This window comes from Pseudorca crassidens, chromosome 10 (genome assembly GCF_039906515.1).
Source record: "Pseudorca crassidens isolate mPseCra1 chromosome 10, mPseCra1.hap1, whole genome shotgun sequence".
NCBI classification, from domain to species: domain Eukaryota; kingdom Metazoa; phylum Chordata; class Mammalia; order Artiodactyla; family Delphinidae; genus Pseudorca; species Pseudorca crassidens.
Window position 1 is genome coordinate 25,053,986 of NC_090305.1, and position 144,179 is coordinate 25,198,164.

The 144,179-nt window shown below is 41.4% G+C and overlaps 5 protein-coding genes and 2 pseudogenes across 8 annotated transcripts; 2 read left to right on the forward strand and 5 right to left on the reverse strand.

Annotated features, from left to right (window-relative positions):
* Positions 1-16,493: 16,493 nt before the first annotated feature.
* On the reverse strand, positions 16,494-21,082 carry LOC137232882 (mediator of RNA polymerase II transcription subunit 1 pseudogene; annotated as a pseudogene).
* Positions 21,083-39,011: 17,929 nt separating this feature from the next.
* LOC137232883 (butyrophilin-like protein 1) lies at positions 39,012-45,613 on the reverse strand. Its single transcript, XM_067755748.1, has 9 exons — positions 45,532-45,613; positions 44,267-44,617; positions 43,396-43,677; positions 43,054-43,254; positions 42,458-42,478; positions 42,341-42,367; positions 42,130-42,156; positions 40,253-40,279; positions 39,012-39,535 (listed from the first exon to the last, which is right to left on the reverse strand). Exons 1-9 carry the CDS (start codon positions 45,611-45,613, stop codon positions 39,012-39,014), a joined length of 1,542 nt encoding a protein of 513 aa, XP_067611849.1.
* A 5,064-nt stretch (positions 45,614-50,677) lies between these two features.
* LOC137232884 (butyrophilin subfamily 1 member A1-like) lies at positions 50,678-66,113 on the forward strand (annotated as a pseudogene).
* Positions 66,114-68,560: 2,447 nt separating this feature from the next.
* Positions 68,561-82,072, reverse strand: BTNL2 (butyrophilin like 2). Its single transcript, XM_067755749.1, has 10 exons — positions 81,994-82,072; positions 79,248-79,595; positions 77,278-77,559; positions 76,073-76,093; positions 72,583-72,930; positions 71,266-71,547; positions 70,460-70,558; positions 69,811-69,875; positions 69,343-69,400; positions 68,561-68,601 (listed from the first exon to the last, which is right to left on the reverse strand). Exons 1-10 carry the CDS (start codon positions 82,070-82,072, stop codon positions 68,561-68,563), a joined length of 1,623 nt encoding a protein of 540 aa, XP_067611850.1.
* A 19,452-nt stretch (positions 82,073-101,524) lies between these two features.
* LOC137231867 (HLA class II histocompatibility antigen, DR alpha chain) lies at positions 101,525-106,235 on the forward strand. Of its 2 annotated transcripts, none has more exons than XM_067752670.1 (5): positions 101,525-101,667; positions 103,720-103,965; positions 104,407-104,688; positions 104,988-105,153; positions 105,826-106,235. In XM_067752670.1, exons 1-4 carry the CDS (start codon positions 101,589-101,591, stop codon positions 105,140-105,142), a joined length of 762 nt encoding a protein of 253 aa, XP_067608771.1. In that variant the 5' UTR covers positions 101,525-101,588; the 3' UTR covers positions 105,143-105,153; positions 105,826-106,235. The 2 variants fall into 2 exon arrangements, with proteins under 2 accessions (XP_067608771.1, XP_067608772.1); XM_067752671.1 differs by having other exon boundaries at positions 104,500-104,688.
* A 9,259-nt stretch (positions 106,236-115,494) lies between these two features.
* LOC137231868 (DLA class II histocompatibility antigen, DR-1 beta chain-like) lies at positions 115,495-136,429 on the reverse strand. Of its 3 annotated transcripts, none has more exons than XM_067752672.1 (7): positions 136,310-136,421; positions 123,839-123,939; positions 119,991-120,260; positions 117,453-117,734; positions 116,586-116,696; positions 116,114-116,137; positions 115,495-115,833 (listed from the first exon to the last, which is right to left on the reverse strand). In XM_067752672.1, exons 1-7 carry the CDS (start codon positions 136,312-136,314, stop codon positions 115,820-115,822), a joined length of 807 nt encoding a protein of 268 aa, XP_067608773.1. In that variant the 5' UTR covers positions 136,315-136,421; the 3' UTR covers positions 115,495-115,819. The 3 variants fall into 3 exon arrangements, with proteins under 3 accessions (XP_067608773.1, XP_067608774.1, XP_067608775.1); XM_067752673.1 differs by lacking the exon at positions 136,310-136,421 and adding an exon at positions 124,031-124,960; XM_067752674.1 differs by lacking the exon at positions 116,586-116,696 and having other exon boundaries at positions 136,310-136,429.
* LOC137231869 (DLA class II histocompatibility antigen, DR-1 beta chain-like) lies at positions 134,644-138,603 on the reverse strand. The gene is made up of 3 exons (XM_067752675.1): positions 138,313-138,603; positions 136,310-136,591; positions 134,644-135,550 (listed from the first exon to the last, which is right to left on the reverse strand). The coding sequence occupies exons 1-3, from the start codon at positions 138,515-138,517 to the stop codon at positions 135,417-135,419; spliced, it is 621 nt and encodes a 206-aa protein (XP_067608776.1). The 5' UTR covers positions 138,518-138,603; the 3' UTR covers positions 134,644-135,416.
* Between the last annotated feature and the right edge of the window lie 5,576 nt (positions 138,604-144,179).

Sequence of the window (144,179 nt, forward strand, 5' to 3'; positions counted from 1 at the left end):
ATCTGGTGCTGTTTGTACGTTAATTTAGGGGCCTAATTGATGAAAGCACAGACTACTGGTCAGAGCATCTAGGCTGGCAGAAACCGTCAGCCTAAGGTGGCCGAACAAATGTGGGGTGGGGTAAAACCGGCCCCCACAGCGTCTCTGCGCATCTCTTTCCTGCACCCTTCAAGGTCATTAGAATCTATAACACTTCCAATGCTGGCGCTCAGGCGGACGAGCAGTGAGGCAGGAGGCCTGGGGACAATCAACCTCACCCGGAGGCTGCTGGGGAGAAGTTCTGCCCCTCCCCACGAGTATGAGGACTCCCAACTCAGCACGAAGCAGTTACAGAAGAGGGGTCTGCACCCACAGCGCACCAAGAATTAGGAATGGGACAAAAGGCAGAGGAGGGGTTTGTCACCGCCAAAGCCCATGAAAAATTCCTGGGAGATAAAAATAGAATCTGGGCAATAAACTAAAGTCTAACCTTTTTTTCCTTTGTGCTTTGTCTAGTTTCACGTGCTCCTAGCGTTCCGCACGCAGAGGTCCCACACCCGGCACTTCAGACCCGATTTCCTAGTGCAGAATGACTGGGTCGACACTTCAGCTCCCGGGGCTCCATGCACACTCCGCGACATAGAGCCTCAGCTGCAGCCAACCCAGCCCTCGAGAGCTCCTCCCCCTCCCTCCCGCTGACGCTGCTGCGATCCCTAAACAGCAGCTCAGCCCACAGCACGCGTGGGAGCGCACGCTCTCATCTCTCCATTCTCTGATCAAAATATAAAGTTTCCCTTGCTTCTGAACCAAACTCAGTCTCGATCTGTTGGCTCCAATGACACTGGGCAAGGGGAGCCTTGTTGGGGCCCACTCTAGAGGATCAGTAAGAGAAATTGAGAACATTGTAACTTCAATGAACAGATGTGTGAGCCACACTGTAATTAATATATAGCAGTGTATAAGGCTCGGGTGAAATAAGATGTTTCTAACACTTCCATTGGATATTTCCATCACTTTATATGGAGCACAGGGGCACTGCAATTCACCTGTTCCCTAACCCTAACCCTAACCCTAACTCTAACCCTAACCCTAACCCTTACCTGAAGCCTTACCCTAACCCATACCCTAATCCTAACCCGTACACTAACACTAACACATACCCTAACACATACGCTAACCCGAAACCGTTGTCGTACCCTAACATGTACCGTACCCATTCCCTAACCCTAACTGTAACCCTAACCCTAACACTAACACTAAACCGTACCCATTCCCTAACCCTAAACCAAACCTAAGCCCAACTCTAACACTTACTCTAAGCCTTACCCTAACCTGGACCCTAATTCTAACCCATACACTACTACTAACCCATACCCTAACACGTACCCTAACCCCAACTTTTTGTCATACCATAACCTGTACCCGAAGCCATAACTGTTCCCTAACCCTAACCCTAACCATAAACCTAACCATAACCATTACCCTTACCCGTACCCTAATCCTAACCCATACACTAACACTAACCCATACCCCAACACGTACCCTAACCCTAACACATTGTCGTACCCTAATCTCTACCCTAAAGCATACCCATTCCCTAACCCTAACCCTATCCCGAAACATAAGCCTTACCCTAAGCCAACATCACTAATTATTAGAGAATTGCAAATCAAAACTACAATGAGGTATCACCTCACACCTGTTAGAATGGACATCATCAGGAAATCTACAATAACAAATGCTGGAGAGGGTGTGGAGAAAAGGAACCCTCTTCCACTATTGGTGGGAATGTCAATTAATACAGTCACTATGGAGAAGTTTATGGAGGTTCCTTAAAAAACTAAAAATAGAATTACCTTATGATCCAACAATCCCACTACTGGACATATACCCAGAGAAATCCATAAATCAAAAAGGCACATTCACCACAATATTCTTCGCAGCACTATTTACAACAGCCAGGTAATGGAAGGAAACTAAATGCCCAGAGACAGACGAATGGATACAGATGTAGTACATATATAAAATCGAATATTACTCAGCCATAAAAAGCAATGAAATTGGGTCATTTGTAGAGACGTCGATGGATCTATTGACTGTCCTACATAGTGAAGTAAGTCAGAAAGAGAAAAACAAATATTGTATATTAATGCATATATGTGGAACCTAAAAACTGGTACAGATGAACCGCTTTGCAGGGCAGAAATAGAGACACAGATATAGAGAACAAACGTATGGACACCGAGAGGGTAAAGCCGTGGGGTGTTGGGTGGGAGGAGTTGGGAGATTGGGATTGACATGTATACATTTATATCTATAAAATAGATAACCAATAAGAACCTGCTGTATAAAAAAGTAAATAAAAATAAAAATTAAAAAAATAAATAAAGTTTAAAGAAACAGAAAAAAGTTATTCCCTTCACATACATGTATTTATAGGAATGAATTATTTCCATGCTTATATCTATAAATACAAAAAGGAGGAATAAAATCTAGCTGGAGCCAAAAAAGAAAAAAGAAACAAAAAGAACCTACCAGTTATACAGAGGAAAACCCCATCAGGGCACTTGCTCCAGTGGTAAACAATTCTGAAGTTGGTCAGAGATGGGGAATCGTCTCCCATGCAGCCAGCAGCACCCCCGCAAGGAGCATCCTCATTGCAAAGCTAGGGGACCGTGCCGAGGCGTCTGTGAGTAAACGTGAGCTGAGCCCCAGGCCAGCTGCTGCTGAACTGTTCCCACCCTTCCCAGGTAAAACACCTGAATATGTACAAGGACTTAAAAGCCTAGAGGAAGGGCCGTGGAGCCACACCAGCGACAGCACGCCAGCTGACTTGGTGCCTGCAGGCCAGCCAGGATTGTCCTGGCCCCGGGTGCTCTTCTGGAAGCTTTCCATTTCCCTGCCTGAGATACCCCTCCTGTCCAGGCCCCCACTGCTTTTTTCCTTCCTCACCTCTGCCCAGGGAGAAATTCCAGTGGCAGTTACGGGTGACACATCCTCTTCTTTAACAGGTAGCAACTTGGCAACTCCTGGAGAAAGTCCAGCAGAGCCCCACTCACACCAGGCCACCAACAAAGCCGTAGCCCCTCACTCCCACCCACCAGCCCGGCCCCGACACTGCTGACGGGGCAGAGAATATGGCGTCAGGCACAGCTGCAGGGGCTCTTGCTGCCTGCAACAGTGATTATATTGACCTCAACCCAGGCACACCTGGGGAGGGCTGGCCCGCATGGTCAGGCTGCCCAGTTCAGCCAATCCTCACCCCTCAGGGGCTCACAGTTGCAGGAAATGGACCTTGCTGAACTGGCTAAGTCCAAGGAACAGGTGTGGCTCCTGAGAGTCAGGATAGACAAGAGGCTGCAGCTCTGGTTTGTCTTGTAATCATTTTATCTGGCCCATGAGTGGGAGACAACTTCAAGAAGACCCTCTCCTAATGAGAGGAACCCAGGAGTCAGGGAGAGGAGGGGTGGTGGGTGGAGACAGAGGCCTGGTGCCCCAGCTGCATTGGAAGTCTCTGGAAGGCCAGGCGGAGGGAGGCCACACAGAGGGATGCCCAGGGTTACAGACCTGTCAGAGCTGCTGTTTGTTAGTTCAAGTCCTGCTCTGAGGTGTTCTGTGTCAGCCCTGAGTGACAGGTGAGCTGGGGTTGCTCTGCAATCAGGGCTATGTTCACGGTTCCTGTGTGCCCAGCCCTGCTGGGGTACCTTCCCAGGGGAGCTCTGTATCCTGGGAGGGGCATGACCACGAGAGCCTCATGGGCTGCTGGGTAGCTGCACAGGTGAGCTCCATATCCTGAGAGAGGCCTGACCACGAGAGCCCCGTGGGCTGCTGGCAACCTGCCACGGTGAGCTCCCTATCCTTGGAGGGGCGTGACCACGAGATCCCTGTTGGCTGCTGGGGACCTGCCAAGATGAGCTCCATATCCTGGGATTGGCCTGACCACGAGAGCCCCGTGGGCTGCTGGGGACCTGGTAAAGGATGTCAGAACAGTCAGTGAAGCCACCAAGTATACACATCCAGTAGTTCCTAATTCCTACACCCTGCTGGTCATTCTACCATCCACCAGGACATGGTATTCTGTATTAGACTTCAATGATGCCTTCTGTATTCCATTAGTCCCAGAGTCACAAGAAATTTTGGCTTGTGAGTGGCAGGACTCAACATACAACAAAAACAATACTGCTGGGCCGTCCTGCCCCAAGGGTTCAAAAACTCCCACAGCATCTTTGGGGAAACTTTAGCTAAACACCTAAAAGTTCTACCTCTGGAAAAGGGAACCCTCCTTCAATATGCAGATGACATTCTTATTGCCAGCCCTACTAAGGAGGCCTCTGAACTACCTAGCCAATAAAGGATAGAAGGTGTCCAAGAAAAAGTCTCAAATATCACAGACTAAGGTGACCTGCCTGGGCTTCATTCTCACAGAAGGTCAGAGAAGCCCATCCCAGGAAAGGGAAGAAGCCATTTGCAGCCTTACCCCTTCTAAAACTAGAAGACAACTTAGGGGTTACTGGGGAGGCCAGGGTTTGCTGCATCTGGATCCCTAACTACAGTCTAATAGCTGGGCCTCTATATGAAACACTGAAAGGAAAAGATGATGATCCTTTTGAATAGAAGCCAGAAGCGGCCTTTCAAGAATGGAAAGAGCAGTCAATTCAGTCCCTTGCCCTGGAACTCCCTAATTTAGCTAAACCCTTTGACCTTTACATCCGCATAGAAGGTGAATCACCCTTGGAGTATTAGTGCAAAAACTGGGACCACTTGAAATGGAACAATGCAAGAATGCCCTCCAGGTAGGATAAACTATGGTCACCAAGGGCTTGGCCCACTGCCCCATCCGGCCAGGGTACTGGGGGTATCTAAAAACCTGGAAATCAGCAGCCCACAAGGCCAGCTCCCTCCTAAGGGAAAAGGACCCAACGTGGTGATCCTAACCACCCACCATGCCCTGAAGTTGCAGGGGTCGCTCCCTGGGCACACTGACCTCGAGTGAGGAGGCCCTCCAGCTCCAACCTCCAGAGAGACAACCGGGGGCAACGGGCCCCCATGACGACTCGTGTGACCATCACATGACCTGGAGCTTCTCTCAGAAAACAACAAGAGTGTGCCCCAAAAGAGCAGACTACTGCTTGCAGGACTTACTGCACCCAGAGGGGAGCTAATAAGCTTGGCGGAGGAACCGTATACCACACTGTCACCATAGAAAAGCCTACAGACACCGCAGTGACGGCAGTCAATGAGACCAGCTGGACACCTGGTTACTTCAAAAGGCCGTTGATTCAGTGGCCGTCATGGTCGTGGATCACCACCGGGCCTGGACTGTCTGGGAGTTGAGTGGGCAGGGCTCTGACATCTGGTGCTGTTTGTACGTTAATTTAGGGGCCTAATTGATGAAAGCACAGACTACTGGTCAGAGCATCTAGGCTGGCAGAAACCGTCAGCCTAAGGTGGCCGAACAAATGTGGGGTGGGGTAAAACCGGCCCCCACAGCGTCTCTGCGCATCTCTTTCCTGCACCCTTCAAGGTCATTAGAATCTATAACACTTCCAATGCTGGCGCTCAGGCGGACGAGCAGTGAGGCAGGAGGCCTGGGGACAATCAACCTCACCCGGAGGCTGCTGGGGAGAAGTTCTGCCCCTCCCCACGAGTATGAGGACTCCCAACTCAGCACGAAGCAGTTACAGAAGAGGGGTCTGCACCCACAGCGCACCAAGAATTAGGAATGGGACAAAAGGCAGAGGAGGGGTTTGTCACCGCCAAAGCCCATGAAAAATTCCTGGGAGATAAAAATAGAATCTGGGCAATAAACTAAAGTCTAACCTTTTTTTCCTTTGTGCTTTGTCTAGTTTCACGTGCTCCTAGGGTTCCGCACGCAGAGGTCCCACACCCGGCACTTCAGACCCGATTTCCTAGTGCAGAATGACTGGGTCGACACTTCAGCTCCCGGGGCTCCATGCACACTCCGCGACATAGAGCCTCAGCTGCAGCCAACCCAGCCCTCGAGAGCTCCTCCCCCTCCCTCCCGCTGACGCTGCTGCGATCCCTAAACAGCAGCTCAGCCCACAGCACGCGTGGGAGCGCACGCTCTCATCTCTCCATTCTCTGATCAAAATATAAAGTTTCCCTTGCTTCTGAACCAAACTCAGTCTCGATCTGTTGGCTCCAATGACACTGGGCAAGGGGAGCCTTGTTGGGGCCCACTCTAGAGGATCAGTAAGAGAAATTGAGAACATTGTAACTTCAATGAACAGATGTGTGAGCCACACTGTAATTAATATATAGCAGTGTATAAGGCTCGGGTGAAATAAGATGTTTCTAACACTTCCATTGGATATTTCCATCACTTTATATGGAGCACAGGGGCACTGCAATTCACCTGTTCCCTAACCCTAACCCTAACCCTAACTCTAACCCTAACCCTAACCCTTACCTGAAGCCTTACCCTAACCCATACCCTAATCCTAACCCGTACACTAACACTAACACATACCCTAACACATACGCTAACCCGAAACCGTTGTCGTACCCTAACATGTACCGTACCCATTCCCTAACCCTAACTGTAACCCTAACCCTAACACTAACACTAAACCGTACCCATTCCCTAACCCTAAACCAAACCTAAGCCCAACTCTAACACTTACTCTAAGCCTTACCCTAACCTGGACCCTAATTCTAACCCATACACTACTACTAACCCATACCCTAACACGTACCCTAACCCCAACTTTTTGTCATACCATAACCTGTACCCGAAGCCATAACTGTTCCCTAACCCTAACCCTAACCATAAACCTAACCATAACCATTACCCTTACCCGTACCCTAATCCTAACCCATACACTAACACTAACCCATACCCCAACACGTACCCTAACCCTAACACATTGTCGTACCCTAATCTCTACCCTAAAGCATACCCATTCCCTAACCCTAACCCTAACCCTATCCCGAAACATAAGCCTTACCCTAAGCCAACATCACTAATTATTAGAGAATTGCAAATCAAAACTACAATGAGGTATCACCTCACACCTGTTAGAATGGACATCATCAGGAAATCTACAATAACAAATGCTGGAGAGGGTGTGGAGAAAAGGAACCCTCTTCCACTATTGGTGGGAATGTCAATTAATACAGTCACTATGGAGAAGTTTATGGAGGTTCCTTAAAAAACTAAAAATAGAATTACCTTATGATCCAACAATCCCACTACTGGACATATACCCAGAGAAATCCATAAATCAAAAAGGCACATTCACCACAATATTCTTCGCAGCACTATTTACAACAGCCAGGTAATGGAAGGAAACTAAATGCCCAGAGACAGACGAATGGATACAGATGTAGTACATATATAAAATCGAATATTACTCAGCCATAAAAAGCAATGAAATTGGGTCATTTGTAGAGACGTCGATGGATCTATTGACTGTCCTACATAGTGAAGTAAGTCAGAAAGAGAAAAACAAATATTGTATATTAATGCATATATGTGGAACCTAAAAACTGGTACAGATGAACCGCTTTGCAGGGCAGAAATAGAGACACAGATATAGAGAACAAACGTATGGACACCGAGAGGGTAAAGCCGTGGGGTGTTGGGTGGGAGGAGTTGGGAGATTGGGATTGACATGTATACATTTATATCTATAAAATAGATAACCAATAAGAACCTGCTGTATAAAAAAGTAAATAAAAATAAAAATTAAAAAAATAAATAAAGTTTAAAGAAACAGAAAAAAGTTATTCCCTTCACATACATGTATTTATAGGAATGAATTATTTCCATGCTTATATCTATAAATACAAAAAGGAGGAATAAAATCTAGCTGGAGCCAAAAAAGAAAAAAGAAACAAAAAGAACCTACCAGTTATACAGAGGAAAACCCCATCAGGGCACTTGCTCCAGTGGTAAACAATTCTGAAGTTGGTCAGAGATGGGGAATCGTCTCCCATGCAGCCAGCAGCACCCCCGCAAGGAGCATCCTCATTGCAAAGCTAGGGGACCGTGCCGAGGCGTCTGTGAGTAAACGTGAGCTGAGCCCCAGGCCAGCTGCTGCTGAACTGTTCCCACCCTTCCCAGGTAAAACACCTGAATATGTACAAGGACTTAAAAGCCTAGAGGAAGGGCCGTGGAGCCACACCAGCGACAGCACGCCAGCTGACTTGGTGCCTGCAGGCCAGCCAGGATTGTCCTGGCCCCGGGTGCTCTTCTGGAAGCTTTCCATTTCCCTGCCTGAGATACCCCTCCTGTCCAGGCCCCCACTGCTTTTTTCCTTCCTCACCTCTGCCCAGGGAGAAATTCCAGTGGCAGTTACGGGTGACACATCCTCTTCTTTAACAGGTAGCAACTTGGCAACTCCTGGAGAAAGTCCAGCAGAGCCCCACTCACACCAGGCCACCAACAAAGCCGTAGCCCCTCACTCCCACCCACCAGCCCGGCCCCGACACTGCTGACGGGGCAGAGAATATGGCGTCAGGCACAGCTGCAGGGGCTCTTGCTGCCTGCAACAGTGATTATATTGACCTCAACCCAGGCACACCTGGGGAGGGCTGGCCCGCATGGTCAGGCTGCCCAGTTCAGCCAATCCTCACCCCTCAGGGGCTCACAGTTGCAGGAAATGGACCTTGCTGAACTGGCTAAGTCCAAGGAACAGGTGTGGCTCCTGAGAGTCAGGATAGACAAGAGGCTGCAGCTCTGGTTTGTCTTGTAATCATTTTATCTGGCCCATGAGTGGGAGACAACTTCAAGAAGACCCTCTCCTAATGAGAGGAACCCAGGAGTCAGGGAGAGGAGGGGTGGTGGGTGGAGACAGAGGCCTGGTGCCCCAGCTGCATTGGAAGTCTCTGGAAGGCCAGGCGGAGGGAGGCCACACAGAGGGATGCCCAGGGTTACAGACCTGTCAGAGCTGCTGTTTGTTAGTTCAAGTCCTGCTCTGAGGTGTTCTGTGTCAGCCCTGAGTGACAGGTGAGCTGGGGTTGCTCTGCAATCAGGGCTATGTTCACGGTTCCTGTGTGCCCAGCCCTGCTGGGGTACCTTCCCAGGGGAGCTCTGTATCCTGGGAGGGGCATGACCACGAGAGCCTCATGGGCTGCTGGGTAGCTGCACAGGTGAGCTCCATATCCTGAGAGAGGCCTGACCACGAGAGCCCCGTGGGCTGCTGGCAACCTGCCACGGTGAGCTCCCTATCCTTGGAGGGGCGTGACCACGAGATCCCTGTTGGCTGCTGGGGACCTGCCAAGATGAGCTCCATATCCTGGGATTGGCCTGACCACGAGAGCCCCGTGGGCTGCTGGGGACCTGGTAAAGGATGTCAGAACAGTCAGTGAAGCCACCAAGTATACACATCCAGTAGTTCCTAATTCCTACACCCTGCTGGTCATTCTACCATCCACCAGGACATGGTATTCTGTATTAGACTTCAATGATGCCTTCTGTATTCCATTAGTCCCAGAGTCACAAGAAATTTTGGCTTGTGAGTGGCAGGACTCAACATACAACAAAAACAATACTGCTGGGCCGTCCTGCCCCAAGGGTTCAAAAACTCCCACAGCATCTTTGGGGAAACTTTAGCTAAACACCTAAAAGTTCTACCTCTGGAAAAGGGAACCCTCCTTCAATATGCAGATGACATTCTTATTGCCAGCCCTACTAAGGAGGCCTCTGAACTACCTAGCCAATAAAGGATAGAAGGTGTCCAAGAAAAAGTCTCAAATATCACAGACTAAGGTGACCTGCCTGGGCTTCATTCTCACAGAAGGTCAGAGAAGCCCATCCCAGGAAAGGGAAGAAGCCATTTGCAGCCTTACCCCTTCTAAAACTAGAAGACAACTTAGGGGTTACTGGGGAGGCCAGGGTTTGCTGCATCTGGATCCCTAACTACAGTCTAATAGCTGGGCCTCTATATGAAACACTGAAAGGAAAAGATGATGATCCTTTTGAATAGAAGCCAGAAGCGGCCTTTCAAGAATGGAAAGAGCAGTCAATTCAGTCCCTTGCCCTGGAACTCCCTAATTTAGCTAAACCCTTTGACCTTTACATCCGCATAGAAGGTGAATCACCCTTGGAGTATTAGTGCAAAAACTGGGACCACTTGAAATGGAACAATGCAAGAATGCCCTCCAGGTAGGATAAACTATGGTCACCAAGGGCTTGGCCCACTGCCCCATCCGGCCAGGGTACTGGGGGTATCTAAAAACCTGGAAATCAGCAGCCCACAAGGCCAGCTCCCTCCTAAGGGAAAAGGACCCAACGTGGTGATCCTAACCACCCACCATGCCCTGAAGTTGCAGGGGTCGCTCCCTGGGCACACTGACCTCGAGTGAGGAGGCCCTCCAGCTCCAACCTCCAGAGAGACAACCGGGGGCAACGGGCCCCCATGACGACTCGTGTGACCATCACATGACCTGGAGCTTCTCTCAGAAAACAACAAGAGTGTGCCCCAAAAGAGCAGACTACTGCTTGCAGGACTTACTGCACCCAGAGGGGAGCTAATAAGCTTGGCGGAGGAACCGTATACCACACTGTCACCATAGAAAAGCCTACAGACACCGCAGTGACGGCAGTCAATGAGACCAGCTGGACACCTGGTTACTTCAAAAGGCCGTTGATTCAGTGGCCGTCATGGTCGTGGATCACCACCGGGCCTGGACTGTCTGGGAGTTGAGTGGGCAGGGCTCTGACATCTGGTGCTGTTTGTACGTTAATTTAGGGGCCTAATTGATGAAAGCACAGACTACTGGTCAGAGCATCTAGGCTGGCAGAAACCGTCAGCCTAAGGTGGCCGAACAAATGTGGGGTGGGGTAAAACCGGCCCCCACAGCGTCTCTGCGCATCTCTTTCCTGCACCCTTCAAGGTCATTAGAATCTATAACACTTCCAATGCTGGCGCTCAGGCGGACGAGCAGTGAGGCAGGAGGCCTGGGGACAATCAACCTCACCCGGAGGCTGCTGGGGAGAAGTTCTGCCCCTCCCCACGAGTATGAGGACTCCCAACTCAGCACGAAGCAGTTACAGAAGAGGGGTCTGCACCCACAGCGCACCAAGAATTAGGAATGGGACAAAAGGCAGAGGAGGGGTTTGTCACCGCCAAAGCCCATGAAAAATTCCTGGGAGATAAAAATAGAATCTGGGCAATAAACTAAAGTCTAACCTTTTTTTCCTTTGTGCTTTGTCTAGTTTCACGTGCTCCTAGGGTTCCGCACGCAGAGGTCCCACACCCGGCACTTCAGACCCGATTTCCTAGTGCAGAATGACTGGGTCGACACTTCAGCTCCCGGGGCTCCATGCACACTCCGCGACATAGAGCCTCAGCTGCAGCCAACCCAGCCCTCGAGAGCTCCTCCCCCTCCCTCCCGCTGACGCTGCTGCGATCCCTAAACAGCAGCTCAGCCCACAGCACGCGTGGGAGCGCACGCTCTCATCTCTCCATTCTCTGATCAAAATATAAAGTTTCCCTTGCTTCTGAACCAAACTCAGTCTCGATCTGTTGGCTCCAATGACACTGGGCAAGGGGAGCCTTGTTGGGGCCCACTCTAGAGGATCAGTAAGAGAAATTGAGAACATTGTAACTTCAATGAACAGATGTGTGAGCCACACTGTAATTAATATATAGCAGTGTATAAGGCTCGGGTGAAATAAGATGTTTCTAACACTTCCATTGGATATTTCCATCACTTTATATGGAGCACAGGGGCACTGCAATTCACCTGTTCCCTAACCCTAACCCTAACCCTAACTCTAACCCTAACCCTAACCCTTACCTGAAGCCTTACCCTAACCCATACCCTAATCCTAACCCGTACACTAACACTAACACATACCCTAACACATACGCTAACCCGAAACCGTTGTCGTACCCTAACATGTACCGTACCCATTCCCTAACCCTAACTGTAACCCTAACCCTAACACTAACACTAAACCGTACCCATTCCCTAACCCTAAACCAAACCTAAGCCCAACTCTAACACTTACTCTAAGCCTTACCCTAACCTGGACCCTAATTCTAACCCATACACTACTACTAACCCATACCCTAACACGTACCCTAACCCCAACTTTTTGTCATACCATAACCTGTACCCGAAGCCATAACTGTTCCCTAACCCTAACCCTAACCATAAACCTAACCATAACCATTACCCTTACCCGTACCCTAATCCTAACCCATACACTAACACTAACCCATACCCCAACACGTACCCTAACCCTAACACATTGTCGTACCCTAATCTCTACCCTAAAGCATACCCATTCCCTAACCCTAACCCTATCCCGAAACATAAGCCTTACCCTAAGCCAACATCACTAATTATTAGAGAATTGCAAATCAAAACTACAATGAGGTATCACCTCACACCTGTTAGAATGGACATCATCAGGAAATCTACAATAACAAATGCTGGAGAGGGTGTGGAGAAAAGGAACCCTCTTCCACTATTGGTGGGAATGTCAATTAATACAGTCACTATGGAGAAGTTTATGGAGGTTCCTTAAAAAACTAAAAATAGAATTACCTTATGATCCAACAATCCCACTACTGGACATATACCCAGAGAAATCCATAAATCAAAAAGGCACATTCACCACAATATTCTTCGCAGCACTATTTACAACAGCCAGGTAATGGAAGGAAACTAAATGCCCAGAGACAGACGAATGGATACAGATGTAGTACATATATAAAATCGAATATTACTCAGCCATAAAAAGCAATGAAATTGGGTCATTTGTAGAGACGTCGATGGATCTATTGACTGTCCTACATAGTGAAGTAAGTCAGAAAGAGAAAAACAAATATTGTATATTAATGCATATATGTGGAACCTAAAAACTGGTACAGATGAACCGCTTTGCAGGGCAGAAATAGAGACACAGATATAGAGAACAAACGTATGGACACCGAGAGGGTAAAGCCGTGGGGTGTTGGGTGGGAGGAGTTGGGAGATTGGGATTGACATGTATACATTTATATCTATAAAATAGATAACCAATAAGAACCTGCTGTATAAAAAAGTAAATAAAAATAAAAATTAAAAAAATAAATAAAGTTTAAAGAAACAGAAAAAAGTTATTCCCTTCACATACATGTATTTATAGGAATGAATTATTTCCATGCTTATATCTATAAATACAAAAAGGAGGAATAAAATCTAGCTGGAGCCAAAAAAGAAAAAAGAAACAAAAAGAACCTACCAGTTATACAGAGGAAAACCCCATCAGGGCACTTGCTCCAGTGGTAAACAATTCTGAAGTTGGTCAGAGATGGGGAATCGTCTCCCATGCAGCCAGCAGCACCCCCGCAAGGAGCATCCTCATTGCAAAGCTAGGGGACCGTGCCGAGGCGTCTGTGAGTAAACGTGAGCTGAGCCCCAGGCCAGCTGCTGCTGAACTGTTCCCACCCTTCCCAGGTAAAACACCTGAATATGTACAAGGACTTAAAAGCCTAGAGGAAGGGCCGTGGAGCCACACCAGCGACAGCACGCCAGCTGACTTGGTGCCTGCAGGCCAGCCAGGATTGTCCTGGCCCCGGGTGCTCTTCTGGAAGCTTTCCATTTCCCTGCCTGAGATACCCCTCCTGTCCAGGCCCCCACTGCTTTTTTCCTTCCTCACCTCTGCCCAGGGAGAAATTCCAGTGGCAGTTACGGGTGACACATCCTCTTCTTTAACAGGTAGCAACTTGGCAACTCCTGGAGAAAGTCCAGCAGAGCCCCACTCACACCAGGCCACCAACAAAGCCGTAGCCCCTCACTCCCACCCACCAGCCCGGCCCCGACACTGCTGACGGGGCAGAGAATATGGCGTCAGGCACAGCTGCAGGGGCTCTTGCTGCCTGCAACAGTGATTATATTGACCTCAACCCAGGCACACCTGGGGAGGGCTGGCCCGCATGGTCAGGCTGCCCAGTTCAGCCAATCCTCACCCCTCAGGGGCTCACAGTTGCAGGAAATGGACCTTGCTGAACTGGCTAAGTCCAAGGAACAGGTGTGGCTCCTGAGAGTCAGGATAGACAAGAGGCTGCAGCTCTGGTTTGTCTTGTAATCATTTTATCTGGCCCATGAGTGGGAGACAACTTCAAGAAGACCCTCTCCTAATGAGAGGAACCCAGGAGTCAGGGAGAGGAGGGGTGGTGGGTGGAGACAGAGGCCTGGTGCCCCAGCTGCATTGGAAGTCTCTGGAAGGCCAGGCGGAGGGAGGCCACACAGAGGGATGCCCAGGGTTACAGACCTGTCAGAGCTGCTGTTTGTTAGTTCAAGTCCTGCTCTGAGGTGTTCTGTGTCAGCCCTGAGTGACAGGTGAGCTGGGGTTGCTCTGCAATCAGGGCTATGTTCACGGTTCCTGTGTGCCCAGCCCTGCTGGGGTACCTTCCCAGGGGAGCTCTGTATCCTGGGAGGGGCATGACCACGAGAGCCTCATGGGCTGCTGGGTAGCTGCACAGGTGAGCTCCATATCCTGAGAGAGGCCTGACCACGAGAGCCCCGTGGGCTGCTGGCAACCTGCCACGGTGAGCTCCCTATCCTTGGAGGGGCGTGACCACGAGATCCCTGTTGGCTGCTGGGGACCTGCCAAGATGAGCTCCATATCCTGGGATTGGCCTGACCACGAGAGCCCCGTGGGCTGCTGGGGACCTGGTAAAGGATGTCAGAACAGTCAGTGAAGCCACCAAGTATACACATCCAGTAGTTCCTAATTCCTACACCCTGCTGGTCATTCTACCATCCACCAGGACATGGTATTCTGTATTAGACTTCAATGATGCCTTCTGTATTCCATTAGTCCCAGAGTCACAAGAAATTTTGGCTTGTGAGTGGCAGGACTCAACATACAACAAAAACAATACTGCTGGGCCGTCCTGCCCCAAGGGTTCAAAAACTCCCACAGCATCTTTGGGGAAACTTTAGCTAAACACCTAAAAGTTCTACCTCTGGAAAAGGGAACCCTCCTTCAATATGCAGATGACATTCTTATTGCCAGCCCTACTAAGGAGGCCTCTGAACTACCTAGCCAATAAAGGATAGAAGGTGTCCAAGAAAAAGTCTCAAATATCACAGACTAAGGTGACCTGCCTGGGCTTCATTCTCACAGAAGGTCAGAGAAGCCCATCCCAGGAAAGGGAAGAAGCCATTTGCAGCCTTACCCCTTCTAAAACTAGAAGACAACTTAGGGGTTACTGGGGAGGCCAGGGTTTGCTGCATCTGGATCCCTAACTACAGTCTAATAGCTGGGCCTCTATATGAAACACTGAAAGGAAAAGATGATGATCCTTTTGAATAGAAGCCAGAAGCGGCCTTTCAAGAATGGAAAGAGCAGTCAATTCAGTCCCTTGCCCTGGAACTCCCTAATTTAGCTAAACCCTTTGACCTTTACATCCGCATAGAAGGTGAATCACCCTTGGAGTATTAGTGCAAAAACTGGGACCACTTGAAATGGAACAATGCAAGAATGCCCTCCAGGTAGGATAAACTATGGTCACCAAGGGCTTGGCCCACTGCCCCATCCGGCCAGGGTACTGGGGGTATCTAAAAACCTGGAAATCAGCAGCCCACAAGGCCAGCTCCCTCCTAAGGGAAAAGGACCCAACGTGGTGATCCTAACCACCCACCATGCCCTGAAGTTGCAGGGGTCGCTCCCTGGGCACACTGACCTCGAGTGAGGAGGCCCTCCAGCTCCAACCTCCAGAGAGACAACCGGGGGCAACGGGCCCCCATGACGACTCGTGTGACCATCACATGACCTGGAGCTTCTCTCAGAAAACAACAAGAGTGTGCCCCAAAAGAGCAGACTACTGCTTGCAGGACTTACTGCACCCAGAGGGGAGCTAATAAGCTTGGCGGAGGAACCGTATACCACACTGTCACCATAGAAAAGCCTACAGACACCGCAGTGACGGCAGTCAATGAGACCAGCTGGACACCTGGTTACTTCAAAAGGCCGTTGATTCAGTGGCCGTCATGGTCGTGGATCACCACCGGGCCTGGACTGTCTGGGAGTTGAGTGGGCAGGGCTCTGACATCTGGTGCTGTTTGTACGTTAATTTAGGGGCCTAATTGATGAAAGCACAGACTACTGGTCAGAGCATCTAGGCTGGCAGAAACCGTCAGCCTAAGGTGGCCGAACAAATGTGGGGTGGGGTAAAACCGGCCCCCACAGCGTCTCTGCGCATCTCTTTCCTGCACCCTTCAAGGTCATTAGAATCTATAACACTTCCAATGCTGGCGCTCAGGCGGACGAGCAGTGAGGCAGGAGGCCTGGGGACAATCAACCTCACCCGGAGGCTGCTGGGGAGAAGTTCTGCCCCTCCCCACGAGTATGAGGACTCCCAACTCAGCACGAAGCAGTTACAGAAGAGGGGTCTGCACCCACAGCGCACCAAGAATTAGGAATGGGACAAAAGGCAGAGGAGGGGTTTGTCACCGCCAAAGCCCATGAAAAATTCCTGGGAGATAAAAATAGAATCTGGGCAATAAACTAAAGTCTAACCTTTTTTTCCTTTGTGCTTTGTCTAGTTTCACGTGCTCCTAGGGTTCCGCACGCAGAGGTCCCACACCCGGCACTTCAGACCCGATTTCCTAGTGCAGAATGACTGGGTCGACACTTCAGCTCCCGGGGCTCCATGCACACTCCGCGACATAGAGCCTCAGCTGCAGCCAACCCAGCCCTCGAGAGCTCCTCCCCCTCCCTCCCGCTGACGCTGCTGCGATCCCTAAACAGCAGCTCAGCCCACAGCACGCGTGGGAGCGCACGCTCTCATCTCTCCATTCTCTGATCAAAATATAAAGTTTCCCTTGCTTCTGAACCAAACTCAGCCTCGATCTGTTGGCTCCAATGACACTGGGCAAGGGGAGCCTTGTTGGGGCCCACTCTAGAGGATCAGTAAGAGAAATTGAGAACATTGTAACTTCAATGAACAGATGTGTGAGCCACACTGTAATTAATATATAGCAGTGTATAAGGCTCGGGTAAAATAAGATGTTTCTAACACTTCCATTGGATATTTCCATCACTTTATATGGAGCACAGGGGCACTGCAATTCACCTGTTCCCTAACCCTAACCCTAACTCTAACCCTAACCCTAACCCTAAGCCTAAATCTAACCCTTACCTGAAGCCTTACCCTAACCCATACCCTAATCCTAACCCGTACACTAACACTAACACATACCCTAACACATACGCTAACCCGAAACCATTGTCGTACCCTAACATGTACCGTACCCATTCCCTAACCCTAACTGTAACCCTAACCCTAACACTAACACTAAACCGTACCCATTCCCTAACCCTAACCCTAACCTTAACCCTAACCCTAACACTAACCCTAAACTTTAACCTAACCTGTACCGTAATCCTAACCTGTACACTAACTCGTACCCTAACCCTAAACACTTGTTGTACCCTAACTTTTACCCTAAACCATACCCGTTCCCGAACCCTAACCGTAACCTTAACATTAACCCTAACACTAACCCTAAACCTTACCCTAACCCGTATCCTAATCCTATCCCGTAGACTATCACTAACCCGTTCTCTAACACGTATGCTAAACCTAAACCCTTCTCGTACCCTAAACTGTAACCTAAACCATACCAGACCCTAAACCTAAGCGTAACTCTAACTCTTACACTAACCCGTACCCTAATCTTAACCCGTACACTAACACTGAACCATATCCTAACACTTACCCAAATCCTAACCCATTGTCGTACCCTACCCTGTACCCTAAATTGTACCTGTTCCCCAACACTAACCCTAACAATAACTCTAACCCTAAATCTTACCCTAACCCATACCCTAATCCTAACCCATACACTAACACTAAACCGTACCCTAACACATACCCTAACCCTAAACATTTGTCATACCCTAACTTCTACCCTAAACCATACCAGTTCCCTAACCCTAACCTTAACCCTAACCCTAACCCTTATCCTTAACCTATCCTGTACCTTAATCCTAACCTGTATACTAACACTAACCCGTACCCTAACACATACCCTAACCCTAATCTGTTTTCGTACCCTAAACTGTACCGTAAACCGTACCCATCCCCTAATCCTAACCCTAACCCTAACCCTAACCTTAACCTTACCCTAAACCATTCCCTAATCCTAACCCATACACTAACACTAACCCATACCCTAACAAGTACTCTTACCCTAACCTGTTGCTGTACCCCACCTCTATCCTAAACCGTACCCATTCCCTAACCCTAACCCTAACCCTAATGCTTACCCTAACGCACGCCCTAATCCTAACCCTTTCATTAACACTAAACTGTCCCCTAACATGTACCGCAACCCTAACCCTTTGGCATACCCTAAACCATACCCGTTCCTTAACCCTAACCCTAACCTTAACGCTAACCCTAACACTAACCCTAAACCTTACCCTAACCTGTACCCTAATCCTAACCTGTACACAAACACTAACCCATACCCTACCACGTACCCTTACCCTATCCCCTTGTCGTACCCTAACCTGTACCCTAAAGAGTACCCATTCCCAAGCCTAAGCCTAACCCTAACCTTAACCCTAAACCTTAACCTAACGCATACCCTAATCCTAACCTTTGTACTAACCCTAAACCATACCCGTTCCCTGACCCTAACCCTAACCCTAACCCTAACCCTTACACAACCCGTACCCTAATCCTAAGCCTAACACTAACCCGTAGCCTAACATGTACCCTAAACCCAACCCATTGTCATACCCTAACCTGTACCATAAACCATACCCTTTCCTTAATCCTAACCCTACCTTAACCCTAAACCTAACACTAACCCTAAACCTTACCCTAACCCATACCCTAATCCTAACGTGTACACTAACTCTAACCCATACCCTAACATGTACCCTAACTCTAACTCGTGTCATACCCTAACCTGTACCCAAAACCATATCCATTCCCTAACCCTATACTTAACCCTAACCTTAACCCTTACCCTAACGTTTACCCTAATCCTAACCCATACACTAACACTAACCCATACCCTAACAAGTAACCTAACCCTAACCTGTTTTCATACCCTAACCTGTACCCTAAATCATACACCATTCCCTAACCCTAACCCTAACCCTAACCTTAACCCTAACCCTTTCCTTTGAATACTGGGTTGGGGATGAATTACTTGTTGTCGGTAATTTGTTGGGGGATTGCTACACTGACTTGGAGCTGGAATGATGTGTGGCATATCCAGTGTGTCAGCTGTCATGTTGACATCAAAGATAGGGTCTGTGAGTCAACATCCATTGAAAATAGCTCCCTCTGAAAGTCATCTTCAGTCTGGTGCTTGGGTTTGTCAGGTGATAATCTTTATGTCTTCTTCTTCTTTCTCTGGTTGCTTCCCAAGCACATTTCCATCCGGGGTGCACCAGAAGAGGAATTCTGCCTTTCTAAAGTGCTGCTTCCATAAAGGGTTGAGAAATCCTGGGCAGGAATATCTTTAAGAAGATTCATGAGCTTCGGGTGGTTCTTGGTGTTTCCAGCCTTCGAAGAGACAGGTGGCGGCATGTGATGAGGAGGGTCAGACTTGAGCCAATGGTAGACACCCCGTTCCCTGTTATTTGCAACAAACTGGTAAGAACTTGGTTCTGAGACACCTTGCTGAAGTCCTCCCCATGGCTCACAGACTCATGCCTATCTTTGATATTCATGCTCATATTAAACAAGGTAATATGGACCCCCAGAAATGTGTTGGTTGGTGTAGTGGTACCACTCATTGGGTTGTTGCCTGTGGTCATGCCATACCCTGGGCTGCTAGCCAGGGGCAGGTTCTTTTTCACCATGTCTTCAACTGTCTCTGCAATGAGGGACAGTGCTGGGGTGTTGGTCTGAATGGTTTCAGCTTTCTTCCAAATAGCCCTCATTGTTACAGGGATGGACATACATATTTGAACAACTTTGGCAATGAAGTCATCTGTGAAGATGAGTGCATCTGACAGTCCCTTGTAGAGTTTACAGCTCACATGTTTTGAGTCCTGTATATCCATTACCACAGACACCAGGGAGTCATTTACAGGGTGCTGAAAAGATATGCTGAAACGGGACTCTGAGAGCGGACACACTTCAAATTGGAGGAGCCCAGGAGAATCTTCTTTCAGAATAGTTCTTTTGACACAGCTTCCAATTAGGGTGTATTAAGCCCCTTGGTGTCTGATCAGATTCAGGATAAGGGGAACCCAGCCAGTGTGCTGAAAGGTGATTTTGCTAACAAGGTTCCTGGTAGATTTCTACCATCTGGAAGTGGAGCATCCTTGTTGAGGAAATAGCAGTGTGGCTGACCTGGAACAGCAGCATAAAATCACATGTTGTGATTCAAAGGTACAAGGTCAGGGTCCTTTGACATCTCAAAGTGAGTGATCGGTTCATAGATGGGTACATAAGTTGCCTGGGTTTCAAACAATGGAATTCCTGTGCAGTTCTGAAGTTTCTGAACAAATGCTCTAGATACTGGGATTGGCTGGGGAAATTTCAAGAAGAAACAGGCAGGAAGATCCACACTCTTCGTACTGGTGATTGAGGAGAAGGAGGGAGTCCATTTGTTGTCAACTGGATGTGACCCCATAATTAATGGTGCAGTTGGGAGTTTATACATAATAGATGTTCCTTCAATTGTCACTGATGCATTCATGCCCAAAGATCAAGGAACATTATTCTTGTGCAAAACGATAGGGGATGTAGTCTTATCATCCAGCATGTCAGAAGGAGAGGCATAATACTTCAAGTTAATTAAATGACCCCCACTTCTTGGAGTGAGATAGCCAACAGTTCCATGAAGAATCTTATCCAAGGGACCAGCATTCGTTACTTTCCAATACATAACTGCCGTTTTAGATAGATCTTGTTCTAGGGATTGGAGAGCCAAGAACATTTGGTCTTCAGTTTGTTATCCCCTGGAAGGTTATAAAGATTAACAAGACCCTTAAGTTGCTTAGAAAATTCATCAAAATTTTTCCCCCTTAGCTGCTGTACAAACTCTGGACAGATCACAGGATTCTCTCCATGGTGAGCCACTTTTACATCACAAACCTGTCCTGTAGGATCTAACTGCACTTCCACATAGAACATATCTGATGTGATGTAACATTCAGTGTCACTGGCACTGAGATGACAGCCCAGTCCATTCTGGCTTGCTATAGACTCCAGTCAGTCATTGCTGGTAAAGATGTTACATGAATTGATGCACAAGCTTAATGGTTTCACTCCAAGTTCTACTTTGGTTAAATTTTGCATGGAGCCATTCCAAGAGAGAACTCATCTTACTCACACTTTCGGACTCCTCGGTTTCCCCCTGAGCCCTCATCCTGACAGCAGGGAGAGCCTGAGTCCTACACAAGAGGATATGCCCTTCCCCACCACTAATTGAGGAACCAAGTTGGTTAGGGCTCCTGGGATGCAGGGCGCCTGCAGTCACCGCTCTTCCCGGGAAGGCTCAGTCAGAAGTCCCTGGCCGCAAGAAGAGAAGGGTGCTCTTGGCCGCTGCCGTCTTCCCCAACAGAACCTGTACCACATCTTCTTTATCCATTTGTCTGTTGATGGACATTTAGGTTGCTTCCGTGACCTGACTATTGTAAATAGTGCTGCAAAGAACATTGGAGTGCATGTGTCTTTTTGAATTATGGTTTCTCTGAGTATACACCCAGTAGTGAGATTGCTGGGTCATATGGTAATTCTATTTTTAGTTTTTTAAGGAAACTCCATACTGTTCTCCATAGTGGCTGTATCAATTTACATTCCCACCAACAGTGCAAGAGGGTTCTCTTTTCTTCACACCCTCACCAACATTTTTTTTTGTAGATTTTCTGATGATGCTCATTTTAACAGGTGTGAGGTGATACCACATTGTAGTTTTGATTTGCATTTCTCTGATACTTATTGATGTTGTGCAGTTTACATGTGCCTCTTGGCCATCTGTATGTCTTTGGAGAAATGTCTATTTAGGTCTAATGCCCATTTTTGGATTGGGTTTCTTTTTTTTTTAATATTGAACTGCATGAGCTGTTTATATATTTTGGAGGTTAATCCTTTGTCCATTGATTCCTTTGCAAATACCTTCTCCCATTCTGAGGGTTATCTTTTTGTCTTGTTTATAGTTTCTTTTGCTGTGCAAAAGCTTTTAAGTTTCATTAGGTCCCATTTTTTAATTTTTGTTTTTATTTCTATTTCTCTAGGAGGTGAGTCAAAAAAGATCTTCTGTGATTTATGTCAAAGAATGTTCTTCCTATGTTTTCCTCTAAGAGTTTTATAGTGTCTGGTCTTACATTTAGTTCTTTAATACATTTTGAGTTTATTTTTGTTTATGGTGTTAGGGAGTGTTCTAATTTCATTCTTTTACATGTAGCTGTCCAGTTTTCCCAACACCACTTATTGAAGAGGCTGTCTTTTCTCCATGGTATATTTTTGCCTCCTTTATCGAAGATAAGGTGACCATATGTGCATGGGCTTATCTCTGGGATTTCTATCCTGTTCCATTGATCTATATTTCTGTTTTGTGCCAGTACCATATTGTCTTGATTACTGTAGTTTCGTAGTATAGTCTGAAGTCATGGAGTCTGATTCCTCCAGATACTTTTTTTCCCCTCAAGATTGCTTTGGCTATTCGGGGTCTTCTGTGTCTCCATACAAATTTCAGGATTCTTTTGGTCTTGTTCTGTAAAAAATGCCATTGGTAATTTGATAGGGATGGCATTAAATCTGTAGATTGCTTTGCATAGAAGAGTCATTTTCAAAATATTGATTCTTCCAATCCACGAACATGGTATATCTCTCCATCTGTTTGTATAATCTTTGATTTCTTTCATCAGTGACTTAGAGTTTTCTGAGTACAGGTCTTTTACCTCCTTAGGTAGGTTTATTGCTAGTTATTTTATTCTTTTTGTTGCAATGGTGAATGGGATTGTTTCCTTAATTTCTCTTTCTGACCTTTCATTGTTAGCGTATAGGAATGCAAGAGATTTCTGTGCATTAATTTTATATCCTGAAACGTTACCAAATTCATTGATTAGCTCTAGAAGTTTGCTGATGGCATCTTTAGGATTATCTATGTATAGTATCACGTTATCTGCAAACAGTGACAGTTTTACTTCTTCTTTTCCAATTTGTATTCCATTAATTTCTTTTTCTTCTCTGATTGTCCTGGCTAAAACTTCCGAAACTATGTTGAATAATAGTGGCGACAGTGGACATCATTGTCTTGCTCCTGATCTTAGAGGAAATGCTTTCTATTTTTCACCACTGAGAATGATGTTGGCTGTGAGTTTGTCGTATATGATCTTTATTATGTTGGGGCAGGTTCCCTCTATGCCCACTTTCAAGAGAGTTTTTTTTTTTTTATCATAAATGGGTGTTGAATTTTGTCAAAAGCTTTTCCTGCATCTATTGAGATGATCATATGATTTTTATTCTTCAGTTTGTTAATACGGTGTATCACATTGATTGATTTCCATATGTTAAAGAATCCTTGCATCCCTGGGATAAATCTCACTTGATCATGGTGTATAATATTTTTAATGTGCTATTGGATTCTGTTTGCTAGCATTTTGTTGAGGATTTTTGCTTCTATGTTCATCCGTGATATTGGTCTGTAATTTTCTTTTTTTGTGGTATCTTTGGTTTTGGTATCAGCATGATGGTGGTCTCCTAGAATGAGTTTGGACGTGTTCCTTCCTCTGCAATTTTTTGGAAGAGTTTGAGAAGAATGGGTGTTAGCTCTTCTCTAAATGTTTGATAGAATTCACCTGTGAGGCCACCTGGTTCTGGACTTTTGTTTGTTGTAAGATTTTTAATCACAGTTTCCATTTCATTACTTGTAATTGGTCTGTTCATATTTTCTATTTCTTCCTGGTTCAGTCTTGGAAGGTTATACCTTTCTAAGGATTTTTCCGTTTCTTCCAGGTTTCCATTTTATTGGCATGGAGTTGCTTGTACTGTTCTCTTAGGATGCTTTGTATTTCTGTGCTGTCCATTGTAACATCTCCTTTTTCATTTCTAATTTTATTGATTTGAGACCTCTCCCTCTTTTTCTTGATGAGGCTGGCTAAAGATTTATCAATTTTGTTTATCTTCTCAAAGAACCAACTTTTAGTTTTATTGATCTTTGTTATTGTTTTCTTTGTCTCTATTTCATTTATTTCTGCTCTAATCTTTATGATTTCCTTCTTTCTACTAATTTTGGTTTTTGTTTATTCTTCTTTCTCTAGTTCCTTTAGGTGTAAGTTTAGATTGTTTATTTGAGGTTTTTCTTGTTTCTTGAGGTAGGCTTGTATAGCTATAAACTTACCTCTTACAACTGCTTTTGCTGCATCCCATAGGTTTTGGATCATTGTGTTCTCGTTGTCATTTCTCTCTAGGTAATTTTTATTTCCTCTTTGATTTCTTCAGTGATCTCTTGGTTGTTTAATAGTGTATTGTTTTGCCTCCATGTGTTTGTGTTTTGTACAGTTTTTTTTTCCTGTAATTGATATCTAGTCTCATAGCGTTGTGGTCAGAAAAGATGCTTGATATGATTTTGATTTTCTTAAATTTACTGAGGCTTGATTTGTGGCCCAAGATGTGATTTATCCTGGAGAATGTTCTGTGTGCACATGAGAAGAAAGTGTATTCTGTTGTTTTTGGATGGAATGTCCTATAAATATCAATTAAGTCCACCTGGTGTAATATGTCATTTAAAGTTTGTGTTTCCTTATTTATTTTCTGTTTGGATGATCTGTCCATTCGTGTTTAGTGGAGTGTTAAAGTCACCGACTCTTATTGTGTTACTGCTGATTTCCCCTTTTATGGCAGTTGGCATTTGCCTTATGTATCGAGTAGCTCCTATATTGGGTGCATAGATGTTTACAATTGTTATATCTTCTTGGATTGATCCCTTGATCATTATGTAGTGTCCTTCTGTGTCTCTTGTAACAGTCTTTATTTTAAGGTCTATTTTGTCTGATATGAGTATTGCTACTCCAGCTTTTTTTGGCTTCCATTTGCATGGAATACCTTTTTCCATCCTTTCACTTTCAGTCTGTATGTGTCCCTAATTCTGAAGTGGGTCTCTTGTAGACAGCATATATGTGTGTCTTGTTTTTGCATCCATTCAGCCAGTCTGTGTCTTTTGATTGAGGCATTTAACCCATTTACATTTAAGGTAATTATTGATATGTATGTTCCTATTACCATTTTCTTAATTGTTTTGGGTTCGTTTTTGTAGGTCTTTTCCTTCTCTTGTGTTTCCTGCCTAGAGAAGTTCCTTTAGCATTTGTTGTAAAGCTGGTTTGTTGGTGCTGAATTCTCTTAACGTTTCCCTGTCTGTAAAAGTTTAATTTCTCAGTCAAATCTGAATGAGATCATTGCTGGGTAGAGTAATCCTGGTTGTAGATTTTTCTCTTTCATCATTTTATATATATCTTGCCACTGCCTTCTGGCCTGTACAGTTTCTGCTGGAAGATCAGCTGTTAACCTTATGGGGATTCCCTTGTATGTTATTTGTTCCTTTTCCCTGCTGCTTTTAATATTTTTTCTTTGTGTTTAATTTTTGTTAGTTTGATTAATATGTGTCTTTGTTTCACCTTGGGTTTATCCTGTATGGGACTCTCTGTGTTTCCTGGACTTCATTGACTATTTCCTTTCCCATGTTGGGAAAGTATTCAACTATAATCTCTTCAAATACTTTCTCAGACCCTTTCTTTTTTTCTTCTTCTTCTGGGATGCCTATATTTCGAATATTGGTGTGCCTAGAGTTGTCCCAGAAATCTCTAAGACTGTCCTCATTTCTTTTCATTCTTTTTTGTTTATTCTGCTGTGTGGCAGTTATTTCCACCATTCTCTCTTCCAGCTCACTTATCCATTCTTCTGCCTCTGTTATTCTGCTATTGATTCCTTCTAGAGTATTTTTAGTTTCAATTATTGTGTTGTTCATTACTGTTTGTTTGCTCTTTAGTTCTTCTAGGTCCTGGTTAAATGTTTCTTATATTTTCTCTATTCTATATCCAAGATTTGGTATCATCTTTACTATCATTACTCTGAATTCTTATTTTTTAAATTAATTTATTTTATTTTATTTTTGACTGTGTTGGGTCTTCATTGCTGCATGTGGGCTTTTCTCTGGTTGTGGCGAGCAGGGCCTACTCTTTGTTGCAGTGCACAGGCTTCTCATTGCAGTGGCTTCTCTTGTTCTGGAGCATGGGCTCTAGGCACACAGGCTTCACTATTTGTGGCACATGGGCTCAGTATTTGTGGCTCAACGGCTCTAGAGTGCAGTTTCAGTAGTTGTGGCACATGGGCTTAGTTGCTCTGTGGCATGTGGGATCTTCCCAGACCAGGGCTCAAACCTGTGTTGCCTGCATTGGCAGGCAGATTCTTAACCACTGTGCCACCAGGGAAGTCCCTGAATTCTTTTTCAGATAGCTTGCCTACTTCCTCTTCATTTAGTTAGTCTTGTGAGGTTTTACCTTGCTCCTTTTTCTGTAAGATATTTGTGTGTTCTCATTTTGTCTAATTTGCAGTATTTGAGGTCTCCTTTCCCTAGGCTACAGGGTTGTAGTTCCTTGTGCTTCTGTTCTCTGCCCCTGGTGATGGGGTTCTTCTAGTGTCTTGTGTAGGCTTCCTGAGGGGAGGGACTGGTGCCTGCGTTCTGGTGGGTGGAGGTGAGTCTTTTCCCTCTAATGAGCAGGGTCATGTCAGGTGGTGTGTTTTGGGGTATCTGTGAGCTTAGTATGACTTTAGATAGTTTCTGTGTTGATGGGTGAGTTTGTGTTCCTGTCTTGTTTGTTGTTTGGTGTGAGGTGTCCAGCACTGGGAGCTGCTGGCAGTTGGGTGGAACTGGGTCTTGGATTCAGATAGAGGCCTCCATGAGAGCTCTTGGTGGTTAGTCTTCCCTGGGACCGGGTATTCTCTAATCATCCAGCATCCTGGACTTGGTGCTTCCACTCCAGAGCCTCAGGCCCGACTTCTGGTCAAGGTACCAAGACAACACAAGTGGCTTGTCCTGGCAATAAAGGGGATTAAAAAAAAAAGACTAACAAAATCCCAGGCAAGTGGTAAAAAGTAAAATCAAACAAACAGAAACAGAAACAAGGAAACACACACACACACACACACACACACACAAGAAACAAAAACAAAACCAAAAAGTCAAATAGCAAGGGAACAACCAGATAAACAAAAGAACCTAAGAATGAAATCAAACAATTAAGAAGAAAGCTGACAAAAACTCAAAATCAGAAACAAGACCAAAGCAGAGTGCCAACTGAAGAATGAAGCAAAGAAACAAAACTGACAAAAATGATATAAAAGAAAAAGAAATAAAAAGAGAAAGGGGAAAGAACACAGAACAACAGAAAAGCAATACAGAAACAGAAATATAAAGATATATAAAATATATTGAAGAAAAAAAAAGATAAACCCCCAGAGAAATGGTGAAAACAAACAAACAAAAACAGAAACAAGGAAACACCACACATGTAAAAGAAACAAAAACAGAGCCAAATACAACAAAAAGCAAGAGAACAACCAGACAAATAGAAGTCAAAAATGAAATCAATAAGGATTAAAACTAACAAAGACACATAACCTAAAAACAAAACCAAAGCAGTGTGCTTACTGAAGAATAAAGCAAGGAAACAGAACAAACCAATAAAAAAGATTAAAAAGATAATAATAATAAAATTAAATTAAATTTTAAAAAGGCAGTACAACAGAAAAGCAAAGTAGAAATGGAAATTTAAAAAAGAAGAGAGAAATATATTAAAGAAAAAGAGGAAGAAAAAAATAAGGGAAAAGAACACAGAATGACCAAAAAGCAAATTAAAAATAGAAATGTATAAAAATATGTTATAAAACATGGAGATCCCAAAAGACTAAATTAAAAAAACTAAAACAATGACAAAAGAAAGAAAAAGAAACCCAAAAAAAGCTAGAACCAACAGCAGAATGAATCAAAACATAATAAAATTAATAGTCATAATTATCTTTCCCTGGGGTCTCCTCTCTAAGTGTCCTTGCACATGCTGTGAGCCACAGCCCACCTCCGCCTCCCCAAGAGGTTCTCCTCTGCCTCTGGGCTGGTCTCTAGATCTGCTGTGGGCCTGTGGGGACCACTCAGACTCTGATCTGGCCCAGTTCCTGTGTGTACTTGCCCCCAAAGTCCACAGCTGCCAGAGCTAGACCATTTTCATTTGTGGGAACAGTCATTGTCTACTCAGATATTCCATAGACACAGGGTCTACTTAGCTGATCATGCGGATTTAATCTGCAGCTTGTACAGTTGATGGAAAGATTTTCCATCCTATTCCTTAGTTGCCCCATCTCTGGGGTTCAGCTTTGGTTTTATCCCTACCTCTGCGTGTGGTCCACCCACAGGAGTCTGGTCCTGAGGCTGCCTTGGAGCTCTTGGGTCCGCCCCTGTGAGGACCGGGCACAGAGGTGGTATGACCGCTTGGATCGCAGGAGCCCCAGTGGCACCAAATGCAGAGGCAAACCGGTGGCCACAGACACAAGAGATATGGCCTGAGTGAGGGCCTTTTCTGGTGCCCAGCATTAAGGCACGTGAAAGCCAGCCCTGTCCGTGGATTTTTCTGGCACCTGGCAGAAGGCATGTGGGGGCCAGCCCTGAGGGAGCTTTTTTTTATTATTATTGCCCTGCAGGCAGTGTGTGAGGGCCAGCTCTGAGGGGACTTTTTTATTGCTGTCAGCCGGCTCACAAGAGCCAGCCCTGAGCGGGCTTCCTTTATTTTCATCAGTAGGTACCGGCATGTGGGGAGAGAGAGGCTACAATAGTGGCTCCACCCCCTGCATGTGACTCAGCAGTAGCGCCCTTCTTCCATGGCAGTCCAGTCTTCCTCCATAGGCATGCCCTGCTGCAGATGTCCTCCCTCCCGTCCCCTCAGTCCATCTCCCCACAGCCAACGGCAGTTCTCACTCTGGGCCTGTTCTCCAATTCCCACTCACCAGCTCCCAGCCCCTTTGCACACCTGTGAACACAAGTCCCAGTCCAGTAGGGTCGTGGTATGGACCATCTGTGAATTTCTTGTGTTTCTCACTCTGTCCCGTCTGCTACAGATCGGCTGCTTCACCCTATTCTGACCGCCTCAAATGCTTCCCTTCTGTACCAATCAATTTCCCCATCAGACAGGGGGTTTCCCTGAATTCGGGAATCTCTCCTCTGTTTCAGCTCCCCCGCCCTGGGGTTCAGGTCCCGTTCCACTTCCTCTCCTCCTCCTTCTCCCTTCTTTTTTTCCATTCTACCCAGTTATGCAGGGATATTTACAGTCCTTTCCTGTGTCCAACGTCTTCTTCTAGTTTTCAGCCAGTGTTCGGTGAGAATTGTTCCATCTATAGATGTATTCCTGATGCATCCGTGGAGAGAGATGAACTCCACATCCACCTACTCCTCTGCCATCTTGAATCTCTCTCTGTAATATCCTTTAATACAAACCTTTCCAGCTAAAACTTGCCAGAAATAGATTCTTTAATTCCAATTTATAATTTTGATGGAATCACAGTTTCCCCAGTCTTGAACACTTTTCTTTAAATCTCCTGCCCATTTTTTTACTTTGGAATTCTTTTCACTATTCAACTGGACTGAATCCACTTTCTTAGTTTAGGCTCTCATTTCTGTGGAGTATTATCTTCAATATTTTCCTAAGAGAGTGTGCGGTAGGAATAAATTTCTGAGACCATGCATATCTTAAGTATTATTTTTCTAAAATATTATTTATATTTTAGCTAAATATTAAATTCTTTATCGCCTCAGAAATTAGAAGGCATTTTTATTCCACTGGTTACTATTACATAATGCTGCTGATGGGAAACGAGATGCTAGTTTGATGCTAGTCCTTATACAGGTGATCTTTTCTTAGAGATTTATTTGAAGATTTCTTCAGGTTCTCCATTATTTTGACCAACTATCAACCCTTTTTAATCTGAAGAATCCTTTATTTTTCCTCATATCTGGAAGATTCTCTTCTATTAGTTGTTGAATAACTCTTCATATTTCCTCATATATTTGTATCTTTTCATTGTTCCCATTTTCAATCAATTCTTTCTTGATTTATAAATAAGTTAATTAATTTAAGAATTGCAGACTCCACTATGTATGTGTTTATTTATGTATACATAAAAAAGTGAAAAGTGAAAAGTTCAATGGAATTCTTGCGATAAAAATAGAGTGTATTCATTTGTTATGGCTGCTGTAACAAAGGCAACAAACTAAATGGTTTAAAAAACAAATGTTTAGCCTCTTCAATAAGTGGTTCTGGGAAAACTGGACAGCTACACATAAAAGAATGAAATTAGAACACTCGCTAACACCATACACAAAAATAAACTCAACATGGATTAAAGACCTAAATATAAGGCCAGACACTATCAAACTCCTAGAGGAAAACATAGGCAGAACACTCTATGACATAAATCACAATAAATGCTGGAGAGGGTGTGAAGAAAAGGGAACACTCTTGCACTGTTGGTGGGAATGTAAATTGATACAGCCACTATGGAGAACGGTATGGAGCTTCCTTAAACAACTAAAAATAGAACTACCATACAACCCAGCAATCCCACTACTGGGTATATACCCTGAGAAAACCATAATTCAAAAAGAGTCATGTACCAAAATGTTCATTGCAGCTCTATTTACAATAGCCAGGACATGGAAGCAACCTAAGTGTCCATCATCAGGTGAATAAATAAAGAAGGTGTGGCACATATATACAATGGAATATTACTCAGCCATAAAAAGAAACGAAATTGAGTTATTTGTAGTGAGGTGGATAGACCTAGAGTCTGTCATACAGAGTGAAGTAAGTCAGAAAGAGAAAAACAAATACCATATGCTAACACATATATATGGAATCTAAGAAAAAAGAAAAGGTCATGAAGAACCTAGGGGTAAGACGGGAATAAAGACACAGACCTACTAGAGAATGGACTTGAGGATATGGGGAGGGGGAAGGGTAAGCTGTGACAAAGTGAGAGAGTGGCAGGGACATATATACACTACCAAACATAAAATAGATAGCTAGTGGGAAACAGCTGCATAGCACAGGGAGATCAGCTCGGTGCTTTGTGACCACCTAGAGGGGTGGGATAGGGAGGATGGGAGGGAGGGAGATGCAAGAGGGAAGAGATATGAGAACATATGTATATGTATAACTGATTCACTTTGTTATAAAGCAAAAACTAACACACCACTGTAAAGCAACTATACTCCAATAAAGATGTTAAAATTTTTTTAACTGGAAAATTCACAATTATGTAGAAATTAAGCAACACACTCTTAAACACCAATGAGTTAAAGAAGAAGTAACAAAAGAAAATTTTGCAAATATCTTGAGTCCAATGAAAACAAAAATGCAACACATCCAACATCTGAGATACAGTGAAAGCAGGGAAATTTATGGCTGTAAGCTATTAAAAGAAGAATTAACATACCAAATCACAATTAAACTTCACAATTTAAGGGGCTTTTAAAAAAAGAACAGATTTATCCCACAGCTAGCAGAAGAAAGAAAATAATAAATATTAGAGTGAAGACAAACAGTAGAAAAACAATAGTGAAAAGCAATGAAACAAAAAGTTGGTTCTTTAAAAAAAAAGCTATTCACCATTTGATCTAAGATGGCTATTTTAACATTTTCAGTACTTATTCTGATTGCTGAATGTTAAGGACTTCCAATATATGAAAACAGCTTTTACCTTCTCCACAATTTTCTCCATTCAAAGCTAAATGTCATTAGTCCCTTTAAATTTTCAACTTATTCCAAGTGTTCAGACCCTTCACAATTCTGTATATTATACCTTTGACATACTCCTTATTAAATTTTTTTCAAATTCAATTTCCCAGCACTAAGCAAAGAACTCTAGCTAAAAATATGACCATAGAAAAGTACATTGACATCTCTTGCTTGGAGATTACTTCCGCACTGAGAAGCTCAGAATATGCTCACCTCTGTTCTCAACTCAAGGGTAAATTATTTTAAGGGGGGGTATTTCCTTTAGATCACAAGATGATTCTGACTTACCATTTTCATGTGGCTTCTAATACATGAAATAACATGTGATTGCTATCAGGATTTATATACATATGGCCAGACTGATATTGCATAAATTATTCCAAGATGGATATCTAAAAAATCCACTTCAGATGTGTTTATGGTGGACTCACTGATCAAACAATGTAACTTCTTAGTTCCTTCCTTTCAAGGACACTCTAGATACACAGCAGAGCTTGGGCCTCCCCCAGAGTTCAGGCAACCCCCATCTCTCTCCAGAAAGGAGACATTGAATTGATACTGGGGAGAGCTTGGGTAAATTGATTTATGAATTTGTGTGGCTATGAAGGATACTCTTGCCTTGGTGGACAATGAGTGTGTTACATCATGTGGACCAGAGTAAGTGAAGATAACATGTCTACTCTCAGAGGAAGCGTCAAGCAGTTCACAGTGATAATCATATCCATAGAAGCAAAAAAAGTGTATAAATCTTATGTGAAGGTAACTTGAATGCCACCCCATTAATGGCAAGAAATAGCTTTTCTTATTTGGGTAAACCTTTCCTCATTCACCAGTTGTGCATGAACAGACATTGGTAACCTGTAAACTTTGTCAAATCGTTGTTTATCTTTCAAGACAGAAAAGGTTAATCATTTGTTCAAAGTCTCATTTTATATACTTTTTCACTACTTAATATGAACTGGAGCTATAATCACTAGAGACTGGATTTCCACTCCACCCTTAGAACCTCCAAATAGTGCACATTAAAATGTTTTGATCATGCATATTAATATCCACTTAAAATTCCATATCAATATATTATTTTAAAGGTTTGATTTCATTATTTTGCAAGGTGCCCAGTATGAGAGTATTGGTTTTCAATTTTACAAGGTGATTTTTTCCTACTTTTGGAATATAAAAATGAATGGATTAAAGTGAGATTACTCAAGGAGTTTGAATTGTGAGTCTGGAGTAGAGAGAAGATTCAGAATATGCAGGAAGCATATTACCAGAAGCATCACAGATATGAAGAGGAGAAATATGGGAAGAGTGATAGTATCCACAAATTAAAGTGTACTGAAAGAAGTGAGGTAGAATAAAGAAGTGGAAGAAAAATCAGTATATAATGAGAGATAGATTGGTGAGGTAAGAACTATTTAAAGATGGCTAATTAGGGAATGAGAAGACAGGCTGACCAGACCTCAGAGTAACAGCTCCAACCCCTAGGCCTTGTACCCTGCGGTCTGCTCTATCTTTGTGGCCCAAATACTTTTACAGAGACTCTAGATACATAGATTCATATATACATATAAAAACAAACAATAACAGTAACAAAAAATCAAACTTAACTCTCAGAGTTTGTAAACAGTTTTCTAAACCAACTCATTGAGTCAGAAGGGCATTTGTTTCATGTATGTCACTCTTCGTCCACAGGAAATTCCCAGCTTTATTCTGATCTGGATTGCCAGAGTTTGCAATGTCTTTGTGCTTCCTATACCAGTACAGAAGAGAGGGACTATATCACCCAGGGCAGTATCCTTGGGGCAGAGAGCTTCAGACACGTGAAGCACGTTTCTTGCTCCTGAGCTCTGTAGCCAGGTAGAGTATGGAGTATCTCAGAAGCAGGGAAGGAGATTCTGGACTTTTGCCCTTGTAGGGTGATAAAACAATATTTTAGTTGAAGGTATCCATTTGCTCACTTGAATGCACAGACAAATTATCACATATACACACAAAGTTCAGTTGATAAGTGGCTTTTTTTTCCCTTCATGCAGATAAAGCCCAATGAGACTATCTAGTGCTGGAAAAGGAAGAAATTTTATGTTCACTTGACAATCTATGAAAACCAATAAAACTTAAGCCAGGATTGTTACAGAGTAGGCAGTGATTCTGGGTTCCTTTCCTTTTTCCCCAAACTTTATCTGTTGATTCCAGTCCTTGCTCCAGGATTATACTTCTGCAGTCCAAATTTAGGACTAACCTCTATCTTTCTCAAATTCTGCCTGTAAATGTAAACCTAGACTCTGCTTTGTATATTTCTAATCCTTACATGGGTCCACATTAATTTTATGGTGGAAAAATGTGCCATTGTGTGGCTGTACCACATTTTGTGTATGCATTGATAGACATTTGGGTTCTTTCCACTTTTTTGGCCGTTGAGAAAAATGCTGCTATGAACATTTTTGTACACATTTTTTGTGAATATATACTTTAATCTCTCTTGGGTATATAACTTGGAGTGAAATTACAGAGTGATGGTAGTTCTATGTATAACTTTTTGAGAAACTTCCAGACTGTTTTCCACAGTGATTGTGCCATTTTTCATGCAACAAGCAATGTATAATTTTTTTTTAAATTTTATTGGGGTATAGTTGATTTATAATGTTGTGTTAGTTTCAGGTGTACAGCGAAGTGAATCTGTTATATGTATACATATATCCACTCTTTTTTAGATTCTTTTCCCATATAAGCCATTACAGAGTACTGAGTAGAGTTCCCTGTGCTATACAGTAGGTCGTTACTAGTTATCTATTTTATATATAAAAGTGTGTACATGTCAATGCCAATCTCCCAATTTATCCCTCCCCTCCTTACCCCCTGGTAACCATAAGTTTATTTTCTACATCTATAACTCTATTTCTTTTTTGTAGATAAGTTCATTTTTGCTCTTTTTTTAGATTCCACATATAAGCGATATCATATGATATTTGTCTTTGTCTCACTTAACTTCACTCAGTATGACAATGTCTAGGTCCATCCATGTTGCTGCAAATGGTATTATTTCGTTCTTTTTTATGGCTGAGTGATATTCCATTGTATATACGTACCATATCTTCTTTATCCATTCCTCTGTTGATGGACATTTAGGTTGCTTCCATGTCCTGGCTATTGTAAATAGTGCTGCAATTAACATTGGGGTGCATTTATCTTTTCAAATTATGGCTTTCTCCAGATACATGCCCAGGAGGATCATACGGTAGCTCTATTTTAGTTTTTTAAGGAATCTCCATGTTGTTCTCCATAGTGGCTGTACCAGTTTACATTCCCACCAACGCTGTAGAAGGGTTCCCTTTTCCTCACACCCTCTCCAGAATTTGTTTGTAGAATTTTTGATGATGGCCATTCTGACCAATGTGAGGTGATACATCATTGTAGTTTTGACTTGCATAGCTCTACGAGATTTCTAATTTCTCCACATCCTTTCCAATACTTGTTATTTTCTTTTTTTTTTACGGGGGTGTAGGGAGGGCATAGGACAGACATTCTAGAGGGTATGTGTGATATTACATTGTGGTTTACATTTCCCAAATGACTAATTGTGTTGTACATTTTTTCATGTGCTTATTGACCATTTGCACATCTTCTTCAGACGAATGTCTATTCAAATCATTTGTTAATTTAAAAAATTGAATTGCTTTGCTTTTTATTGTTTAACATTAAGAATCTTTATATATTCTTCATACTAAACTCTGATAAATAATTTGTAAATATTTTTTCCCTTTCTATGAGTTGCCTCTTCACTTTTTTGATAGTCTCTTTTTCAAAAATCTATTTATTTTATTTATTTTTGGCTGCATTGGGTCTTTGTTGCTGTGCACAGTCTTTCTCTAGCTGCAGCCAGTTTGGGCTACTCTTTGTTGCGGTGCGCAGGCTTCTCATTGTGGTGGCTTATCTTGTTTCAGAGCACGGGATCTAGGCACGCAGGCTTCAGTAGTTGTAGCACGCGGGCTCAGTAGTTGTGGTGCACAGGCTTAATTGCTCCTCAGCATGTGGGATCCTCTTGGACCAGGGCTTGAACTCGTATCCCTGGTGTTGGCAGGTGGATTCCTAACCATTGTTCCACCAGGGGAAACCCCTGATAGTATCTTTTCAGACACAAAACTTTAAATAAAGTCAAATTTATTTATTTTTCCTCTGTTTGGTTGTGCTCTTGGTGTAATATCTAAGAAGCCAGTGCCTAAGTCAAGATTTACACGTATGCTTACATTTAGATCTTTAATCCATTTTCAGTTGATGTTCTATATATGATGTGAGATAGAGGGCAACTTTATTCTTTTGCCTGTGGATGTTTATTGTTTCTTCACTATTTATTGAAAAGGCTATTCTTTTCCTATCAAATGGATGAAGTGATTTTTTGATGCTTGTCAAAAATCAGTTGACCATAAAATTATGAGCTTATCCTGGACTCTCAGTAAATTCCATTGACTTATTTGTTTATCCTTATGCCAGAACCACACTGTATTGATCACTGCAGCTTTGTAGTAAGTTTTGAAATGGAGAGATGAGAGTTTTCCAACTTTGTTCTTCATCAAACCATCTTGAGATGGTTTTGGCTTTTCTGGGTCCCTTGAACTTTCATCTGAACTTTATAATCAGATTGTCTATTTCTTCAAAAAATTTGTTTGGCATTTTGACAAAGATTGCATTGAATCTGTAGGTCACTTTGGATAGCATTATCATCTTAAAAATATTAAGTTTTCCAATCCATGCACACAGAATATCTTTCCATTTATCTATGTCTTTGTTAATTTCTTCCAACATATTTTGTAATTTTCAATTTGTAATCTTACACTTCCTTGATTATATTTATTCCTAAGTATTTTATTATTTTGATGCTGCTATAACTAAAACTTTTTCTTAATTTTATCTTTGGATTGTTCATTGCTAGTGCGTAGAAATACAACTGAATTTTGTGTGTTGATCTTAAACTTTGCTGAATTTCTTTATTATCTCTAATAGTATGTGTGAGTGGGGATGTGTGTGTGCATACTGTATGTATTGTCTGTATAAGAGGCTTTGAGTCTATAAATGATGTAGACTTCAGGAAGCTTTTTCATGTGCCAGGAGCTGCTCTGTAGTCCTTCCAGGTGCATAAGGCACAGGTAATATCTGTCACTGTAAAAGGATACTTCTGAATATATTCAGCTTAACAAGATGCATGTTCAATTTCAACTTAAGGAATTTAAAGAATTCTTATATTTAATAAATACATTATCTAGACTCCGCAGTTTTTATGAGGCCTCAATTGATGACCATAGATATTTTCCATATATTTTAAAATGTAACAATGTTTCAACATGTGGTTGTGAGATTGTAAAACTTTAATTCTTGTTCACCTTAATGGGATGCCTTCCTAGCCTCTAGAACTGTGAGAAATAAATTTACACTGTTTACAAACCACTGAGTCTATGGTGGTTTTTGTTATAGCAGTCTAACAGACTAAGAGTGATTTTTTTTCTTTCTTTCTTTTTTTTTTTTTTTTTTTTTTTTTGCTGTGTGGCTTGTGGGATCTTATTCTCACAACCAGAAGTCGAACCTGGGCACCATGCAGTGAGAGCACGGAGTCCTAACCACCGGACCACCAGGGAATTGCCCTAAGAGTGATATTTGGATCTTGAGTTTATAATGATCAAATTTAGAATATACTTTAGACTCTCATTTTCTCAAATCTTTTTTCTGTCCACACACCTCTCTCTTCAAGGTCTCTAATTACTTTTGTTTTAGGCCCTTTAAAGTTTTTCATCAAATCAGTGATACTCTTCATTTTTAAAATTTTTTTTGTGTACATTTCATTTTAGATAGTTTGAATTAATGTCTTCAAGTTCACTAACCATTTATTTATGCAATGACTAATCTACCATTAATCATATCCAGTGAAATTTTCATCTCACACATTGTACTTTTCATTTCTAGAAGTTCAATTTGGGTCTTTCTTTTAAATGTATATCTCTAGTGAATTGTTTGAACATATTTTAAACTATTTGGAATACAGTTATAACTTCTGTTTTAACATGTCTATAAATTTGAATACCTGTACCAGTTCCATGTCAATTTTAACGTATTGATTTTCTGTTCATTATATGTTGTATTTTCTTGCTTCTTTCCTTGCCTGGTAATTTTTGATTGAATGTCAGACAGTGTGATTTTTTTATCCTGTTGAGCTTTTCTCTGGAATGAATTTAAGATACTTGTAAACAATTTGGTCCATTAGAATCTTGCTTTTAAATTTGTTCATCAATATTGGATCAATATTTAGTCTAGTGCTAATTATTCCCCATTACTAGGGAAAGATTTTTGTGGGTACTCTACACAGTGTCCACTGCATTTACAAGGTTTTCTAGTCTGGGTGGTAGGATGACATTCCCTTCTCACCCTTGTTTAAGTATTAGTTACTGTTTCCTCTAATCATTTCATTTTAACCCAATAGATAGTTTTGATTGGGGGGAGAGGAAGGGCCTTTCCTTACCTTTGCTGGTGGACATACTTAGAATTCCCCAGAATACAAAGCAGTCATTCTCCTTATTAACATCTTAAGCAAAGCAATCACCTTTCTCTCTCATCATTCAATAGGATAAATACCTCAATTTGCTCTCAGTTGATTCTGGTTTTCCCAGACCTCCATCATGTTCACATCACCACATTAGTTAGAATTGGATTGTGATTGATATTTATTTTTTTCTTTCTCAAATTATCCTTGCATTTAAGATATAGTTTAGCTTGTTATCAAATTACAGTTTAACTTTTCTACTTCAACATTTGAAAATAGAACTCTTTTGTCATTTTTATTCAGTGTTGAGAAATGTGAGGAAGTGTATCTAATTTTTATTCCTTGAGCAGTGCTACTAAAGTGTGATCCTCAGACCAGTGCATATTTATAAAACCTTTCTTACTAGTTCTTTATGAAACAAATACAGAAATATAGTATTACAAAACTTTAGAGCAAATTAACAGAAAACATTAGTTATATTTTATCTAATAATAAAATTACCACTTGTATGTCTGTTTTTAACTCACTTCATTATTTCCAGTAATTTATTCAGAAAAGTATGTCTGTGATATATAATGCAAGAAACATTTACAACAATAACCAAAAGAAAAAAAAAGATTCTTCTCTGTAGATTGTTTGAGAAACACTGCCTGATGTGGTTAGAAACTATGGTCATGCAGTTTCATGGAGCCTTAAGCCAAGAGGCCTCATAATCAGTGGTCCTAGGGCTTACAGAGAATGGGCTACTATCTTCATGGTTTATAGGTTCTTCTTCTAGGTCACTTAATATTGTACAGATGGGGAGAGCTCCATGGATTTAAGTTTGAAGTAAGGATAGAGTGACTCAGAGAAGTTGGCCTGGGTGAAAGAGAAGATGTGGGTTCTGTCAGTCATGTTATAGAAAGAAATGTCACTATCCTCATAATCCAAGAAAATCACAATCTTTCGTGGACACTTTTCTATCAGGAGAGGCTCTTCCAGGAAAATTTCTGGGGGAGAACAGGTGAGAGCCCTGTATTCACGTCCCTTCTTCTCTAAGACGCTGAACTTCTTCTTTTGTAGATGGCTGAGTAACCCACTCCTCTCTGTGGGCTTCTCATAAATGCCTAGAGTCCACTCATCAGTGTCCTCAATGTCCACCTCCCAGTAATGTCTCCCTGAAGTGAATTCTTTCTGACCAAGTTTGATAAGGTTGCCGTCTCCTTGCTTATTACATAATAATACCCGTGTTTCCTCTCTGATGTTCTCTTCTCTCTCTGGGTCAGAATTGTCCTGATGAAAGTTTTCATGATTTAGAGTCACAAGAGCTGGAAGAAAAAAAAAGGAAAGGAAAAGGCCAACATTGTATATTTCAGAAAACTGTTTCCCCTGTTTCTTTAATTGTTTTGTTACAAGGGAAACCTTAACAAAACAGAGCAAATGTGTAAGGAGTAGGGATAGAATGCATCCCCTCTGAACATGTGTGTTGGGGGAGGTGGTGCTGGGAGGCGGCTGATGTGCTCTCATCTTGAGTTCTAGGCTACTTATCTTATCCTATCTATGCAGTTATATAGGTCAGTGTCTTGGCAGAATGCCAGAGTGAGCAGGTGACTTGAAGTGTTTATTGGAGAATGGTATTCTTTCCCTGTCCTCTGCAAATTAGACCTATGTTCCTCAATTAGTAACAGGATCCAAGTGAGCTGACCTCTCTACAAAGAACAACTGAATTGTTATTTTGAGCACTTCTTACTTAGTTTGGGGTCTCCTCAGCTGAGGGGCTATCTTAATTTCTGTTTTAGAACCAAGTGGACCCCATAGATGAGGAAGCTGTGCCAATATATTGAAAATGGAATCACGACCAGAGTAGATAAGCCTAGCAGCAATTTTCAGTTCAGGCTAATATTTAATGATTTTGATGTTTCTTCCCTCTCTTTACCAGAACAATAGTGCCCCTGTCTTTTCAGTGAGGAGATGATGTTAGGAAAGAAAAGTGGGGTCTCAGAGGGCAGGTTGGAAGGGAGCCAAAAAGATAAAGAACAACTTACCAGGTTGGAACTGTTCCTTCCTCCAGTCTGAAAAAGAGCAATACAAGTTGAAACTGGGACGGAAGCATACCCAGGGAATGAAAAGGAGGTAAGGTGCTTCCTTCCCTGACTCATCACCTTCTCTTGTCAACATTCTCACCTCCTCTAAACCCCTCAAGCTCTGGTAGTATCCAGAAACTACAGGACAAATAGTATGCTTTCTGCGCTCTGTCTCACACTAGAAACTATCACATATTTCAGCCCGAAGCTGGGGTGTATTCTCCAGTCTGAGCCAGGTTTGGAGACCCCTGGAGCACGGTCTAATGCTCTACATGTCCCTCTACTATGCTCTCAAGACCTTTATGGACCTCCTCACTATGAGAGCTATAAACTGTATTTTTAAATTTAATTTAATTTTATTCTATTCCATTTTATTTATAGTTTTTCTAGCCTGTGATCTCCTCAGAGTAGAGTTTAAGCTTATGACTAAGGCATTTAAATGGGCCATTATTACTTTGACCCAGATTGTAATCAGATTGCTTATATTTTTCTCCAGGGACAGATTCCTCATGAGAAATAGAATTGCTTCTGCCTGTGGCCACTTCTCTTATGACAGGACTTGTGATTTTATTTAAAGATTGGGTATTCTCATAAAGTCTTGGGACAATAGGCAGATAAGGACATATCCATAATTCTTGATTGGAGCAGCACTGTGGTCTCTCACTAAACTGCGCTCCTGTCAGAAGTGTAGCACTCAGATGCATAGAATCTATGAATATATGAGTCAAGGAGGACATCTGAGATCATGTATTCCAGTCTTTTTGTCTTAGAGATAAGGACACTGAGCTCAAAAAAGAGAAAAGAACCTGATTTCTCAGCTGTAATTGGTAGAGTTGGAACTAAAAGTCAAAAGTCATTCTTAGTACTTTGTTCACTCCTTTGGAAACACGGGATTATTTTTCAGTATCTCATGAAAGAAAACTCAACAGAAACTGCTTAATCAACTTTAATCCGTGGGAGGACCTCCTCTTATCAAAGCACTTATCAGGCTGTGTGTAGTTGCCTGGTTCCTGGCTTACTTCCCCCAATGGACTTTGTTTCACAGGGTTAGAGTATAATAGTTTGTACCACCAACATCTAGCACAATGTCTGGCATATAAAACTTGCACAGATACATATTCAAGAAATGACCTGGTGTGCTTTTGAGGTCCAACTCTATATTACACACACACACACACACACACACACACACACACACACAAGTTATAAACCCACAGAATACATGGACAAATTTTAGAAGGTATAAATATAGCCAATTTCCCCACCACCAGATAAACATATTTTTGCAAATCATATTCAAATATTTTTAAAAGTTGTTTTTCAACTTTTTTACACATAAACCTTCTCCCTATATATTGAATTTTACTTTTTTATTTCAAATAGGTAAAATAAGTGAAATCATAGTTAATATATTTTTCCAAATATAAAATATAATACATTTCCTGCTCTTTTAAACTTTATTTGTAGAATAGAAGTGCTGATATAATATAGTCTTTATTGTTCCCAAATCTCTCTTTATTCATCAAAATCACTCTGAGTTCTGTCCCTTCCTTCTTCATAGTGGATGAGCTAACAATTCTTGCTGAGTCCTACCCTAGCCATGTGGTGGGACTGACCAGGCAGCCATTACTGCTCCTTCATCATTAGCTCTGGAAGACAACTGATTATTTGAGCCTCCAAATACAAAATACTACAGAGTGATACCAAATAAATTTTCACAACTTTCAAGTGTGTGTGTGTGTGTGTGTGTGTGTGTGTGTGTGTGTGTTTATGACTCTGCTTATTATGCTCAGAATACCAGAGGCACTTGGCAAGACTAGGTCCATAGAGTTACGTACCAGGATATAGCAAGGCCTTCTTCCAATCTAAAACAGAAAAAATAGAGGTAAGACAAGATGAGACATTAATCTGGGGCCTTGAATTTTTCTTCCTTCCCCTTATTTCTCTTCCACTAATCATCATTCAATCCTTTAGTCTTTTCCTCTAAGGATAGGGAGCTGAGAACCTGTTGGTCATCAGGACATCAATTGACATGACAGAGTCTCTTACCTTTATTGTATAATGCCTTTCGACTTTCTGAAAGAAACAACATTCAATGAGAGACCCAGAACAGGTGTGAAAAGGGGAACAACTTCTACACAGGGCATGAGAAGAAACAAGACTCACCAAGCTCTGCCTTGAGGTTCACTGGAAGAGGAGGAGATATAAAATCCATGAAACTGGGTTTTAGCTGCTCCTAAGTTTGGTGAGTAGCTAAATGAATTCAATTTGACCTTCTCTTAAGGGTCCCATAGTTAAGTAGGTGAGAAAGATTAGCAAACATATTTGTCAAATGTAAAAGGACGGGCACTAAGAAACGTTAACATGGGAAGTATCATGGGGTCACACAGGAAGGAGAGCCCATGCTTCATAGGAGTTTAAGATTTCTTAGGTGTTTCTAAAGCCTATTCTTGAAGGACAAAAAGGAAGAGAAGTTAAGGGAAGACATTTCCACAAAGAGAAACAGGTTGAGGCACAGTGGTGTGAAAAGGCATGGTGTGGGTTGAGCCGCAATTTGGAGGCTTCGTGACCACTGCCCACAGACCTCCTAACTTCCCACATGATTTTCTCCTTTCCATAGGACTCCCAGCTCTGTAGAATTCTTGGTACCCTGCGTTTTCCTTGGGATCCTTCAGTAATCTTTTATTTCCCCATCCACCCTACACAACCTGTATCTGCAGCTTTTCCATGAACCTCTGATTTGACCTGCTGCCCTGATTTACTTTTGACTCTAAGTGCCACTTCTTTTTCTCTCTTCATCTCCTCTGTGTTATGAGATTCTTCCTGCCTTTTCTTTACTTCTCTCTCTTTGGCTTTATGTTCTCTCCAGCCAGTGTAGCTGATCCCGATGAGGAGAAGCACCAGCAAAGGGAGCGTCCCAGCCAGGGCTGTCTTCCACGGAGACGTCCTGGGGAAGAAGGGCTCTGACACAGGCATGTGGAGACACAGTGAGAGACTGACCTGGAGGAAGCCCTGCCCTCTCTTCAAGGCTCCCTTCAGCCTTCTTTCACTCCTACTTGCCCTTAATGCACCCAACTCTGCCTTGGAGTTTGTGCCGTACTGACCTGGGAGGAAGATGGCTGACACTTTCTCCTGGCCAGAGAAGGGGTTCTGGATGGAGCAGGTCACATTGTCCAGAGAGCTGTCCGTGACCACAAGCGATGCCTCCACATAGAACAGCCCATCTCCATCTTGGGTCTGAGACTCAGAGAGGGATGGTAGCTTCACTCCCACCATGTTGCTCCACTGCACCCTGGGTTTTGGGAACCAGCCACCTGAGGAGCACAGAACTCGGATCCCGCGATCCTCAGGCCCCATCATGTAAACGTGAGGGGCAGAGCCCAAGCCTGAGGAGAGAAGACATGTGCCTGAGGGCTGTGGTCCTCGGGATTCAGGAGTCCCTGAGGCTGAAGGTGTAACTGCCTTTCACTAGGCTGATGAGCAAACTGAAGCTCAGAATTCAAAACTGCTCATGGCCAAAGTTAGACTTACCTGTGATTCAGTTTTTAAATCAACTTAATGCTTTTGCACTTTACTTGGACTGAGAGAGCTTTGAGATCATTCCAAGAAGAAAAAAGAACAGGGACAATGAAAGTTAGAAGAAAGGAGTTTAATTCTACAAGTTGTCTCTCTCTCCTGATTGGGTCAAAAATATTTGAAGGCCTCAGTACCTATCTGAATTAATACTAGTTAATTAATTTTTGTGATCTTTTGGATACTAATATATCTTCAGAAGGATTGCCTCCTTTATTGTTTAAAAGCAGAGTACATAGTCTTATCCTCACTGTACAGTTTAGGAAATTGACATTCTACAAGGCAAAATATTATATAAACATATGGAAGATCATAAGAAATGCCAAGTTAGGAATCCATATGTTCTCACCCTTCCCTTTGCTTTACACCATGACACATACATTCTGTGCTCAGTTAACTTACCTATCACACGCAACTCCACAATGGCTTCTTGGGAGATGTGACCATCCTTAAAATGACACCGATATTGGCCATCATCAGAGGCACGGATGTGTTGGATCAGCAGGGCCACCGCGCCTTTGCCAATGGAGTCCCCCACCAACTCTGTCCTGCCACGGTACTCCAGCATTTGCTCCCCTCCTTGTTCCTGTCCATTCTGGTACACAAGCACTGTGGAGGAGAGCTGGGCTCGGTACCACCGGATCTGCATGTGGGCTGCACTCTGCTCAGGAGACAGCTGGCAGGGCAGACTGGCATCTGCCCCTAGCAGGACCATGATGGGCTGAGCTGGTCCCTTCACGGAAAACCCAGACACTGCATGAAAATTAAAGACAAATTGGGGGAATGAATGGGGGTGGGGGGCAGGATGAGATGGTAGACCCCCCTGCATTCTTTATGTAGGGACCCAAATGTATTTCTCTCTTATTTGTGTTATTTTTTGACCTCAATTAAAGAGACAATAACAGAAAATGCCATTATCGTGACTTCATAGCTGGTTCTCTTCAAACCTGGAGTCTGAAAACTTCATCTTGAGGGGACCTTTTATTTTATGAAGAAAGGACTTATGTCCCAGAAAGAATAGATGGGTTGTCCAAGATCATAAGCAGATAGAGCTTAGGGATCCTGAGTCCAAATTCTTTGTACTCAGACTTGGGTTTTCTTGACAGTGAAAACATTACAAAGTATGGGAGTTTTATGGTTTTTTGTTTTGTTTTTTGTGGTACGCAGGCCTCTCACTGTTGTGGCCTCTCCCATTGCGGAGCACAGGCTCCGGACACACAGGTTCAGTGGCCATGGCTCACGGGCCCAGCCGCTCCGTGGCATGTGGGATCTTCCCGGACCGGGGCACGAACCCATATCCCCTGCATCGGCAGGCCGACTCTCAACTACTGCGCCACCAGGGAAGCCCTACGAAGTATGTTTTAACAAACAGTTACATCAAATTTAAACAGGCTAAAATCAGTAGTACGCAATAAAGACTTAGATAAATATTATAGCTATGAGTTTTGCGAGGTCTGCTCAAAGGATTAAGATGTGTTGATGTGAAGGAGATCACTCCCACCCTTCACCCGACCCTTCAAGCCTTCTGTTAGCAGCAGACACAGCCACAGTTTCCCCCAGAAATAACTCGTTTGAGAAGATGCAGAGTTGGGACTGATGGACCCATTATATGAGAAGAACCACTGAAAACACACCTACAAATAAAAAGTATGAGGGAGAACACTGACCTGGGGAGCACCACGTGGACACCTGGAGAAGGAGAAGAGTGGGGAGAAAGCCAGCAGGAAGGAAGCTGGGAAAACCCGCCATCTTCTTCAGAGCAGAAAGTGGAGCAGGTGGAAGCACAAAATGTTCACTCTGACAATGAGGTACTCTGTTGGAGAAGGTGCTGAGAAGCTAGCCAAGTGAAAGTTCTTGGAAAACAAAAATCCCGTGTTCAAAGACATACTTTTATACACAGGTTTTTGGCTATTTTCCCTCACAGACCTTGAGAAAAACACCACCAATGCCCACCCGTTCCCAATGGGTTTTGTTTTCTTCCCTCCTTCTTCTTCTTCTTTTTTTTTTTCCTGAAAACTGGTTCCCCAGCAGGTGTAGTAAACTGTAAACTGTTCTCTTGTGTCCTGTGGGCTCACTTGCTTATCTACAGATTCATCTGCTCACCGGGGCTCTCTTGAAACCGAAAACCCTGAGTTCAATGTTGAGAGATGAAGTCAGACACAAAATTTGTCCACTCCACTCAGCCAGACTATTTCCCCCCTTCATTCATTCATTCATTCATACATTTATTTATTTATTTTGACTGCAAATACTCTTGTGGCTTAACTTCTGAAAGGGAAGGGAATTTTGTCACCACATGACTCAGAGCTCAAGCCCTTCTTTTTCCAGTACCCACATGTCCCACAGACACACCTGCACATCACCATATGTTTCTCTCTCACCATCCAGATTGAGCCAAGGGGGGCTGCTGGAAGCTCCTGGAACCTACAAGACCTGGCACCTACAAGACCCAGCTCCAGAGACAATTTGCACCTGGTTGTTCTTGAGGTCAGCCTCCAACGGTGTGGCTTCAGGGACTGGAAACAGCCGGTTTCTAACCCATCCCTGGATTAGGAAAATATTCTTAGGAAGGAGGAAAAACAGGGTTGCCAATAGGCACTGGCATTTGAATGCCTCTCCTGGAATAGGTTTAACGAGAGAGTCACAGCCTGCCTGCAGCTCTTTTACTTACTTTGAAAGTGGAAGTAATAAAGGTCACCCCAGGAGACTTTGGACTGGGCTGAGCTATAGAATGATAGGAACTCTAAAGTTGCTTTGGTCAAAAATGCTCAGTGTAGCTCCCCCCCCACCACCTGCAAAGGACTGAAATGACATTATTTGGGGAGAGGGAGTCATCTTCCTGTATACTACTCAGTTCGGCCGGTAATCCAAATGTCCATCTAACAAAGCTAGCTGATTTAGAGGATAAGCCCAGGAGAAGCATGCTTACTCTCACCACACCATGATTGATATTGGAAGCCACGTGCAGAGCTGCACAGGGGGAAATAAGAAGTTGAAAATGGAGGGCTCTCTGCTCCAAGAATAGGTCTGTATTTCCAAAAACCTTAGGGCTCCCCAAAGTAGAATAGATATAACTACACAGTTTTACCGTGCTAGATACAGAATGCTCACATGGCATTTTCTTTCCATTTCACACTCTTTCCAAGTTTGATTCATATTTCTTCATGTCACACAAGGTTTACAGATAATCAGAGACACAAATAGCAATTGCACAAATATTAGTATGTAAGTCCCTAACTGTCTGGCTAAATGAATACCAAGATCCTAAACAAATATTTTCTAGAGACAATGAGGTACATTTGCCTTTTTAAGAAATCAAATGTCTTGAGATATAATTTGCATGCAATGGAATGCATGGTTTTAAAACATGCATTTGAATGAGATTTCACAAACGCTTATACTCATGTAACCACCACCTCCATCAAACTGTGGAACTTTTTTGTCTCTTGAAAATTTTCCTCATGTCCATTGTCCATCAATCCATTCCAGGGGGTGGAAAAACAGTATTCTGATATAAATCATGATAGCTTAATCTTGCCTATTCTAAAACTTCAACAAAAATGGAGTCATACAGTATGTATGCTTTTGTGCTTGGCTTCTTTGGCTAAACAAAATGTATTTTGGGATTCAACCACGTTGTGTGTATCAGTACATTAACATTTTTTATATTGTTGCATAATATTACATTGTTTGAATATAGGACCATATATTCTTCCGCAGTTCTCTTCGGGGCTGTCTCCCCACCTCATGCATGACCTCTCTTTCCACTCAAATTCTTTCCCACCAAGCTGGGCAACCCTCCTCCGTAAGGCCATCCTGTCTCATTTGGGGTCTGACACATACCGTATGGTTAGGGTCTGAAATATTGAGGAATGGGAAGGGAAAACTGAAGGAGAGAAGGAATGGGCTGAAGACATGACTTGCTTTTTTTGTTTACTTTGAAATGTATATATTTGTGTGTGTATTCTATCTCAAACTGTAAATATTCTATTCACAAAATAAATTTGAAAAATTTATATACATACTTATATATTTTTCCCAATAATAGATAATTGTTTGTGTAAAATCAGTTAACCTGTGGAGAATATTTTGAGGAATTTCGTTGAGTACATACCAGTGTTTGTGTGAGAGAGAAAAGTGAAGAGGGAGCAAGAGAGAACTACAAGATATTATTGATTTCAAAGAGCAGTTTTTAAAACAGTGTAAACAGTATGATCCTGTTTGCGAAAAATAGGATAGACATCAAAATCACAGAAAAATAATGATATGGTATTCCTTTTTTTTTGGAAAGTACTTTTTTTAAAAAAATTTAATTATTTTTATTTATTTGTGGCTGTGTTGGGTCTTCGTTGCTGCACATGGGCGCTACTCTTCATTGCGGTGCACGGGCTTCTCATTGTGGTGGTTTCTTTTGTTGTGAAGCATGGGCTCTAGGCATGAAGGCTACTACTGAGTTGTGGCACGCAGGCTTAGTAGTTGTGGCCTGTGGGCTCTAGAACGTAGGCTTGGTAGTTGTGGCACACGGGCTTAGTTGCTCCGTGGCATGTGGGATCTTCCCGGACCAGGGATCGAACCCGTGTCCCCTGCATTGGCAGGCGGATTCTTAACCACTGTGCCACCAGGGAAGTCCAGGGTATTTATTTCTGAGTGGTGCAAATATGGGTGTTTCTATCTATTATTTTTGCTTATCTCTAATTTTCAGATTTCTCTAACATAAAAAGGTAAAGAATAGTGTGTGTATATGAAGATTTTTAATACAAATATGAAGTATATTAGGAAGGATTCCTTCATAGGAGATACAGGATTGAAGAAATAATCAGCATTCTTGGGAATGAAAAATTGGCTTAAAGTAGAAAACAAATGGAAATGTCAAATATCAGAGTAGACACTCCTGAAGGTCAAAATATTGGGTTAGGAAAATGGAGTTACTACATGGTACTTTAAATCAAAGAGATTTAAAAAATTAGGAAATATAAGTTAAGCAAATAGATCCAGAACTTCAACATTCACCTAGAACACTTTCCAAAATGGAAAGGAGAATAGGGGCAAGAATCAGAAGGAAGGGTACTTCACAAAAAGTTGGAGTATTGCAAAAAAAAAAAGAGTCATATATACATGAATTCTTATAAAGTTTTAGAGCTCCAAACAAACAACTAAACAAAAACCAAAAACCTCAAAGCTTCCAGAGTCCAGAAAAATGTGTTATGTACAAAAGAAAAAAATCAGATTCCATCATACATCTGTCATTCAATATTAATTACTAGAAAACAATTGAAATTAGTCTTTATTTTTGTCGACAAAAATTCAACTAACAATCAAGTTAAGCAAAAAAGGTGGAATTTTATTTGAGCCAAACTAAGGATTATAACTTAGAAGACAGATTCAGAAGCTCTGAGAACTGTTCCACCTGTTAGAAGTTGAAGGCACAGTCACACATATTTTTGAGACAAAGGATCACACATATTTTTGAGACATACTGACATTTTACATAAAAGTTCACCAAAGATACATAGTCCAGGTAAACATGTACAAAGCAAGCAGAGAGTCTCCATGATCGCCTACAGAGTAGGGAAAGAATGCTATTCTTTTAGGAAGTTACATTGCTGTCATCACAAGAAAGAAAAAAATTGATCTTTACAATCAAGCGGACATTCCCACCTTTGAGGAGGTCGGGTTAATGTATAATGCAGATACACATTGCATATTACAGGGGGAAGAAGGAGGCCCAAACAGACAGAGAGAGAGAATTTTTGTTTAAATTTTCTTGTCCTGCTTTAAAATATAAATTTTATTTCATCACTTTCCTGAGTAGAAACTAGAATTATCTAAACAACAAAACATTAAGTGTAAGAGCAAAAGAAAGAAAATTCTGGACAAGCAAAGAATCAGAAGTTTTCTCCTCACTAAACTTCTCTTATATGAAGAACGAAGGTTACAGGTTTTGAACACAGGGGATTGGAGCAGGGAAAAGGTACAAACTTTTGAGATACATCCCACATTCTGTTTATACCCGCCCTCTGTGGGGTACTGTTATTTGATTTGGAGTAAAGTGGATGATAGGAGATTTCAGATATTGCGTCCTGGCATTAGTCACCTAGGAATGGAGGAATCAAGGACTGACTTATTCTCCTTTTCTGATAGCTCCTTCCAATAGAGTAGTTGCCTACAAGGAGACTGCATGGCTTTCCTGCGGTGGTGATTTACTTCATAAATTTAAATCATTTTCCCAAAGTATGATAGTATTATTCATACTCATGTCAAATCCCTGCCTGTTTAGGAAACACAAATCCAAATCTCTAATGAGATTAGATACTTAAGCAAGTTTCAAAAGGAATACTTAGAATAAGCAGATATTTTGGTATTAATTTTATAGGCAGACCTGGGAGAGGATTGGCATTCTAAGCACAGTGGAGGAAAGGGTTAGGTAAGTATCACACCGACTCACTCTACTAATCCATCTTAATTGCCTGAAGTGGATTTCTGTTAATCAAAAACTAAGAGAAACTGTTAGATCTCACCAAGTCATAAAGTAAAAGATTTTATATAGCATAGTTGTTATATTATTTAAAATCTCTGGTTATACAGCAGAAACTAACACACCATTGTAAAGCAATTATACCCCAATAAAGATGTTAAAAATAAAAACTGAGAGAGACACTACAGTCATTTGAGCGCTTCAGGAGGCCATTTCTTAGAAGCACTGTGAACCACCTTAGCTATAATCTTTTTTACCTTGTGGATCCCATTTTTGTCTTCACTCCAGCTATTTTCAGGACCTCCCTCTGGGCCATACTGTTCTCTGCTCTGGGAAAGATGGTGTGTTCCCTGGACTTCTCTCTGCCAAGAGACCTCTTCTTTATCTTGCTTCTCCAAGTGTCCATATGGGGCTCAGGCGAGAATATTTTATATTTTCTATACCTGGATTCTCTTGCTCTCTGAACAGAAGCATTAAACTACTCCATCATGTCTCCAATATACCTAGGTTAATTCCAAATCTTTTATTTTGATACAATAATGTATTTGTCCATATACAAGGACAAATAAATCATTATATGATTATTTTAGAGGGCAGGACCAGGTAGAATTACTTTACTGATGTCCTGTAATTCATTTAGATCTCAGATTCTGGAGGAATGCATTTTCTGATGCCCAAGACTTGATTAAAAACTCTATAGCTTCTTGATTTTCCAGCACTCTCCCCTCCTCCTTCATTGAATTTACCACCATGGCAATTTAAAAATCTTCTGTTTAATATGAGATCACTCTGTTGATTGTAAGCTCCACAGGGTGGAAATCCTCCTTGTCTTGTTCACTGCCTTCTTCAGTCTGAATGTGTGCTACAAATTATTGCTGTATGAATGAGAGAGAGAATGTCTATGGGGCTTTACTGGACCAATAATGATGCTGTACTCTAAAAGGTCCAGGCAGGGTATTCTGATATTCTTTTCACTTGTGGCTCTATTCCACAGATTCCTTTTTGGTGATTGGTCCCTCGGAGCCCATTGTGGCCATGCTGGGTGCAGACACGGTGCTGCCCTGCCGCGTGTCCCCAGCCATGAGCGTGGAGAATATGGAGATCCGGTGGTTCCACTCCCAGTTCTCAGATGCTGTGTATGTGTATCAGAATGGAATGGAGCAGGCGGGAGAACAACTAGTAGATTTCAAAGGGAGAGCAGAGTTGGTAAAAGACTACATCACTGAGGGAAGAGTAGCTGTGAGAATCTACAACCTCCGGGTCTCAGACAATGGAATGCACAAGTGTATTTTTTAAAAAGGAAGTGATTTTGAAGAAGCCGTTTTGGAGCTAAAGGTGATAAGTGAGTAATATCTGAGAATACATATCACTCTAAGGGAAATCTAAGTGTTCTGTACTTGATTTGGGGGAGGAGGATGGTGAACAGGACAGAAGCAAAAAAGGAGTTATCCTTAGAGCTAGTCAATATCTTAGACAGTGGATTTAACCCCAAATCCTCTTCATCTATTTATACATTTATTGTGCTGTACTTTAAAATTAAACTATTTCCATAAATATCTACCATAAAAATTGATCATTTATTTCCCTCTACATTTCTCCTCACATATTTTGAAGGAAGGCACCATGATTAGCAAAAAGTACCATTACTCTAAGAGACCAGAATTCCAGCTGGGTACCATGATGGACAGAAGCTTAACAGGGAGTGTTAGTGGTCCAGAACCAAATCCACTGTTTGGAGGAAGTGACTGTGAGGGTTTGACAGAGTAGATTGAGGTGCTGGTTAGTTTTTATTGTTTTTTAATTTCACATTCATAGGCTCTTTTATGTCTGGCTTTTTTTGTTGTTGTTGTTCAGCATTATGTTTGAGATTTTTCTATGTAGTTAATTGAATGTAGCTGTAGTTCATTTCTATCTCTTTTTTATTGTTTTACTTTTTACATTTAGATCTTTCATCTATAGAAATGTATTTTTGGTATGAAGTTTAATGAAAAGCTCAAAATACTGTTTCATAATGTATATATTCACTTATCTCCATACCAGTAGTGAATAGTGTAGAAAATCTCCACCAGTTTTCAATGCATTGTTTCCCATAAACTTCTCATAGGTACCAGGGTAAATCTAAATTTTCTGTGCGGTTATAATGATTTATCTGTCTATTTCTTTGGTGTTTCCATTTCTAAAGCTATATACTCTCTGCCAAGACAAACACGTTGTTTCTTTTTAGTTGTAATGTTTTTCTCATACTGTGACTATGTTGGGCCTACCTTAAATTAATACTTCTCATTTAACACCATCTGACAAGATATCGATATACTCATTTTATCCATCTTCTTTATGTATAACTTGAATGGAAAAAATCTAATCCATTAGATCTTGAAGGAAAGAGTGACAAACTCTCCTGAGCCATGTTACTGTGATCTCACTTCAGTATCCTCCCAGTAAGAGGTCAAAGATTTCATTGTCATGGAAATAACCTCATGCAGGTGACAGCATTTTTCAGTACCTTTCCCATAACAGTTCTTTCACTTATTGGTGTAAAGACAAGTCCAACCTTTAGAAGCAGTTGTTTGATTATATATCCATGCTTATCTTTCACTCATTTAAACTTTGTCTATTTTACAGCCACTTCTAATGCTCAGAAATGGGTATTCCTTCTCTTTCCTCTTTCTCAACATAGATATAGGTTTCATCTGCTTATGTCAACTTGGAACTTCAATGATTATATTCTTCCAGGAAATGCAAGGTCTATTTGGTTTATTAGTTCTTGCTTCCTAGGCTTTGATCTGTTCCATTTTTCTCAGGAGCAGTTTATTTCCTTTTTTCAAGAGAATTGGCAGTTCCTTCAGGCAATTCTGAGAAGATGGATTGTCTTTCAGACTGCTTTCTGTTTTCCAGAAGTATATTCCCCCAGGAAGATCAGGGATTGATAGTAAAAATTATTAGCTCTATTATAATTTTTAGCCAAAAAAAGATGATGTAGCTGAGGTTCCTAATATATTTCCCACAACTGAGAAACTAGAATAGAACTGAGCTTATGGTGGTTCCATACTTCGTGATATCAAGTTTTAAAAAGACAAAATAATATATAGTCTCAGAAGTTAGAATAGCCATCATTCTTGAATAGACAGTGAATTCATCTAGTATTCTGGTGCTGTTATATTTTGATATGGGTGTTGGTTACGTGAATCTACTAGCTGACCTAGCCTGTGCGGAGTTCAAGAAGAGGAGGGGTAGTGGAAGGAAAAGAAAGGAGTGAGAATGGAAAAGTAAAAAGATCTTGACTCTTTCATGGACTCACTTCACCTTGTTACCTTCATGTTTTAGATAATCTTTACTCAGTGGAAGAAAGAAAATTTGGAAAAATGACAAAAGGAGATTGTTTAAGGAAGTGACTACATGTAGTCTCAATTTAAGCACAGAAGAAGTCTTCCTTGAGACTCCAATAAATGGAATAGACATATGATATAGATACAGAACAGATATAGATATAGTGGCAACATGTCTACATTGGCAAATTTTACTCTGTTCCTTCCCTATTATCCTTCTATGGCCAATTGCAGATATGCTTGTGTAGAGGAAATATGACAGGCATTGGTATAAGTTCCAGTATCAGCTTCAATGTTCTTGTAATTTTTGAACTTCAGATACCCATTTAGCTCACGGGAAAAGAAAAGAACCCCCTTCCATCCACAGAGAGCTATGGTGCTTTGTCCATCTTCTCCCACTGGTGTAGCTGTGAAACCCGAGGACAAAAAATGTCCAAGTCTGACTGGACCTTGAAGATGGCGGAAGAGTAAGACGCGGAGATCACCTTCCTCCCCACAGATACACCAGAAATACATCTACACGTGGAACAACTCCTACAGAACACCTACTGAACGCTGGCAGAAGACCTCAGACCTCCCAAAAGGCAAGAAACTCCCCACGTACCTGGGTAGGGCAAAAGAAAAAAAAGAAAAAACAGAGACAAAAGAATAGGGACGGCACCTGCACCAGTGGGAGGGAGCTGTGAAGGAGGAAAAGTTTCCACACACTAGGAAGCCCCTTCGCGGGCGGAGACTGCGGGGGCGGAGGGGGGAGCTTCGGAACCGCGGAGGAGTGCACAGCAACAGGGGTGCGGAGGGCAAAGCGGAGAGATTCCCGCACAGAGGATCGGTGCCGACCGGCACTCACCAGCCCGAGAGGCTTGTCTGCTCACCCGCCGGGGCGGGCGGGGCTGCGAGCTGAGGCTCTGAGGACCGGGTTTCGGTTTCGGACCGAACGCAGGGAGAGGACTAGGGTTGGTGGCTTGAACATAGCCTGAAGGGGTTAGTGCACCACGGCTAGCTGGGAGGGAGTCCGGGGAAAAGTCTGCACCTGCCGAAGAGGCAAGAGACTTTTTCTTCTCCCTTTGTTTCCTGGTGCGTGAGGAGAGGGGTTTAAGAGCGCTGCTTAAAGGAGCTCCAGAGACGGCGCGAGCCGCGGCTAAAAGCGCGCACCCCAGAGACGGGCGCGACCCGCGGCTGAAAGCGCGGACCCCAGAGACGGGCGCGAGCCGCGGCTGAAAGCGCGGACCCCAGAGACGGGCGGGAGACGATAAGGCTGCTGCTGCCGCCACCGAGGGGCCTGTGTGCGAGCACAGGTCACTCTCCACACCCCTCTTCCGCGGAGCCTGTGCAGCCCGCCACTGCCAGGTTCCTGGGATCCAGGGACAACTTCCCCGGGAGAACGCACAGCGGGCCTCAGGCTGGTGCAAAGTCACGCCGTCCTTTGCCGCCGCAGGCCCGCCCCGCACTCCGTGCCCCTCCCTCCCCGCCGGCCTGAGTGCGCCAGAGCCCCCGAATCAGCGGCTCTTTTAACCCCGCCCTGTCTGAGCAAAAAACAGACGCCCTCCAGCGACCTACACGTAGTGGCAGGGCCAAATCCAAAGCTGAGCCCCTGGGAGCTGTGAGAATAAAGAAGAGAAAGGGAAATCTCTCCCAGCAGCCTCAGAAGCAGCGGATTAAAGCTCCACAATCAACTTGATATACCCTGCATCTGTGGAATACCTGAATAGACAACCAATCATCCCAAATTAAGGAAGTGGACTTTAGGAGCAAGATCTATGATTTTTTTCCCTTTTCCTCTTTTTGTGAATGTATATGTGTATGCTTCTGTGTGAGATCTTGTCTGTATAGTCTTGCTTCCACCATTTGTCCTAGGGTTCTATCCGTCCATGGTTTTTTTAAAAATTTTTTTTTCTTAATAATCAATTTTAATTTTAATAACGTTATTATACTTTACCTTCTTTCTTTCTTTCTTTCTTTCTTTCTTTCTTTCTTTCTTTCTTTCTTTCTTTCTTTCTTTCTTTCCTTCCTTCCTTCCTTCCCTCCTTTAGACAACGAGTCATCCCAAATTGAGGAGGTGGTCTCTGACAGCAAGATTTATGATTTTTCCCCCTTTACCTCTTTTAGTGAGGGTGTATGTGTATGCTTCTGTGTAAGATTTTGTCTGTATAGCTTTGCTTCCAACATTTGTCCTAAGGTTCTATCCGTCCCTTTCTTTTTTTCCTAAATAAGAATTTTTTAATTCAATAATTTTATTATACTTTATTTTATTTTTACTGTATCTTCTTTCTTTCTGTCTTTTTTCCTTCTTTCCCTCCTTCCTTCCTTCCTCCCTCCCTCCCTCCTTTCTTTCCTTCTTGCCTTCTTTCCTTCTTTGCTTCTTTCTTTCTTTCTTCCTCCCTTCCTTCCCTCCTTTCCTTCTTTCTTTCCTCATACTACTACTAATTCCCTCTACTTTTTCTCCCTTTTATTCTGAGCCGTGTGGATGAAAAGCTCTTGGTGCTCCAGCCAGGAGTCAGGGCTCTGCCTCTGAGGTAGGAGAGCCAACTTCAGGACACTGGCCCACAAGAGACCTCCCAGCTCCACATAATATCAAACGGCGAAAATCTCCCAGAGACCTCCATCTTAACACCAGCACCCAGCTTCACTCAACGACCAGCAAGCCACAGTGCTGGACAACCTATGCCAAACAACTAGCAAGACAGGAACACAACCCCACCCATTAGCAGAGAGGCTGCCTAAAATAATAATAAGGCCACAGACACCCCAAACACACCACCAGACGTGAACCTGCCCACTAGAGAGACAAGATCCAGCCTCATCCACCACAACACAGGCACTAGTCCCCTCCACCAGGAAACCTACACAACCCACTGAACCAATCTTAGCCACTGGGGACAGACATCAAAAACAGCAGGAACTACGAACCTGCAGCCTGCAAAAAGGAGACCCCAAACACAGTAAGATAAGCAAAATGAGAAGACAGAAAAACACACAGCAGATAAAGGAGCAAGATAAAAATGCACCAGACCTAACAAATGAAGAGGAAATAGGCAGCTTACCTGAAAAAGAATTCAGAATAATGATAGTAAGGATGATCTGAAATCTTGGAGATAGAATGGACAATAGAATGGACAAAATGCAAGAATCAGTTAACAAGGACCTAGAAGAACTAAAGATGAAACAAGCAACGATGAACAACACAATAAATGAAATTAAAAGTACTCTAGATGGGATCAATAGCAGAATAACTGAGGCAAAAGAACGGATAAGTGACCTGGAAGATAAAATAGTGGAAATAACTACTGCAGAGCAGAATAAAGAAAAAAGAATGAAAAGAACTGAGGACAGTCTCAGAGACCTCTGGGACAACATGAAACGCACCAACATTCGAATTATAGGGGTTCCAGAAGAAGAAGAGAAAAAGAAAGGGACTGAGAAGATATTTGAAGAGATTATAGTTGAAAACTTCCCTAATATGGGAAAGGAAATAGTTAATCAAGTCCAGGAAGCACAGAGAGTCCCATACAGGATAAATCCAAGGAGAAATACGCCAAGACACATATTAATCAAACTGTCAAAAATTAAATACAAAGAAAGCATATTAAAAGCAGCAAAGGAAAAACAACAAATAACACATAAGGGAATCCCCATAAGGTTAACAGCTGATCTCTCAGCAGAAACCCTACAAGCCAGAAGGGAGTGGCAGGACATACTGAAAGTGATGAAGGAGAAAAACCTGCAGCCAAGACTACTCTACCCAGCAAGGATCTCATTCAGATTTGATGGAGAAATTAAAACCTTTACAGACAAGCAAAAGCTGAGAGAGTTCAGCACCACCAAACCAGCTTTACAACAAATGCTAAAGGATCTTCTCTAGGCAAGAAACACAAGAGAAGGAAAAGACCTATAATAACGAACCCAAAACAATTTAGAAAATGGGAATAGGAACATACATATCGATAATTACCTTAAATGTAAATGGACTAAATGCTCCCACCAAAAGACACAGATTAGCTGAATGTATACAAAAACAAGACCCATATATATGCTGTCTACAAGAGACCCACTTCAGACCTAGAGACACATACAGACTGAAAGTAAGGGGATGGAAAAAGATATTTCATGCAAATGGAAACCAAAAGAAAGCTGGAGTAGCAATTCTCATATCAGACAAAATAGACTTCAAAATAAGGACTATTAAAAGAGACAAAGAAGGACACTACATAATGATCAAGGGATCGATCCAAGAAGAAGATATAACAATTGTAAATATTTATGCACCCAACATAGGAGCACCTCAATACATAAGGCAAATACTAACAGCCATAAAAGGGGAAATCGACAGTAACACATTCATAGTAGGGGACTTAAACACTCCATTTTCACCCATGGACAGATCATCCAAAATGAAAAGAAATAAGGAAACATAAGCTTTAAATGATACATTAAACAAGATGGACTTAATTGATATTTATAGGACACTCCATCCAAAAACAACAGAATACACATTTTTCTCAAGTGCTCATGGAACATTCTCCAGGATAGATCATATCTTGGGTCACAAATCAAGCCTTGGTAAATTTAAGAAAATTGAAATTGTATCAAGTATCTTTTCTGACCACAATGCCATGAGACTAGATGTCAATTACAGGAAAAGATCTGTAAAAAATACAAACACATGGAGGCTAAACAATACACTACTTAATAATGAAGTGATCACTGAAGAAATCAAAGAGGAAATCAAAAAATACCTAGAAACAAATGACAATGGAGACACAACGACCCAAAACTTGTGGGATGCAGCAAAAGCAGTTCTAAGGGGGAAGTTTATAGCAATACAAGCCCACGTTAAGAAGCAGGAAACATCTAGAATAAACAACCTAACCTTGCACCTCAAGCAATTAGAGAAAGAAGAACAAAAAAACCCCAAAGCTAGCAGAAGGAAAGAAATCATAAAAATCAGATCAGAAATAAATGAAAAAGAAATGAAGGAAACAATAGCAAAGATCAATAAAACTAAAAGCTGGTTCTTTGAGAAGATAAACAAAATAGATAAACCACTAGCCAGACTCATCAAGAAAAAAAGGGAGAAGACTCAAATCAATAGAATTAGAAATGAAAAAGGAGAGGTAACAACTGACACTGCAGAAATAAAAGAGATCATGAGAGATTACTACAAGCAACTCTATGCCAATAAAATGGACAATCTGGAAGAAATGGACAAATTCTTAGAAATGCACAACCTGCCAAGACTGAATCAGGAAGAAATAGAAAATATGAACAGACCAATCACAAGCACTGAAATTGAAACTGTGATTAAAAATCTTACAACAAAGAAAAGCCCAGGACCAGATGGCTTCACAGGCGAATTCTATCAAACATTTAGAGAAGAGCTAACACCTATCCTTCTCAAACTCTTCCAAAATATAGCAGAGAGAGGAACACTCCCAAACTCCTTCTACGAGGCCACCATCACCTTGATACCAAAACCAGACAAGGATGTCACAAAGAAAGAAAACTACAGGCCAATATCACTGATGAACATAGATGCAAAAATCCTCAACAAAATACTAGCAAACAGAATCCAACAGCACATTAAAAGGATCATACACCATGGCCAAGTGGGGTTTATTCCAGGAATGCAAGGATTCTTCAATATACGCAAATCTATCAATGTGATAAACCATATTAACAAATTGAAGAAGAAAAACCATATGATCATCTCAATAGATGCAGAGAAAGCTTTTGACAAAATTCAACACCCATTTATGATAAAAATCCTGCAGAAAGTAGGCATAGAGGGAACTTTCCTCAACATAATAAAGGCCATATATGACAAGCCCACAGCAAACATCATCCTCAATGGTGAAAAACTGAAAGCACTTCCACTAAGATCAGGAACAAGACAAGGTTGCCCACTCTCACCACTCTTATTCAACATAGTTTTGGAAGTTTTAGCCACAGCAATCAGAGAAGAAAAGGAAATAAAAGGAATCCAAATCGGAAAAGAAGAAGTAAAGCTGTCACTGTTTGCAGATGACATGATCCTATACATAGAGAATCCTAAAGATGCTACCAGAAAACTACTAGAGCTAATCAATGAATTTGGTAAAGTGGCAGGATACAAAATTAATGCACAGAAATCTCTGGCATTCCTATATACTAATGATGAAAAATCTGAAAGTGAAATCAAGAAAACACTCCCATTTACCATTGCAACAAAAAGAATAAAATATCTAGGAATAAACCTACCTAAGGAGACAAAAGACCTGTATGCAGAAAATTATAAGACACTGATGAAAGAAATTAAAGATGATACAAATAGATGGAGAGATATACCATGTTCTTGGATTGGAAGAATCAACATTGTGAAAATGACTCTACTACCCAAAGCAATCTATAGATTCAATGCAATCCCTATCAAACTACCACTGGCATTTTTCACAGAACTAGAACAAAAAATTTTGCAATTTGTATGGAAACACAAAAGACCCCGAATAGCCAAAGCCATCTTGAGAACGAAAAAAGGAACTGGAGGAATCAGGCTCCCTGACTTCAGACTATACTACAAAGCTACAGTTATCAAGACGGTATGGTACTGGCACAAAAACAGAAAGATAGATCAATGGAACAGGATAGAAAGCCCAGAGATAAACCCATGCACATATGGACACCTTATCTTTGATAAAGGTGGCAGGAATGTACAGTGGAGAAAGGACAGCCTCTTCAATAAGTGGTACTGGGAAAACTGGACAGCTACATGTAAAAGTATGAGATTAGATCACTCCCTAACACCATACACAAAAATAAGCTCAAAATGGATTAAAGACCTAAATATAAGGCCAGAAACTATCAAACTCTTAGAGGAAAACATAGGCAGAACACTCTATGACATAAATCACAGCAAGATCCTTTCTGACCCACCTCCTAGAGAAATGGAAATAAAAACAAAAATAAACAAATGGGACCTAATGAAACTTCAAAGCTTTTGCACAGCAAAGGAAACCATAAACAAGACCAAAAGACAACCCTCAGAATGGGAGAAAATATTTGCAAATGAAGTAACCGACAAAGGATTAATCTCCAAAATTTACAAGCAGCTCATGCAGCTCAATAACAAAAAAACAAACAACCCAATCCAAAAATGGGCGGAAGACCTAAATAGACATTTCTCCAAAGAAGATATACAGACTGCCAACAAACACATGAAAGAATGCTCAACATCATTAATCATTAGAGAAATGCAAATCAAAACTACAATGAGATATCATCTCACACCAGTCAGAATGGCCATCATCAAAAAATCTAGAAACAATAAATGCTGGAGAGGGTGTGGAGAAAAGGGAACACTCTTGCACTGCTGGTGGGAATGTGAATTGGTTCAGCCACTATGGAGAACAGTATGGAGGTTCCTTAAAAAGCTACAAATAGAACTACCATATGACCCAGCAATCCCACTACTGGGCATATACCCTGAGAAAACCGAAATTCAAAAAGAGTCATGTACCAAAATGTTCATTGCAGCTCTATTTACAATAGCCCAGAGATGGAAACAACCTAAGTGCCCATCATTGGATGAATGGATAAAGAAGATGTGGCACATATATACAATGGAATATTACCCAGCCATAAAAAGAAACGAAATTGAGCTATTTGTAATGAGGTGGATAGACCTAGAGTCTGTCATACAGAGTGAAGTAAGTCAGAAAGAAAAAGACAAATACCGTATGCTAACACATATATTTGGAATTTAAGAAAAAAAAATGTCATGAAGAACCTAGGGGTAAGGCAGGAATAAAGACGCAGACCTCCTAGAGAACGGACTTGAGGTTATGGGGAGGGGGAAGAGTGAGCTGTGACAGGGCGAGAGAGAGTCATGGACATATACACACTAACAAACGTAGTAAGGTAGATAGCTAGTTGGAAGCAGCCGCATGGCACAGGGATATTGGCTTGGTGCTTTGTGACCACCTAGAGGGGTGGGATAGGGAGGGTGGGAGGGAGGGAGTTGCAAGAGGGAAGAGATATGGGAATATATGTATATGTATAACTGATTCACTTTGTTATAAAGCAGAAACTAACACACCATTGTAAAGCAATTATACCCCAATAAAGATGTTAAAAAAAAATGTCCAAGTCTCAGATGAATGACTTTCCTCTCCAGGTTTGGGTTCTGGTTCTCATATTTTCATGGTGGGTCCAGAAGATGAAGGAATAAGGCTGAAGTGCACAGGCAAAGGATGGTTTCCCCAGCCTGAAATACAATGGGAAGATGAAAAGGGAGAGAAGATCCCATCTCTCGCTGAGGACAAGACACAAGATAATGATGGGTTGTTTCGGTTTGAGGCATCCCTTCTTGTGAGAGACAGGTCAAAGACAGAAGTGTCCTGTTCCATGAAGAACCCTTTCTTTGGACAAGAGCAAGTGGAAACCATTTTTATCCCAGGTCAGTGTTGCTCATTTGGGGGGCAGGACAGAAGTAAGGAGGGGATATTTATGACCTGGGTTGGGCTACACTTGCTTGGTGTATGTTTTTAATCAGGTTTGGGGGGGGGGTCCTGTGTCAGAACACTTCTTCCCTAGGACCTCTCCTTGGAAGGTAGCATTCATTGTGACTTTGGTGATACTTGGGGCTTTCATTGGTGCTGTTGTGTATTTGGCTCAAAATGAATGACAGAAAAAGAAGAAACTATCAGAAGTCAAGAAGGAAAAGGAGAAAGAAAATAAAGCCAAAGGTAAAACTGTGAATCAGACTTGGTGGGGATCTGTGAATTTATGGGTTTGTTAACATGATTGTGCATGTGGATGGCATCTTTTGGGAACAAAGAGATATGTGTAAGGATGAGTTAGAGCTCCAAGACCTCCTATAAAACATGGAGCCCAGGACCTCCATGAGAAAAAAAAAAGTATTATAAAGTCCATTGGAGAGAGAAAATATCACTGGTATAAACATAGAGGTTTTTTTTTTTAATGGTCATAATAATTCTCAATTAAGGTAATTTTTTTGTTTTAGGTATATGGAAGTAGCACTTAGGATCTGGGCTTAGTAACATAGTCTAGAAAATATTTATTTTCTGTTAAATCCATTTTGTTATTTTCTTTCCTTTTTAGAATCATTTGAGAAAGAGCTTGGTAAGTCTTCCACTTTCTTTGCTCTAATAGAGGAAATAGAGTCATTACTGTACGCTGTATGTCTGGCCTCTCACAGGCTGTTATTCCTTTCAGCCAGAAGGAAGAAACTGTATCAGCAAGGTGAGTTATACTGATGTTATGGTTGGATGAACCATTTTATTGGCCCCTCTGTTCTGGCCACCTCCTATTTACCTTGTTGGTGAGGGAGGGATCCCATACCCTAAACAGTATAAGATGTTCAAACACATGACACCCAACACTGGACAAAAGAGATTGACAGCAGTTTTTTAGTCACATGTACCCACATCCTGGGGAAGAAAGACACCTCACGCCATGCAGGGCCACATGGAGACTGCACCTGGGAGCAGAACGAATTAACATGGTCTGTAGGAGCCAGGCTTTTCAGGAACAAGAGAATGAGGTGGCGCTGTTTTCTGTGGAAGTATGTAATTGGCTTGTTTGATATTTTTTGCAGGCTGACAGGGAGGTAAAGTTCATTAGGTTGAAGACCAGCTGTGGTTCAGCTGTTTTGGCCAACAGGGAAATTAGCTGAGAGGGGGAGCTTTTCCTGCTGGGTGGACGGCATACCTGGTGAGAGCAGGAGAACTCACAATTAGGCATTTGGAGCCCTGTGACGCTCAAAGGTATCAAGGCAACACATAGAATTTTAGGCTTTCCAATAACTCTCACAATTTAAGCCTACTTTTCCTTTCTTCCCGCAAAAAACCAGACCCTCATATTTTAACATAGATGTAGAATGTGGAAAATGTGAGAAATAAAACAGGAGATGTAAAAGAGGGCAAGTACATCAGAATTGTCATTAAGATCATGAATGCAGAAATATAGTACTATCATAAACCCTCAGATTTCTTGTGGTCACTGCAATTTCACACCCTGAAGTGGCATTCCAATGAATGAGAGAATCTAATTCCTTTGTTCTATTTCAGATTGGAGAAAAGCAGAGTTATATGCCGGTGAGTAACTGATGTTGTCTTGGGGCTTCAGGTACTTCAGGATTTCATGAGGCATTTCCAGAGAATTTTTCAGATAGGCGCCATCATCTGGAGATTTTACTTTGAACCTGGGAGTCCAAAAAAATACAAGAGGTAAAGGGATAAGCATCTCACTAGTTCGGAGGAAACGTCCTTAGCATATTTTCCCATATGATTTTCTTTTTAGACTGGAGAAAGGAATAGTTCAAAGCAGGTGAGTGCCCTTACTATTTTGTCTCACTTAATCTCTTTTATACAAATGAGAAACTACTCTATTTGTATAAACTCCCAGTAATACCTAACTGGTTTTTCATTTCATGGCTTTCATTTCAATCTCATGCAGAAATGTTAACAGATTTCTTACTGTTCTTACACCGTTCATTCATCAGCATAAAATTATACAACTATTTATTCAGTGCCAAATAAATAGAGCTGGTCTCTAACTTCACGGGAGAGCGCATGTACAAACTGTGATGAATCTTATGAAGGAATAAAAGATTGCCATGAGAAAAAAAAATCATGGATTAAAGGAATTACCCCGAGGAATTGATATTTAATCTGAGACTTAAGTGATATGGTAGATCTATTCATGTGAATAACATTGAAAGAATAGTTCAGTCAGAGGGAAGTCTATTACATACCCAGTCTGATACACAGAAGAGCTTGTTGCATCTCAGTGGAAAAATGGCCCCTGACCATCTTAGGGTCTTTCCAGAATTATGAGTTGACTCTCTATTTCTACTGCTTGCTACTTCACTCTGAATATCCCTGTATCCACACACATTTCCCAGTTAAGTTAATCCTCCAAAAATTAAAATATATCATAATTGCTAACATAAAAATTCTTATGAGAAAACTTTTAATTATTGAAGATGTTTGGTTTGACAAGAAGCAGATTAATTACTACTAGTATTAGCACTATTGTTATTATGAGTACAGGTATTAGTGTTATTACAACCATCAGAAGCTAAAATTTACCAATTGTTCATCATGGACAAGATGTAGTACTAAGTTCTCTACACATTAGCTCGTTGACTTTTCACACTAGTCCTGTATGTACTGAGGTACCAAAATGATGTACATCTTCATGAGATTAAAGTGGGACAGAGAGAGACAAAGTAACTTCAACATCACTGCTACGAAAGACAGAGTGATTATCAAAATTCAGCTCTTTCTGACCACACAGCCTGGAATTTCAACCATTAGAAATATAATAAGAGTGTATGAGAAGTAGATGACTTAGTTTTTACATAAGCCTAGAGAAAAATGACACCAAAGAAGCTTAAATGAAAGTGGGTACACTGTGATTGGAAATAAGGCATGGCTTAACTATTAAGAGCAAGCAGTAGAGCAACCAGCATTTGCAGGAGGCTAGAGAAACACCAACTTGAAATATGTGATCCTGGAGATTTTCAGATGAGACAGACTTCTTGGCTAAATGGTCTCAGCCTGTCTGGAACACATGGTTACCCAAGGTCCTATCCATCCCTGGCCTTCTATGATCTACACATCATGTGTCTCCTATGAATGAACATAGGAGAGAACATGCATTGTTTTACCTAATCTTCCATTTCTCTCCCTCTTATTTTTCTTCATTCTCCTTTCCCCGTAATTTGCATCTTTCCTAAAACTAACCAGTCTCCACTGTGGAATGACCTTTATTTTTTTCCCCCATACCTACAGTGGTTTTTACTCTGGATCCAGCCACAGCTCTTCCCAACCTCATCTTATCTGAGAGCAGAAAACATATTTATTCAAAAGAGAGTGTTTCTCAGAATGGTGATGCCCCAACACGCCAAGAGCAAGGGGAGTCTGAAGCCATCTTCAGTGTTCTGGGCAAGATTTTTCTTACTGTGGAGAGACAATACTGGGAGGTAGAAGTAAATATTGGGACAGAAGTTGGATCTAGAGCTAGATGGGCTCTGGGTGTTTGCTCAGACACAGCAAAGAGAGAGGGGTGGTTTTTAGAATGTCCAGAGAAGAATTTCTGGGTGGTGGTATACAAGGCAGGAGAATTCATATTTCCCACCTCCCAGAGAAAGCCTCTGTCACTGAGGCAGCACTCCTGCAAGATAGGAGTTTTCTTGGACTGGGATGCTGGGAATGTGTCCTTTTACAATATGATCGATGGGTCCCACATCTATCCTTTTACTGGAATCACCTTCTGTGGGACCCTTCGTCCTTATTTTAGCCTTCAGGGTGCTGGCGCATCTTTGACCATCTGTGCAGCTTCAGATCACACTGAAAATTGTCTTGATTCTTCTCCAAAGACCTCTTTAACTCATTTAAGTAGTTGTGATACAAGCGTCCCCCAAGAAACTCTCTATTACCTCCATAAGTGAAGTGTCAGCACCTCTGCTGCCTCTGCTCAAGCTTCTTATATGTATGTTGTCCAAGAAAGCTCTTCTTCTTGAAGAGTAGGTCATTCTCACTAGGTATAAATCCGACCCCTTTCAAAGAGAGGTAGAGGGAGAAAGAGAAATGGCACAGCTAGAAAATGTCTGGGGGAATTTCCTCCAGTGCTCCCTTTGGGGAAATACTCTTTCTGGGCAGCAACGATTTGTCACGAGAAAGCTCCAAGTTAATTCATGAGCCTTTCTTCAGTTCTGGTACTTACTGTGTTTTGAAGTAAATATGTTTAAAGCTACATTTAAAGAGAAAATCTCTCTTCTTACTATTTTTGTTATCAAATATGGAAGAGGGAGTGATGTTTAAAGGGGAGGGTCTCAGTTGAGCAGTACTGTTGGAGATACCCACAGAAATCTGTTGAAGTCTTTTAAAAGTTAATGGCTCAGCTTGTTCTTTCTTCAGACTTTGGTGTCCATCAACTTCTAAACTTGGACTTTACCAAGGTGTGTTGAAGACTGATAAATAACTGTAAAACCATTTGAGGAGAACAAGCCTCCTGGGAAGGAAGAGACTTTTTTTAAAAAAAAAAAAACAAGTTCTTACTGGTCAGCAAGTCCAGAACTGTATGTGAATAAAAAAGGAATGGATGTTACAATTTATGTTTTCAGAGAAAAAAAATCATCAAATAGGAATGGAGAAACATCCTCAGACTTCATGAAGAAAGAGTCATCATTAACATTGCCTATTTTTTTCTTTCTGACCAAGTTCTTCCCGCTGTTGAGGGTTTTTCCTTTGCCTTTAATGCAGCTAAGCCTTCTCCAGGTGTTTATCACAAAGCTTACGTTTTCAAGAATATAAAACATGAGCTTCTCCTGTTAAATGAACCCTCTCTTTCTGACAGTAGATGAGATCAACTTAGATCCACTTAGATTTTTCTGCACTTCTAGCAGATCTTTAAGTGACAAGTCCCTTTAACAACCTCTCTTGGAAGGTATACTGCCATAGCAAAAGTTCCCTAACACACAGCCACTAAGTGGCAGTCAGTATTTGAACCCAAGAAGAATAAATCCAGAGTCCAGAATATTAACTTTACTGACAATAAAGGAAGGGCTTAAATAACAAGCAAGATATAATAAAAGCAGGAGAGAGGTAAATGAACGGTGGGGAAAATATTAATAGGTATAATCAAATGGACATGTGGATGAGGATATGTGAGGGTAACAACAGAATGGGTACAAATGGTATTGGAAGTATGATATGGAACAGAAAGGACAATGCGTTCAGTTTGGGATATTTTACTTTTGTCATATATATATGTGTGTTTGTGTGTGTGTGTGTATATATGTATATATATATCACACAAAATGTGAACCCTGATGTAAACTATGGACTTTAGTTGAAAATAACGTACCAGTATCAGTTCATCAGTTGTAACAAATGTACCACATCAATGCAAGTTATTAATAATAGAAGAAACTAAGGGGTGAGAGGGGAGGGATATGGGAGTGCTCTAGATTTTCCACTCAATTTTGTTGTAAACCTGAAACAACTCTTAAAAAATAAAGTCTTTTAATTTTAAAAAAAAGGATGAAGTACTGGTACATGCCACAACATGGATGAACTTTGAAAACATTACACTAAATTAAAAAAATACAGACACAAAGAAATCCATATATAGTATTTATGATTCCATTTATATGAAATACCCAGTATAGGCAAATTCACAGAAACAAAGTATATTAGGGGCTGGAGGGAGGGAAAAATGGGTGTAACTGCTTAATGGTTATGGAGTTTCCTTTTAGAGTAATCAAAATATTCTGGAGCTGGATACTGATGAAGGTTGCACATATTGTGAAGGTAAAAATACCACAGAATTGGACAGTTATTTTTTTCTTTAAATAAAATTCTAATGGATATGAAAATTAAATACACTTTGATTACATTCCTTCCTAATTTTGATTGAACTCAGATTTGAGACATCATTTCAGTAATTATATATCTTTCTCATCTTAGTAATAACATCTTTCCCATTTTGCATTCTGCCATTGAGATTACTCTCTTCAAGAAACTGTAAGATCAGAGTCTAAAAAGGCCTGAAAACTGTTCATGATTTTTGGTTCCCTTTAAGTTAAAACAACAATAAGAATTGGACACTTTAAAATGACTAAAATGATGAATTTTATGTGTATTTTACCACTACTGGAAAAATTTAAAAACTAAATAAAATAAATGTTAAAATACTTGTAAAATAATAATACTACAGTATTACACTACATAGTTTCAAACATAAGTTTATGAGTTTAAAAATAGAGAAAACATATCATGACCCAAAAGAGAAAATTCCAGAATGCCACAGATGAATAATCCTCAAAGGACAGCTAAAACCGTGATGTCTGCCTTCCTAGAAAGCAGCAGCCTGTCATTTGCAGGTATTCCTCATTCACACTTCAGAAGATTTTAAGACTTCTTCCAAATCTTTATTTCTTCACATTCTTTCTTCTCCTATGTGTGGCTTCTCTCTTTTAATTCATTGTGACTTTTAAAATATTTTTATTTCCGTTGCATTTTATTACTTGTGTTGCATTAATTGCTTATGTTTATTCTATAATTGTTAATTTTAAACTGTGTGCTTTTCTTCACTCTAAAACAGAAATTGATATTTTCATAAACATCACACATAACACATTTTTCTCTTGGACTAAAATTTCTGAAAAATTTCCTTACTCCACATTCTTAATTAACTTTCTGAAAAAGTCTGGTGCAGGAATTACACACTTTATGTGATTTTCAAGATTATGTCTTAGTGATCAGATTTTTCTCCTTATATTCAGCTGTATTTTCTTTACCTCATTTTAACCATATTTTTTGTTTTCTCACCCCCACTTGGATAATTAATTGTCACTTTCCTAGAGAAACCGATCAAATATTTGATCATTCCTTGCACTTCCTCCTCTAGGCTAAATTGCATTTCCTATTGGATTTTCTAAGGGTCTTTTATCACCAGATATCAGATTGTGATCCGTAGGCAGGATATCAGAGAGCTTGGGATATGATAGGTCACAGAAGGGATCAGTCTCCAGGTCAGATTTGATGCCAGAGTAAAGTTAAAGCCTCTTGATTAGGTAAATGGGTGATCGTGTGAGACCCCTTCAAGCGGTTGGTGAAAGGGGAAAAGAGCTGGGACTTAGAATATAATCCTGGTTTCCAGAATCCAGGGTTATTGTTTTCCTTGGAGGTGTTTCTGGGGCTCTCTTAGGTGCAGGGAAAATGTCAGGAGAACCTACAGTAGGGGACCAAAGAATGAAGGGGGTCCAGAATTTCAGAGAAGAAAATTAGGGGGGTATAGATAAGGCACTTGTTCATGTTACAGAAGGAGAGACATCCAGAAGTGTAGTCCAGAGAGATTCTAACCTGTCCCAGAGACATCTTCAGAGAGCGGAGGCTTAGAGGAGAGGAAATGGCCCAGTACTCATTTCCATAACAACTCACTGCCCGAACCCATTCTCAGTTGACACAAAGATGACTCCTTCACGACACCGTCCTTGACAACACTCAGGACCCATACTGTCCTGTCCCTAACCTCCGCTTCTTGTAACCACCTTCCTGAGATGAGCCCCTCCTGGCCCATCACAGTGAGGAGGCCGTCAGATAACTGTAGTAAGTCTGGCTGCGTGACCGTCTGTGGGCTACACGCTCATTTCCCTCAGAAAGGATCAGTTCTGAGTGAGCTGTATTTGGATCCAATGTCTCATTCACTGCAAAGAAAGAAAATCCATTCTGATAATAATCAATACAGGAATATTCTAAAATATCAATTTCATGATATTAACATCCAAACAGGAAAACAAAAGTTACAATGACTTAAGAAATTTAAAGTGGAAGAACTTTCTAGGGCACACAAAACAGCCTATCAATACATGAGAAGTCCTTCACTGGCAGAGCAGGAATAGCCAATAAGCAAGTCGCCATATTTGTAATGATCTTAGTGAAATGTTCATGCCAACAGAATCCCAGTTAAGTCTCAACTTCAAAGTGAGGATGGCTTTGCCACTTTTTTTCTTCCTCTCCCTTAACTAAATCACTTGGGAATGTGCACTGGGAGATTAAATTATTGTCTTTTAATTCTTTTGCTTCTATTATCACTGTAAACTGAGCTCTTTCAGCACTGATCCTCAATTACATGAATGTAAGCCATCAACTCTCATGTTTCATCAATTATTGCCTATCCCCTGAATGTCTCTGTGCTTCAGTGCCTGCTGAAAAGAGAGTTTAGGGAAAGTGTACAGTAAGGCTCCCATCACAAAGTGTGCTCCACGCTGTTTCTGTTTCCCTAACTTACCTTTTCTACAGCTCTTCCTCCAGATCAAGCCTACAGCCCCAACAAGAGGAAGCAATCCCAAAATAAGCAGTATCTTCCATGAAAAAGTCATCCCAGGCTCTAAAATGGAAACCCCAGAATCACATTAAATCATGAAACTGGGAAATTTTCAAGATCGTTCTTTTCATCTGAGAGCTCCTAGACTGGAGAGGAAGGTGAGAATTAGTCCTGTCAAGAAGAAAGTGGGTCTGCTTCTCCCTGCTCTGCAGAGGCTGAGGAGAGGCTGGGGGTTTATGCTAGCTTTCTTGTTTGCTCCTCTCAGAAACACACACACACACACACACACACACACACAGAGAGAGAGAGTTCTCCCCCTTCTCTTTTCCAATTATACCACCACAATCACTGGAATAATGAGGGCAGCAAAAGGATAAATTTACGGAGTCCACAGCCATGAAGATGGTGTTAAGGAAAATTAATTTCTAATCCAGAAGAAAACCCATCATGAGGGGGAAAAAATGATGTCATTGTTTTCACATTAGAAGAAAAGAGATTATAGATATAGTGATGATAGAGTCAGTTCTTGGAATTCAGTAGATAATAATGTAACCATATAACCTTAGGGCTTTAGTTGGGAATTTCAGGAAGAAACTCTAAAGAGTAGAATCTCTAGGTGTCCTGAAGACCAGCTTTGCAAGAGATAGCAAGAGACTTCATCAGAAAGAAAACATAAAAAACAAAAAATAGAAAAGCAATAAAATGAGTAAATTTGGGTTGGTCTTCATATTTATTTCCCAAAGCTGAGAGGAGCACATGGAATCACTAACCTGAAGGAGAAAAAGTTGTCATTTTCTCCTCACCAAGAAGGGGGTTGCTGACGGAGCAGGTCACATTCACAACAGAGCTGCTTTTGACCAGTAGAAATGCCTCCACATGGAACAGGCCCTGGCTGCCTTGAGTCAGGTCCTGGGAAACTGATGGTATTGTCTTTCCTTCCATGTCCCTCCATTGCACATGGGGCTGTGGGAACCACCCTTCTGAAGTGCACTTCAGCTTTGTTTCTCCATCCTTCAGTGCCTCCATGGAGATCCGAGGGGAAGAACCCAAACCTGGGAATAGAGATCAAGGAAGGCAATTTAGAGTCTCTGCAAGTGGTTACACAGTCAGTGATTGCACAGAGGGGGAAGAGAAGGGTTCAGAGACTTGGAGAAGAAAGCAAAGCTTAGGGGGGAATTATACTCTACTCAGGAACGAGACTAGCTGGAGCCTTTACTTGTCTCCTTTTGTTTGCAAATTTTTATTTTTATGCTTTGTATTCCTAAAATCATTCTGGGACAGATTAAAGGATACAATACATTTCAAATCCAATTTTTTTTCTTCTATACCTGAAACAAAATAACTTTGACCAGGTAGGTCATGAGTCACATAGCCAGAAAAATAAAAAATAAAAAAGACAGAATATCCTCAAAGAACAAAATCTTATAAATACATGCATTCAATGGCAGAAAATGATGAAGTTCATTAAAAGTTTTAACATGTGCTCTCATGGATGTTTTCTAAACATATTTATTAATTTGAATACACCATCAATGGGAGAAACAAGTAGATTTTCCACAATTTAGGCAATGTCCTCAATGGCATTTGCTAACCTTGGAAAATCAATTCTCACCCACAAACATAGGCAGTGGGAAATCATGATGCAGGGATTGATTTTGTCTTTCCTCCTCCGTCCTGCCAATACTGTCAATATTTATGATTTTTGCTTATATGGTAGATCTAGTTTAGCCTTCAAATCATCATGCTTCCTAATAACTACATATTTCCCAGAATTTTAAAAACACACTGAAATAATGAGTCCTGTGTACTTATGGAGTAAGAATCTCACATTTTACTAGGTGTATGGCCACTTTATGGAGATCCTGGGAAGGATACAAATTTACACACAAAGGATCAAATCTGGTCCTTTAGGGTTTGTGGACTTTATGTATTTATTACAGCTCCTGCACATGGGAGAGTTTACTAAAAATTTGACGAGTGAATGGACATTAAGAAAATTTCAGGTGCCAGAGAAATTTTCCATGAACTAGCAAGTTAAAGCAGTGGGAACAAATGTTGATTTCAAAACATCTATCTAGAATCCTTACCTATGATCTTCAGATCCAAATCAGCCTCCTGGTAGACACCATCTTTTTCAAAAAGGCACTGGTACTTCCCATCATCTGAAGTCCTGGCATTGTTTATCTGCAGGGTCAGCCTCCCCTCATTGATAGCATCACTCACCAATGCAGTCCTCCCTCGATACTCGGCCATCTGCTCTCCAGCCACATCGTCCCCATCCATATAGACATAAACAGCAGGATAACGGTGTGATCGCACCCACCTCACCTCCATGCTCTGTGCATCAGTCTTTGGGGACAGGGAACAGGTTAATTGTATGTCTTCTCCCACTCTGACAAGGATGGGCTGGGAAGGTCCAATCACTTTTAAGGAAGCTGTTAAATACAGCAGACAAAACGCAATGGAAGATCCAAACTGGAGCAAATAGTGTCATCAGTAAGAACATCTTGAGTAGGGTTTAGAACCCAGGGACACCCCAGGGGAAGCCTGAGGTTCAAGGTCATCCCTTGGAGAGGTAGAGGTTTGGTGGAATCAGGATAGAGGTTGTCCCTATTCAAGGCAGAACCATCCCATGATGTGTGTCTGTCTGAAAATTATCACTAACAGAACCCACACCTGCAGCCCCTACCTATAATCTTATTCAGTTTATAGCCCAATAAGAAAATAATTTTGCAATTAAAATCAAATTAAAATTTTATCATTTTAAATTTGCACAACCTTAAACTACTTCTTAATCTGTGTATGTCTCAGCTTCTTATACCATAAGACAAATATATCACTATCAAAATCATAAGTGTTTACTGGAGTTAAACAAAATAACCATATAAAGAGTTTGATGACCATGCAGTGTGAGTGGAGCCCTAAGATTATAAGACTTGAGGTCATTGGAGCCAATCCCACTCTAGACCTTGATAATGGGAAGGGAACAAAACTGAGTCAGGTGGCTTTTTAGTAATGAAATGTGAAGAAACCTTCCCTAGTTTGTTTTATAATACCTTATAAGTCAGATCCAGCCACCGTATTTCAGTTTCCCAAGCTCCCACATATGTGGGGCGCTAAACACACAGCAGTCAATGTTCTCAAGTGATCTTGAGAAATGTTATAAGATCAAGAATTGGGGAGATTGGCAAAATACGAAGCACAAAGCAAGAATGAATACATAAAAATGAGTCTATTTCCCCCATTATGAAGAATGGAGATTTTCTCTGAGGGCTTTCCTGGCTTTTCCTGGACCCAACTTTCAGTTCTCATCAGGTCCTGGCCATGTTGATTATGCTCTATACTATATTTAGAGTCATCCTTTTCCATCAAATGGTAGAACGTTTTTACCATTCTAATGCTGAAGTGTAATGATCATTTATAAAGAAATACAAGCATAAATTTGTAAACTGTCTGGATGGGGAGTCAATGATCAAAGGCAAAATGTCCTCATTATGTATTTAGCCAAAATATTCTAGGTACTTCTCTAGAGAGGAAACTTGTTGCCAACATAATTTTAATTTTCAGATCATTTCATTCTATTCTTGCTAAAATTTGACTCTCAGTTATATCCAGCATGTTGTTTGCTTTGTTCTTCAATTTTACCTAAAACATATTATCTCTACTTCATATGTATCTGTTTAAATATAAAGACAAAAGTAGGACTCAGAAGGAAAAAAAAGAACTAGTAGTTAGTTTGCTGCTATTTCTCCATCCATGTATCTTATAGTAATAAAGCAGACTGTTTCCTCATCTCTGTTATCCATATGAGGTTTTTTTTTACTCCTGTCCATGATCTCTGGTACAAATCAACTCTCAAACTGAATTACTCTTCCAGAGATTGGTAATTAAGAGCTAAAATTGACTGTTTCCCAACTGTAAAATGATGATAAATCTATTCACCTTTAAATTATTGTAAGAAAAGAAAATAATTCCTGAAAAGCACTTAGCATCGTCCCAGGCACGTTATTACCATTTCAAAAACTTAGTCATTATCTGTATAACCAACAACATTATTTGCCAGAGAAGGGAACTAGGATTTCAGTCTCAGGACTTCTAAGGAAATCTCGGTTCACCAGCAGCCTCTGAGCTCTAATTCACAAGCTCTAAAAACACGGAGGTAGCTGTGAATCTCCTACTCTACTCTCTATTAGGAGCTCACCCTCAAAGCTCCTGAGGGCACAGCCCTCCTCCTGACAGGGAACCCACGGAAGCTTTGTCTTTTCATATTGTTTCAATGTGGGCCCAGAAGGTGTGCACAACTTAGAAACAACAGGACATCAGATTGTATTTTGTGTGCTAGGTGTCCAATGGGCATGTCAATTTGGTTCAGATAACTTAGAGAAATGAGTCTTCACTTAAATTTTTCTTAAGGGACAGAGACGTGGGTCAACCTGCCCAAACACTGGCTTGGCTTTCTGATCTGTAACTAACAAGCTCTGCCAGCCAAGGTTTCTGTCCTATCACAAGCAGATGTCACCTGGGTGGGAGGGTATCCGACTTGGAAGGTAAGACTCGCAGATGTGCACTCTCTTCAAACTGTGGAGTTACCTTTGACCATCCCAAGGCCCTTTCCTTTATCTTTATGGTCCAAAGGGGTCCAAAGTGTCACACTAGACTCTGACAGAGATTGGGGTGTGTTCGCCACCCTAATTTTCCTCAAAAACTCCTACATGGGCCGAAAAGTGTGCTTAAACTCACCTAACATGTGCACAGGCACGCACCCACATAAGCATATATTCCTGTAACAGGTGACTTGAGGGAAAGCAGAGTACTGATGGAAGGAGAAAACGAGCAGGTAGGGGGCAGGTTGGTTGTCATGGGCTGGGAGAAGAGGTCACAGAAATGAGGAACAGGAGGAAGATGATAAGGCAACAAAGGAGAAACTGAAAGAGGTTCAAAAATCAGTTGGTTACTGTTTAAACCACTTATCTTAGGTACAGTAAAATCATACCTGCAGTCCAACTATTAAGTAAAGAAATAAAAAGGAAAATGGTCACCCCAAGCACAGGGTCCCAGGCTGCATCTAAGAAAGTCACAGCTCCCTCCCGACAGTGATGAGGTCAGGCTTACTGGGGTGAAGAGCAGGTACAGAAACCGTAGCAGGGCCAGAGGTTGCAGGCGGTGGGTGAGGACCACCAGTTATCATGACGGCCCTGCTTCCTCGCACTAGAAACTCACACTAGGGCCTCCAGAGCTGGGCCAGCTGTCCTTTGCCTTGCCCTACACACTCCCTTTCCTCCCACCCAGAAGGCCAGAGCTTAGGTCTGCACCCATTTTAGGCATCCATCTGAGGCTCATTGGGGTCCCATGAACACTGAAAGTGGCAGGTTACGAGGTGCAAAGGTGCCTTCAGGAAGCTGCACTTTGCTGGTCCCTCTACTACTAAATGTGAGACTTGGGAAGGTCATGCCTCAGTTCCTCATCTGGATCACGAGGTGTCACCTTCTCTGTGCACGCTTTGTCCAAGGAGCACCACCCTCCCCTGGAGAGGACAGAGGCTCGTGTATACTTGTGAGAGACACCACCTCTACTTACCCAGCTCTGTCTGGAGTTTTTCTGGAAAAAGAATGAAAATAACATATCAAGGAATTTGGTCTAAGGGAAAGGAGAGAAAATATTTCCCCAAAAAACCCCCCAAAGTTCTACATCTTATGGAAACACTTGATTCATACAAAAAATAAAATGTAAAAAAATAATGATTTTTCCCCATCCACCTCCTGGTGGTCCAGCTGTTTTTCCCTTTCTCTGCACAACAAAAATGCTCTCATTTCTACCACCCCATGATTCTGCTTGTTTCTGCTTATATTTAACATATTGATATTTAACTATTTCATAAAAATAATAATATTCTTTTTACAAATGCATGAAAAGTATAAAAATATATGGACATAGACAATTATCACCCATAATTACAAACTGAGAGATATATAAATATATATGTATATGTTTTGCAATTATGTATATATATGTATTGTTCCTTTTAACATTAACATATAATATTTATTTTAACTTTTTTTCCTGTATCCATTTATATGAATAACTATGTACTTATTTCTTTATATCTAAATGTAGAGGGTGTCCCAAAAGTCTTAGTGAAATTTTAAGTTATTTAAAGTCAATAATCTTTCCATGATTGGAAATACCTATTTATAGATAGATAGATGACAGATAGATAGATAGATGTAATCTTTATCATTTAAGTAGTCCATCAGGGGAATATTTTCAACCATTAAAATTATTTGAAAATACCATTTTTCATCAATGCTATAAGTAACATAAGACACTTAACACTCCACTGCTGTATTGGGTTTTGGGCTGTTGTTTTTGTTGCTATTTATAAATGAGGCTATGATAAAGATGCTGCTATGGAAGCAGCTGTCTCCATCTCTGATTATGTTCAGATGATAAAAGCTCCTAGAAGTAACTGGCACAAATACAGCACAAGAAAACATTTCAGTTGAAAGAATACAGTTGTATTTCCTTTACAAGGTAACACATACTTGTGAGTAAAGAAAATTAATAAAGAAAGAAGAAAAGGCAGAATCTGAAAGAAACTGGAATGCCATTAACAATAGCTATATAGTGTATATATTTCCAGCCATAAATGTTTTATAGTTTTTAATGCGTATTACAAAATATTAGATATTCTTCTTGATTAAAAAATATTAAGTGCTATGGAACAGTCCCTGCAACCTTTCCTGCTAATCAGAGCATCTTGGTCCTAGAGGCAGAGCACTGACCTGGGATGGAGATGTCTGAGCCCCTCTCCTCAGTGAGTGTGGGGCTGTGGATAAAGCAGGACACAATCTCTGTAGAGACATTCCTGACCACAAGAGTGCTTTCTACATAGAACAAGCCATCTTCATCTTGGATGCTATGCTTAGAGATAGTCAGCAACTTTTCTCCCCTGATGTCTTGCCAAGAAATCTGAGGTTCTGGGAACCAGCCTTTTGCAGTGCACACAAGCTGGAGTCCGCTTTCCACAGATCCATCCATGTGGATGTAAGGGTCAGACCCCAGACCTGTGGTGGAAAGACACAGCCCTGAGTCCCGAAGCCCATGGAGGCACAAATCACAGAGGCTGGGAGTCCAATGACAGTGCATAGGGAGAGAGCAGAAGTTCAAGGTTCTGGGGAGCAAAAGATGGCCCAAAGTCCTCTTCCCATTCAAACTGGAGTTCACATATACTTTATTTATACCTCAGTCTGGATCCTTAAATTTTAGCACATGAGCAGTATTTTTATTCAGACCCAGACATGAAAATAAGAGAAAGGGACATAATAACATTTTGCTTGTGTCTCTAGCACGGCAAACTAAGGTGTGTTAAAATTTACTCACGAACTCCCTCACGCCACAGACTCTGCCTGTTTCATCTTAATATTATTGTGTCAGGCACTTTGACTTGTTGGATAATATCTTGACTCCAATTAAATAGAATATTTAATATAAAGTGAGACATCATTTCCAGGGAGAATATTCTTCTCATTTCTTTTGTTGGTGGTTGTGAACTTGGGGTGCAAACAGATAATCTGGGTCATGTAAAATGGGAAGCTTCATGTTGAGTTTCTGTATCTAAATATTCTATTCCATGGGAAAATGTTGTCAAGACATCCCAGTTTTATATAATCATGAAATTCTTTCTCTATTCAACACAACTCTCAAACCCAAATGAAGAGGATTCTATTTTCCATAGATGGTAGTTCTGTCTCTATCATTTGCTGGGGACAGAGACACCTTTTCTTCACCTAGAGGCTTAGAAAATGCATGGTTTCTTTTCAAGTGTCCCTGATAGTGAAATGCCTTAGTACGTGCCCTCCCCACTCCACATCTCAGAAGTATGTGGATTCTTTCATCCATCTTGAATCAACTTGAACATAATAACATTAATAATCATACATAGGTGTTGAGACAAAATGTGTTAGGGAACAGAAAGAGGTCACATCAGCCAGAGATGTTAACATCTCCAGAGAACTATTTCCCTGATAAGGCAAGTGGATTTGCCTGATTTTCTCTTTAGCACATGGAGGAGTTACTCCTGCCAGGGAACCATACGATAGTTTACTTTTCAGATATTTGTTTCTCCACAGAGACATCCTTTCTTCAGTCTTTCCCTTCTTCTGACTCTGTCCTACTTTGCTAACACAAAAACACCATGCAGACCCTTGTCACTCACAATGGGTATGTCCCCAAAGCATCTGTGAACCCCCAATTCACTGAACACTAGTATACAGTAATCTCCATAAAAGCACCATGTTCTTAATGTCTTAGTCTCATCACTAACTTTCTAACTTGAGGTGGCGTTACACAAAGAAACAATGTGTTCACATCTCAGTGACTGTGTACTTGAGGCTGAGTAGAGAACATGGATGCAGGGCAGTCCGCTAGGGTCGCTCACCCAGCAATTGACTTGCCCTTGTGCACTAGCATATATGGCACAAATTCTTGCCTCAGCAAAACTGCTAGTGACTACATGTCATCAATGTTAAATAATCCTCAAGAATAGTCAAAACTGTGTAAGTTAAATTTGGGGGAATTTTTTGTGAGTTCACTTTAAAGATTTCAGAACCACCTGCCTCCAAATGAATCAGGATAGAGGACTGGACAGGAGCAATTGCCTTGATGATTCAAAGGGAATTCTTCAATTGGAACCAAGCTTAACACAAATTAATATACTTCTTCTGAGCCCCTATGTCTTTTCTGAGATACTCACCTGCTACGTTGAGCAGCAAGCTTGTTTCTCCACAATAGTTTCCCTCTTGGAAACGGCACCAGTACTGCCCATGATCAGATGGCCGGATGTTGTGTATCTTCAGAGCCACACTTCCCTCAGTAACGTTGTCCTCTATCCACTCTACCCGGCCTCTGTACTCCTCCATCTGCATCTCCGTCACCTCAGCTCCATCCCGATACAAAAACACAGGTGTGCTGAGCTCTGAGTGGTACCACCTCACCTCCATGTGCATCGTGGTCCTCTTAGGGAGGAGCTGACAGGTTAGTAGGGCATCTTCCCCGACCATGACCAGGGTAGGATGGGCAGAACCAATCACTCTAAAGTCATCTACAAAAGAGTGACAAAGAGAAACCGGGAAATGCCAACCGGAGGATCAATATGATTGCTTTGGGATGTCTACTCTATGAAAATGGGGGCACCTGGAGGAGGGAAAGTTTTATTTGCAATGTTTTAGAGAAACCCAGCATTATGATTTGCATCTTTGGTTGTACAGAGACAATCTTGTGTACCGAAAATAACATGCAGTTCAAAAATTTTAGTGTGATGGGCTTCCCTGGTGGCACAGTGGTTGAGAGTCCACCTGCCGATGCAGGGGACACGGGTTCGTGCCCCGGTCCAGGAAGATCCCACATGCCGTGGAGCAGCTAGGCCCGTGAGCCATGACCACTGAGCCTGTGTGTCCGGAGCCTGTGCTCCGCAACGGGAGAGGCCACAACAGTGAGAGGCCTGCGTACCGCAAAAAAAAAAAAAAAAAAAAAAAAAAAAATTTAGTGTGAGTGCTAAATCTATTACTTACCAGCTGTGTGATTCAGGGGCAAATCTATTATTCTCGATGAGATTTTAAGATTTGCAATCTCAATTTATTCATCTTTAAGATTTTAAAACCACCATCTCTGGGTTGCTTTTATTCTCAAATAAGTTAATGTGTAAATTGATTTTTTAATTGGGAACTTTATTAGTTAGTGATTTATTTTATATTTTACAGTGATTTATTTTCTAGTTAGTAATTTCACTTTGGTGACTAACATTGTAATCACTTTTCCTAAAATTTAGATAATAGATTTATTCAATAGATTTTTCAGCTTTTCAGAATTGTTTTTGTCTTATCCTATGTAACGAACTGGGTTTGTTTTGCTTTGTTTTGTTTCATTTTGTTTTTGTCTGGACCGGGCAAGACTCCAGTTACTGGGGCTATGTAAAATGCAGTTTTTGCAAGGACATTTTGTGGTGGATTAAGGGTAGTGATTAGTGAAGTAAGTCAGAAAGAGAAAAACAAATATCATATATTAATACATATATGTGGAATCTAGAAAAATGGTACAGATGAACCTATTTGCAGGGAAGGAATAGAGACGCAGATGTAGAGAATGGACATGTGGACACGGGGGGAAGGATAGGGTGGGACAAACTGGAGATTAGGATTGACATATATACACTACCATGTATAAAGTAGATAGCTAGTGGGAGCCTGCTGTATAGTGCAGTGAGCTCAGCTCCATGCTCTGTGATGACCTAGATGGGTGGGATGGAGGGGAGGGGGGGAGGGAGGTCCAAGAGGGAGGGGATATATATATACATATAGCTGATTCACTTCGTTATACAGCATAAACTAACACAACATTGTACAGCAACTATACTCTGTGTAAAAAAAAAAAGAAAGAAAGAAAGAAAGAAAAAAAGGCAGTGATTAGTATAAAGAGTTCAAACCTTCCAATAAAATTTTAAGTCATGTTTGACGTCTTCTTTGTCTACAAATTGAAGAGCTGTTTAATAATTCTGTATGTTCCTATGCTTAATAATATCATATGTCATGTATATTATGTTTTTTCTCATCCTAAAATGCTCCAGGGCCATTTGCACTTTGTGCAGATCCAACCCTCCTAAGAAGGAACTTCATCTCGTTTAGTTGATGCTCAACATCAAGTAGATGGTGCTCAAAAGGTCACTATGGAACATAGATAGACGTCTGCTTGCATTGTGTTGATGGAATCCGAATATAAAGCTAGAACTGAAGTCATACCATTTGGGTGACTTCTTTTACAGGTTAGGAAGGTGCATCCCATAGCAGGGAGGGAAGCCTCACCACATCATATAGTTTCTGACAGTGTCAGTCTGGAGCCTGTGTCTTCTGATGTCCTTTCCAATGTTTTTTCCCACCTTGCAATCCTGCATTTTCCTTGGGGCTCTGATATTACCCACTGACATTGAATTTTCACAATCCCTTTTCAAGGTACAATATTTTGACCAACAAAATTCAGCTACTGAGATTTCCAACCCCATTTCTCAGAAGTCTCCTTCTAGTTCCTTATTTCCAAGTACTTTTATGCTGTTTAATTTATGGTAAGAAGCAGCCACTTTTTTCTCACCCCGGAAGTGTTGTCCTAAATAGAAGCAGGAGAATGGATGACTTACCATGTTCCAGGTACTGATTCAAGTGTTTTCTATGTACAGCCTGATTTAATCTTAAAGGCTGTGCTAAGCTTTGAGATGTAGGTAGGTTGTTATTCTTATCATGAAGATGAGAAAACTAAGGCAGAAGGTATTCAAGTAACTTTCCAAAGGTAACACAGCTGGAGGTGGAGGAGCCCTTTTTATAACACAGGTGCTTTGACCCCTGAATCCCCACTCTTAATATTGTACTAGCCCTTTTGAATTTAGAACTCTGCACCCAGACTGGACCTCTGAGACACTCGAATATGCAGTAAAGGGAAGAAGAGCATCCTACCTGACTGCTTCATGCTGAGCAGTACAAAGAAAAAGGAGGCAACTACACCAGACAGACTGTACCCTGGAAAATCCACCATCTTCCCTGGAACAAACACAAGAGAAAATATGACTGTACCTAAATGAGGCTGTAATACAGCAAGCACTTCTGTGGTTTCCAGTGGTTACGTAGACATAAAGAAAAATCAACATCAACACCTTCCACAATCAAATGATGAAATGGGCTTGGTTCCCTTTCTCTGCATTTATCGATCATTTCCAACCTCTTACTTACTGTGTTGTACTTTAATCTATTTGGGGTCCCCGAGGGAAGATTTCTGATTTAAATGAAAATGTCTTCTGGGCCAAAGGGACAATAATATTTAGATAATTTTTTAAAATCTCCTTAGACCCATTTATTCTGAGCATGCAGAATTTCAGAGACCTCCGTCCAGTCCCTCCTGCAAAGTCCTTCATCTCTACGGTCTCCAAGATGTAAAGGAAAGAGCAGAAAGGTTCTGCATCCTCATGCTATAGCCAGGAAGCCATTACTAGGGCCTCGGGAGGACCCAGGGACAAGGGATGCCTTGGAAAGGAAAGGAAAGAATAGTGGAAATGGTGATACAGAAGAAGACTGGCAAAGAAATGACTTGAATGACCTTTCAGTATCATCTAGAAGACGTATAGAAATGAATTTTTAAAAATAGCCCAACTGGCAGAGATGGGCAAACCCAACATGCCCATTGTACCAGCATTATAAAAATACTTCTACACAGGGCTTCCCTGGTGGCGCGGTGGTTGAGAGTCTGCCTGCCGATGCACAGGACACGAGTTCGTGCCCCAATCCAGGAAGATCCCACATGCCACGGAGCGGCTGGGCCCGTGAGCCATGGCCGCTGAGCCTGTGCGTCTGGAGCCTGTGCTCCGCAACAGGAGAGGCCACAACAGTGAGAGGCCTGCGTACCAGAAAAAAAAAAAAAAAAGTTTCTACACAGATTTTAAAAAGTTTTAAAACTACCAGGAAAAAAAAATAGAATGCTAACTTTAGTTTTGGAAAATGAAAAATTCAGAGTGAAAGACGTCTAAGACTTATTCTATCTGCTGTGTCAAGTGTTTATGGAAAGAAAAACTTGCTTCGTACCAAATAGAAGAACCTGCACAGGAGCAATGATAAGTTACTGCTTCTATCACCCCGTAAACTAATGTCAATACGATTTTATAGAGTGGGGCGGCGGGGGGAACAACAGTCATCTGAAATGGGGATGATGAACCATGTGGTTCAGGAGATTATTTTTACTCCATTATGACTATTTACTTTCTAAAGTGATGCATACTTTCATCTAAAATATCTCTAGGAAAAGTGATACAAACCCAGTCACAAAGCCACAATACCTGAAAGAGTGCTCAAATATTTACGGAAAATTAGACTGAGCATTAGAAGACAGCACAGAACAGTACTAGTTTGCCACTTGAAATAGATCAGTCATGTCCCCTCAGATGAAAGGAAATTGCCTTCTTGACTCCTTGACTCCTCCTGTGAAAAGCAGAAACATGTTATTCCACCAAGTAAAAGCAAAGAAAACCCACAAAGACCGTGCTAAGCTTCACTGCCCTTTCCTGTGAGATAAGAAGTACTCACACTTGCTACAAACCAGTTTATAGGTTTGTGTTCCTTTAGGCTGTTTATGTGAAAGCCAAGGGGAAACCTACAAATGCCCTCTAGAAAAAAAGCTGTCCAAATCATTGAAGCTTTTGAAGAAATTGTGAAAATGCATCTTAACCTTCAGTGATGCTCAGAAAGAGATTTGTGAGAGAGTATAAACAGGGTGAATAAATGCCTTAGACCAGGATTCTCAACGGGGATGGAGATGGTTTTGCCCTTGAAGGACATTTGGCCAATGTCTGCAGACATGTTTGGTTGTCACACCTCAGGGGAGGGGACGCCCAATGGGTGTTAGCCAGGGATGTTGCTAAACATCCTACAATGCACAGGAAAGCCCCTACAGCAAAGAATTACACAGCCCAAAATGTCAATAATGCCAAGGAAAAGCATTGCCATAGACCATCAGCTGTCAGCGTGCTGAAAATCTTTGGCACTTTTTTTGGTAAATAAATAACTGGACTCACATTGTAAGCGTTAAATCAAAACATTTTAATCATAAGCTTTTGACATCTCCACGTTACGACTTGAATGTAAGCCAAGAATCTTCTGAAACCGCCATTGATATTAAATATGGTAAACTTTGATATTGTCAAGTGATATGACCTGATATGCATGTGTTTCATCAAATTCTCAAAAATCCATGTTTCATTTAGTTTTCTGGGTAAAGTGCAACTGTTAAAATGAGGTGATAAGTGGTGGTATTTAGGCATTGGGTAAATAACAATTCCAGATTTCAAGGTCTATGCATGCTCTATTAAAATTCATGCCAAAGAAAATTACAAGTTTCTACATGTCATGGGTTGTTAGAGGATTTTTTTTCAGTAAAAAACCTCAAAAGTTAAATTCTCAAAATGCCAAGTAACCATAGTAATTAACTGGTGATAATGAATTAAATCAGTTCATGAAGTTTGAAGCTTATTTACCTACATACACTTGAACAACAGATCCCCATTTTATAGAGAGAAAGCAAAGTAACATGAGATTTCTTGGAGCCAAGGTGACTTGGTATTTACTTCCGTGACCTTGAGAATCTCACTCTATTTCCTTGAACCTCTCCTTTCTCTCCTCTCTGAAGGAGACAGTCATTCCTAAAATTTTTCCAGCTGTATCATCACCATGTGACAGACAAGGAAGCAAGGCTCAGAGGCACAAGCACAACATCCGACATGACAACGGAGTCATGTGATCCTGGTTTTCTGAGGTTTAATCTAGAGCCCTTTCCTCACCCAACCTGCTTCACAGCAATATTGTGAGGCTCGAATACACTATGGCAGCACTTTGAAAAATGTAAAATGGAATTGAGTATAAAATAGAAGTAGGGGGACTTCCCTGGTGGTGGAGTGGTTAAGAATCCACCTGCCAATGCAGGGAACACGGGTTCGAGCCCTGGTCCGGGAAGATCCCACATGCCGCAGAGCAACTAAGCCCATGCGCCACAACTACTGAGCCCACGTGCCACAACTACTGAAGCCTGTGCTCTAGAGCCCACATGCCACAACTACTGAGCCCATGTGCTGCAACTACTGAAGCCTGCACTCTAGAGCCCGTGAGCCACAACTACTGAGTCCACATGCTGCAACTACTGAAGCCCAAGCATCTAGAGCCCATGCTCCACAACAAGAGAAGCCACCGCAGTGAGACGCCCGTGCACCACAACGAAGAGTAGCCCCCGCTTGCCGCTACTAGAGGGAAGCCCGTGCACAGCAACGAAGACCCAACGCAACCAATATTAATTAATTAATTAAAAAAATACAAGTAGGTGATATGACGACAAGGGGCAGAGGGCCCCTGACAGGTGTCTCTATGCCCTGCTTCATCATCTTAGCCAACTTCCCTTTCCTCCCCAAGCTGTCCTCCACCAGAGAGTCTCCAAACCACTCACGTGTCCCCCTCTTTGCTTGGGGGAGAAACCTGGGGCTGCTGGGGCTTCTCCTCACTGCATCTCAGCTGTACCCTGCATCAACAGAGCAGATGTCCAAAGACAGGTCAGAGCTTGAAGTGCTGACTGGAGCAAGAATTGAGGGACAGGCAGATGGGGTGGAGGCAGCCCCCGTCCCCCAGGGCATTGGGTGGAGGAGGATTTAAGCCATCTCACCCAAACTGAAGGAAGAGCCCGATCCCTGAAGATGAAATTCTAGTCAGAATCGCATGTTAACCTCCTGGCTGTAATCCTCTGGAAAGTGAAACTGAGATGGTGAGTGAACTTTGGCTGGGTTTAGTTATGAGTTCTTTAGAGCTGCAGACCAAACCGTGACATTTACACTCCTCACCCTTCCCCAGAAAGCCAGGTCCCATCGGACACCCATCTGTGCCATCTCATCAGGTCCTCACACAGCACCTCAGGCTGTCTGTCTACAGCATCCCCTCTACCTACACACACGTCAAGGATTTCCATCTACTGCCAAGTTTCCACCAGAATACAGTGCGCATGGGGCTTAGAGTTGGAAGCACGACTGAACACCAAATATCCTTCCCCTCTTTTATTTATTTATTTATTTTTTTTGTGGTACGCGGACCTCTCACTGTTGTGGCTTCTCCTGTTGCGGAGCCGCTCCGCGGCATGTGGGATCTTCCCAGACCGGGGCATAAACCCGTGTCCCCTGCATCAGCAGGCAGACTCTCAACCACTGCGCCACCAGGGAAGCTCCCTTCCCCCTCTTTTTACTGATGAGAAAACAGAGGCCTAGGGAAAGGAATTACCTTCTCAAGGATCAGAGCGCCAGGCCAAGGTCTAGTCCGTGCTAGTTTATTGCTCTTTTAACTTTGGTTCTTTATCTTTGCTGGGTAATAAAGAGTTTAATTATTCTCAGACATTAAACCAAAGAAATTTAATAAGCTTCTCAACACAATGTTCAGGCACAAAAATTATAATGATGGAAGTTATAGGTACATTTTGTGTGTGTGTGTCTGTTTTGGTTTAAGTTAGATTTTCCTTTAAAGTCCACTTAAGTCCATTTTCTTGAATCAGAGTGCAAGTACCCCTGGGGGTCTGCAGATACAGGCATACTTCCTTTAATTATGCTTCCCAGATATTGCATTTTTTTTTAAACAAATTGAATGTTTGTGGCAACTCTAAGTCAAGCAAGTCTATTGGCACCATTTTCCCAACAGCATCTGTTCACTTCATGTCTCATGTCACATTTTGGTAATTCTTCTTTGCAATACTTCTAACTTGTTCATTATTATTATTTTTGAATGGTGATCTGTGATCAGTGATCTTTGATGCTACTCCTACAGCTCACTGAAGGCACAGATGATGACTAGCATTTTTTAGCAATAATGTATTTTTAATTAAGATATGTACTTTTTTAGACATAATGCTACTGTACACTTAATAGACTACAGCACAGTATAAACATAACTTTTATAAACACTGGGAAGCCAAGAAATTTGTGTGACTTGCTTTATTGCGATACTTGCTTTGTTGTGGCGGTCTGGAATCACACCAGCAGTATCTCTGAGGTATGCCTGTATATTCTCAGGAATTCAAGAGTTCTCCAGAACAACTTTTTCTTTTTTAAATTTTTATTTATTTATTTATTTTTGGCTGCATTGGGTCTTCATTGTTGCACGAGGGCTTTCTCTAGTTGCGGCGAGCGGGGGCTACTCTTCGTTGTGGTTTGCGGGCTTCTCATTGTGGTGGCTTCTCTTGCTGCTGAGCATGGGCTCTCCGTGCATGAGCTTCAGTAGTTGTGGCACACGGGCTCAGTAGTTGTGGCTCTCAGGCTGTAGAGTGCAGGCTCAGTAGTTGTGGCTCGCAGGCTCTGGAGTGCAGGCTCCATAGTTGTGGAGCACGGTCTTAATTGCTCCACAGCGTGTGGGATCTTCCCGGACAAGAGCTCGAACCTGTGTCCCCTGCATTGGCAGGTGGATTCTTAATCACCACGCCACCAGGGAAGTCCCTCTCCAGAACAATTTAAATTTAATTTAGGTGTTCATTTCAATGTAAAATAGAAGCATATGCAACATTATGGTGTGGTAGTGTTTAAGCTGATTTTTTTTCCTGAAGTTTCTTCCTCTCCTCTGGTATGATCAGCCCATATTTGGGCCATCTAACTTGAAACTGCTATTCTTAATGAAGAATTTTTTCCCTCCAATCTTCAGTGTAGATAAAGACCCTTCCCATTGTGGAGGATGAGGGGTTTGAAAAGGAGAAAAAAATAATTAAACATTGGTGAAAGTTCCTTTACCCTGTTTCTTTCTCTCAATGAGGGTAGAAGGGACCGTGCTCCACTTCACCTCTGATTCCCAGAATGGCAGCGGTGCCACAGACGTCTCTCTCCTACAACAGAACCAAAGAGCAGCAGCAAAGGGAAAGCTATCCAAGGCAAGAAGAATTGGGCCCTGGAAGCTCAACTATTAGAATGAAAATTTGCTGCCTAAAATGCTGGCATGGGATGATACAGGAAGAGGAGAGCGATGGTATGGATATAACAGTCATCATCACCAACGTGGGAAGGGCAGGGACGAGCAGGGGCAGTGTGACCATGACATACAGTGGGAGCCAACGCTGTAAATATGAGGAGAGCCTTCTGCACCAGTCCTGCACCACCTCCTACCTGGGGACTTAGAAATAACCCTGGGCAGAGAGCTGTTTTTAAATTATTAATTGTTGTGAAAGCCACGGAATTTTCTGGAAATTACTAGATTGACCCTTTTGCTCTAAGACATTATAGGGCTTGACATAAAAATTAGGATCAGTGGGCTTCCCTGGTGGCGCAGTGGTTGAGAGTCCGCCTGCCGATGCAGGGGACACGGGTTCGTGCCCCGGTCCGGGAGGATCCCACGTGCCGCAGAGCGGCTGGGCCCGTGAGCCATGGCCGCTGAGCCTGTGCGTCCGGAGCCTGTGCTCCGCAACGGGAGAGGCCACAGCAGTGAGAGACCCGCGTACCGCAAAAAAATAATAAATAAATAAATTAGGATCAGTAATAGGAAAACACAGAAATTTATTTTTTCACACCCAATTTTGTGGTATGAAAATATTCTACTCATGACACATATTCTGTATCATCTTCATGGTATATGCTGTCGGAATTTTCCCAGGACCTTAGGACTTGTCTTTGCGCTTTTTTTATGGTCAGTCACATTAGCACCAACTGACCACTTAAAGAAGCTCTATTTAAAATTTTATGCATCTGTTCACAAAAGGTCCGTACATACACTTTTTCAAGGCGACCCCAGTTTTGAAATAAGAACTGTGTCCTGAATTATGCTGTGGATTATGGATATTCATTTTGTGTAGGGACATGTTGGTATGTGGAAGAGAGAGGCATGAAAACAAGACAAACGCTCCTATCAGTGAGGAAACCAGGGAGAATGAGGATTCCAGAGAAGGCAGGAGGGAGGATGGAGGGAAAGGGTGTCATACATCAATATGGCCACCAGAAGGCAGCAGAGACATGTTCACTGTCTGCCCCTCAAGGGCTTTTGTTCAAAACCTGATTCACTTCAGACCTTTCCTCCTCCAAATGCTACTGTCCTGTATGACACACATTCACGACTCTTAACTAGTAGATGACAAAAGGAGCCCTGAGCTTAGGATGCCTGAGATTTAAATTCTAGTTTTGCTATGAATTTGGGCAAGCTTCTTCTTTGGATAAGTCTGTTCATTTCTGAGGTTTCAATTTCATTAGCTTTAAAATGTGCGCTGCTCACATTTAAACATTTCTAAAGGGTATGTGAAAATATAACTGTGACACAAAATCCCTATTTAGGTTTCATTATTGGGAGTAGAGAGTCTTGGAAAGGCCAGAGGCTAAAACAATAGGGGAGATAAATGAAAATAAGAAAAATAAAAAGTCTTATTGAGAGAGGACATCAGGACTCTGGCTATGAATTCAGAGAAATTCAGGTGATCACTGTCAACTTCTATTTGGGGGACCTGGTGGAAATCTATTTTGAGAGTTGTCAGGTGGACTCACCATAAAGGTAATAATTATTTCATGGAGTCCCCTAGCAATGGGTCTTAAAGATGTACAGTTCTCTCTGTGCAAAAGAAAGAAAAAGTATCAACTCAACTCTCATGTCCTGGTGGCATAGCAGTCTATCATTCTACTGTCTTCTTCGTTTGTTTTCTGACTAGAGGGGAGAAAGCACTGGCAGGGCTCTGAGATGCCCACCCAAATGCTGAGGCACGTGTCTAATGGTCCCCAAAGCACAGAGTGGGGAGGGGGGTTGATGCTCAGAGTTGGACGGTGGCCTTTCTTCATATGTATGACCACAGTGCAGTTGGCACCTCGGGAAGGGTAACCTTCTATGTCTCTCTTCTCCATCACCCTTGACGCTCTGGAACAACTGCAGATAGGAAAGTCTGACCTCACTATTGTTTGGAAGAAGCCCGAAGCTCTCAAATCTTGTTTAAAATAACATTTCTTGGATCTGTTCCTCTCACAAATGTGTTTTTCTGACACAGGATAAAAGATAATTAGCTTTGATAGAGAGGGATGATTCCCTCACTTGAAGGTAATATTTGAGCCTAAAATGAGGAGTTCAAGCTACCCGTAACAGGGACAGTAGGGGAAGGAATTAGACCCACCAGGGGGCTTAGTGTGCAGGAGGAAGCTGACCAAACAGGTGCAAGTCAGCCACCCTGACCTCTGGGAATGTTGCACCCCAAAGGGTGGTGTGTTCCCAGGTATAAACAGCCTGAAGATTAACCCAAGTCCTGAAGGGGTAGAAGCAAGTTACTCTGTGTCCGTGGCCATATTGGAGGCCCTGCTGTGATATCTCAGGTCCATAGAGATGAAGGTGATGTGGTAATAAATGCTCGGGGAAGAGCTCTGAGGACTCCTTGGTGTGTATGCCTCCCTGTCCTATTCTACCTTATCCAGTGTCACCTTGGCCTCAGTAGGGGACACGATGGACATGGAATTGTGCTTCCCTTCCGGAGATCTGCAGGGCTTAGGGCCATGACCATGTTCCTTTAAATCAAAGGGAAGCATGGCATTGCCGTCTGGCCAAAACCCAGGAGGAAAAAGAATCAGTGACAAAGTGAGATCCTACAGACTGAGGAATCATTTAAAGGAGAAGGAAGAATATAGTGATTTCTAAAGTTCCTGCCACAAAAATAGGGTAACTGCAATACTGTGATTGGCCCCAAGGACTCTCATTCAGATCCAGCTTTCTTAATAAAATCTCCCCATCTTACAGATTTTCCACCAGAAGTCAGTATAAAAATAAAAAGCAGTAGAATTTCTGCACAGCGGTGCTTAAAATACCAAAACATTTAGGGTTGGGGGACTGAGCTAAATCCTAGCTGAAGAGCTCATTGTACTGTTAGAGCCATCCCAGTCTTAGAATCCAAAAAGTGTCTGACAAACCAGTTCCTCCTCTGAAGTGTTTAAATTTTTTAAAATGTACTTTTAAATTTCAGTTTTTACTTTGAAATTTACTTTTGTGAGAAAGTTACGGAAGTGTAAACACAGTCACTAATTATCATCCATGACTTTTCGAAAGTGATAAAATTATGTAAAATTGATTCCGCTGCAGGTTTAGCCTGTAGGAGTGAAGCTCATGGGAAGAGTTGGTGAAACACACACTAACTCACTAGCAAACTAGCACAGATGCCTCAGTTTGGGAATTAGGAGGACCCCAGGATGTGTCTTAATAACTGCAAAGTCCTCCCAGGACCCCAGAGAATGCACAATCACAGAGATAGCCAAGCATCTCACACTGGAAATAGGAGAACCTTCTGAATGTTGGGGAAAAGAGGGTTAAAGAAAAGCACACCAACCTAGCAAGCCTCCTGCCTTTGCACCCTTGTACCCTGCCATACTTCCTTGGTTCAAATACGGCGCTTGGCCCTCTGGCACAGTCACAAGCAGGCTATTGCAGTTCCTCATGTGACCAGTAGATGGCATGTTTGTCCAAGAACGTGCACCAGGTTTCAAGGAGGCTAGCGACTTTCTGAGCGAGGTGGGGAGGGCTGAGAGCTGGGTCCTAAAATGTCCCAGATCCTAACTTCCAATCTCTTCCTTTCATAAACTTTCCGAAATGGGAGCAGAAATAGGAAAACTGATGCTGCTGAATCTGCTCCAGTCTCCTGGGGCTCCAGAATTCGGTGACTGAACCACCCTGTAGATACTGGTGGGGATGGGAAAAGAAGAGAAGGAGAGAAAGACACGGAAAGAGAGACTGAAGGGGAGGCAAAAGGAAAAAGGAAAGGTTTCTTGAGAGAGAGGCTGCTTCCTTATCTTACATTCACTGTTACCGTGTTTCATCATCAGGTACTCTTAAAGAAGCAGCGATGAAAAAATTATAAATCCAGTTCTCAAGGGCATTTACAGTTTTAAGAGGAGAGAACATAGGCACTAAATTATAATAGTTCAGTGACGAATGAGGGAGTCAAGAAAATCTTCATGGAGGAGATGCTTCACGGGATGGAACATGAGGCATAGTTCATACTTCACTGAAAGCTGTGAGCCACAGGTGTAGGAGCTGGCGGGTGTGGAGCATCTATCAGGGACACGGAGCTTTCAATATCAGAGAAATATCTACTTGTGGACACATGTGAGAATAAAGAGTATTCCAGATATTGGCAGAGAGAAAGGAAATCTACACCCTGAAGGCTATGAAAATTATTTAAACTGGAACATGGAAACAATTTGTGACTAGTTCCATGATCATGTCTAAGACGTTTAATTAACTGTATCTGGTTGTAATTTAACATAAAATTGGGTATGAGAAACAATCTTTAAAATATTCTTTAATGTTTTTGATTAATCAGCCTTTATTTCTCAAAATAATATTACTTTGAAGTTTAATATGAGCCAAGCAGATTTCCCGTTGTTTCAGACTCTTTTTGACAAAGAATGAACATTGCAGCCTGGAAAGTATTTTATATGATTACATAGAAAACCCTAAGAAAGTTATTAAAATGTCTAGAATGTGTGAATTTAACGAGGGCAATATACAACAAAACAATTGTAATCTTATATGCTAGCAGCAGAATACTGCGTATAAAATTAAAAAGCAATTCCAATAGCAATAAAAACATAAAATACTTAGAGATGAATTTAACCAAAATATGTTTGCTCTCTCTACAGTGAAAACTATAAAGCTCTGATGAGAGAGATTAATGAAATCTCAAATATATGGAGAGATAGTATATGGCTGGTTGTGGAAGAATTGATATTGTTGAAACACCAGTTCTCCTCAACATAATCCTGATCAATGTTCCCAACAGGTTTGCTTTGTAGAAATAAACAATTCTAAAACTTATAATATGCAGGGTAAAAAAAAAAAGTGGTAAAGGCAAGAAGAAACATTCTACAGCAAAGATACCTAAATTATATACAAATATGAAAAGTTGTTCAACCTCCACAGTACTAATCAGAGGATTGCAAACCAAAAACACACTGGAAAAATAATAAAAATGTCAAAACATATCAGTTGTAAGCAAGGATGTGGAACAGTGTTTCTGCCAGTATACAGCTGATGGGAGTATAAATTGATGCAGTCATTTTGGAAGTCAAAATTACATAGTAACATTGAAAATATGTACATGCTGCATTATGCCTTAAATATACACCTAGAAAAACTGTTGAGAGCTCATAACAACTTTATTCATAAGAGCAAAACATTGAAAACAACTTAAGTATCTGTTAACCATTGAATGGTTAAATAACTTTGTATATCTTCATATAAATTATAGCTACATTCACAAACATAACTAAGTTTTTTAGGGCTATTGAAAGTGACCTTCACCTGGATTTTCGGAGTGCTGCATATTCGGCATTGGCTCCCTCCTGCTGGCCACTCTGTAGGGCGTTACATTCACTCTCGCACGGTAACCAATCACTTTCTGATAGTGTTCCGTGCTGACGGTCCTCTTAAGCAGCACAGTAATCATAATTCCCTTATGGACGTGACCACCCCCTGGAAGAACTCAGCAGTCCCACAATCCTCACTTCTTGCCTAAATAAGATCAACTTAGCTGAAATTAATTCCTGGTACATGATGACTGGCGTGTAGTTGACATAATCAGAAGACATAAAAGCAGGAAACCACCAAGGAGGAGCATGTCCACGTGGGGAGAACACTGTCTGCAGCTGCTCACATGGTCAGATTTTTTTCTCTGGTCTGGAAACCATTCAGAGATTTTTATCATAAAGAAACATTTACATCAGCGGAGGAGAAGAGTGAGGGAAAATCCAGGAACCGTTGGTGAAATTAGGCAGCTCTCCACGATGAGCCCTATGTTTGGCTCCATGGTCCAGTGACGTTATTTCTTCTGGGAACCAGTTCCAGCTTCTGCCTTCAGATGTAGCTTCTGCTGCTCCAATTACTGATACCTGCAAAGCCCAGGCCAAAAGTCCCTTATTCTAGGGCTTCTCTGCTTGTCCTCTCCTCCCTCATGATTACTTTTAACAGCTTCATTGCACTGTTGTGTGTCTGTACTTTATTTGTTCAACCTGTCACTTGAAATGGACATCTGAGCTGTTTCCAGTCTTTTCCTACTGCACATAATTTTGCAGTAACTAGACTCATATGCCCCTTGGGCAATTTTTCTTGGGGAGCAATAAGACTGGCAGGACCGAGGAGAAATAAATCTAAACAGAGAAGAGGAATGGCAAAAAAATTTTGTCAGGAAAGTACCAAAGCCCCCTCCAACCCTGGCCTGCACCCTAGCACATCAGAGCCAATCTGAGAGACAAACTTTATAGGCTTATGGACCCTGACCTCCTGCACCAAACTTGCTCCAACTTTCCAGAGCCATCACCTTGAAGCATGCTGAACATATAGGCAGATTGTCAAGGGTGAGAGATGCCTCCAGAACAGGAATATAATCCAAAGAACCTGCTTCTCTCTCAGGGCAACTCACAACAATATATCAGATCCTTCACAAAAGAAAAAAATATGTATATCTCTAGGGCTCCTACCTTTTCTCCAGGGTCTTCTGTGTTGTGTACTGGACCTCTGGTGAGACCCATCCTTGTGATTTCAGATTTGGGGTCTGAACAGGCTGAGTGGGTATGGGGGCCATTGGCAGCCCTATCACCTCCCCTCCACCCTTATCTCACTGCCCAGCACCACACAGCCATCCCTACTTGAAACTTTACCCTTATACCTTCTCCAGGTGGGAGCCAGCATAAAGCAGAAATTGATTCTTTGTGCAGGGTAAGTGCCTGATCGTCAATCCTGGCTTTCCCTCTTGGTCTCCAGACATGCCCACAAGGCTCTGCATAAGCAAGTATGGGTCTCTAGCTGCTGACCATTATCAGCAGTTGCTCTGCTGTCTCGTCCAGGGCCAAACAGCCCATGCCGCAGCTGAATATGTTGAGTTATTTCCCCACATGTGACATCAGTTTCACAGAAGCCTGACAGGAAGTCTACCCAATTGCAACAGGAGTGCCACTGAAACCAGCCTGATGAGGGGACACGTGGGAACAGTGTCATCCAGTGCCTGGTTGTTTAATGATGCCCAGTGAGTACACTGGTGCATGATCCAGGTGTGACATGGTGCAAGCAATATGAATGGAACATACCTCCACCATTCATGTGGGGTCACCATCAGGGACACATCCTAAGTGTCATAAAAGCTCCTACCCAAGCCTAGGTTTTCCAGATCATGGACTTTACATGCCTAAAGGTTTAATGATGGTAACTCTTACCTCACTTTTTCACAGGAGACTTCCTGTTCACTGTATGCCCCACCCCTTTCCCCAGAATCCCAGGGATATCTGCAGAGTCCAGGTGAGCAACAATCCATGTGAGGATGGAGGACCCTTTGCCCACACCTTCCTTTGGGGGCTCTAGAGAGCTTTTTAAGAAAGTCCCAGCTTTGTACTAGGGAGGAGGCTACAGCGGTGGTACATCTCCCCGGCACTGAGCATCAAGACGATCCAAGACAGGGTAATGCCAGAGGAAGGCGTGCTCTCCTGTGCTGTGAGTGCTTTCAGAGTAGACAGAAACATGTTTCCTGCAATCCACATATACTGAAAACCTAAATTATCCATGCAGGTAGGAGCAAAGCAATTCACAAAGAGAAATGGTAGAATTTCTTGATTCCCAAAGCAGCGTTGATAGACAGCAAGAGTGACGTCATGCAAACAAAATTTATGAGTCTAAAGATAGAAATAGCATCTTAAGGATATTCAAGTACCGATTCCAAAAGTATTATTAAAAAAAAATTTTTAGTGTTTTCACGCGATGTACATTGGGACAAATCAGAAGAAATACAAATATTAAATGTCATACGGAAGTTAAACCCACTGGTTATTAGACTTAATCATGAACATATAGGGAAACTACCTGCCTCAAACTTTCTGCCACTTTGATAAATCACAAAGTGGTGGCGATAAGGAGACTTGTTTGGGGCTATGGTCCTACTACAGGAAAATGGGGGAAGAGTGATCAAAGCAAGATGGGACATTAGTAACCCCTTTATCTGTGTAAATGTAGAAACAGACACTTCTTAGAGGGGGATCTCTAATAACACTGAGGATGTCTCATATACACATATTTGTGCAAAAACTAAATAAAACGAAAACGGTCCATGTATGAAGGCCCAGGGAATCTTCTTAGGTTTAATCAAATACTCAGGCTTACTTAGCTCTCAGATTCACTCAGAAGGAGGGCAGACAGAATCAAAGCATTTCAAGGGAGCAGCATCTGATCATTCTCTTCAGTGGGAGAAGTTCTTGAAACAGTCCATAATGCAGACCAGGTGCTGGTCTCTGCCCACCTCGTCCCTAAGTGACGGCTCAGGTGCAAGATGAATTTACACCTGTGAAAGTGGCAGCTACCCTGTGGTAGAATCCTCATCATTTTGGAGTCAATGCCTTTTGCATCAAGTTCATGTGCATAGCTTCCAGACCCCTGGTAAGTGCATGCCCAATTACAAGGGTCACTGCATTCAGAGATGCCCAAGCTATGTATGGGTTCCCACACTTGTTATAATTCATCAGATATTCCTCCTAGCCAAATACAACTTACCAAGCAAAAGCCATTTTTACAATAGATAATTTTGTCTAGAAAGTTAGCTGACATTCTTCCTTTCTTAGGTTTCCTAAAAAGAGCTAGAGATTTAGTCTAAGATTAAATTTGTCCTGGAGAAATAGAAAGGGTATTAAACTTTTACCCGCAAGAATGAAAGTGATTTACAGTTACTTGTTTTCTTTATCAAGCATCATTTTATTTTTCAAATTACTTAAAAGAAACACATTCCATGTTTTGTTTGTGTGCTTATCCCCAAAAAAGCATTGTGATGCTTACTGTAAAAAGATTTTAAAGGTTTTTAAATTGTAAACCATTTAAGCAACCTAATTAGATCAAACACATCTGGGAATTTCTGAGTATGTACACGAGGAAAACATTAGTTAAAGCATCCTGACTTTTAAAATCTTGGATCATTCACTAGCTTTCTGAACGCTCAATGTCAAAAAAACTGATGTGAAGAATTAAATACTATTGACCACAAGAGGGAAGCCTAGTCCCGCTTTCACTACTCTTTAGGAAAAACAAAAAAAACACCTCAAAGGAAAGCCATGTTTATTAAGAACCTTTAAAATATTCACCAATAAACACAGTTTACAAGACAAAACAACTGTCATCCCCACCTGAGGCTGCATTTGTGATGGGAGTGGTTTTAGTGTTTTGAATGGACTCGTTCTTGGACTCCACATATTACTGGCTATAGAGTTAGAGACGTGATTTACAAAACTACCTTCCCACTTCCTAAGTGAGGCATTGACCAAAGGTCTAGACTTCTGTAAATCTTGGTTTCCTCAGAATAAATTGGAAATATAATGGTAGAAAATATAATGGTAATATTTAAGATGATATTTACTATTTTATTAGTAATATTTTAACTGGTAAGGGAGAAAGACCGCACCAAAAAAAAAGACTTTCAGTAAAACCAGTGACAGTTCTCTGGCCGATTTCTCACCTTTCTTTCTACCATAAAACTTCAAAGTTCAAAAGTAACCTTATATCAAAAATAGGTAATTCTCTCTCATCACAGTTAGATAAAAACTTTGATTTTGCTAAAGCATTTTACGGCATTGGTCATTTCTCATGTATTATCCTAAGTCTTGAAATGCCCTGCGTGTTAGATGACATTCATCCACTCATGTTCTCCCGTGTTCTACTGTGATCATCTAACAAACTTCCCTCTTACACTGTACGCTTGACCTGTGCTATGTCAATGCGAACGAGAGCCACCTTCTCATCATGACCTCTATTTTTTGAAAATTTCTTTCATTTGTCATAACATTCAGACTTGAAACCTAACTACAAGGTACTTTTTGATCATTTTCTACCACCTTCCTTATCCTAATCCACCCAGTAAGCAGTCCTAGGGATTCATTCCTCACGTTTAACTTTGCCACGGGGTGGCAAAGATGATAGATGGAGCTGGAAATGGCTCTGAAAATAATTTGCCAAAACGTGGAAGGAACAGAAAGTTGAAGGAGTGAATCAGCCATTGTCCAGGCGCAAGGAGGCAGCTGGTGAAGGCAGCCACTCTCAGGCTTCACTGGTGATTTTTCGAATGAAACTTTTCCTTCACAGTCTCTCAACTACCAAGTTCAGCCTATTAGAAGAGACAAGAAAATTGGGAATTATGAAACAATCTGAATCTAGATGCTCAAATCATAACAATGGGGCCTGTGGAAATATTCTGAGATGTGGATTTGAAGTTTCCAACCCCTCTCCCCACGTGTGTGTGTGTGTGTGTCTGCAATTCCTTATTTACAAAAGCTACACAAAGAAAAGTGATTTCGCACCCCTGAGAGCCTGTACAAACTCAGGCCTTTGAAACATCAGATTTCAAGTGGAGGTAAAGAAAAAAATGAATCAAACTCTCAAACTCTCATCCTCCCAGGGTAGAGATGAGCCCAAACACCACGGACCCCTTTATTCACACAGGACATCTTAGGAAGGTCCATTAACCCATCATCCCAGCACATTTGTTGATGTCATCAGTTGGCAGTTTTCAGTCTGACACAGGTTTTTTTCAGCAGATTAGCCTTTGCCCCCTCTCAGGATGGAGAGGAGACATGATAGAGAACAAGGAGAGTTTTTTACATGGGGACTTGGGGAGGAAATGCCTAGATCAATATCCTCAAAGATCCTCTGGTAGGAAGTCCTCAGCAGGAGAAATACCATGAAGACTCTGAGTGCTAGAGGGAAAAGGAGGGAAAGGCAGATAAGGAAGGGGCTGGAGGCTCTCAGAGCTCAAACCACACAAACACGAAGCAAAGAGGTCCCAGACTTGACCTGGGTCCAAGGAGAAAGCGATCTCATTTCCAAGCCCTTGCCTTTTACTCCAAAATAACATTTTCTCTGGTTCTAAGTTTGGACTGTGGGGAGAACCCGAGTGAACTATGGGGGAAATAGAGATACAGAGCTAGAGGTAGAGAGATATATTTGCATTTAGTAGTTTTTTTTTTAATTCCTATTTGCTTCTATGGTCTTGTCTGTATAGTAGGGAATAAAACCAAGAATATTACATTTCCCAGGCTCTCCCTACCCCCGGTTTCTGAATGTGGTCTACATTCTGCCAGTGAAACTTAAGAGTGTGAGATTCGGGAAGCAGAGACAGGCTGAAGGTTTCTCAGGTCGTGGATACAAGGGTTCACAGACAGGGATCTTGTGTTGGCAGCATCCTTGTGTTCCCAAGACATTCCTTCCCCCTGAGCTCTAAAGGAGCCATGATGTCAGCAGTGGCTCCTACAGGTCCCTCCCTCTCAAAGTTAGGGGTCTGTACTGACTTGTGCTCCTCCAGGCTTCCAAAAGTTTGGAGGTGTAATTCCCTATAATAGAGTAGAATTGTAATAAATAATCCCATTTAGGGTGTCCTCAGGGATTTCTACTTCCTGAATGAACTCTGACTAGTACAGAGGCTCCTCGCCTTTTAACGTTACCGAGACAACCTCATTCAGGTGCCCTCAGAAATTCCCTCAAACACACAGGAAGTTAGGGGTCAGGAGGAAACAGGGAACCATGATTAATGTCCAAATAGAAACTTCTTTCTCATCACAGAGAAAGGGAACTCAAAGTCTATTCTAAAGACTCCCCAGTTTAGTAATCTCATGAGGAGAACCAATCAGTGTTTTAGGACTAAACGACATCATAAGTTGCTGAGCAACATCTTGGGTTGAAGGTGCTATTACAACATGTAGAACACAGAGACATATATAGTCTCTGAGTTTACTGTACATATATTGAGCATCTCGTAAGAACAAGGCATTATAGCAGCCAGCAAAGGGCAAGCACAGAAAAATTATATTGGTTAGGTGTGATTAGAGGAGGTTAGGATAGAGGAGATGACAAACCTAAATTATAGGATCAGACTCTCAGCAGAGACTGATACTGTAAGTCTCCTCTGGCCCATTCCAGTGCCTCCAGGACACACAGTCCTCAACAATTTTAGGGCAGAACTGTGTGTGCGTCCTCCCAGGCACCCAGAAGTTAGGATCAGAGGATGTTCAAAGCCCTTAGATACCTGCTTCCCTGGTGGCGCAGTGGTTGAGAGTCCGCCTGCTGATGCAGGGGACACGGGTTTGTGCCCCGGTCCGGGAAGATCCCACATGCCACGGAGCGGCTGGGCCTGTGAGCCGTGGTCGCTGGGCCTGCGCGTCCGGAGCCTGCGCTCCGCAATGGGAGAGGCCACAACAGTGAGAGGCCAGCATAACGCAAAAAAAAAAAAAAAAAAAAAAAAAAGCCCTTAGATACAATCCAAAAATCAGCCATGTGTAGAGTCTTGGCTCTTCTGAACTGGGAGGGGAGTAGTAGGGCAGGATGAGACCTCAGCAGTGTAGAAAACACTGTGGAAAACCCACCCTAAGTATATGTGTCATGACTGATCTTCAAGAGTAAACTCACCATCTCATGAGCCGCCGCACTGCCAGGTCTCTCCTCCTTGGAAGTATTTGGATTCCAGCCCTTTCTAGGGTTGGTTTAACACTTTCCTTTCTGTTTTGCTATATTTTCAAAAAATGAGGGTCAGTCAACATGTGCTAACTTTCAGTATTCTCAACAGTGAACATCAAGATAAATTCTTTGAATCAGAACTTTCGTCATGAGGAAGTAATAGTAAAGCCCTCCTACCGGTTGTTATCTCTAGTCTTCCAGGTAAAATAAGCTCTGCCCCATTTACTCTCTTTATTCATCTCTCTGATTCTTCAGGAAAGGTATGTGCCCAAAAGTCTTTTCCAATCTCAGGACACATTTAAGGTAATGGGAGTTAGGAATAGGTTTCCCCCTTTCCGGTCTACTATCTCCAGTAACCACTACCTACGTTCCAAGGTGTAGCTTTCCATACATCTCCAGCTTTGGGAGTGTTGGAACTCAGAGTTTCTCTTCTGATGTTCTCCTGAACTGTCAGGGATCCCAAACTCTTGGGTAGAGTTGGCCACCTTGGAGTCTAGGACACTGGAGGGAGCCTGAAGCAGTAAGAGGCGCCTTAAGGGCAGCTCTATCACCCAACACTGCCAAGATTCAGGCATTCCTCATAGCCTGACCATTTACCTTCCTTTTAGATGAACTACTGTCCCTTAAATAAATTCCCCGGCTGTCACAGCACAGAGACATGATCTGCCACTAACTCTTATCTTAGGATATTTCCATTGATTCTATTCTCACTAATGTGCTTCAGGCAGATCCATTTCTGGCACTTGGATTGGGATGGAAGAGTCTCTGAGTGATTGCCCATCATTCTTGAAAACTCGATTCTTTTGTTCTTTTTGTTTGGTTGTGAGTTTGTTTGATTGATTAAGAAGTTCCTTTTCATCTAATGAACAAAGCATCACCTTTCCTGGACCCTTTGCAAAAGTCCATCCCTTAGCAACAGCAGTGTCATATCAAATGATTTTTCTGATTGGCTGCAGCTCAACTGATTTTAAATTTTAATCAGTCAGGCTCTGAAACCCTACATTCTCTTTACTTGTATTCCAGTCTGTTGTGACCCACCTTGAGCTCTACTGACCCTCATCGAGACACCTAAAAAGAAAATGGCCATAATTGGAGTCCCAATACCAGGATTTTTCATCACTGTCCTGATAAGCCTTCAGGAATCATGGGCTATCACAGGTAAGTGCTGAAAGAATCAAAAGTAGGGATAAATAAGTTCTGAGAGCATCGGAGAAGTGAACTGTGGACATTTGAAAGACAATCTTTGGAGTGAAAAAGAAGAGTGACAGGTATTTTCTCGGTCTAACTCTAATGTTATAATAAATTGTAGTTAGAAGAGCTCTCTGCTCACCAGCAATTGAAGTAAAATTTAGATTAGAGAAGCAAAACTCAATTGTGTACTGATTAATACTATTGACTTTGATATAAGCCAAACTTTCAGGGAAATATTTTCTGACAGGCATTAACAAGATACCTTTCTGCTCTTTAACTTTTCATTCCTGGAAAATTAGTAAAAATTAAAAACCTCATGTAATTTCATGAGGATTAAATCAGAAAAAAGTATGAGATTTCTTGGCACCTGTTCTTAACTATTTTTGCCACGGTAGCTATCTTTTGGCCTGTCAATTCTGTCAGTCTATTTGGAGCATAGACATTATACTAAAGATCACTAGAAAGGAAAATCACCAAAAAGCAACCATTCACCCAAGGGAGGGGGAAGGGCAGCCATGCTGATATGAATTGCATTTAATTTACTGTCTCTTGGGACGGTGATAACCCCAGTTACAGTGGATCTTAAAAGGATCTTTGGTTGCTGTAACTTAGTAATATTCTTAAGAGAGTAGAAAAATTGAGTAAGGAAGTGAAGTGTCTGATATTACTCTCTACCATCTCCAGAGCAAATATTGTGCCGTTGTGAAGGTGTATTGTGAAAAAACATTCTTCGCCCAGAGTGACCCCCAAAGAAGGTGGCAGGTAGACTGGAAATAAGTAAAGTAATAACCTAGCTCCAAGACCCATGATGACAGTGTAGGTTTCTATTGCCCAGAAAGAGCCACATACAAGGATGCCTTCCAGGAAAGATAGCTTCCCTTGGAGCTAAAAGAGGAAGTTACAATGTGTGTGTGTGTGTGTGTGTGTGTGTGTGTGTGTGTGTGTGTGTGTGTGTAGCTGCAAATGCTAAATAAATCCCTAGGTTTATCAATATACAGTCAGATTTTAAAACCCACCGCTCATTTACATGTACCACAGAGGCAGCATACTCTTCAATTGTAGCTTTCTTATTTCAAGTCCATTATTCCCTTGGTGTAGATTATTCTCACTATCAACCATAATAGAATATGTCCCTCAATGACAGTCTCAATCTAAAGATCTTTAAGGTGCAAGGGAATGTTGGTGAGGTCAATCCAAATATAGTACTTCCCTCAGAGGGATGCAGGGTGTGGGTGTGGATACAGGAAAGTGAGTGCTCCACAATGCTACAAGGTCTCAAACTTAATTATTTGGGTACCACAATCTCCAGTCATATAGTCCATGGGTCTGGCCCTTAAACATAAAGCAGTTTCTGATGCTAAAGTACTTGTTGTAATCCCGATGATATACTAAGAAATTACTTAAAACTAGTCTCATTTCATCTTAAAAACAAACCCAACATGGAAGCAAAACCACAGTAGAATATAATGGGAAAACTACATATAAATAGATAAAGTAATCTACTCAAGACCACTAGGTAGCTGAATGAGAATTCGAGATTTAATTTGATTCCAGAGTTCAAACCCAACCTTTTAAACATTGTTTCTCTCTTCTTAGAGTTATGGTGCTCTGAGACATGCCCTGGGATTCTGGCTTAAATTATTTAATTCCTAGGTCAAGAGAGTGAGACAACATTTCTCTCTTAGGGGCTACTGCTGAAATTCTAAAGAGGGAATCATTTCTCAGGCAGTAACATAGAGACAAACAAAAGCTTCATGAGACTCTAGTTTTTCAGCCCTCATTTCCTCAATCCACACTCTCTACATTGAACCTTTGCTTGTCCACTCCCAGCTCTGTTGTACACGAATGTCCTTCACCCAGGCCTCATCTTCCCACTCATCCCTACTCTCCATCACTCCTCCTTTCCACTTGGCCCTCTCTTTCCACTACCCCTGCCCACATGTGTGTGTCTCACATCCTGGATTCTTCTTCAACTCTCTCTCCTGGTTCCCACCCTAATTCCCTTTCTTGTCTTTTCAGAGGATCACGTGATCATCCAGGCTGAGTTCTCTCTGTCCCCTTATCAATCAAACGAGTTTATGTTTGACTTTGATGGTGATGAGATTTTCCACGTGGATATGGAAAAGAAGGAGACAGTGTGGCGGCTTAAAGAATTTGGAAATTTTGCCAGTTTTCAGGCTCAGGGTGCATTGGCCAATATGGCTGTGGGAAGAGCCAACCTGGACATCTTGATAAAGCGCTCCAACCACACCCCAAACACCAATGGTAACTCTCTCTGCTGCACTCCTAGGCTTGGGAATTGTAGCTTTAAATAGATACTTCAGCTCTTTGTGTTATGTTACTGTGACTGCCTTTCCCTCCCAGGGACCTGTTCTTGCCATATGCAAGCTCCAAATTCTCATGCCACCAGCCCAAGAACTTTATGAGTTTGTTTCTTTCTTGATGTGCTCACATCTCGTCTCTAGCATCTACAGTCTCTCATAAAGTCATTGCCCTGAATCCATGCCGGGAGAGCCAGGAATGAGGTCCTTGGGTATCTTACACCTCAATGTTGGTTCCCGTTAATGGGGGAGGGTATCAGAGCTGGGTATCTGAGACCATGACACAGATTCTCAGGGCACAATTTCAATTGCTTTTTCAGCCTTGGTGGGAGGGAGAAGGGCAGGGTTAAGCAGGGAAGGCTAATTTCTGTCACCTGTCCCCCAGTACCTCCAGAAGTGACTGTGCTCTCAAACACCCCTGTGGAACTGGGAGAGCCCAACGTCCTCATCTGCTTCATCAACAAGTTTTCTCCACCAGTGATCAATGTCACGTGGCTTCAAAATGGCAAACCTGTCACCACAGGAGTGTCAGAGACAGTCTTCCTGCCCAGGAATGACCACCTTTTCCGCAAGTTTCACTACCTCCCCTTCGTGCCCTCAGCCGAGGATGTCTATGACTGCAAGGTGGAGCACTGGGGTTTGGAGGAGCCTCTTCTCAAGCACTGGGGTAAGAACCATCCTTCAATCTCCTGTATTTTATGGTTTTCTCCTGCGATGCATGTGTCTGGCCCTTTGGGGCCACAAGTCCCCTAACTGTTTCATAACAGCTGCTCCAATTCCTGTTCCTGGTCTCCCATTGCTCAGCTTTCCCCACTTGTAATCTGTAATTCCCTTAATACGTCATCCTGTCTTCCTCTTATTTAGTTAATGAAAAAATATTCTTTTGACTAAGTACCCTATATTTGGTCCTAAGTGCTGCTCCCTACCACATGCATTACTTCTGTACTCTGATTTATTTTTCCCCAGAGTATGAAGCTCCAACCCCCCTCACAGAGACCACAGAGAACGCAGTGTGTGCCCTGGGCCTGATTATGGCTCTGGTGGGCATCATTGTTGGGACGATCTTCATCATCAAGGGTGTGCGCAAAGGCAACACTGTTGAACACCGAGGGCCTCTGTGAGGCACCTGCAGGTGGGTTTGATGTGGTCAGAGGAAGACATATATGGAATGATCCAGAGGAAGGAAACAGAGTGAGGGAAAGGACATGTGATGCCTTTAAGGGAAAACAAGTGCAAAAGTCATGGCCCTTGATTTATCTTTGCTGGACAAAATCAGACATTGCCGTCATCTGATATTCCAAAGCCTCACAGTCCTATGTCCCTTTCCATACATGTGCCCCTAAAACCACACCTCCTGTCTTAGAACTTATCTCCAGTGCCTAAAATAATTGTTTCACATTAGAATACTGAGTCCTGTGATCTGGGAAAGTCAACTTCAAGATTAAGACTCTTCCTGGCTTATATTTCCTGAGCAGGATATCTGTTCTGAAGCATTTCCAGAGCTTCACTCTTTGGGGTTTAGGGTAGATTCATTGTGTGAAGTGGAAATCTCTTGGAGGCCAAAGCCTGTTTTTGCCCCTCCATTCTGAAAAATAGTGTCAGAAGGTCTAAGAGAAAGTAAAGCATGGTCTGCTCATTCATGCTTACTTGGAAGGTTTGAAAGGTTGTATATACAAGAGGTCACACAAATACTGAGAGACTGTTCCAAAGTCAAAGGATTAAAGGTGAAGAGGAAGGAATCTAAAGGTGAGAGCTCAAAATATTCATCTTAAACTCTATAGTAACTGTGTGTGTCCTGCTACAGGTAATGGACTTTGTTAAAGAGAAGATCGGTGAAGATATTTCTGCTTTAATAGCTTTACAAACCCGGCAGTACTCCGATTTTTCACCTCGGTGACAGCAACCATCCTTCAGCACTTCCCAACCCTTTAGCTACTCTAAGAGTAAAGACGCCTTCTACAATTTCCAAATTCTAATGTCTAGTTATTTCCTGTCTATTGCTCCTTCTTGTATTGGCTTTCCCTCCATTTTCCACTGTTTTTTTATTATCACCATGTAATGCCTTTAGAATAGAGCCCATAGGATCCTTTCTCTGCTATGGAACCTTTTGAATGTTCTATGGGCTATCTCTTGTAAACTTATTATTTTGAGTTTCTTCTGACTGCAATTGTGATTTTTCTGAATACAATAAACTTTGAGTCGGTCTTCAGTGGAGTTTTTGGTATCTGAGCCAATTCTTCATGGTGGCTGGGGAGTATATGTGATCCTTTCATCCTGAAATGTCTGAATGTTAAATGTATCTTATAGGCTCTGTAGTTAATCAGAGATAGCCTGGTTCATTAGAACTCAAGTCCATTCAGAGGATCTTCCAGCAATCCAGTTGCTGTGGGCTGGTCCTGATATAGAAAACCCTAGAGTAGGGTTTATTTGTTGAGAGATGACTTAGCAACAGGTTCATAATCTGGTTTGGATTCTTCAGCCTCCAAATCAATGAGATATCTGGATCTTCAGGAGAGTGAATCTTAAATCCTAAGGAAGACTTCTGATAATGGATGAGACAGATGGTGGGGAACAGATGGTGGTGGAGCAGTGAGCAGAATAGAGGAGCGTTCATATACATAACAGGATATCCAAACAACACCACGCATTTTAGACTTAAGGAGGCATGAGATTGACATTACCATTTTCTTCTTTTTTTTTAACATCTTTATTGGACTATAATTGCTTTACAATGTTGTGTTGGTTTATGCTGTATAACAAAGTGAATCAGCTATACATACACATATATCTCCAAACCCCCTCCTTCTTGCATCTCCCTCCCACCCTCCCTATCCCACCCCTCTAGGTGGTCACAAAACACAGAGCTGATCTCCCTGTGCTATGTAGCTGCTTCCCACTAGCTATCTATTTTACATTTGGTAGTGTATATATATTAATACCACTCTCTCACTTCATCCCAGCTTACCCTTCCCCCTCCCCGTGTCCTCAAGTCTATTCTCTATGCCTGTGTCTTTATTCCTGTCCTGTCCCTAGATTCATAGGAAGCATTTTTATTTTTTTTGATTCCATATATATGTGTTGTGTTAGCATGCTGTACTTGTTTTTCTCTTTCTGACTTACTTCACTCTGTATGACAGACACTAGGTCCAACCACCTCACTACAAATAACTCAATTTTGTTTCTTTTTATGGCTGAGTAATATTCCATTGTATATTTGTGCCACATCTTCTTTATCCATTCATCTGTCGATGGACACCTAGATTGCTTCCATGTTCTGGCTATTGTAAATAGTGCTGCAGTGAACATTGTGGTACATGACTCTTTTTGAATTAATGTTTTCTCAGGGTATATGCCCAGTAGTGGGATTGCTGGGATGTATGGTAGTTCTACTTTTAGTTTTTTAAGGAATATCCATACTGTCCTCCATAGTGGCTGTATCAATTTACATTCCCACCAACAGTGCAAGAGGGTTCCCTTTTCTCCACACCCTCTCCAGCATTTATTGTCTGTACATTTTTTGATGATGGCCATTCTGACCAGTGTAAGCTGATACCTCATTGTAGTTTTGATTTGCATTTCTCTGATGATTAGTGATGTTGAGCATCCTTTCATGTGTTTGTTGGCAATCTGTATATCTTCTTTGGAGAAATGTCTGTTTAGGTCTTCTGCCCATTTGTGGATTGGGTTGTTTGTTTTTTTGATATTGAGCTGCATGAGCTGCTTGTATATTTTGGAGGTTAATCCTTGGTCAGTTGCTTCATTTGCAAATATTTTCACCCATTCTGAGGGTTGTCTTTTCGTCTTGTTTATGGTTTCCTTTGCTGTGCAAAAGCTTTGAAGTTTCATGAGATCCCATTTGTTTATTTTTTTTAATTTTCATTTCTCTAGGAGGTGGATCATAAAGGATCTTGCTGTGATTTATGTCATAGAGTGTTCTGCCTGTGTTGTCCTCTAAGAGTTTGATAGTGTCTGGCCTTACATTTAGGCCTTTAATCCATTTTGAGTTTATTTGTGTGTATGGTGTTAGGAAGTGTTCTAATTTCATTCTTTTACATGTAGCTGTCCAGTTTTCCCAGCACCACTTACTGAAGAGGTTGTCTTTTCTCCATTGTGTATTCTTGCCTCCTTTATCAAAGGTAACATGACCATATGTGCATGGGTTTATCTCCGGGCTTTCTATCCTGTTCCATTGATCTATATTTCTGTTTTTGTGCCAGTACCATACTCTTTCGATTACTGTACTTTGTAGTATAGTCTGAAATCAGGGATCCTGACTCCTCCAGCTCCATTTTTCTTTCTCAAGATTGCTTTGGCTATTCAGGGTCTTTTGTGTTTCCATACAAATTGTGAAATTTTTTGTTCTAGTTCTGTGAAAAATGCCATTGGTATTTTGATAGGGATTGCATTAAATCTATAGATTGCTTTGCGTAGTATAGTCATTTTCCCAATGTTGATTCTTCCAATCCAAGAACATGGTATCTCTCTCCATCTGTTTGTATCATCTTTAATTTCTTTCATCAGTTTCTTATAGTTTTCTGTATACAGGTCTTTTGTCTCCTTAGGTAGGTTTATTCCTAGGTATTTATTATTTTTGTTGCAATGGTAAATGGGAGTGTTTCCTTAAGTTCTCTTTCAGAATTTTCATCATTAGTGTATAGGAATGCAAGAGATTTCTGTGCATTACTTTTGTATCCTGCTACTTTACCAAATTCATTGATTAGCTCTAGTAGTTCTCTGGTAGCATCTTTAGGATTCTTTATGTCTAGTATCATGTCATCTGCAAACAGTGACAGTTTTACTTCCTCTTTTCCGATTTGGATTCCTTTTATTTCTTTTTCTTCTCTGATTACTATGGCTAAAACTTCCAAAACTATGTTGAATAATAGTGGTGAAAGTGGGCAACCCTGTCTTTTTCCTGATCTTAGATGAAATGGTTTTAGTTTTTCACCATTGAGAACAATGTTGGCTGTGGGTTTGTCACATATGGCCTTTATTATGTTGAGGTAAGTTCCCTCTATGCCTACTTTCTGGAGGGTTTTTATCATAAACGGGTGTTGAATTTATTAAAAGCTTTTTCTGCATCTCCTAAGATTATCATATGGTTTTTATCCTTCTATTTGTTAATATGGGTTATCACACTGATTGATTTGCATGTATTGAAGAATTCTTGCATTCACTGGATAAAGCCCACTTGATCGTGGTGTATGATCCTTTTAATGTGCTGCTGGATTCTGTTTGCTAGTATTTTGTTGAGGATTTTTGCATCTATGTTCATCAGTGATATTGGCCCTTAGTTTTCTTTCTTTGTGACATCTTTGTCTGGTTTTGGTATCAAGGTGATGATGACCTTGTAGAATGAGTTTGGGAGTGTTCCTCCCTCTGCTATATTTTGGAAGAGTTTGAAAAGGATAGGTGTTAGCTCTTCTCTAAATGTTTGATAGAATTTGCCTGTGAATCCATCTGGTTCTGGGCTTTTGTTTGTTGGAAGATTTTAAATCATAGTTTCAATTTCAGTGCTTGTGATTGGTCTGTTTATATTTTCTATTTCTTCCTGGTTCAGTCTCGAAAGGTTGTGCTTTTCTAAGAATTTGTCCATTTCTTCCAGGTTGTCCATTTTACTGGCATATAGTTGCTTGTAGTAATCTCTCATGATCTTTTGTATTTCTGCAATGTCAGTTGTTACTTCTCCTTTTCCATTTCTAATTCTGTTGATTTGTGTCTTCTCCCTTTTTTCCTTGATGAGACTAGGTAATGGTTTATCAATTTTGTTTATCTTCTCAAAGAACCAGCTTTTAGTTTTATTGATCTTTGCTATTGTTTCCTTCATTTCTTTTCCATTTGTTTCTGATCTGATCTTTATGATTTCTTTCCTTCTGCTAACTACAGGGGGTTTTGCTCTTCTTTCTCTAATCGCTTTAGGTGTAAGGTTAGGTTGCTTATTTGAGATTTTTCTTGTTTCTTGAGGTAGGATTGTATTGCTATAAACTTCCCTCTTAGAACTGCTTTTCCTGCATCCCATAGGTTTTGGGTCATCATGTTTTCATTGTCATCTGTTTCTAGGTATTTTTTGATTTCCTCTTTGATTTTTTCAGTGATCTCTTAGTTAACTTTTTGTAGTGTATTGTTTAGCCTTCATGTGTTTGTATTTTTTCAGCTTTTTTCCTGTAATTGATATCTAGTCTCATAGCATTCTGGTCAGAAAAGATACTTGATACGATTTCAATTTTCTTAAATTTACCAAAGCTTGATTTGTGACCCAAGATATGATCTATCCTGGAGAATGTTCCATGAGCACTTGTGAAGAAAGTGTATTCTGTTGTTTTTGGATAGAATGTCTTATAAATAATCAATTTAGTCCATCTTGTTTAATGTGTCATTTAAAGCTTGTGTTTCCTTATTTATTTTCATTTTGGTTGATCTGTCCATTGGTGAAAGTGGGGTGTTAAAGTCCCCTGCTATGATTGTGTTACTGTCGATTTCCCCTTTTATGGCTGTTAGCATTTGCCTTATGTATTGAGGTGCTATGTTGGGTGCATAAACATTTACAACTTATGGATTGATCCATTGATCATTATGTAGTGTCCTTCTTTGTCTCTTGTAATAGTGTTTATTTTAAAGTCTATTTTGTCTTATATGAGAATTGCTACTCCAGCTTTCTTTTGAGTTCCACTTGCATGGAATATCTTTTTCCATTCCCTCACTTTCAGTCTGTATGTATCCCTAGGTCTGAAGTGGGTCTCTTGTAGACAGCATATATACGGGTCTTGTTTTTGTATCCATTCAGCCAGTCTATGTCTTTTGGTGGGAGCATTTAATCCATTTACATTTAAGGTAATTATTGATATCTATGTTCCTATTACCATATTCTTAATTGTTTGGGTTTGTTTTTGTAGGTCTTTTCCCTCTCTGTGTTTCCTGCCTAGAAAAGTTCCTTTAGCATTTGTTGCAAAGCTGGTTTGGTGGTGCTGAATTCTCTTTGCTTTTGCTTGTCTGTAAAGGTTTTAATTTCTCTGTCGAACCTGAATGAGATCTTTGCTGGATAGAGTAACCTGGGTTGTAGGTTTTTCCCTTTTATCACTTTACCCATTTTCTTAACTTAGACTGAAACTAATTTTTATCACATTGAGTTATTATGAAAATTTCAAATTAAAATGCAAGCAAAATAGTTAGATATCATGCTTAGTGATATTATAAATTCCATTAGTTTTCTTCAAAATTTTTACAGCCTTTTGATAAAAATCTAAGGGAAGCAAAATAAAAATAAGCCAAACAAGCACAAATCATGGCAGCATGACCTTGAAGGGTAGCAGAATATGCCACCACACAATATGCCTCTTTGGCATAAGGATTATTTTGACCTCACAGGTGGTTTTAGATAATAGAATTTAAATTACTTGTTGGCCACAGGAGTCTGCAATACCAAATATCTCCTGCGAATACCTCTGGTATTATAGAAACTCAAATACAAAAAATTATTAAGGCACTTGGCTAAAAGAGATTAGTGCCTCTTCGTGTACATTCTTTTATTTATTTGGTACAGAATGGTTTGGTTCATTGGGCCTATGAATAGATGCCTATTTCAGCCCCTTGGTATTTTCCTTCTGATAGCCATCGTTGTTGACTCCCTGACGAGCTGTGTTCTCTCAAGGGTTTTATAGGTGTTCACAGCACCATTAGTACATCAGATTGTCTCGCTGTGCTTTGAGAAAGAGAAACAAGATGAACAATGAGATGAACAGCAAAAATCTTCTTCAAAAGTGATTTCATAACCTGTAAGTTTCACAGCGAAACAAGTCACCCTGATGATAACTGAGTGTGCTAATAACAAACACATGAGAGGATGACCAAAAGGGGGGAATTGCTGAAGTAATTACACAAGGAGGCCATTAGACTGAGATGGCTTGAATACCTTGGTAGCCTGCATAAGCAAACCCAAACCCAAGCCAGATCTAATATCCGTTAATGCACTCGTATCCCAGAAAATGAATTTAAGAGCAACCAGTCACAAACACCCAACTAGGCTTTTGCAAGTAAGGCGGCCACTTAAGTTATAGCCAATCAAATAATTTCCTTTCTTTCCTACTGCCTCATTTTTATAAAAGTCTTTCCCGCAGCTTATGTTGATGGAGTGCTCCTAACCACTTTCAGTTTGGCACTGCTGGATTTGAGTTGATATTCCCTCAAATAAAGTCTTGAAAAAAATTTGGTGGGTCTCAGTTTACCAGATTGTAAATGATATTGTATACTTAATTTTTGTTTAATGCCTTCATTGCCATATATAGAATATAAATCGATTTTTTGGGTTGATTTTGAATTCTGCAACCTTGATGAACTTTCTTATTAGTTGTAGCAGTGGGGTTTTTTTTGAGTGGGGGAAGCATTCCTTGGAATCAAGAAAATGATACCATTTGCAATAGCATCCAAAAATGTCAATTATCAAGGAATAAATCTAATAAAAGATGAGTGAGATTTCTATAGTGGAAACTACAAATCATCATTAAGAGAAATTAATAAAACTACATAAATGATGAGAATACAAAATTTGGAGATCGATCATAAGAGTAAATATTTTAAAGATGTCAGTTCTCTCTAAATTAATCCAAATTCAGTAAAAATCTCATTAACATCATGGCAAGGAATTTTGTTTGCTGGCTTTCTTGCTAGTTTTGTTTTGTTTCTTCACTGTTTTGGGGTTTTCTTGGTGGTGGTGGTGGTGGTGGTGGTGGTGGTGTGGGAGGATTGCCAAGCTGAATTTAAAAATTCACATGTAAATACTATAGTCTTAGATTAGCCAAAAACATTTTGAAAAAAAAAACTGGAAGAAATTCAGCACAAGATAATGAAAGCTATATGAGTTAACATTGTGTGATATATTAATTGATATAGTGTGGTGTTGGCTCAAGTATAGACAAACTGCACAACAGAACAAAAGAGAAATTCTAGAAACAGATCCCCTCACAAATGCAATGCTCTGGTCTACGGTGACACTGCAGAGCAATGGGGGAAAGATGGTCTTTTCAATAAATGCTGCTAGGTCGTCTGAAAGTCCTTTTAAGGAAATTTAATGTGACACCTACTCAAATTTCAATAAAAACCAATTTCAGATGGATTGGAAAAATTTAGTAAGATTTAACATTGAAGCAAACGGGGCCTTGGATTTCAATTGACGGATGATCTAAATTTCTTTACCAGATGTACCACTATACAGATTGTCTTCTTTTTTTTTTTTTTTTTTTTTTGCGGTACGCGGGCTTCTCACTGTTGTGGCCTCTCCCGTTGCGGAGCACAGGCTCCGGACGCACAGACTCAGCGGCCATGGCTCACGGGCCCAGCCGCTGCACGGCATGTGGGGTCTTCCCAGACCGGGGCACGAACCCGTGTCCCCTGCATCGGCAGGTGGACTCTCAACCGCTGCGCCTCCAGGGAAGCCCCCAGATTGTCTATTTTGAGTCAGTTTTGGTAAATTATATGGGGTAGATTAAAGAAGGGTACAAATTATTTGCATTTATCTCATGGAGACGTAGATTGTATATCCCCTCCCCTTAAATCTGGACTGACCCTGTACTCACTTAGACCATTATAATGTGATGGAAATTACTCCACTCAAGTTCTGAGGCTAAGTTTGAAGAAGTCTTGTAGCTTTTACTTTCCTTTCTCGGGAGTCCTGAGGCATCAGGCTTGTCTTCACAGCTGATGGGACCACATAGCCCACGTTAGAGGCACTGGAACTTCATGCAGAGGGAGAGAGTGTCTCAGTGTCCCAGATGAGCCTCCAGAGGACCCCAGCCCCAGTTACTGTCTGACTGCAGCCATGTGAGAGACCCTCCATGGAAACCACCCACTAAGTTCAACCAACTCTTAGAATTGTGAAAAATCATCAAATAGCTACAGTTTTAAGTCACTAAGTTTGGGGATGATTTGTTACACAGAAATAGATCATGAAATTTAGTGTTTTTCAATGAACTTCATCTAAAATATCAAATCTACTGGCATAAAATTCTTTATAATATCTTCTTCGTATCTTTTTAATGCCTGTAGGATCTTTAGGAATATTATCTTTTACATTCCAGGTGTTAATAATTTGTAATTTAGATTTTTTTCTGCTTTAGCAATCTTGTAGGTGATTTATTTAAAAAGTGAAAGAAAGAAAACCTTCTAGTTTTGTTAATTTTCTTTATTATACATTTATTTTCAACTGTATTAATTTTCTCTTTTACCTTTATTATTTCCTTTCCTCTATTTTTCAAGTTAAATTTACTTTTCCTAGATGCTTAAGATAAAAGTTTAGGTCTCAGGCTTCCCTGGTGGCGCAGTGGTTGAGGGTCCGCCTGCCGATGCAGGGGACATGGGTTTGTGCCCCGGTCCAGGAGGATCCCACATGCCGTGGAGTGGCTGGGCCCGTGAGCTGTGGCCACTGAGCCTGCGCGTCTGGAGCCTGTGCTCCGCAACGGGAGATGCCACAGCAGTGAGAGGCCCGCGTACCGCAAAAAAAAAAGTTTAGGTCTCTGATTTTTATATATTTTTCCTTTCATAATATAAGCATTTAAACCTATAAATTTCCCTCTGGAGATTCCTTGGGTTGCATATCACATGTACTGAAAATCTATTTTAACATTCCCGTAGTTTTCTAATTTCTCATCTGATTTATTCTTTGATAAGCCATGGATTATCTAGAAGTGTATTACTTCATTTCCCAAAACCGGCTACTATCTCAGCTAAATATTCCTGATTACAGAATACAGAAAACTCAAGATAAAACAGAGAATGAAGCAAAGGAACCTACCAGACCCACATGTGACCAAAATTCAGGAATAAAAATAAAAACAATTATTGAAAACCTCTTGTTGGGGCTCAGGGAAGGCTGTTCCCAAATATGCCACAATGGCATATTGATTATTTTGAACTAGTTACTTAAGAAATGGCCAATGCAAGAGGGACACTCTGACCCTCCTTCTGTCTCCCTGAAAGCAGGAAATAATCTCTCATGTGAAAGACGCACTCCCTGCATCTGGAGGTATGACACACTTATCACCATTCAGACCAAGAAACCTATATAAACAAACCTTGTTGCATCTTTAATTTGTTGATACTACCTCAAGCCCAAACTTTGGTTAGATTCTTCACTATTAGAGCACCCAAAACCTAAGTGTCTTTGTCCTGTCAATTACTCACAAACTTATTGTTTCTTTGTCTAAAAAGCATAAAAGCTACCTGCTTTGGCCACTTCTTAGGTCCTATTTCTAGAGACCTCCATGCATGTGAATTAAAATTTGTTTCTTTTTCTCTTGCTAATCTGTCTTGCATCAATTTTATTAATAGTGTAGCCACAGGAACTCAGGAAGGATAGAGAGGGAAATTCTCACCCTCCCGCTGCCCACCCTCCCCACCAGACACTCCCTTTCTCTCTCTCTCTCTCTCTCTCTCTCCCTTTTCGTTTTTGCCTACGTTTTTCCTTGAAGCTCTATCAGGCAGATGCTTCTCACTCCACGTTTATTTGAGCAAAACTTTGTAAAGAAATATGGGTTAAAGATGTGTTCACATGAAAGGGAGGCCATGAGGCTTCAATATAAAAGGGACCAGGAAAGAATGAAGATAGGATACTGCTTTCAATATTCCAGATTTCCAGGTCAAGGGGCAGGGGCTGAGGAAGCCATCAGGGAGGAGATTTTCTGCAGGAGCAAACCAGATCTTGAGAAAGTACTCTCTTTGTGGATTAAAAGCCCAACAGGAAACACTTTCATGCTGCAAAGTAGCTAAGCCAGAAGGTTCTTTCTCTTATGAGTGTCATTATCTTCACTTCAGTTTAGGAGTCCTGCAAAAGACAGAAGATAGCGTTGTTTTTACTACAAGCTAATTCTACAAGCAGCTTCTTTCCCCCTCGCCCAGGGTCTCATGTTAAAGCAGTATTGCAAGAAGGGGGGAAAAATTCCTAGATCTCCCTGAGCCAAAGCTACTTTAGGGAACTGGCCTTTTGTTAAGTGGCCAGAAGAAGTTTAGAATTCAAAGTCTTTCCCATTATGTCTGTCTTGTCTTCTCTACAACCAGTTCTAGGAGACCAAATCTATCTCTAAAAGAGGATTAAAGGGCATTACCTGTTGGCTGAAGTCCAGAGTGTCCTGGGAAAGAGAAGAGAAGATATATATTTAAAGGATATGGAAGGAATTCTGTCCCCAGCCCCAGGCCCCCACCTGATATATCTCTACCCCACAACATATATCCCCTAATGCCAGGGTAGACAGGAGAGCAGACACTAGGAGCATGTGATCCATGAAGTTTCTGTCACACAAATCCAGTGTAATTTCATCAGCCTTTGTGTCTCTTCCCGCATTTGCCCCAGGATCTCCACCCAAAATCTCCATGCATGTTAACTCTTCTTTTATCTCTACAGGCCATCACCTCTTATTTTTCAACCATAAGTAACCATGAACTGTTGATTTCTGGATTTCCGGAAATTTGAGGTCAATAAAGGGGAAATAAAAGTTTTACACAGGGTCACTGATATACAGTGAACAAACTTGAGCAAAAAAGTCTGTGGGGCATCTCAGCTGCCAACAGGTTCCTTACCTTTCTGATTCCTGAAGTAGATGAACAGCCCCACCCCAAGGAAGAGCAGACCCAGAACAAAGGCCCCGATTCCACTCAGCATCTTGCTCTGAGCAGATTCAGACTGTGCCCCTGAGGAAAGAAGCTAGTTTTAGTGATTCTTATCCCAAATCCAACTTCTCTAATTGAGATTCTGAGATTGAGATATTTGAGAACGGGGAAAGAAGGATGCCCTGGAAGAACTAGATTGACTGGGCATTTCTGGAAAAGAGGTTAAAAATACAGAGTAGCTACAAGGTTAAGACATTGAACCCATTTAAATATCACAGCCCTGACGTAAGGTCATGACTACAACATCTGATGGGTGAGGACCCTGGGGCTGAATGAGGTTAAGGAGCTTGTCTAGGGTGACAGAGCTAATAAAAGGCAGAACTGAGGTTGGACTCCCCTCATGTCAGGAAGGTCCCTATATTGTAGAGGATGTGCCCCTTCTCAGATCACAGTGAACATCTCAGAGAAACAGTGTCAGAAGTACAAGCCCAGCCTGAGGCAGAAGACTGGTGCCCAGGGCCATGTAGTGACCATGACCTGAGATTTCATGGAGGCTCAAAACAAGGACACCTCTTTTCTGCATGTCAGGCAGAATTGCCTCCCAGGGGGTGTAGGTACTTGTAGAAGATATCATAGGATATCTGTAAACTATCAGAGGATTTCTATCACAGGATATTATAAGGTTCCTGTGATATCCTCAATAATAACCTCAGCTGAAGGAGAGGAGAACACAGAGCAAATGAACACATGCTGTGGGAGAGGAGAAACCTGTCACTCAGGGGTAAGCAAGCCCTTCCTTGGTAGGTGAGGAACTTATGAGGCCAGAAAGCTTCTCACTCCATTCCACTGTGACAGGGCTGGTCTGGCTGGGGTGCTCCACGTGGCAGGTGTAGACCTCTCCACTCTGAGGGACTGTTTCAAGCATCACCATGGTCTGGAAGGTCCAGTCTCCATTAGCGATCAGGCCTGTGGAGACCACCCCTGCCTCCTCTTCCTGGCCGTTCCGGAACCACCTGACTTCAATGTGGCCTGGATAGAAACCATTCACAGAGCAGACCAGGAGGTTGTGGTGCTGCAGGGGCTGTGTCTTTGCAGGATACACAGTCACTGTAGGCGCCACTAGGAGAGAAAAAGGTAGAGGGGATAAGTGAGGGAGACAGAGTAAGTCTCATTGGTTGGCTGCCTTTCTGCCCCCAGTCTCCAGTCTCCGGCAGGCCTCCCTGAAGGCTGGCTGTGTAGCCCAACAGAAATTAGTGCCATAAGACTTGACTTTAATGCTTACAGTATGGGCCCATTAGATCTGACAGATGTTCAGGAAATTTGTTTTCTATTGTTTTGTTTTTCATAGCATGAAAGAGTTATTCATTGTTGAATTGATGTGTTTACAAATCTTTGCACAGTATATAGTGTATTATTAATAGCATGATTTCTGGAGCCAGGGTGCCTGAGTTCAAATCCAGGCTCTGCCTCCTACTGATTGATCCTAGGTGAGTTTTAAAATTCCTCTGTGCCTCAGGTTGCTCACCTGTAAAGGGGGATAATAATACTAACTTACCTCTTAGGGTTATGTGAGGATTAATGTACCTGAAGTATGTGAAACGATGGCTGGAACTTAGTCTTTAATATATGTTAGCTATTTACTATCTTCATTTACTTGGAGAGAAAATATGACTCAAAGCAGTGTGGATAAATTAGGGGGCAGCTTGGGGTAGATGGGGAGACAGAAGATAAAATCCTGGGAATGCTACACTCACACCTTAGAACACCACAGAAAGGGTTCTACCCTGGGAAGCAGGAATAGACAAAGGTGACTCTTGAACTCTGAGTTGAGTTCCAAGGAAAGCATGATTCCTGAAAGGGAGAGAAAGGACCAAGTAAAGTCACTCATTAAAAAAAAAACCAAACAAAACCAAAACAAAAGCTTATTATTACACTCAGCTGATCAATTCTTCTGCTTTGCAAAACAAGCAGATCTATTACTGGAATTGTATCATTTTACAATTGTCTTTCTTTTTAAGCTGGCATTTCAGTTCAGGGCAGGGTCTGAGACTCATTAATATGTGTGCTTAGTTCCTGAGACAACCCTTGACACCACCAGCCACAATAAACACAATTATTATTTGCAAAAGAGAAATCTTGAGGAAAAAACATTTTTACAATAATGCAAAGTGGTAGATTTAAGTTTGATGGTAAATCATCACTAACAATTTTGCAGTATATTTCATTAAATAAAAATGTTTAAATTCCTAACTTGGAATATAATGAACAGAATCAAAACATAAACCACAGACTGGAGAAAAAGCTAAATCAAATGTCAGCAACTTGTTACTCTTAATGCATAGAGAACTCATAAAATCACCGAGAAAACCGCCAGGACCCGGAGATAGTCAACAATAGATAATCCTTAGAGCCATAACAAAGGTCAGCCAATAAATATGTGAAAAATGTTCAAGAACCTTAGAAATCAAAGAAATTTTAAATAAAAACAAAAAGATATAAATTTTCAACTGTTTGGTAATGTTGAAAAAAGATCTAATAAAGGGGTATGTAAAGTAAAATGAGGTAAATTGTTACAAGTATAAAAAGGATAATATGTAACTACTCAAATACTACTAGCGTTATAAAAAATAGTAACATCAGCATATTAAGTAACAAAATTATAATTCAAAAAGTTGATTTCACAATCATTTCAACTATGTAAAATGTATATACTAAGGAGGAAAAAAGCAAGAAATTTAGACCTGAAATAAGCTTCAGAGAGATCAGAGGTGCCACAGAGGCTCCCCTGCCCGCACCTGTCAAAAAGTAGTCTGACACCTTTTTCTCAGTGAAGTGCTCCTACACACAGACAGACGCGGCACACTTATTTCCGGGGTGTCAGGAGTAAGAGGGTGTGTGCCCAGAGCACACTGTGACTCTTCTCCTCACAGGCTCCCAATCCTTTCACTTTCCTCACCTCTCCTTCCCCAAACCTTCCCCCAACCATAGACACCTTGAAGTCCCTCCCGCATCTCTAACCGCCCACCCCAGTCGGGGTTTCCTCCCCTCCCCCTCCCCTCCCCCACAGGGACCACCAAGGACGCCCGGAGCCTCCCTCCTGCACCCCTCCCGCCACACCTCCCCTCCCTCCCGGGCCTCCCCACACCACACACGCTCTCTCCCCTCTCACAGTCACTGACAAAATCACACACGGTCTCCAGACAACAGGCTCTCACAGGAACCCGCCTAACTTGTACTTGCTCACAGCCCTACACACCCCCCGCCCCCCGAACTTAGTCTCCTCTGTCCCCGTCTCCGTGTCTCTCTGTCTCTGTCTCAAACACACACTCACACGTACTGCGCCCCCGCCCGCTGGCCGCCCAGCCCCGCGCTCACCTCGCCGCTGCACCGTGAAGCTCTCCCCAACCCCGTAGTTGTGTCTGCACACCGTGTCCACCTCGGCCCGTCTCTGCTCCAGGAGGTCCTTCTGGCTGTTCCGGTACTCGGCCTCCTGCCGGGACAGCTCGGTCACCGCCCGGTACTCGCCCACGTCGCTGTCGTAGCGCAGGGTCTCCTCCCGGTTATAGATGTCTCTAACCAAGTACCGCACCCGCTGTGTCCCATTAGAGAAATGACACTCGGGCTTAAACTGATACATGAAAAGTGCTGTGGGGACAGGAAAGATCTGATTACCTGGGCGGGCTCCTGGGAAGAGACTGAAGGCAATAACCACAAATGCAGGGCACCCAGACGGAGGACGGGACACTGACACTCCCTTATTGGCCCCACTGGCACCCCCAACTACCCCACGGGTTCATCTTTGATCTGCAGGGTCAAGAGAGACCATGGTGGGTGGAGGAGACCCCTCTGATCCTAAGGCATTTGGGATGCAGTCAGCTCTGTACTTGGCTGGAGACCTCCAAACCGGAGCCGGACGGGGATTTGCCGCATCACCACCTCCTCCTGAATGCCTGCACCAGAAAAACACTCTCTGCTTCCTCCTCTCATCCCATGACCCTTTAGCTGTTCCTGAAACACTTCCTTACCTAGTGCTGACCTTGTGCCAAGCCTGTGCTGCTGCCCCTGGGATTCCACAGAAGGAAAAACAAACATCTCCCCTACCTTCTAGGAGCATAAAATTTAATGAAAGTGATGGACAAAACCCAACCACACAAGAATTAATTATACAGGAGCCAGAAATGTCACAAGAAAAGCGTGGAGATCTAGAACAGAGAATAATTTATGTTAGGGTGTCAGAGAAGTAGTCTCTAAAGACTGATATTTAAGATGTGACATGAAAGGTTAAGTTGATGTGAGCTGAAAGGGAGAGTGGGTGTAGGGGGGTGTATGTGAGGGAAAGAGGAGGCATATTTCAGGTAAGGGTAATATCGTGTGCAGAAGCTTGAAAGACATGATGAACTTCTGCAAGAAATCAGAAAAAAAAAACATTTCACTGAGCACAGAGAGTGAGGAAGGAGGAGGGTAAAAGACTAGACTGGAGAAATGGTGTGGGGTACTTAGAAGCCTCGGAGACAATGTTAGGATTTTGACTTCATACTAAATGTAATGGGAAACCCTAACCCTAACCTAGGTTAGGTAGAGATACATGAAGCTACTGAAGCATTACAAGGAGGGTCATTTATGTTTACTTTTAGGAAATAATTGTAGGTACCACATAGAGATTGGATTTTAGGAGTTCACAAGTGGAGACAGGGAGACCATTTAGGAACATGGTAGAATTCTCCAGTGAAGGTGTGCTTGTGGCTTCATTTAGTGTGGTACTGACAAAGACAGTAGTAAAAATAGAGTGAACAGACTTGGGGTAGATTGTTGTATGACTTGTTAATGAATTAAATGGTGGGGTTTGGTGGATAGAAGGTCAACCTTATCCCTCAGGACTCTGTCTTCACGTATCTCCACAAATAAAAATCAAAGTTCTCACCATGACCATCAGGGCCTAATATGATCTGGCTCCTGATTTCCTTTCCAACCTCATCTTATTTCACTCCCCAACTTGCTTGCTCTGCTTCAGTCACTCTAGCCTTCTTTCTGTCCTTTAAACAGCAAACATCTTCCCACAGTTTGGCCTTTCCCTTGGTCCCTCTCCCTGGAGCATCTGTCCCTTAGATCCCTCACATGTCTGGCTTCTTCTCATCATTTATGTCTCAATTGAATGTCACCTTTCCAGGGAGAGCTCCCTAGACACTTGAATTGAAGGCAGGTGAATCCAATACTCCCTGTCCCATAACCTTGAACTATTCTTTTCAGAGGACTTGTTGCTCTCTGAAATGTTTTTTTGGTTTTGTTGGTTGTCATTGTTGTTGTTAAATGTTTATTGGATTGTTGTCTTTCTTGTCATTAAGTAAGTTCCAGGATAATTGGGGATTTTTCTATCTTATTCAAATAGGATTGTCTGAGCCCAGAATAGAGCCCAGCATATAATAATAGTTGCTCAGAAAAATATTTGTAGTCTAAATTAATAAACCCAAGGTTCTAGGAAATGATTTTTGTGGGCATCCCAGAAAGCAAGAAAGGGTTCAGCTCCAACACTCTTTTATTCTGATGACACATTATATCCCTTCTACTTCTCATGAAAAACCCAAATTTCCTCTTTCTTCTTCTACTTGTTGGAAGAAACATTCACAGGTAGAAAATGGTAATTTTAAGGGAAGGGGAAGAGTTCATTATGTTCGAAATCATCCAGTGAACCTGTTATAATGCTGAGGGTTTGTGCGTACTTCGGGGGTTATCAGATCTGGTGACGACATAGCTGGGGAAAATAGGGAGGAACTAAAATTTGAGGTAACTAAACATAGCTGATTAAGGAAAACAGAGGGCATGATGCATGATCTTATGAAATTTGGGTCCAAGACTCCAAGAGACCGATGAGTTCCCTTGACTTGCTTACCAGCTTTCAGCCCAATGGGATGGAAACAACTTTCACACTGTCTGTACCCTAATGAGGTACATGGTTTCCCATGTAAAACTGCAGATATTTGACTATCTGTGAACTACAAAATCAGAATTTCATATAATTTATTCTATGCCTCGGCCAGAGAAGGGGGAGATAGGAGGGAAACTGATAGTATAGAAAGGCTCAGGCTTCCCTGGTGGCACAGTGGTTAAGAATCCGCCTGCCAATGCAGGGGACACGGGTTCGAGCCCTGGTCCTGGAAGATTCCACATGCTGCAGAGCAATTAAGCCCATGCACCACAACTACTGAGCCTGCACTCTGGAGCCCGTGATCCACAACTACTGAAGCCCTCATGCCTAGAGCCCATGCTCCGCAACAAGAGAAGCCTCCGCAATGAGAAGCCCACGCACCGCAACGAAGAGTAGCCCCCGCTTGCCACAACTAGAGAAAAACCCGCGCACAGCAACAAAGACCCAACTCGGCCATAAATAAATAAATAAATAAATAATTTTTTTTAAAAAAAAAGAAAGGCTCAAAATAGATTCATAATGGTCACTAACCTGTGTTGGGTGTTCAGAAGATGGCTTACATTTTTTAAGGCATCAAAGAACACCCCATAGGTGCTCTTTATCTACAGGGTCATTCCAAGTACTAAGAATCCCTGCTTCAGCTCCAGGGTGCCTTACCCAGGAGCAATAGAGAGAAAACTAACCCCAACTTCTGTCAAAGAACTCCTAGTACAGGGATTCAAACCTTATAAACATTGGAGTTCAGGGAAAATGGAAAGAAGATAATGGGGGAGTTCCCTTGATACATCCTCATATATTAGGGAGAGGTAGCAGCATCACAGATCCTGTTGAGGACATAACACAGGACCTTCTAGGAGAGATCTTCCTAATTATTTAGATTCTCCATAAAATCTTCAGAGAAACTTTCCCTTTTTCTTGTACATTCAACATAATAAAGAGATCTGTTAATGGAGAATTATTTTAACATCATTTTTTCTAAATCTTTTCAAACACCTGAAGGGATGGGATGCAAGGCTGGGGAAGGTTCATTGCTGGACACTTGAGAAGAAATAGACTATAGATATGGAGGCTACGTATGCCACACTCATTGAGAGGGCAAGTATCCAGGCACCTTTTGTGGTAGATAGATTTGAGATCCATGTGATAAAGATAGGTGGTCACTAAAAACAAAGTCACTGCACCACCAGGGAAGCCTGAAAAGTCACAACTTTTAAAGAAGGCTGGTCTGGACACAGAGATAAAGCTAACTCCCTTCCTTCCCCCACCCCACAATAGCTCACCCCCCAAAGTGTTCACTTACATGGGGTCTCCCTGGCCCAAGCGAGGGGTGGGCTCAGCACCATCAGTATCACTGTCAGAGCTGCCATCCAGGAGCCTCCGGAGAAATACAGGGACACCATGCTGGAGAACAGGAGAGGACAGGGTGTGAGGGGAGCAGGCAAGCCTCGCTGAATTGGGAACTGTGACTCTCCTCCACCCAAGTGATACCAACCAAGGAATTCAGTATTTGCTCCTGGATTGGGTTAGCTCAGTGTTGGAGAACCAATCAGAATCACAGACGAGAAACATCATCAGTTACTGGTCAGAGATTCAGTGTGAAGGTGCTCTTCTGAAACTTAGAATTTCCTCCATTAAAAGGATTGTTTTAATTTAGTGCTTTAAATGTTTGATCCAGTTGTATCTGACACATTTTATTTGGGCTTCTCTTGAGAGCCAGCTCCCTGCTGGTCAATGATGTGTCACATGTTTGAGCCTAAAGATCATTCATTTCTCTTACTCGAAGACATAGATATTTTGACAAATATATGTGTGAGTGTGTTTAGGAGTTGAGCAGGTAGAGAGAAAGTGATTGCAATTTAGGAGACCTTTAATTTGGTCCTTCTTGTACTTGTAGATTTGGCGAAATTATTTAACCTCTGCAACTGAAATGAAGGCACTGTGATCTTTCAGGTATAACAATACTGAAAAATGCTGTGATTCTCTGCATGCTTTAAGGAACACCATCCCCTGGTAACTGATGATGTGACAGAATTATAGCTGTTGTTTAGAGTATAATCTGTACTTCCTGCCAGGCAGGGGTGTCTCTGATAAACTAAAGGAAATGGAAATTTAGTGAATTACTTAACAGAGTGAAAAAACTTTACAGGTTTGTCTCCTGATGCTGTCTAAGTTTAGTGGCACCTCCAGAATATTCATACAGAAAGGGGCTTAGAGGAGGCAATCTGCATGGAATGGAAGATCTTGAAGGCATCTTTGTAACATTTAACTTAACAGTGTGATAAAGCCAGCTGTACTGATCAGAGTTTGCAAGTGACTGAAAGATCAATAAAAAGTCAAAGTCAGCCTTTGACACAACACCTCCTCTTTAGAATAATTAATATTTTATGTAAAATACGTTCAATTCCTTATTCTTGGCTCCCATTAGGATTTTCTTACTTTCTTGGGAACATGTCCTCTTATAATTCACCTTCTCTTGCTTTATCCCCAGAAGATATTATAAGAAGATGTTGCTAATGAATACATTATGGAGTGTTCATAAATAGAACCCTATGAAAAAGCTACGAATTATACCCTTTGATGTAGTCATATAATCTCAAAAATGTAATTCTACTTTTAGATTATTATTACACATTATATTAACATAAATATAATATTTCAGATTTAGAATGGACTTTAAATGCAACTATTTATTTAAAATTATGCATTAATTCACACTCTGCCCAAGCCATTTTTTTTTTTTTTTTTGCGGTACACGGGCCTCTCACTGTTGAGGCCTCTCCCGTTGTGGAGCACAGGCTCGGGACGCGCAGGCTCAGTGGCCATGGCTCACGGGCCCAGCCGCTCCGCGGCATGTGGGATCCTCCCGGGTCACGAACTCGTGTCCTCTGCATCGGCAGGCAGACCCTCAACCACTGCGCCACCAGGGAAGCCCCCAAGCCATTCTTTATGTGCCTTAATATTTCTAGTGACCGTACTCATCATGCTGCTTTAAAATGATTAAAATTTATTGAGTAAACTTTGAGAGCTTTACTTAGTACCCAGAATTATACAAAGACTTTTTACATGTCTTTTTAAAATGTAATTCTCACGTCATCTCAGTGATTCAAGTACCCTTTTTAATCCTGCAAATGGAGAAAATAAAATAGTGGAAGGAGGTTAGATAATCTTTGCAAGGATACAAGACTAGTAAATGGTACACACCAGATTGAGCCAAGTTACATGTGATTTCAAACCCTGCAAACTCAGCCATCACATCATACCACCTCAGATTTAATTTCTAAAGAAAATAATGTCCCTTACATTTAAACTATTTTTATCACTTTAATTCACGGATATGTGTATCAATAAAACTACTCCTTTTAATGACTGACAGCATCATGTAAATTGAAGTAGCTACAGTATAGCAATTATAATTCTTTAAAATTTCCCTTCATCAACATTGTAACCCTCCTCTGGAAATGACAGTGTTTGCATTTGTCTTATGTAATAATGCCCGTTGCTCCCCACAAGTCTCCTGCTTATTGAGGTTGCAGAGGCCTCCAAATTCCTAAATCTAATCCATGGTCCCCAATCATTATTTTAGATTTCTTGGCATAATGTAGTGTTAATCTGAACATTTTGGAGTAGAATAGAAATAGTATCTTGCTTACCATGGAATAATATATTTCTATTAATGTGGAAAATTCAAAATTCTTGGAGAGGTTGGGTAGAAGTCACTATTGTCCCTGGATTCCAGAACAATCTATGTCCCTAAGACTCCAGTGGTAGTTCAGTACTATTGGATATTGTGCAGTTGCAACCATGAGAATCTCATGCTTAATTTGACCAAGAGAAAATCATAATTTACACAGAATTAACTAGTTGTGACATGTGAAAATCTGAGAAAGTCAAACTAAGGTTCCCCTTAGATTATAGGATAAAAAGAATGGCAAAGAAAAGTAATTCTATATCAAGAACATACTGAAATAGAATTAAAGAGAACAGTATCAAAACTTGTTCATATAAGTTTGATGTGCAATTTACTAATTGTATAATATATATACTGAAACATAGTTAAAGAGAGTACTACCAAAACTTCTTCATATAAATTTCACATACAATATACAAATCTTACAGATTTATTTTAAAAGAGAATGAACCAATGACCTAAATTCTGTACGTTGTATACATTTATGAATAATAAAAATGTGCTGCTCTAAATATTATATATTTCAACTTTTCTGCAATATTAATTCAATAGAAGGACAGTTCACGTAAAACAATGCAGCAATTGTCACCGAACCATTGCTCCCACAGGTGATCTTGAGGCTGAGCTCCTTCACGGAAGGCAAGAGGAGAAGCAATCCTGCTCAGCTTCTGCTCTGTAAGAGAAGTGTCAAATAAAGGCTTATTTCCTGAAGAAAAGGCAGTTATACTGGTTTCTGGAAGAGAGTGGTTATCAGTACAGAAGTTCTAGTATTTGCTCTTGTTGTGTGAGACCACAGATTTGTTTTTATGGAAAATAAATTGCAACACTCGTGCAAGCAAACAAGTGGCATCAGAAGCACAGACTTGTTGAACAACAGGAGAACTGAAATTTGTATCATTACATGAGATGTTTCCTTTGTCTGTCCCCCTCATCTACAACCACTGAAACAGCCACAACTCAACAAAGATGGCCCTGCCTGACACACCAGGATGCCGGAGAATTCCACACATCTATATATCTGCAGGTGGGTGGACTGGAACACACAAAGGAGGCAAAGCGGGAAAACAGTGAAGGTGGCGCCTGTGATCCAGCGCCCCCAGCCTAAGCAGCTGAGCTCACAGCCCTAGAGAACCCAGCAGCCACAGGAGAAGTGGAGCACAGGACTCTAGCCTCCTGGCCACAACAGTGCCCACAGCCACAGGGAACTAGGCAGCAGCAGTAGGGGGATTTACAACCCCATCCTTCCATCACAGAGGAACCCACAACTCCATCCCCCCGGCCTCTGCCCACAGTGGTGGTTCCAGTGTACCTGACAACTCAGGACAGAGTAGAAAAGCTCTTGACCCTGGCCGCCTTTCCCCCACCCTCTTCTTCCCCTCCCAACAGCAGCAGAGCCTGTGACTCAGGAGACCCCCATGCTCCATCCAGAAGTGCCCATCATCCCATTGCCCCAGGTGGCAATGCCAGTGACACTAGCAGCTGCAAGGTACCAATGACCCAGGAAGTACAAGCAGTAGCAACGAGGGTACTAGGTGGCCAACACCTCTGACAGAGGCAGTGAGAGGTGGAAATTGCCAACTCTCAAACATAACCAGAGGCAGCGCTAGTAGGAGAAACCAAAAACCTGTGCTGTAGCACCACCTACTGGAAACCACAGAAAGAACTCAGAATTAAAGTTTTAAAATTTTTTTAAAGCTTTACCTAAAGAAGAAAGGTGTTCACTACTTCAAATACACCAGCAGAGGAACAACTCTTCAACCAACATGAAGAACCATTGTTACATGGTACCACAAAGAGAAAATGACAAAATGGCAATTCTCCAGAAACCAAACTTAAAGTCATGGACTATTGTGATCTGACAGAGATTTCAAAATAACGAGCTACTAGAAAATCCAGAAAGGCAGTTCAATGAGCTCAGGAATAAAATTAATGAACATAAGGAATATTTACAAAAGAGGTAGAAACTCTAAAAAGAAAAAAACAGAAATCCTAGAGCTGAAGAAATCAATAAATGAGATGAAGAATGCATTAAAAGCATTGGAAATAGAGGAGACCATATGGAAGAGAGACTTAATGAGTTTGAAGACAGAAATCTAGAAATGATACAAGTAGAAGAGAAAAGAGACTCAAGATCTAAAAATAAATGCAGAAATTCTATGAGAATTATTTGACTCTTTTACAAAGGGAAAATTAGGATAATGGGTATCACAAAAAAAAATTTAAAAAGAGGGAGAAGGGAGCAAAGAGTTTATTCAAAGAAATAATAGCTGAGAAATTCCTAAACCTGTGAAAGGAACTGGATATGCAAGTCCACAAAGCTAAGAACAAACCTAATTATCTCAATGCAAAAAGACCTCTGCAAGACACATTACATTAAGTCTCTCAAAAATTAATGACAAAGAAAGAATTTTAAAGGCAGCCAAGGAAAAAGGATGGTATACTCCAAAGGAACCCTCATTAGACTATCAGCAGGTTTCTCAGCAGAAACTCGACAGAAAGGTGAAATGACAAACTCAAACTTCTGAAAGGTAAAAACTGTCAGCCAAGAATACTCTATCCAGCAAAGTTATTATTCAGATATGAAGGAGAAGTAAAGGCTTTCCCAGACAAACAAAAGCTGCAGGAGGTCACCAACATAAACCTTACAAGAAAAGTTGAAAGTGCCCTTCTACCTGAGACATAAAGGCAAAAGTATACAAAACTTTAAGTAAGGTGATATACTGACAGACAGAATCAGAAAATTGCAACTCTATATCACAACAGATCTTAAAACACTTCATTATAGCATGAAGGGGAAAGGGAGGAAAAAAAGCAGTAAAAATAGCTATAGCTGCCTCAATTTGGTAACAAGCTCACAACATGGAAAGGGATAATTTTAGACAACAGAAACATAAGAGAACAAGAGGAGAAGGATGGAACCCATATGGGCAAATGGAGATACGATGCTATCAACAGAAAAAGGACTATTTTATCTGTAAGACATTCTATACAAACCTCAAGGTAACCAAAAGACATAAACCTAGAGCAGACACACGAAACAAAAAAGAGGAAACTGAGAAAAACATTATGCAAAACCACCAAACTAAAATGGCAGACAGAGACACAAAGAAAAGAAATAATGGAGATATAGAGCAACCAGAAAAGAGAAGACAAAATGTTAGTGCTAGGTTTTCATTTATCAATAATCACCCTAAATGTAAATGAATTGAATTCACCAATCAAAGGCACACAGTGGATGGATGGATTAACACACAAGACCCAACTATATGCTGCCTCTAAGGAGACTCTCCTCAGCTATAAAGACAAACAGGCTCAAAGTGAAGGGATGGAAGATGATACTCCAAGGAAATGGCAGCCAAAAGAAAATGGGTGGAGCCTCACTCATATCAGACAAAACAGACATCAAGCCAAAAAAGATAAAGAGACAAAGATGGACATTTTATAATGATAAGGGGAACAATTCATTAAGAAGACATAACTGTTATTAATATATGTGCACATAAAACAGGAGCACCAAAATATATAAACCAAGTATTAATCTATCTAAAGGGAGAAATCAACACTCAACACAATAATGGTAGGGGACTTTAACACTGCACTTATATCAGTGGATAGACCATATAGACAGAAAATCAACAAAGAAACAGTAGCTTTAAATAAAACATTAGGCTAGATGGATTTTAAATATTTGTAAAGACATTCCATCCAAATGCAGCAGAATACACATTCTTCTCAAGTGCACATGGAACATTCTCAAGAATAAACCATATGTTGAGACACAAAACAAGTCTCAATAAATTTAAGAAGATTCAAATCATAGCAAGCATCTTTGCTGATCACAATGGTATGAAAATAGAAATCAACTACAAGAAGAAAGCTGGAAAAATCACCAATACGCAGAGACTGAACAACATGCTACCAAATAACCATTAGGTCAATGAAGAAATCAAAGAAGAAATTTTTAAAGTACCTAAAGATAAATGAAAATTAAAATATGAAATACCAAAACCTTTGGATGCAGCAAAAGAAATACTAAGAGGGACATTTATAGCAATACAGGCCTACCTCAAGAAGCAAGAAAAATCTCAAATAAACAATTTGACCTTACACCTAAAGGAACTAGAAAAAGAAGAATAAATGAATCCCAAAAACAGTAGGAAGGAAATATTAAAGATCTGAGTGGAAATAAATGAAATAGAGAGTAAAAAGGCAACAGAAAGGATCAATGAAACTAAGAGCTGAGTCACTGAAAAGATAAACAAAATTGGCAAAACTTTTTCTTTTTTAATTCTCAAATCTTTAGCTAGACTGACTAAGAAAAAAAAAAAGAGAGAGAGAGAGAAAAGGATCTGATAAATAAAATCCGAAATGAAAGAGGAGAAATAACAACGGATAACACAGAAATACAAAGAACTATAATAGAATATTATGAACACTATACACCTACAAATTGGACAACCTAGAAGAATAAACATATTCCTTGAATCACCCAGGCTTCCAAGACTGACTCATGAAGAAACAGAAAATCTGATAGCCCAACCACCAGCCCAGAGATTGAAAGAGTAATCAAAAACCTCTCAAAAAACAAAAATCCAAGACCAGATGGCTTCACAGATGAAGTCTACCAAACATTCAATGATTTAATACGTACTGTTCTCAAATTATTCCAAAAAATTGAAGAGGAAGGAATGCTTCCTAACTCATTTTATGATTCAACATTGCCCTGATAGAAAAACCAGATACAACACACACAAAAAAAATTACAGGCCAATTTCTGTGATGAACATACATGTAAAAATCCTCCACAAAATATTAACAAACCAAATGCAACAATACATTAAAAGGACCATACACCATGATGTGGGATTTATTACAGGGATGAAAGGATGTTTCAACATCAGCAGATCAATCAACATGATACACCATATTAAAAACTGAAGGATAAAACTTACATGATTATTTAAATAAATGTATGAAAAGCAGTTAACAAGATTCAATACCTATTTATGATTAAAACTCTCAATAAAATGGATCTAGAAGTAACAGAGCTGAACATAATAAAGGCTAATTATGGCAAACCCACAGTTTACATCATACTCAACTGGGAAATTTCTAGTAATTTTATAGATATGTGCAACTATCGCCACAATCCAGTTTTAGAACATTTCTGTCACCCCAAAAATTTTCCTGTTTACAGTTAATTCCCACCCCCACCCCAATCCCTAGAGACCCACTGATTCGCTTTCAGTCTATAAATTTGCCTTTTCTAGATGTTTCATGTAAGTGGAATCATATGACAAGTAGTCTTTTGTGTCTGGCTTATTTCACTTAGTATATTTTTGAAGTTCATCCATTTTGCATGATGTATCATCAATTCCTTTAAATGTGTTTCACTTGTTCTTTTTTATTGCTAAATAGTTTTCCATTGTATAGATACAGTGCATTTTGTTTTTCCATTCACTGACTGATGGATACTAGGCTTGTTTCCAGTTTTGTGTTATAATAACTAATGTTGCTATGAACATCTGCACATGCATATTTGTGAAGTATCCATTTTGTTTAAAGGAATGAGTATGGGCTATACCTGACAAACAACTTGAAACTCTCTATACAAATCTAAACGTCAAATGTCCAGGGATCTAATTCTGGACTTTGTTTTACTGGTGTATATAACAAATAATGAATGAATGCCAAAAAGTGCTTAATGAAATAGAGGTATAATAGGTTTTAGCATTTTAAAAAGTGAGTCATTCCTCATTATGTGTCTTTAAAAAAAATTTCCCTGGAAAATATACTTTTCCTCACAAAATTAAGAGTCAGTATATGCTCTAAAATCAAGTAAATAATCCTCCTGCTTGCTTGCTTTTTGGGGGGAAGGAAGTGGCTTACGGCTGATATTTAAGTCTCAATGCTAAAAAAAAATCCTTGCAATGATGCTGTCCATTAAATATCTATCATCCTTCATAAGGAAATCACTAAAAACACAATCTAATACTTCCATACCCTAAAATCATCCTCCTTACCCATGGACCATTTCTTTCTCTCTAAAAAAGATGATTTTAAACCTTTTCTTCCCTTGTGTATCACGGGAGGCAGGCCCATGTCACAAAGGATGAATCAAGGTTTGTCTGAGCCTACCGTTGTAATCCATGGTCCTCCGGATGTGTGGGGAAGTCGGTCTATTGGGAAAACTCTGGAAGAAGTTTGGTTGCTCCTTATAAAACCACACGAGAAGAAACAGTTCTCTTTTCTTGCCTTTAAGATCATTGGTGATGCAACTGGCCTGATGAATTGACCAACTCTGGAGATTCCCTACCTTGGGTCTATCTGTTATGTGAGATAAATAACTTAAAGAAAAGTAAAGCCAGTTAGATTGGATTATCTGCTACTTGCTAGAAATCATCTTCTTAGATATATGCATACCGTATACTTTACTTCTACCTTATCATTTCCCACCACAGGTCTCAAATAAAATGAGACAACTTATTTTTTCATCCCAGAGAACAAAGTGACAGTGAAGGTGCAACCCTGGGATCAAATAGAACTTATCCCAACTGTATGCACATTGCAGACATGACTACTGGTTTATCAAACTCCTACAGGATGATAACCTGTTTCACACAAATAACACAGTATAATTAACATATGCAAAAATAAGCTTTTAATTTGCTTGAAAATAAAATAATAGTTATGTCTGACTGTGGAGAATTCAACTATTACTTTGAAATAAACTTCTGAATCTATTAACTACTGTCTAGATTTGATTTACATTTGAAACTGACTCTTCAGATGGAATACAATAGCAGAACCCACCGTCTTCTTAACCAGTTTAATTACCTTTCTCTGAGCCTATCCAACTCGCTTACATTATTAAAGTCTTTGGAATTTAGAACTATATACTTATTTACAATTATAGTTCCACAATCTTTTATGCAAGGGTCAAAAAAAGTTTGATTTACTTTTCTAGCTTGTTTCCCATCATATACTTTTTGTCAAGTTTGTTTTAATCATTCCAGTTTGTTTTTAGTTTTTATGTATCTCCTTGTTAAACTTTTGATTTAAATTTTTTATTACATAAAATATTTGAATGTCCCTCAAGTTAAAACTATTAAATATATTCCAAAAAGTCTGGCTTTCATATTTGTCCCCTTCAACCTATTCTCTCATCTGGCCCTAAAGGCAACCTTTTTTAAAAAAATTCCTGCCATTGTTTATATTTACAAATGTAAGTAAGTGATAGATAGATAGATAGGGTATAGTGATATATTTCTATTCTCCTCTATCTTATTGTTTTTAAATGTTGTATACTATACAAATCTCCTATACCTACTGAAAGTGCATTTTGGGGATTATTCCATAACAGGGATTCTCATTTGTCTTCCAACTGCAGGATATTTCATTGTTTGAATGAACATCCCTGTATTCATAAATTTTCCTTTGTTTCTCAGAATTGTCTCTGATTTCTGCTGAGATAAGATCCATACAGGATTTTCCCTTGAAAGACAGTAAGTTTGTGACAGAAACTGGAGGGCCTCAGAAATGCATCTTATTGACATGAGTTGTGGCTCTGTCCTGATGGCCTTCCAAAACCTATTTATGGGGAAGAATGCATCCCAGCCAAATAGTCAGCATGTCGCTGATGTTTATCTGAGTGACAGAAAAAGACAAATGTTGAAGCCCACCATTAGTCTAATTAAAGAGGTGATCAAGGTGTGAACTAACCCAGGATTAGATACTTTCTTTAAAAATCATGGAAAAAGAGAAAAAGAGCATGATTATAAATTTCGTAATTTTTAAATAATAACAGATTTTTTATAAAGTGTGCTTATCTTTGAGATTACAAAGATGCAGGAAACCGTCATGATAGGGTCAATTAAGGGCTTTCTCCTAGCTCAGGAAAACATGCCTAATGACAAAATGCAGAAAACTCGAGGAAAAAACAGGGAGAGAAACAAGGAAACCTCCAGTTCCACAAGTGACCAAAATTCAGGAATATAAATAATAACCATTAATAGTTTTGCGATGAAATCCTCCCTTTCTCTTTTCTTTCTTCTTCTTTCCTTGAAACTGTATGAAGCAGATGATTGTTACTCCATATTTATTTGAGAAAAACATTATATAATAATATGGACAGAAGATGAGATCAGGTGCACAGGAGGCAGTAAAGATTGAAAACAGAGGGAACCAGGAAAGAATGAAGATAAGGTGTTGCAAACAATATGAGGAATGTCCAGGTCAAACGCGGGGGCTGAGGAAACCAGCAAGAAGGACGTTTTCTGCAGGGTCACTCAACCAGGAGCAAACCAGATCCTGATAAACACTCTCGTTTTGGAAGAATAAGAGCTAAGCAGGAGACCTGTTTAGGCCATGAAGAAGCCGGGACAGAAGGTTCTTCAGCGGAGGAGTCCTGCAGGAGACAGAGGACAGAGTCATTTCCTGTCTTAACTTTACAAGCAGCTTTTTTCCCTCTCTCTGTCTCTCAGGCCTTCATGTTAAAGCACTGTAGTAAGAAGGGGAAAAATTCTTAAGTCTCCCTGAGCCAAAGCCACTTTTAGAGTTCAAGCCCTCTGTTTAGTGGAGAGAAGAAGCTTTAATGTAAACTGCTTGATCAGAAGTCAGATCCAAAGTCTTTCTCATTATTTCTGTCTCCTATCTTGTCACTTCTACCATCTGTTATAGGGAGACTAAATATGATCCTAAAAGAGAGTTAAAGAGCATTACCTGTTGGCTGAAGTGCAGGATGTTCTGGAAAAGAGGAGGGAAGATATATACTTAAAAGATACGGAGGTAAATCTATCCCCAAACACAATGTCCCTGGGCCCAGACAACTCTCCTAAGACTTCTCTAACACCACAACCCACTTCACATGATGCCAGGGTAGAGAGAACAGACACTGAGAGGATGAAGCTTCTGTCACACAAATCCAGTGGAATTTCATCACCCCTGTGTCTCTTCCTGCATTTGCCCCAGGATCTCCACCCAAAATCTCCATGCATGTTAACCTTTTTCTTATCTCTGCAGGCCATCACCTTTTATGTTTCAACCACAGCTAACCATGGACTGTCAATTTCTGGATTTCCAGGAAATTTGAGGTCAACTAGGTAAAGAAAGATTTTATACAGGGTCATTGATATAGAGAGAACTAACCGGTCAAAGTCATATTTCTTCCCCAAAACGTCTGTTGGGAGTCTCAGCTGCCAACAGGTTCCTTACCTTTCTGATTCCTGAAGTAGATGAACAGCCCCACCCCAAGGAAGAGCAGACCCAGAACAAAGCCCCCAGTTCCACTCAGCATCTTGCTCTGAGCACATTCAGACTGTGCCCCTGGGAAAAGAGGCTAGTTTTAGTGATTTTTATCCCAAATCCAACTTCTCTATTTCAGTCTCTAAGACTGAGAGCTTTGAGAATGGGAAAAGAAGGCTTCACTGGAAGAAATAGAGTAATTGTCCATTCCCAGGAAAACATCTTTAAATCACACTGAGTAGCTTCAAGGTTAAGGCACTGAATTCATTTAAATATTACAGCCCTGACATAAGGCCACAAGACTTCAGTATCTGATAGATGAGGACCCTGGGGCTGAATGAGGTTAAGGAGCTTGTCTAGGGTGGCAGAGCTAATAAAAGGCAGAAGTGAGGTTGGACTCCCCTCATGTCAGGAAGGTCCCTACATTGTAGAGGATGTGCCCCTTCTCAGATCACAGGGAACATCTCAGAGAAACAGTGTCAGAAGCACAAGCCCAGCCTTACATTGCCCAAGGGTCTGGTGCCTTGGGCAATGGGGTGACCATGAATTGTGATATCATGGAGGCTCAGAACAGGGACACTTCTTCTCTGCCTGCCAGGCAGAATTGTCTCACCAGTGGGTATAGGTATTTATAGAAACTATCAAAGGATATCTACAAACTATCAGAGGGTTTCTATCACAGGATATCACAGGGCTACTCCCAGTAACTTGTGCTGAAAAAGAGAAGAACATGAAGCAAATAAAAATATGGTTCAGGGAGAGGAGAAACCTGACAATCAGTGGTAATCAAAACCCCCTCCTTGGTGGCTGGGGAACTTATGAGGCCAGAAAGCTTCTCACTCCATTCCACTGTGACAGGGCTGGTCCGGCTGGGGTGCTCCACGTGGCAGGTGTAGACCTCTCCACTCTGAGGGACTGTTTCAAGCATCACCATGGTCTGGAAGGTCCAGTCTCCATTAGCGATCAGGCCTGTGGAGACCACCCCCGCCTCCTCTTCCTGGCCGTTCCGGAACCACCTGACTTCAACATGGCCTGGATAGAAACCATTCACAGAGCAGACCAGGAGGTTATGGTGCTGCAGGGGCTGTGTCTTTGCAGGATACACAGTCACTGTAGGCGCCACTAGGAGAGAAAAAGGTAGAGGGGATAAGTGAGGGAGACAGAGTAAGTCTTGTTGGTTGGCTGCCTTTCTGCATCCACTCTCCAGTCCCAGACTGCAGCCTTGGGCAGGTCTCCCTCAAAGGTGGCCATGTGGCCCAACTTTAGGAGTTAGTACCATGATCCTGAATTTAACCCTTACCGCATGGACCCATTAGATTTTAGAGATGCTGAGGATACTTGTGTGTCTTTTTTTCCCATTGCATGAAGCAGTTTATTGTTGATGTGTTTACAACTCTTTGCAAGGCATTTAATTAAAAGTGTCATTTCTGAATCCATGTTGCCTGGGTTCAAATCCAGGCTCTGTCTCTTACGGATAGAAAGCTGAATCAAATATCAACAGTGTTAATTTTGCTGCATAGAGAATCTATATCACTGAGAAAAACACCAGGACCCCAGAAATAATAGAGAATAAATAATAGAGCAGTAACAAGGGGCCAATAAATATGTGAGAGATATTCAAGAACTTTAGGAATCAAAGAAATATAAATTTAAAATAAAAAATGTAACTTTTAACTGAGTACTTGGCACTATATATCTTTGAAACAAGATCTGATAAAGGAGATTGTGAGGTGAATTGTTACACTTATAAAAAGAAATATTATGTAACTACTCGAATACTATTAGCGTTATAAAAATAGTAACATCAGTGTGTTAACACAATTATAATTCAAAAGCTGATTACACAGTCATTTCAACTATGTAAAAATATATAGGCTAAGAAAAAAAAAAGGCGAAAAATTTAGACCTAGAAGAAGTCTCAGGAAGATCAGAGGAGCCGCAGAGGCTCCCCTGCCTGCACCTGTCAAAAAGTAGTCTGACACCTTTTTCTCAGTGAAGTGCTCCTACACACACACAGACGCGGCACACTTATTTCCGGGGTGTCAGGAGTAAGAGGGTGTGTACCCAGAGCACGCTGTGACTCTTCTCCTCACAGGCTCCCAATCCTTTCACTTTCCTCACCTCTCCTCCCCCAAACCTTCCCCCAACCATAGACACCTTGAAGTCCCTCCCGCATCTCTAACCGCCCACCCCAGTTGGGGTTTCCTCCCCTCCCCTTTCCCCTCCCCTCCCCTCCCTCCCCTCCCCTCCCCTCCCCTTTCCCCTCCCCTCCCCTTTCCCCTCCCCTTTCCCCTCCCCTCCCCTTTCCCCTCCCCTTTCCCCTCCCCTCCCCTTTCCCCTCCCCTCCCCTCCCCTTTCCCCTCCCCTCCCCTTTCCCCTCCCCTCCCCTCCCCTTTCCCCTCCCCTCCCCTCCCCTTTCCCCTCCCCTCCCCTTTCCCCTCCCCTCCCCTTTCCCCTCCCCTCCCCTTTCCCCTCCCCTCCCCTCCCTCCCCTCCCCTCCCCTTTCCCCTCCCCCTCCCCTCCCGCACAGGGACCACCAAGGACGCCCGGAGCCTCCCTCCTGCACCCCTCCCGCCACACCTCCCCTCCCTCCCGGGCCTCCCCACACCACACACGCTCTCTCCCCTCTCACAGTCACTGACAAAATCACACACGGTCTCCAGACAACAGGCTCTCACAGGAACCCGCCTAACTTGTACTTGCTCACAGCCCTACACACTCCCCGCCTACCGAACGCAGTCTCCTCTGTCTCCTTCTCCGTGTCTCTCTGTCTCTGTCCTTGTTTCAAACACACACTCACACGCACTGCGCCCCCGCCGCTGGCCGCCCAGCCCCGCGCTCACCTCGCCGCTGCACCGTGAAGCACTCCACAGCCCCGTAGTTGTGTCTGCAGTACGTGTCCGCCTTGGCCTGTTTCTGCTCCAGGAGGTCCTTCTGGCTGTCCCAGTACTCGGCGGTCCGCCGGTCCAGCTCGGTCACCGTCCGGTACTCGCCCACGTCGCTGTCGAAGCGCACGTACTCCTCCCGGTTATAGATGTGTCTGGTCATGCACCGCACCCGCTCCGTGCCGTTGGTGAAGTAACAGTAGCTCTTAAACTGGAGCAGGAAATTCTCTGCGGGAGACACCGCCGCTCAGTCAGGCCTCAGCCCCAAGCGGCAGCCGACATTACATTTGTTGAAAATCTTGGTCCCACTGAAATTTATATTTTTTAAGAATCCAGACCCACTGAAGAGCTGTTTTTCCAGGAAAATTAATTTGTTCAGGACCAAGGTTTATTTATTTCTTTGCTTGCCAACCAATTGCAAAGTCATAGTTTATCCTTCACATCATCTTTTTTCTTAATTTCTCTGCCTCTGGTCCACTACTTATCTATAGTAGTAAATTACAGCCACAGACATCTTATTCCTGTTCATGCCTCAACGATTTCATTTTCTAACTTTGTCTCCTAGTTCCAACAATACAAGTAGGCATCAAATTACCACCCTTGGCCAGATGTAGAACTTATTTCTGTAGTCAAGTCTCCTTAGAAGGGGAGAAACTAAGAAGATGATGATATTCTCATATAGACCGTTTACAAAAAAATGAGCAGGTCCCCAGACTTTAAGTAGAGACCATCACCTAGAAATGATGGCAGAAAGAAGGGCACTCTGGGTCAGACCAGGTCTATTTTACTGTTCAGAAATTCTCAAGTATCTTATCGACACATGACAACAGCGTTACAAAATTAAAATGTGTGACGTTACTGCTCACTGTAGCTTGTATGGTTAGCACTGTTTGTCCAGTTCTTGTCCCCAACTTAAGGTTGCCAGATTTAGGAAATAAAAATACAGGATTCCCAGTGAAATTTCGATTTTGATAAATTACTGTTGTTTATCACAACTTCAGATTTAACTGAGCATCCTGTATTTAATTTGGCAACCTTAGCCCAACTTGCTAATGTAGCCTCAGAAGGAGGAGGATATTTAGTACTTCTTCTTTGTATTCTTTAACACATGCCCATGGCAGGCTGCAGAAAGTGTGGACACATATGGACTTTTCAACTAATAAATGCAGAATGAATGTAAATGTCTCTTTTTTTGTAAATGTCTCTTTTTTTAATGTAAATGTCTCTTTTTTGTCAATAACAACAAAAAAGAGACATTTACATCTTATTTTTTATTATTTTATTTATTTAACTTTTTATTTTATATAAGAGTATAGCCGATTAACAATTTGTGATAGTTTCAGGTGCACAGCAAAGAGACTCAGCCCTACATATACATGTAACCATTCTCCCCCAAACGCCCCTCCCATCCAGGCTGCCACATAGCATTGAGCAGAGTTCCCTGTGCTATACAGTAGGTATGTCTCTTTTGTATTGAATCTAGCAGACCTTGCAGCACCCCTCCACACACACACACACACACACACACACACACACGTCCAAGACACACACTGTGCATATGAACATCAGAAATTTTGTCAGTAATTCAGACACAATCAAGCCACTATCCACTAATGGTGGTTAGAATCCCAAGCTGTAGAATCAGAACTTCTGAATTTGAAGATGACCTCTTCTACTTACGTCAGTTTTAGCATCCATGAGCCTTTTTTCTTGATCTCCAAAACAGATTTGATGATAGTATATCCCTCACAGTATATATATATATATATATATATATATATATATATATATATATATAATTTTACTTATTTATTTATTTTTGCAGTACGCGGGCCTCTCACTGTTGTGGCCTCTCCCGTTGCAGAGCACAGGCTCCGGACACGCAGGCTCAGCGGCCATGGCTCACGGGCCCAGCCGCTCTGCGGCATGTGGGATCCTCCCGGACCGGGGCACGAACCCGTGTCCCCTGCATCGGCAGGCGGACTCCCAACCACTGCGCCACCAGGGAAGCCCCTCACAGTATATTTTTAAGTGTGAAATTAAAGAGTGGCACTTCCTAGCGCTGATCATATAATAAATACTCAATAAATATATTGACATTTTTATTTTTATAACCCTATGATAGCAAGCTCACAAGATCTTTTTATTCCTTAACTTCCTAAAGCAAGTAATATCTTCATCATCATTTGGCATTGTCTTCAAATAATTTAATCACTAGTTACCATTTTGAGCAAATAAGAGCAGAACATTTTATATATAATAATGTGGTATATATAAATCTAACACAAAAGGGGTATGCTGACTTAGAAGAAAGGGAATTTCTATATACTCAGACTTGATAATATAATCTAAGTTCTAGAACTAACAATGTGGCACTGGACAAATAACTCAAATTTTTTGAATTTTAGATTCCATAGATATATATGTTTTTTTAAACATCTTTATTGGAGTATAATGGCTTTACAATGGTGTGTTAGTTTCTGCTTTATAACAAAGTGAAACAGTTATACATATACATATATCCCCATATCTCCTCCCTCTTGCGTCTCCCTCCCATCTTCCCTATCCCACCCCTCTAGGTGGTCACAAAGCACAGAGCTGATCTCCCTGTGCTGTGCAGCTGCTTCCCACTAACAATTTGACGTTTGGTAGTGTCTATATGTCCATGCTACTCTCTCACTTCGTCCCAGCTTACCCTTCCCCGACCCCGTGTCCTCAAATCCATTCTCTACATCTGCGTCTTTATTCCTGTCCTGCCCCTAGGTTCATAAGAAGCATATATACACTACCAAATGTAAAGTAGATAGCTAGTGAGAAGCAGCTGCATAGCACAGGGAGATAAGCTTGGTGCTTTGTGACCACCTAGAGGGGTGTGATAGGGAAGGTGGGAGGGAGATGCAAGAGGAGGGGGATATGGGGATATATGTATATATATAGCTGATTCACTTTGTTATACAGCAGCAACTAACACACCATTGTAAAGCAATTATACTCCAATAAAGATGTTTAAAAAAAAAGATTAGCAATAAATCTTTTTCAGTAAAGTCTGGGCCCTTTTGAAATGACTGCGTCTGTGTTAGACCCTGGGGCAAGTGAATCTGTGCATAAGCCCTTTTAAGCGTGTCTTCTCAGTTTGCCAGTGTCCCACAGGTCTTGTTGGTTCTCAAAGCCAGATGTTTTGGAGGGTTGTCTCTCAGGTACAGGTACTAAAAGTTGGATGCCTTGTCGAGGTACGAACACTTTGCTTCTCAGAAAGAATCTCTAGGCCTATGGGTTCCCTCCCTATTACGGTTGCTGTGTCAGGGTTGGGGTTTATGGCGAGACCTAGTCTCAGCCTCTCCTACCTACCTCCGTGTGGCCCTTTTCTTGTCTGCAATGTGAAGTAGCTGCTCCGCTACTTCAGGTCTTTTTCAGAGGAAACTGTTTCATATAGAGCAGTAGATTCAGTGTGTTCATGGGAGGTGAGTTCAGGGTCTTCCTACATGGGCATCTTGGACTGCCTCAACATTTTTTTTTTTAATGAAAGGTCCCAAGAGAACTGGAAATATTTTTGTGAATATTAGGGCAGATAAAAGAAGGTAAGTGTAGAAAAGGGAGATAGAGAAGAAACATTTTTTTGTGTGTGTGTGTTTTTTTTTTTTTTTTTTTTTGCGGTACGCGGGCCTCTCACTGTTGTGGCCTCTCCCGTTGCGGAGCACAGGCTCCGGACGCGCAGGCTCAGCGGCCATGGCTCACGGGCCCAGCTGCTCCGCGGCATGTGGGATCTTCCCGGACCGGGGCACGAACCCGTGTCCCCTGCATCGGCAGGCAGACTCTCAACCACTGCGCCACCAGGGAAGCCCGAGAAGAAACATTTTTTAAATGCAAATGTTTGGGAGAAGGAATAGGACCTGGGGAAAAAGCTGAGCATTGTGTTCTGTGACCAAGAGCACAGATGGTTCACAGGAAGTAGCACATGTGAGCCATAGAAGGACAATAAGATATGGAGAATGAACCAAGATGGTGCCATGGGCCAGGATTACCAAAGTCTAGTCAAGAAAAGAAGAAATACCTCAGCAGCAGCATTAAATAGGGATAGTGAATAATGGGAAAATAATGGGAAAACACTGGGGCAAAGCTATTGATTCCCACAGGATATTCTAGGAAAGCTCCTGACCAGAGGCCCAAAATAAGCACATGGCTAACACTAGCCCCTTTGCACTTCATTTGGTACAGAAGAATGAGGAGATGAGAGATCAATCTCAAGAGGGTCTGAAATAGGTAATTCTATAAAATATCAGAATACAGTTTTCATGAGACTTTTTGTGGATATATTGAGGACTGGGAGAAAGTAGAATAAAGGACATTCAAAAGACCCAAAGAGCAAGCATCCAGAAAATCTTTTGTGATTAATAATAAATTATAAAATAAGGAGCACAGAGTGTCATCTGGGACATGATCCTGGGACTGGTTAACCCTTGGTCACTAATCAGTTCATCCTCTCATTTTCTAGGAAGGAATAGTTATCTGTGTCTATGTAGGAGAAATTGTTGGAGCCACATGCTAGGGATAAAAAGATATATATGATTTAGATCGTACTTTTAAGAAAACTAGAACCCACAATAAAGACAGAAATATAAAATTAAAGTAAAACAATGTTACAAGACCTACAGTAGAAACATCTATAAAAAAAACAATCAAAATCCAAATTGATAAAACAAAATAATTAAAACCAAGTAAAAACATAATTTACAATAACAAGGAAGCATTTGTAGAGACGTGCGTTCTGGAGGAAGTGAGACTTAGAACATAGAGGAAGGGGTCATGTTTCAGGTTGTTTAGAGACATGTGGGGAATAGGAACCACAGTGAAATCATATGCGTAGGAGGGAGGGAGTGGTCAGGAGGCAGTAGGTGGTGAAGAGTCCTTTATGACAGAATTGTAATCCTACCTAAATAATGTTGGGCAATATGAGAGAGTGGATATGCAGAGTTAAACTATGCTAGATAAGTCATTGTAAAAATGGTAAAATTACATCTTTTAGAAAGATGGGAATGAGATTAGAAAAAAATATTAACTAGGAAAACTTTCAGCAACCCAAGGTTAGTTACGAGGGGTTGGGCAAAGAGTGTGACAACAAAGTGTGATGATAGTAGGAATAAACAATATAGGACTCCTAGTCATGTATAATATAAAAAAACTGATATTTGATGAATAAGGGAGGAACATGAGATCTTTTAGAAGTATCTTTTCTTTCCTTTTGGAGATAGAAAAATCATCCCTTTTATCGGCCTGTGAGTTGGTTCTTTCCTTCTGAGTGAGACATTTTGGAGAAAGAAAGAGAAAGAGAAAGATTTGCTGGAAAAACCACATCCTTCCTCAGATAACTGTTTGGGGGGTTTTTTCCCTATAACCAATAGGGATAAAAAATGAGGCAGCATCACTTATCTCCAGCAGATACATCTGACCAGAAGGTCTTATTTAAAGTCTTGGGTAGAAATCAGGAAAGGACAGAATGACTAAGTTAGATGTTGATAATAAAAGCCAAAAATATCCTTTAGAGGAATGAATTAGGACATGATTAAGTGGTTAGCGAGGAAAGAGTATTTGCAGAGTAAAGCAAAGTGTGGAGTGAGGATTGGAGGAGATAGGCATTTTGATAGAGACATGATGCCTGACTTTTCATACCTATGTAGGAAGTCCCTGGCTATGATTAACAAGCACAAATAAAAAGCTGTGATGCTTGTATCTCCCTGCTGTTCCTGACCTAGAAGCGATGGGGACTGTTAATGAGATCTACTATCCCAACTCTGGTTGCACAGACAAATGAAGGGAAAATCAAAGAA

Coding starts and splice junctions, on each gene's coding strand:
- LOC137232883 (XM_067755748.1), bottom strand. CDS start 45,613: ATGGCGGGTTTTCCCAGCTTCCTTCCTGCTGGCTTTCTCCCCACTCTT. Junction 42,157..42,340: donor AAAGGCATTATACAATAAAG/GTAAGAGACTCT, acceptor TTTCTGTTTTAG/ATTGGAAGAAGGCCTTGCTA. Junction 40,280..42,129: donor GAAGGCCTTGCTATATCCTG/GTACGTAACTCT, acceptor GCTCTTTTTCAG/ACTGGAGGAAGGAACAGTTC.
- BTNL2 (XM_067755749.1), bottom strand. CDS start 82,072: ATGGTGGATTTTCCAGGGTACAGTCTGTCTGGTGTAGTTGCCTCCTTT. Junction 77,560..79,247: donor CTTGCTGCTCAACGTAGCAG/GTGAGTATCTCA, acceptor TTTCCACCACAG/GTCTGGGGTCTGACCCTTAC. Junction 70,559..71,265: donor GACAACTTTTTCTCCTTCAG/GTTAGTGATTCC, acceptor TTTCCATTTTAG/AGCCTGGGATGACTTTTTCA.
- LOC137231867 (XM_067752670.1), top strand. CDS start 101,589: ATGGCCATAATTGGAGTCCCAATACCAGGATTTTTCATCACTGTCCTG. Junction 103,966..104,406: donor CCACACCCCAAACACCAATG/GTAACTCTCTCT, acceptor CCTGTCCCCCAG/TACCTCCAGAAGTGACTGTG. Junction 104,689..104,987: donor GCCTCTTCTCAAGCACTGGG/GTAAGAACCATC, acceptor ATTTTTCCCCAG/AGTATGAAGCTCCAACCCCC.
- LOC137231868 (XM_067752672.1), bottom strand. Junction 120,261..123,838: donor TTGGGCCAGGGAGACCCCAT/GTAAGTGAACAC, acceptor CTGTCCCCACAG/CACTTTTCATGTATCAGTTT. Junction 116,697..117,452: donor CCCTGTCACAGTGGAATGGA/GTGAGAAGCTTT, acceptor TTCTTTCCTCAG/GGGCACAGTCTGAATCTGCT.
- LOC137231869 (XM_067752675.1), bottom strand. CDS start 138,517: ATGACCAGACACATCTATAACCGGGAGGAGTACGTGCGCTTCGACAGC. Junction 136,592..138,312: donor CTTCACGGTGCAGCGGCGAG/GTGAGCGCGGGG, acceptor TTTCTCTCCTAG/TGGCGCCTACAGTGACTGTG. Junction 135,551..136,309: donor CCCTGTCACAGTGGAATGGA/GTGAGAAGCTTT, acceptor CTCTTTTCCCAG/GGGCACAGTCTGAATGTGCT.